Source organism: Microcaecilia unicolor, chromosome 5 (assembly GCF_901765095.1).
Source record: "Microcaecilia unicolor chromosome 5, aMicUni1.1, whole genome shotgun sequence".
Taxonomy (NCBI): domain Eukaryota; kingdom Metazoa; phylum Chordata; class Amphibia; order Gymnophiona; family Siphonopidae; genus Microcaecilia; species Microcaecilia unicolor.
The window spans coordinates 312,960,285-313,104,463 of record NC_044035.1 but is presented as its reverse complement, the minus strand read 5'-3'; the positions used below and the strand labels follow the sequence as shown (position 1 = coordinate 313,104,463).

The 144,179-nt window shown below is 43.9% G+C and overlaps 1 protein-coding gene across 1 annotated transcript; it reads right to left on the bottom strand.

Annotated features, from left to right (window-relative positions):
* Positions 1 to 30,631: 30,631 nt before the first annotated feature.
* SHCBP1 (SHC binding and spindle associated 1) lies at positions 30,632 to 90,412 on the bottom strand. The gene is given in 21 exon segments (XM_030204391.1): positions 30,632 to 32,492; positions 32,495 to 32,664; positions 32,666 to 32,726; positions 33,176 to 33,192; positions 33,289 to 33,307; positions 33,462 to 33,493; positions 34,576 to 34,671; positions 35,165 to 35,250; positions 36,228 to 36,305; positions 36,307 to 36,356; positions 38,278 to 38,325; positions 38,328 to 38,371; positions 38,373 to 38,406; positions 53,749 to 53,869; positions 60,655 to 60,832; positions 61,372 to 61,605; positions 72,017 to 72,109; positions 74,198 to 74,406; positions 76,663 to 76,778; positions 83,860 to 84,033; positions 89,998 to 90,412. Coding segments are annotated over 21 exon segments (2,214 nt in total). The 5' UTR covers positions 90,281 to 90,412; the 3' UTR covers positions 30,632 to 32,421.
* Positions 90,413 to 144,179: the final 53,767 nt, after the last annotated feature.

The window sequence follows — 144,179 nt, the reverse complement described above, 5'->3', positions numbered from 1 at the left end:
GGTTGACCGACAGGTGGCAGAGGGTGGTGGTAAATGGAATCTGCTCGGAGGAAAGAAAGGTGAGCAGTGGAGTTCCTCAGGGGTCCTATTCTGTTTAATATATTTGTGGGAGTTATTGCTGAAGGGTTGGAAGGAAAGGTGTGCCTTTTTGTGGATGACACGAAAATAGCCAATAGAGTACATACCCTGGAGGGAGTAGAAACAATGAGAAGGGATCTCCGAACCTTAGAAGAATGGTCGAGGGACTGGCAGTTAAGATTTAATTCTGTAATACACAAAGCACTCCACTATTGAGTCTAAATTTCCTGGACACCTTTATTAATATCCATTCACTGATTTCTCAAACAAAGATTGTTATCTATAAATTGGCTAAGATTGTTATCTATAGTTAAAATTTAATGCTAAGAAGTGTAGTGATGCACTTGGGGTGCAGAAACCCAAAAGAGAGATACCAAATAGGAGGGGAGAGATTAGTAAGCTCGACTCGGGATAGAGACCTTGGGGTGTTGATGTCTGAGGATCTAAAGATGAAGAAACAATGCAACAAGGCGACGGCCATGGCTAGAAGGATGCTAAGCTGCATAGAAAGGGGCATAACCAACAGAAGAAAGGAGGTGCTGATGCCGCTCTACAAGTAGTTGGTGAGGCCCTACTTGGAGTATTATGTTTAGTTTTGGAGGCCATATCTTGCTAAAGATGTAAAAAGACTGGAAGCAGTGCAAAGAAAAGCTACAAAAATGATATGGAATTTGCGTTGCAAACCGTAAGAGGAGAGACTTGCTGACCTGAACATGTATACCTTAGAGGAAAGGAGAAACAGGGGTGACATGATACAGACGTTCAAATATTTGAAAGGTATTAATCCGCAAATGAATCTTTTTCGGAGATGGGAAGGCGGTAAAACTAGAGGATATGAATTGAGGTTGAAGGGGGGCAGACTCAGGACTAATGTCAGGAAGAATTTTTTCATGGCGAGGGTGGTGGATATGTGGAATGCCCTCCCGCGGGAGGTGGTGGAGATGAAAAAGGTAATGGAATTCAAACATGCGTGGGATAGACACAAAGGAATCCTGTTTAGAAGGAATGGTTCCGTGGAATCTTAGCAGAGATTGGGTGGTGACGCCAGTAATTGGGAAACAAAATGGGAGCTAGGCAGACTTCTACGGTCTATGCCCTGATTGTGACTGAATAGATAAGGATGGGCTGGAGTGTAAATTTTAAGGGGCTTCAACGTTAGCTCAGAACTTAGTACAGTGCTGGGCAGACTTCTATGGTCTGTACCTTGAGAAAGGCAAGGACAAATCAAACTCGGGTATACATGCCATGTAAATGTGTTTATGTTGTTGGACAGACTGGATGGACTGTACAGGTCTTTATCTGCCATCATTTACTATGTTACCATGTAACATTTCCCTCAGTGGTGCGCCTCCTAGAATAAGCCACAATAGGACATTCTGAAAAGCATTCATTACTGATAGGATTTCCCAATGTTTGTAAATTAGTGCAACAATGTTGGAGGCAAAAGTCATAAATGGCAATACAGTACCAAAATTAATTTATCATCTTGAGGTTTGGTACCGTACTGTACAGAGCAACAAATCTTGTTGAGCAAATTTATCTCTCAAATAAGCTTTTCTTAAAACTGAATTGGGATAACCCTTCTCTAAAAATCACTGGAACAATATATAGGCCTGATATTCAAATTCACTCATAGTTGAATATATTTGTCAGACTCTCAAAACCTGGCTAATTGGTAGACTTGATCTCAATTTATATGGATGGAAACTCTGGAAGTGTATGTAATAGGGTGTTTCTGGCCATGCCCTTCTGGTACAGAGTAGTTTGAACAGTTAAGCCAAAATGATACAGACAAACATAAAGAAAGATCAACTGTGTTCTACTAAACAACATAGCAATATTGGAGACAGGGGTTTATAATATTCAACCAGATCAAAAATAGCTGTAGTTGGTCCTCACTACTTTCTCAAAGAAAAAATACATCATCCAAAAAACTTCTCCATATCTAGATGTTTTTAAACCAATGGGAATTATAGCAATGAGCTTCGTCAAATTCTGCCACATACAATGTGGCTACCAAAGGAGCCAACCATGCTCCCATTGCTACTCCCTGTATTTGATCAAATTAGTCACTCTGGAAATGAAAAGAATTCTGAAGACTAAAGAAGCTAATTCCATCAAAAACGCTATGGAGATCCTCTGAGGTGGGTCACAATTTTTGAGCGCAGACTATCACCTGCAACTCCTTGCTTTGAAGTATTTGGATATAAGACGAGATCACTTCTGAGGAGACAAAAATAGAATTAGCTGTTAACTGCACATTTTGGATTTCTCTCAAAAGATGAGTGGTATTCTGAACAATGAAGATGACTGTTTAGCCAATGGTTTCAGAAAATGATCAATAAACTTATGTAATGGTTCCAATACTGAACTCTGAAATGATACAATAGATCAACCTGGTGGCTGATGAAGGCTTTTATGAATCTTGAAGTTATCAATAGAAATCAAACAAAATAAAACATGGAAAAGAAAATAAGATGATACCTTTTTTATTGGACATAACTTAATACATTTCTTGATTAGCTTTCAAAGGTCGCCCTTCTTCTTCAGGGCGACCTTCGAAAGCTAATCAAGAAATGTTTTGAAAATACGGGTTTCCCCGCCCCTGGATCAGGATGTTTTGCAAGGACGTCCAAATCAAAACTTGGACATCCCTTTCGAAAATGCCCCTTGTACCTGATCTAAATGATCGCCATTTTGAATAATTTGGTATGAGTGTGATGGTTTGTCAGGTAGAGTTGTGTGGGTATAGGATAATACTGATTCTACTTTAAGTGAATATGTTACATTGTGAAATGATTTATGTCTTTTGTTCAAGAGGACTATACCCTGAAGCAGCAGCCCTTGGTGAAACATGGCTAATGTTGGTTGCTGGTCCCTTTACTAAGATAGGTACAACTATTTAGGAAGTCTCACAAAGTTTCTAATATAAACTAAAAATTATAGACCAGTGGCAATGTTGGTGAGCCATAGGGCAAATAATCCTATGTGAAAAGAGTCACCATTGAGATCTTTAAAAATGTTTCTTTCAGATTTTTGCTAGAAGTCCTTTCCCAAATAGAGCGTAAGATATATTTTAAGGTCTTTGGGGTTAGAACTAGCAGTCCCTCATGAATTCAAAATAGTGGCATGCCAAAAAATGCCAATTTGATATAAGGTATATTTCTTAGGAAATGAATCTATATATTCCATCTATACATTCACAGTCCTACTTTCTCAGAATCTCTGTTCTCCTATGACAAAGGCTTTCCTAGAAGGTAGGCTCTGTGGCTCCTAGGATGTACCAGTTGTACCTGAAATCCAGGGCTTTGTTCTTCTGCAGTGCAGGGCAGTCTCTTCTCTTTGGCATACCAGATGGGAACACTCTCTTCCCTTCATTCTGGTACAGAGTCTGGTTGGCACTGGTTGACAGACTGGATGAACCAATTAGGGTGTAAATTCCTTTTCTACAAAGGTTTCTATGGAAAATCTATTTCAATAGGAAATCTTACTGGCAAAGCAAGGAAACCACGAAGGTTACATGAGCATTTCAAGCAGAATTTTCTTTTTCTGAATGGAAAGATCTCCTAAGGAAAGGAGCTGTCCTCTCACTGAAGAAATGCTTCAACTTCACTAATCTGCACTCCTAGAGCTTATCCTCACTTCAGCCACTAGTAAATTAATTCATACTATTTTCAAGAAAAGTGTATAGTACTGTATATTGAATCTGGCAGGATGCAGGATTTGAGGCAGCATGGATTTTTGCAGAAAGAGAATGTGTGAGACAAATCTAAATGATGTCAAGCTCCATCCCTGGCCACCTTCAAATCCGGGCTAAAGGCCTACCTGTTTGATGCTGCTTTCAATTCCTAACCTGTCACCTGCTCGTAACCTTTATCTTGTCTTCCTCTCTTCAATAGTCCCTTTTCCCTATGTGTCTTATCTGTCTGTCCTTTCCTTATCCCTTATTTGTCCTGTCTGTCTGTCTGTCCTGATTTAGATTGTAAGCTCTTTTGAGCAGGGACTGTCTTTTCTTCATGTTCAGTTGTGAAGCGCTGTGTACGACTGGTAGTGCTATAGAAATGATTTGTAGTAGTAGTTATTTGATAAGAAGACCAGAGAATTAGATTGGCAATGCATGCTGAATGTGGTATACTTGGATTTCAGTAAAATGTCAGATATTGTCCCACATAGGAGACTTACAAATGAACTGAGCAGCCTAGGGGTAGATCCCAAGAGTGTAGACTGATTAAAAACTAGTTGAATCATAAATACCAGAGGGTGGTAAATAGAATTCATTCGGAAGAAAAAGGGGTGATTATTGAAGTGCTTAAAGGATCATTCCTGAGGCCAATTTTATTGATTGTCTTTGTGATCAATGTAATTCAAGATTTAGAAGAAAAGTTTGTCTTTTTGTACATAATACTGAGATCTACAAAAGAATAGACAACTCCAAGAGCAAACAAAATGACTTTTGAACTAAGCTTTAGGAAGTGGGCAAGTGTGTATCAATAAAGATTCAAAGCAAAAAGAAATGTGTGAAGTAGGGGCACTTCTCACCCATCCCCAATCCATCCCCCAGCTCTCCAAAGACTCTTTCCTTTGCTGGGTCCCACCTCTCTGATGCAACTTCCTATGGGTAGGACCCAGCAAAGGATAGGCCCCGCCAGGGGCGTAGCCAGATGCCCAATTTTGGGTGGGCCTGGGCCCAAGATGGGTGGGCAGAAGAACTCCACCTTGTCCCACAAATGATTTGGTCTTGCCCTCTCTCGCCTGCATGCCATATGGTCTCTCAAACATCCCCCCTCCCTGTATACCTTTTAAATAGAAGATTTTCACTTTCAGCAAGCAGCAACTAATACACACTGCTTATGTTGGCCCCACAGCCTTCCCTCTGATACAACTTCCTGTTTCCGCATAGGCAGTATGTAACAGTCGCTGCTCACTGCAGGCAAAGATCTGCTATTTACAACGTATGCAGGAGGAACAGTTGTTGGGAGTTTTTGGCTGATGGGGTGTGGGGATCTCTGCCAGCCACATCATAGGTGTGCTGCTACTGGGTGGGCCTGAGCCCAAAGTGGGTGGGTCTGGGCCCACCCAGGCCCACCCTTGGCTACGCCACTGGGCCCCACAAGTTAGAGAGGAGCAGCTTTCAGCATTCTCTGCCACGGCCTTTGGAGGACCCGCAGATGGGTGAGAGGTGCCAGACCTGAGTGTGGGGGAAGGGGAGGGAAGGAGAAGAAGCAGAGAGAGAAAGAGAGAGAGAGAACCTGAAGGAAAGAGGGAGAGGGGAGAGAGAAACACCTTGGAGGGAAGAGGAAGAAGCAGAGGAGAGAGAGAGAGAGATACCCTGGGATCCTGTGGGTATGGCGTAGAGAGAAATACACCCGCCAAGGAAGGAAAGAGGGAGACACACACACACACAACCTGGACCAAGAAGAGAGAGGGATGGCAGGCAGGAGAGAGACACACACACTTATCCTGTTCTAGGAAGGGAGTGAAAGATACATCCTGGGCCAAGGAAGGAGGGGAGACAGAGAGAGAGAAACCCTGGACCAAGGAAGGAAGGAGGGGAGAGAGAGAGAGAGAGACCCCCCTGGATCAAGGAGAAAGAGAGAAAGAAGAAATACTGGACCATAGAGGGGCAGGTCAGGGCTGGGGGTTGCAAGAGGAAGGGAAGAGAGAGAGAGAGAAGAAAATGTGGACACGGGAAGGGAGAGAGAGACAGAGAAGAGAAGTGGGACATGAAGGGAGCATAGTCACAAGGGGTGTTGATGAATTCAAGGGGAGGGACAGAGACATAGAGGGGGATGCTGTAAAGAGTAATATAGGAGCTTAGAACAGATAGTGAACATGAGGGGAGGATAGGGACAGGAACACAGAGGGTAGACACTGGTCAGGATGGATAGGAATATAGAGGACAGATGGATAATGGATATAGAGAGAGAAGAAATGTCAAAAGGAGAGGAGACCACAGAAAATGTTAAGAAAAAATATAGAAAAGCAGAAGACACTGAGACCAAACCAATGCTCAGACAACAAAGGTAGAAACATTTTTGTTTGTTTGTTTCTGAATTTATTAACTGTATGTAATATGTCAGCTTTGGGAAATTGTATTTCACCTTCTAGTACTACGATAGGCTTGCTTTTTGCAAGGTTTGTTTACTGGAGCTGTGAAAGTGTGTCTTCTCACTCTCCCCCCCCCCCCCCCCCCCCCCCCACTCCCCACCACCATGGGATAGATTTAATTTATTTAACAATTTTTATACTGCACAATCCAAAATTTATCAGTGATTTACAAAATATACATGCATAAAATCAAAATACATTGCTTCACACCAACTTAACATTACTGAGCTAACCAAAATAATATAACAAAAAACAATCAACATAAAATCCTTTTAAAAATCACTCAATCTGATCTCTTCTACCATCTCAAATCAGATTATCTTCAGCTCCATACACTTGTATAAAAAAGTAGGTCTTCAATTCTCTTTTGAACTGTTTGAGCTCTTGTATTTTCTAAGTCTCAATGGAAAGCTGCTCCACCAAGTAGGACCTGCTATATAAACAAAATAGCTGCTCTGTATTTGATCTTACAACTCAAAATGAGGGTATATCTAAATACAATTGTGTGCAGATCTCAGAGTTCTGGAAGGCTGATACACATATAATTTTGCTGCTAATATTTCTGAAACTTTACCAGTTAAGACCTTAAAAACCAAGGGCAAGATTTTAAATTTAATACTGTACTCAATAGGTAACCAATGTAAAGATTTCAAAACTGGTGAAATATGCTCATATCTTTTCACACCTACCAAAATTCTAGCTACAGTATTTTGTGCTACCTGTAATGCCTGTAGTTGAGATCTAGAAATGGCAAGTAACAAACTATTACAATAGTCAAAATACTGTATTCTAAAACTTTGTACTACTGTTCCGAAGTTTTGAGTTAGTAATTTTTTTAATGTTTAATTAGACGCAATTTGAAAAACACATCCTTCACAATCTTTTGTGTATGCATTTTTATGCTTAGACTGAAATCTACTATCACACCTAAATCTCTCAGATTATCATTGTGAAGAAACAGTGGGGCTCTTTTACTAAGGCACGCCCAAAAGTGGCCTGTACTGGTGGCATGTTTTGGACGCACGTTGGTCCATTTCCTGAGTGCGCCTGGAAAAAGGGGGATTTTTTTAATGTGCTGGAAAATGGACATGCAGAAAAATGAAAACCAGTGCGTGTCCATTTTCAGCCTGAAACCTTAACACCACCCACTGACTTAGTGACAAGGTCTCATGCACTAACCGGGCGGTAAGTGTGCAGCACGCACCAACTGCTGATTACCCCTGGGTAAGGGCCCTGTGGTAAAAAATAGAAAATCTTTTCTACTGCGTGTTTTGGGTGCACGCCAAAAATGGAATGACCGCCTGGCCACACGGTAGTCGGGTGGTAGTGCCAATTTGATGCACATTGGAAGCACATAGGCATCTTTGTGCCTTTGTAAAAGGGCCCCAGTGTGTTTTAAGCCTGTAAAACTCCCTAAAATAATTCTTAAGCATATTTCTCTAGTTTGGCCAGCAAGTGGTGCATGTTATGTTTTAAGCTGTTACAAAAGAACTGACCTTTCTTTCTTTAGTTAACACAGATAAGGAAATGCCTGAGTGATGTAACCAGCTTTTTTCACGTGTTGTTGACTGGGCTCTGATTGACCTGGACTTTGAAATTACCCAGCAGTTGCTGGCTGTTGCTTTGGTTTCAGCCGGGGAGAAGAGAGAGAGAGAGAGCTATTTACTGAAGCCCTGTAAAAAAAACAGTTATATTTGATAACTGGTGAACAGCTATATGTCCTGATCTCCCCAGGTACATTTTAGGAAGTAAACAAATGTTTAGTTAGTGTTATAACTGATCCATATTTCAGTTACCTATTAGTGTTTGCTGATTACACTTTATTCTGCTCAATATGTTTAAGAGAACAAACATAATTGTTTGTTCGCCCTGCTTGTCTGGAGTGATAAAGAATCCTGGTGGTTTGTTTGTTGGATCTGTGAGTGCATTCTGGGAACTGTGGGACCATTGGGAGTGTGGCTCCAGTAACCTAGAAGTCACTGGGGATAATTTGAGAGTGAGAGACCCAGTCGGTGGGAGAAGAGTGCTAGTGTAGAGCACAAGCGGCAGGTGCAGGCGGACCTGAGCTGTGCTGGGGATAGACCGTCTAAGTGGCTGCAGGGTAATCCCAGGCATGTGGCTAGGTGTTTTGTGACAATCATTGATAGGTATTTCTTCTTCTTCAAATTGAAACATAGTAACATAGTAGATGACGGCAGAAAAAGACCTGCACGGTCCATCCAGTCTGCCCAACAAGATAAACTCATATGTGCTACTTTTTGTGTATACCTTACCTTGATTTGTACCTGTCCTTTTCAGGGCACAGACCGTATAAGTCTGCCCAGCACTATCCCCGCCTCCCATCCACCAGCCCCGCCTCCCACCACTGGTTCTGGCACAGACCGTATAAGTCTGCCCAGCACTATCCCTGCCTCCCAACCACCAGCCCCGCCTCCCACCATAGAAATATATGATGATAGCAATAGGATCTTTCTTTTGCTCACATTTAACTTTAAACAGTTTGCCTTCATCCAGCTAGCTACAACTGAAAGTATCATATTCAACCTATAAAAAATATTTTTAATTGAGTCATCAATAGGAAGATATTGAATATCATCAGCATAAAGCCTGAAATTCAGATTTAGACAATTCAATAATTGACATAATGACAGCAGAAATATATTAAATAGTACTGCAGACAAACTGGATCCTTGAGGTACTCCTGTATTTAACTCTTTCAACTCTGAAATTTCTTCCCCTAAAGCAACACAAAATTGTCTGTCCTCTAAAAAAGAGGCAAACCAACAAAGCACCTTACTGTCAATACCAATTGAACCTAGTCTATTAAGCAAAAACTTGTGATTGATCATATTAAAGGCAGCAGAAATGTCTAATGTTACAAGAAAAAAACATTTACCTTCATTAAATCCGATTCTAATCAAATCAAATAATGACAACAGCACAGTTTCTGTATCATGATTGAAGCGAAAACCAAATTGGTTAACATCCAGAATATTATTTGTCTCTAAGAAACCTGAGAGTACACAATTTTCTCCACTATCTTAGCTACAAAAAAAGCAGTGAAGAGACTGGTCTAAAATTATTCACCGAGTCTTTACTCCCCTTTTTATCTTTCAGCATTGGTCTAACTATTGCTTTCTTCAAGTCCTTAGGGATACAACCCAAATCAAAACATCTATTCAATTAGTGCCCCTTCAATCCTAGCTATGCCATTGGCGTGGAGTCATCTGTTTGTGGTACTGAATGGAGGGTGAGATTCTGAGTGCCATAATCAGGAGTGGGACCTCAGGATGGTCACGTCTGAAGATCTCAAGGTGATGAAATGATCTGAAAAAATGCTGGGGTGCAAGGAGAAAGGCATAACCAGCAGATGGAAATAATAATGTCTCTATTTAGTTCACTGGTGAGAGTTCACCTGGAATATTGTGTCGATTCAGAAGGCCAAACCTCCAGATTGATATGGACAAAGTAGTGGATTTCGTTGCCAGAGAATGTGGTAAAGGCGGTTAGCTTAGCGCAGTTTTAAAAAAAGGTTTGGACGGCTTCCTAAAGAAAAAGTCCATAGGCCACTATTAAATGGACTTGAGGAAAATCCACTATTTCTGGGATAAGCAGTACAGAATGTTTTGTACTTTTTTGGGATCTTGCCAGGTATCTGTAACACAGTAACATAGTAGATGACGACAGAGAAAGACCTGTACGGTCCATCCAGTCTGCCCAAGATAAACTCATATGTGCTACTTTATGTGTATACCTGACCTTGATTTGTATCTGCCATTTTCAGGGCACAGACCGTAGAAGTCTGCCCAGCACTAGCCCCGCCTCCCAACCACTAGCCCCGCCTCCCACCACCGGCGCTGCCACCCAATCTCCGCTAAGCTTCTGAGGATCAATTCCCTCTGAACAGGATTCCTTTATGTTTATCCCATGCATTTTTGAATTCCGTTACCGTTTTCATCTCCACCACCTCCCGCGGGAGGGCATTCTAAGTATCCACCACTCTCTCCATGAAAAAATACTTCCTGACATTTTTCTTGTTTGCCCTCCTTCAATCTCATTTCATGTCCTCTAGTTCTACCGCCTTCCCATCTCTGGAAAAGGTTCATTTGCGGATTAATACCTTTCAAATATTTGAACGTCTTTATCATATCACCCCAGTTTCTCCTTTCCTCCAGGGTATACATGTTCAGGTCAGCAAGTCTCTCCTCATACGTCTTGTAATGCAAATCCCATACCATTTTTGAAGCTTTTCTTTGCACCGCTTCAATTTTTTTTACATCCTTAGCAAGATACAGCCTCCAAAACTGAACACAATACTCCAGGTGGGGCCTCACCAATGACTTATACAGGGGCATCAACATCTCCTTTCTTCTGCTGGTCACACCTCTCTCTATACAGCCTAGCAACCTTCTGGCTATGGCCACCGCCTTGTCACACTGTTTCGTCGCCTTCAGATCCTCCGATATTATTACCCCAAGATCCCTCTCCCCATCTGTACATATCAGACTCTCACCGCCTAACACATATGTCTCCCGTGGATTTCTACTACCTAAATGCATCACTTTGCATTTCTTTGCATTGAATTTTAATTGCCAAACCTTAGACCATTCTTCTAGTTTCTTCAGATCCTTTTTCATGTTTTCCATTCCCTCCGGGGTGTCCACTCTGTTACAAATCTTGGTATCATCCTCAAAAAGGCAAACTTTACCTTCTAACCCTTCGGCAATGTCACTCACAAATATATTGAACAAAATCGGCCCCAGCACCGATCTCTGAGGCACTCCACTACTCACCTTTCCCTCATCCGAGCGAATTTCATTAACCACCACGCTCTGGCGTCTGTCCGTCAACCAGTTCCTAATCCAGTTCACCACGTCGGGTCCTATCTTCAGCCTGTCAAGTTTATTCAAGAGCTTCCTGTGGGGAACCATGTCAAAAGCTTTGCTGAAATCTAAGTAGATTACATCTATAGCACAGCCATGATTCAATTCTCCAGTCACCCAGTCAAAGAATTCAATGAGATTCGTTTGGCACGATTTACCTTTGGTAAGACCGTGTTGTCTCGGATCTTGCAACTTATTGGCTTCTAGGAAATTTGTGACCTGGATTGGCCACTGTTGGAAACAGGATGCTGGGCTTGATGGACCTTTGATCTTTCCCAGTATGGCAATACTTATGTACTTAGGTGCTCCAAAAGTAAAGCTACTAAAATAATGCACCAAAAGTCCTAAGAGATGAGGACCTAAATATTACACTCTTGATTAAAGAATTAACAAGGGAATATGATAGTCACATTCTAATACTATAAAGGGATCAATAAAGAAGAAGCACATTTTTTTCAGAGCAAAGAATAATGTAGAACAACAGGTCACAGTGTGCCTCAGGAACATCAGGAAATATTCTGGATAGAGAGGGTGATGGATGTACAGAATGGCCTCCCTTAGATATTTGTAGAGACAGGAACAGTGATAAAATTTACGAGTCTGGAATAAACACAGAGGATTCCTGCTGGTGAGGATGAAAGGAGGAATCTAAAAATTCACCATGGTTTGTGGTAGTGTACCAGAGATGGACCTTGGGCTGACTGGATGAACCATCTTATTCTGTTTCTATGATTACAAAGTGTTCCGAGGGGTGTGTTTAAATCAGGGGACGTAAACACATAGATCTGATTTCCAATGTGAATGCACATTTTAAACTCTAATCAAATACTCACAGATAAAGCAGATGCAAATATACCAAAGCTTATAGGAAATTCTCAAACATAATTACAAAGTACGTACTTTGCCATAGTCTGAGCTATTCAAAACTGTCCTCATATAATGGTTCAGAGAAGACATTCAGGTTGATATTCAAGGTGATTTAACTGGCCAGAAACAGCATCTGGCTGGTTTAATCACCTGTTTGGGGTTAACCCCTAACTTTCAGCAGCACTTAACCAGTTAGTGCTGCTGAAAATAAATGGTTAGTGCCGAACTGAAAAACCAGCAATTTGGGGGGCATTTCAGGGGTAGGGTCGGCACATGACCAGTTAAGTGCCGATATTCAACACGTAATCGACCAAAGTAACTGCATAAATAGAACTGCATAAAACTCGGTCTTATCTTTATGTGGTGCCCCACAGTTGGTTAAGTGCTGAACCCTGCATTTAACCGGCTGTGTGTTAGCCAGCTCCACAAACCCAGAAATGATCTGGCATTGAATTTCCATGCTTAACACCAACAGCAGTCAGTAAACAGCAGATCACCGCTGGCTGAATATTGGGCTCAGTATTACTCCATCCAGTCTAATTAAGGGCAATTCTATGACTACACATGTGTAGCTACATGTGCCATATGTGCAAGATAATTGGCACATATCTTATATGCACTACACAGTATCCTATAAAATAGTGCATAAGTGCATTAACACTTTGTGCAAGGGGGCATGCACATGGATGATGCATGGGATGGACATAGGTTGTTTCTCACATGCACGCATAAGTGCAAGGGGACATGCACATGGGTGACACATGGGAGGGACATGGATGTGTCTCTCACATGAATGCATAAGTGCAATGATGCATGCACATGGGTGATGCATGGGAGGTACATGGGTGTGTCTCATATTCACACATGCAAGGAGGCATACACATGGGTGAAACATGGGAGGGACAAAGGGTGTGTCTCTCACATGCACGTGTAAGTGCAAGGCAGTATACACATGGGCAACATGGGTGTGTCTCTCACACGCACGCATATACAGAATTGCACTTAGTCAAAGTCACTTACACCTGCTATTGACCTGGCATGAATGCGCCTAATATTATACGCACATCTTTGAGCTTAAGCCAGTATTCTGTAACAGCATCTCTGCGCACAGATGCCACTATAGAAGCAGTGCTCGTCAATCTCCATTGCAGTGCCTAACACATGGCACCCAGTTATAGAATTGCCCACATTCCAGACGATATTTAGCGCTATTTAACTGGCCAGAAATGGCTTATGGATGATTAAATAGCCAGCTGAGCACTAATATTCAGCGCAAGATAGTCAGTTATCTCTGCTGAATATTACTACTTTGCACATAGCTGCTAACCAGCCATATCATGCAATATAATCAGTTAGCTGCAGATATTCAGTGCATCGCTGGCTAAGTTTGGTGGCCAAATCAGGTCACCCAAATGGCAGGCCCATCTTTGGCTGCTATAAACATAACAAGCCAGCGCTGAATATTGTTTAAACCAGTCATAAAGAAACGGATGTTCAATGCCAGTCACCAGAAACAGACCAGTATTGAATATCTATGCTGAGCGTCAATTGCGGGCTTTAACCAACCTGCCTCTCACAGGCTGAATATTGGCCAGATTGTGTTTTCCTTGCGTGTTATCCATGATCTTCTTTTATGCTCTGCATGAGTTGCTGCTAAGTCTTAGCTATTGCTCAACATTGATACTTAGAAGATAGACTTAAGATCTTTGTTAGCCAAGTTCCCTAGGGAGCCACAGTTTGTGGCCTACAACAGAGGATTGCAGTGGCTTGGCACAATTGGGAGGTGAATTATAAATAAGGGAATGATATATAAATAGGGGAAACTCCCCTCACCCCCCCCCCCCACCCCCATCTCCACTCCAGACAGCAATAACTGAAGGCTCATGGCACCTTAGCCCTATAAAAACTGATTCTGATGGAGCTGAGCTGGGCACAGGGCCATTGGGAGGGGGTAGGGGAGGCAAGATTCCCTGGGCCTGGCCTCCAAGGAGCGAGCGATAAAAGAGACTGCTGTGCCAGACACAGGTCCTTCTTCCTGCCGCGTCCCACCTATGAAGAAACAGGAAGTTACTTCACAGGAGGTGGGAGATGTGGCAGGAAGAAGGACCTTTAGGTGGCAGAGCACTCTCTCTCTCTCTTATTCGCTGCTGTGGGAAGGGGGTGGCGAGGAAAGCAGTGGCAGCAGTGTGGGGGCAGTGGTGGTGGTGGGTAGTGATGGCAGCAGGACCTTGAAGATTGTTTGCCCTGGACCCAGCTTTGTCTTTTGGCAGCCCTGGCTGGGCATGAAGCAGAAAGTGACTCTTGAATGAAATAAAAAGAACCAATTTACAACTATGTTTTTTTTTACAAATGGGAAATTCTTCCGCTTTGCTTCTAGGTGGCAGACTACAAGCTTTCTTTCACAGGGCTGAAGGGTGGCTTATTTATAGTTTTCACCTTGGTTACTTGGCATGGAAGGCACTCTAGCAGTTATATGCTGCTGAATGTTCTGGCTCCACACTGCAGCTTATCCTGTTTTCATCTGTTCAAGACTTTTATAAGCTGCTTAATTCTGTATTTGAAATTCAACTCCAAAATCAAAATTAGATTTTCTATTAACTACTAAAAACAAGAGACCAGTGGGTATTGAAAGAGATGAATCTTGCCTATCACAGTGGGAAAATGATGAGCAATGGACTTGGCTGAATACATGATTAGTGGATGGCAATAAATAAAGTCTGTGCACGACAGTTTGGATTTCTGCACTGGCTTGCATACATGCAACAAACTCTACTGTCATCAGCTTGCCATTTTTCCCCCCAAAGGGACTTCATCAAAATTAAAATCAGATTTCACAGCTCTACTGGGAAGCAAGCTATATTAAAATAGAAGCCAAAAAAAGATATTTCAAAGATCTGTTCAATACGCATACTTTACTTTGAAATGGTGCATGCAAAAGGCTGATTTGAAATGTTAGTGATAGGTAATGTCCTCTAGTAATAGTGGAGTGGAGGAGTGACCGAGTGGTTAGAGCACCAGTCTTGCAATCCAGAGGTAGCGGGATCAAATCCCTCTGCTGTTCCTTGTGATCTTGGGCAAGTCACTTAACCCTCCATTGCCTTAGGTACAAACTTAGATTGTGAGCCCTCCTGGGACAGAGAAATATCCAGTGTACCTGAATGTAACTCACCTTGAGCTACTACTGAAAAAGGTGTGAGCAAAATCTAAATAAATAAATATTACTAGTAATGAAGAAATGTAGTACATGTTGATATTTAAACAGAAGACCCCAGCAAACGTGTACAAAATTTTCCAATAATTGTTGTACAAAGAAACAGCAGTTGGTACCGAATTTGCACAGTGTATTATGCAGTGTGAAACTAACATTTCTTACAGGCACGTAAACTGAGTTCCATTAAATAGCACAATCAACACCATTGTGTCTACTAATACCTCCCCCATCCCCATTTGTCTCATTTTTCTGCCTTCTACCCTGCTCTGTAACCACAGACTGAGCACTTATTATTATTTTTATTATTAATTTAGATTTTTCTCACACCTTTTTCAGTAGTAACTCAAGGTGAGTCACATTCAGGTGCATTGGATATTTTTCTGTCCCAGGAGGGCTCACAATCTAATTTTGTATCTGAGGCAATGGAGGGTTAAGTGACTTGCCCAAGATCACAAGGAGCAGCAGTGGGATTTGAACCGGCCACCTCTGGATTGCAAGACTGGTGCTGTTCTGTGACTGCACCCGTGCTGGAAGGGGTGTGGGATGTGACCGGGTAAAACAACCTATGAGTCAAAGGAGAATTAGAGGGAGAAGAAAATGAAGCATGTTTTGCCTAATTCTCTATAAGCTGTTTAATTCATCTAAAGATAATTGCATTTGACAGTAGTGCACAGACATTTAGCATTCTATGCAGGTTAGTGCAGAGCTGTTTGGTTGAAGGTGAACAGCTGGCCCAAACTGAACAAACTAGAATTTGATATGTTTCTCAGTTTTTTGACATATGTGCAGAAGGAGACATGTTAGGTCCTTATCTATTGTCATATACTATGATCATAACCGGTTAGCACACTGGTGTCTAAAATTAGAACAAATTATAAAAGCCCAATTACAGACAGCAGCATTATTGGGTACCTCATACAATAATAGGTGCTATCTTCATGATTCCCAAGCCCTTGGGTAGAGCTTGAATCATGATGAAGTGAATCAGTCAATATTGACTGTAAATTGTGGATATTAATAATAAAAATAATAGAGTCCTATGAACTCAAAACAATTTGGTTGAAGACTAAAAGTATGAATTATAAGAGTTATTCCTTGTGCCTCCATCTCTCGCTTTCCAGCCACCAAGTAATCTGTAAGAGCCAAACTTTAAAAAAAAAAAAAAACTCGTAAAAGAATAAAATGGAAAAAATACCTGCAGGATACCACACAGCAAGCTGTACAAGCACATACTACAGGACCCTATAATTTCCCACATGGGAAAGATGGTGGTGGGTGTGGGCTTAAAAAAGAAAAGAAAGAAATAGAAAAAAATGTACAAAATGTCTTTACACACACCTAGCCACTACCTCAGGCTCCTATGAAAGCTTCAGTACTTTTCAGGGGTCCTTTTACTAAGCCGTGGTAAAAAGTGGTCTGCGGTAGTGTGGGCATGTGTTTTTGGCGCCATTTGCACCAACTGAGTGCAAATATACATGTCTACATTAGGCACATATCCCTGTTATTCTATAACAATGCACGTTAATTTTAGGAACACTCCGTTCCGCCTATGACCCTTCCATTTCTGCGTCCCCTTTTTCAAATCACGCATAAAGGGGATCTTTTACAAAGACACATTAGCATTTTTAGTGCATGCTAAATGCTAGAGACACCCATATATTCCTATGGGTGTCTCTAGCATTTAGCGCATCCTTATTTTTAGTCAGTGCTAAAAACGCTGGAGCTCCTTTGTAAAAGGCCCCTAAAATTAGGTGTGGATCCAGCACTTAAATTTATGCACATAAAGTTCAATTAAATTTAATTAATTGAGTGGAGGAGTAGCCTAGTGGTTAGTGCAGCAGACTTTGATCCCGGGGAACTGGGCAGGGCCGCCGAGAGACTGAGCCGGGCCCAGGGCAAGACCACCCCCGGAGCCCCAGCCGCCCCCCCCAATCGCTACTACTGTCGCCTCCCTCTCCTGCTCCCAGGCTGCCGGCGCCGCAGTCCCCAGTTTCCACCTGCCTACCCTCAGCTCCGTTGACAGCTCCCATCTGTCTGCTACCGGGTCCCCTGCATTTTAAAAAAAAAACTCTAAATCGGCAGCGCAGCGCCTCACCTCTGTGTGAAAGCGGCAGATCGCCTCTCCTTGGGCTTTCCTTCACTGTGCTCCACCCTCACAGAAATAGGAAGTTACATCAAATGAGGGCGGGGCACAGTGAGGGAAGGCCCAAGGTGATCAGCCACTTTCACACAGACGCGAGGCACTACGCTGCCAATTAGAGATTTTTTTTTAAATGCAGGGGGCCTGATGGCAGACAGAAGGGGGCTGTCGACGGAGCTAAGGGTAAGCAGGTGGAGACTGGGGCCTGTGGTGCTGGCTTACTGGGAGCAGAAGAAGGAGAGAGACCCCGGCGCCGGGCCCCCCTTGGAGGCCTGAGCCCAGTGAATTTTGTCCCCCCTGCCCCCCCCCTCTTGGCGGCCCTGGAACTAGGTTCGATTCCTACTGCAGCTCCTTGGGACTCTGGGCAAGTCACTTAACCCTCCATTGCCCCAGGTACAAATAAATACCTGTATATACTATGTAAACCGCTTTGAATGTAGTTGCAAAAAAACCCACAGAAAGGTGGTATATCAAGTGGTTCTTAAAAAGCCAAATATCAGTGCTAATTAGCTTGGCATTTAATTAAATTGTGCACTCAAAGTGGGCACGAGTCCAAATTTGTGCTCATAATTTTTTGGCGACTTATAGAATCAGGAGGTAACTGAATAATGCCGACTTAGGGGTCCTTTTAAAACAGCGGGCTAGCGTTTTTAGTGCTACAGGCGCCCATAGAAATATATGGGCATCTCTAATGTTAAGTGCCTGCTTATTTTAGCGCATGCTAAAAACGCTAGTGCGCCTTCGTAAAAGGACCCCTTAATGCGGGAACTCTTGGTGCCTCCTAAATAGGGGATAATTGCTCCTACAGTAATTTCATTCAGTGGCCACACGCTAATGATAACATTAGTGCACAGCCAGAAAAGATATAAAATTGAAAAAGGCTACATTTACAGCTGCACTAGAAATGGGCTTACTGCTCTGGAAAGTCCCACATTAGGACACGCTAAATCCATTTACTAGTGCAGCTTAGTAAAAAGACCTCTAAATTTGTTGCAACCTAGGCCTCTTAATGTGCTTCCTTGTGTATAATTCCCCTTTATATTTTTTGTTGTAAAAAATCCCTGCTAAATATAACCAATTTTATGGGCAATATATCAAAGATGAACTATTAGCAGTGGCGTAGGAAGGGTGGGGAGGTGGGGCGGTCCGCTCCGGGTGCACGCTGCTGGAGGGTGCAGAGAGCAGCCATGTGCCAGTCGGCTCCCGGAACAGTAACAGAGGGAGCAGGGGGCCAGTGGAGCCGACAGGCGCGTGGCTGCTCTCTGCACCCTCCAGCAGCCAAGAATGCATCTGGGGGGGGGGGGGTTGATGCACCGGGGAGGGGGGTGTCATTGCGCCGGGGGAGGCTTGATGCGCCAGGGAGGGGGGTGTCGTACTGCACCCTGGGGGGACGGACGCTATTGCACCCGGGGCGGGGTGCGCAGCGGCGATCCGCCCCAGGTGGCAGCCAACCTAGGATCGCCACTGACTATTAGTACTCAATGAAGGTTACACTACACCATCTGCTTGACCACAGCTCTTTAAGAAACCTGTAACCAGAGAGGTGATTTGAACCCACCTGCTAGAAAGAAGGATTACACAATTTTAAAAGGGGGTTTTATATCTTACTCTATAAATTATTTCCTTGTTATATTGCAAAGTTTAATGTTCGACCTATCCCCAATATAAAATTTCAGGGCTGATTCTGATACATGTAAGCTATTCCATATAGAAAGGCTCCATGTACTAGGAGAAGATTAACCATTCAAGACTAATGACCATTTAGAATCTTTCCATCGTGTAAGTCCCTTCATGCCTGTAAATATATTACCAAGTAAAACATGTAATTTGGGACCTTGTAATATTTACAAAGTTATATGTGAAATATTTAAGTCACAAAAAGTTTTCTAAAGAAGAAAAGAAATCGTCAGCTGGCAGGAATCTCATCTAGTAGAAGATATCTTTCCTAATACAATGCAGCATGCTGCTACTGGCAAGCCTGAAGTTGTCATAAAAAAAAAGTTAATTATCACTTTTAGACAAGATACAGAAGAGTGCATACTATTTAATTTCACATAATAGGGACAGGGGTCTTATTTGCCCTGTTAGCTTTGCAAAAGGGGAAAAAAAGGAGCGAGAATACGTGTAGCTGCTGCAGACCCTCAGCAAGAGAGCCAGGAGGCAGCCCAGAATATCTGGCAGCAGCTTCTGAGGATCCGATGGGATCTCCAGGATTACATGGCAGCCTTGTCAAGCACACTGCCGACACAGCAAGCACCTGAGCCTTGACCTGCAATCAGTGAGGCCACCAGTCCTGCACCAACACCCTCCACACCAGCTGCAAGTACCACCATTGGCCACATAGCCCAGCCAAGCTTCGCTGCACCTGCTTCAGGGGCAAGCTGCAACCACCTTCAAAACATCCAAGGATGGGAACCACATCACCTCAAAGCCAGTTAGACAACTGGAGAGGCCAGGTCCCTCAGGGCCAGTACACGTGTTCCCTTGCTGGATACTGGGCCCAACAGCAGATCAATTGACATGCAGCCAATCAGGTGGCCTGATTTTTAGGGTGCAGCAGAGACACCAGGATGGAGTGATTATAGTGGGAGCTCAACAGGTGAGGACTCTGACACGCTTTCCTGCGCCTGCTTGGGACAATCGCCAGCAGCTCGGGGATGAAGTGAGAGAGGTGGGTCCCAGAGAGGACAGGGGATGGGGAGAGGAAAGTAAGGCTGTAAGTCATCTAATGGCCACGATGTGGTGGTTTGTTGGGGAGGGGTTGAGGGTGGTGGTGGTGGATGATGTTAGAGGTATGCCCAGAAAAAAGGATTGTAAACTTACCTTTACTGAAAATTTGTCTGAATTGAGTCTTTGTCTGGGGTGGTCTCCTCTGGTCAGCTCTGTGTGCAGGGAGGAAGGGACAGCTTCTCATCCTCTGGGTCTGGCAGCTGCTGCTGTAGTTGCTGTCTCTCCTCTGGCAGGGCCTTTCTTCTTCAGAAAACTATTTTGTGCAGCATGCAGCAGGCCATGAATATTTTGGCCACCTTTTCAGGTTGGAGAGGAGCTCCCCTCGGAAACAGTCCAGACATTAGAATCTATTCTAGAGCTGACAAAAGGTGCATATTCTGTGATGGTGTGGGTGCTCTTATGCCTCTTGTTGTACTCCTCCTCCACCTCATTTTGGGACTATAGGAGTTATGAGCCAGGTTCACTGGGGGTAGTCTCTGTCACCTGTGAGGGAAGCAGAATCACAGACATGGGTGTGTATTGGCTAGTACGGTGACCTTGTGGAGGTGGGGTAATAGTTGGGGGTTATGGGGGCATCTAGATAAGGGAATGTGTTGAAGGATAGCAGGGTAAAGGGGTTATACTTACCTAGCAGCCAGCCACCGGTGATCTCCCCTCAGTCAAACCTGTGGTAGATTCCTGAGTGCTAAAGGATGTAGACATCTTGAGTGGAGCTTGGGTAGCGGGCACACACATCCACAATCTCCCCCTGAGCATCAGACACAACCTGCATGTTCATTGAGTGAAATGATTTTCTATTTCTATAGATCTTTTCTTTGCCGGGGGGGGGGGGGTGCGGGGGGAGTCCTGGGTGCTATATATGTGGTCAAATGACACCTATGACTGAGGGAAAGCAGTCTATGGCATAGAAGTGAGCCATGTTGTTCAGAAGTCTCTGGGTGGTAGTAGAGAAGGTAATATAGTCAGAGGTGTGGGTGAAGAAGGCTTTGAGGAACTGGGCAAGACAGTTGGGAGATGGTGGGCTGGGCAAGGTCTGTATTGACTGCTAGCACTGACTGGAAGGTGCCAGTGGCCAGAAGGGCAACAGAGGCAGTGACCTTCAGGTGGACTAGCACAGGATTATTCCTGTGTGTCCTGGGGCTGGAGGAGAGGTTGTAGCTGAATCACAGAGGTGCTGTATGGCAGCCCTGTCAAAGCGGAACCTAGTCAGGCATGGTCAGTGAGGTCCAGGGAGCGGGGCCTGAAGAACTCTGTGATAGGGATATCTCCTCCAGGGGCCTCCAATCCAACGCTCATCCACCTCCAACAAGGTGTGAGCCACCAAAGCATTCAGCGCATCCATGATCGGCATGCAGGTGTCCCACCAACACAGGTGCAACCCACTGACCCCAGAAACACCACTGTGAACACATCCACCTACTGCACCTCGTGAGACATACAGCAGTAGCCCCTACACAGTTGTGAGAGACACACCAGCTGCCCAAAACACTCTCTCCCATCACCACCAAACAATACACACACAGCTAAAGCACTAAGCACACCTCTCTCTCAACACCAACAGTCCCCACACATGCAGCAGCAGCAGCACAAAGCACAGTGGACAAATAGAGGAACAATCCTATAGAATAAAACTCACCCTCAACGTTCTGAGGACACTGACGTCAGTGTCACTTCCTGCGGGCACTTCCTTCGGGTTCGTGGTGGTGAATCCACCGAAATCACTGTGTCTGGGCCCCGCCCTCCGCGTCAAACATGATGATGTCGATGGCGGAGCAATGGCGTCAAAGATCAGGGTGGAGCAATGGCGTCAGTGGATGAAGGTGGCGTGCGTTGACGAGGTGCAGAGCAATGGCGGTGAGTGACTTCACACGCTGAAGGGGTGGGGGGGTTCGGCAGGAAAAACCTTGCTAGCGCCCGTTTCATTTGCTCCAGAAACGGCATGTTTTACTAGTGATAGATAAAACACAAGCAGGTAGGGATGTGGAATGGGGGGTGTGGGGGTTTGGATGAGGGAAGAGGGTGAGCTACCGAAGAAAGGATGGGTGTGGCTGGGGGGATAGCAGGTGTGAGGAAGGACTTGAGGAGGCAAGTCAGGAACTGTAAAGGTCAAAAAGTTCAGACTGGGGCAAACAGACAATTTTGTTTGATTATATGCTATCAGTGAAAAAAAATATTATCTTCCTGTAATGCCATTTCGGACATTTTTCTGCTTCAAAAATTAGTCCCAAAAGTTGTATAGAAGTAGGATCAACACATTTCACGGTCCAACACATGTATAGTCGCATGAACCTGCTGTTAATTAGAAATCTCTGTGAAGACTAGCACACTTTCTGATAATCTATTGAGGATCAGGGTATGTGCAACCAGAAAACTGCTGACAGTGATGTCAGCTTCTGGATTTATGGTTGTGCTGATGGCACAAATTCACAATATATGATCAATGCTGCTGTGATGAAGTAAATTATTGGTTCAAGAAGAATGCTTTTTTAACTACAGTACTTCATTAACATTTATGAAAAGTGTCTAGATTTAGGCCTTTTTTTTTCCACAAAAGTCTCTAAAGATAACAAGGGCAAAGGCCAGAATATGAATTGTAGTTTAACAGCATTTGCATCTTATCACTATTATATGCATACAGTATTTCATTTTTTTTACAGTACTATCTGGGCAAAATGTGTTTTTTCAAATGCAGGGATAATTTCAGAGCAGCTTCTGCATAAGGATAGCTGTTCCAGGGCATCTCCTCCAAACTACTACTACTAACTACTATTTAGCATTTCTATAGCGCTACAAGGCATACGCAGCGCTGCACAAACATAGAAGAAAGACAGTCCCTGCTCAAAGAGCTTACAATCTAATAGACAAAAAATAAATAAAGTAAGCAAATCAAATCAATTAATGTGACGGGAAGGAAGAGAGGAGGGTAGGTGGAGGCGAGTGGTTACGAGTCAAAAGCAATGTTAAAGAGGTGGGCTTTCAGTCTAGATTTAAGGTGGCCAAGGATGGGGCAAGACGTAGGGGCTCAGGAAGTTATTCCAGGCGTAGGGTGCAGCGGACAGAAGGCGCGAAGTCTGGAGTTGGCAGTAGTGGAGAAGGGAACAGATAAGAAGGATTTATCCATGGAGCGGAGTGCACGGGAAGGGGTGTAGGCCTGGAACAGAACAAAAAAAAAGTGTCTAGGGGGCTGCAGTTGGATTCTAAACCCTGAACAGATTCTGTAGCACCCAACTGCCCAAACTGACTGTCGCGCCGGGTGTCCTGCTCAAGGCAGTAGTGTGACGTGAATGTGTGGACTGAAGACCACATTGCAGCCTTGCAAATCTCTTCTATGGAGGCTGACTTTAAGTGAGCCACCGACGCAGCCATGGCTTCTGACATTATGAGATATGACATGGCCCTCCAGAGTCAGTTCAGCTTGGGTATAAGCAAAGGAAATGTAATCTGCTAGCCAACTGGAGACTGGGTTTTTCCGATGAGACTTCCCTCCTGTTGGGAACAAAAGAACAAACAACTGGGCGGTCTGAAGGGCTTTGTCCGCTACATGTAAAAGGCGAACGCTCTCTTACAGTCCAGATGTGCAAGCTGCTTTCAGCAGGACGGGCATGAGAACGGGAAAAAATGTTGGAAAGACAATTGACTGGTTTAGATGGAACTCAGACACACAACTCTCATTCAAGCAAGGCATGAGCCACCAAAGCATTCAAAGCATCCATGATTGGTGGCAGGTGATTTTCCCATGACTAGTCTAATTTGTAAATGTACACATCTACTGGTGTTCATTATGGATGGCAGATAGGAGGGAGAGATAGTTCCTGAGGTTCTAGAGGCCCATTTTCAAAGTTACCGATCTGGTTAGCAGTACCCTGCTATCCACATAAGTAGCACCGAGTGAGATCATCCACAAATTTTAGAAGTAGTGTGGGGTATGGCACCACTCACTGCAGTCTGCCTCATTTTTAGTGCAATTTGTTTTGTCTGTCTGTTTTTACATTGGGGCAGTGGCATAGCCAGGAATTTTTTTTGTTAACATGGGGTGCGTCTCCTGTTAACCCCCCCCCCCCCCCCCCCCCCCACCCCAGTACTTTAAGATCATCTCTGCTACAGTTTTTGCCTGGGTTGTGGCAGGGGCACTCATAGGCAGCCTGCACCAGGACTTCCTCTCTGAACTATTCCGCCCCATTCTGATGCAACTTCTTGGTTTCTGAAGGGAAAGGACAGTTCAGAGAGGAAGTCCTAGTGTAGGCCGCAAGCAGCATACAAGTGCCACTGCCTGAGCAAAGACTACAGCAGAGATGATTTTAAGGTGGGGGGGGGGGGGGGCGGGGGACTGGGTCTGACAAGGGGTGTGTACTCAACACATGCACCTTTTATAGATACACCACTGCATTGGGGGCAATATTTATGCTGCTATTTGCATGTGTTTTACATGTCCATGTCCACTACACTACCTTTGAAGTGTTTTCATGGCAGTTGAACATCTTTTGGTTGGAGGGGCCAAACAAACCCATCTCTGAACCCACTGCTAAGCTCTCTTATTACTAAGGCTGTTGAGGACCAAACATCAGTGGGGGCCACAGACCGTGGTCCACCCCATTCAATTGCCTATGTGTGCTTTAACATTGATTTTCCTGAGTTAATATTTCATCCTGCACTGGAGAGTAATATTGGTGTGAGAAAATCAAGCATAAAATGCTACAGTAAGTGGTAGCACGGTTTTACTGCACTAGCCCCCAGTCAGAGTTTTCAGGCAAGTATTGATAAGAGACCTTCTAACAAACAAATTAAACGTAAAGTGAATCACCTGTTTGAAGGTGTAACAAACAGAGTGAGCTGGTCCATACAGTGTGACAATAGCTTCTGCAAATCTAAATAGCTCCTTCCATGAGACTCCTTAGGACATTGTTTCTTCAATGCAAGGCCAGCGAGTCAATGGTGGCTCTCATGGACCTCTTGGCGACCTACGCAATCTTTCTAAATTTCTCTCTTGCCACTTTTCCTCTTCACCTCCCGCAGACCAGCATCACTCATTTTGGCCCTCCCTCCCTGAATCCAACATTTGCCCACCCATGGTCTTAAAAACTTGATCCTCTTTCCAGCAGTGATTCAGCCAGGCACTTCTCCGGCCAGCCCCAGAACCCTCCCCCTCTGCATTACCTCCATGCAGCAACAGGAGGCCCATGGGGTTGGTCAAAAAGAGCACTGTGTACATATACATATGGCTATGATTTCTTAACATATGATGTACATCATTAAGGACAGACCTTTAAATGCCAGTTGTGTATGCTATTGCTAGTCTCAAATTGGTTGCATGTTTTAGACATATCCATCTACTTGCGCCCATGGTATAATTGAATGCAATTGTTTGCAAAAGGGGAGGAGGGTGGGAAGATGGTGGGATGTATCTTCTATTTTGCTTTATAATGACAGTACAGAAGATTGTTGCTGAATAAATATATATATACACACCCTAGAAGAAAGATATAGACATTTAAATATTTGAAAACAGATCTTTTCCAGAGATGGGCAGCAGTAGAACTGGAGGACATGAACTGAAGTTGCGTGGGAGGGGGAGGATACTCGACTTAGGAGAAATATCAGGAAGCATTTTTTAATGTTACAGGACATAGATGATTGAAATGATCTCCCAGGGGCCATGGTGGAGACAAAAAAAAAAACAGAATTCAAATATGCAAAGTATAAACACAAAGGACCCCTTTATGGAAAGGCAATGGAATTAAAAAAAAAAAAATTAGCAGTGCTTAGGTGGCAACTCCAGGGAAGTAAGACCAGTGTCAGGCAGATTTCTACAGTCTGTGACCCAAAAATGGCTATCACATAACAGAATCAAGAATGTAAATTTATAACACAATCAAAGAATATGCTATGTTGGGCAGACTAAATGAACTATGCAGGTCCTTATCTGCTATCATCTACTATGTAACAGGAAGTATATTTTATTTTTCCATATTATTTAGCTAACTCCGCATGAACTATTATTTATCTCTTTAAAATATTAATTTGCTCCAATCATTTGCTCAATGAATTTCATATAGCAACCACCCTCTACAAAGGATTGCTTCACTAATGTTTCCCAGTTAAGGCGCCCACCTAAAGGGTAAAGGTAAAGAATCATGGATTTGACATAAATACATAAGTATTGCCATACTGGGACAGACCAAAAAGTCCATCAAGCCCAGCATCCTGTTTCCAACAGTGGCCAATCCAGGTCACAAATACCTGGCAAGATCCCAAAAAATGTACAAAACATTTTATACTGCTTATCCCAGAAATAGTGGATTTTCCCCAAGTCCATTTAATAATGGTCTATGGACTTTTCCTTTAGGAAGCTGTCCAAACCTTTTTTAAACTCTGTTAAGCTAACCGCCTTTACCACATTCTCTAGCAACGAATTCTAGCCTCTTGGTTCCTTCAGGAGCGTTATAGGTCTGCCTTTCTGCTAAGCTTCTGTCTTTAAAAGTTATGTAGATAATCCCAGAAACTGGTGGTAGGCTGAGGAACACAGAATCCCCCACCAGACCGCACTCTCAGAAGAGAAACTCGTCGAGGACCTCTTACAGTAACTGCCACCTAATCGCCTCTCTTGAGATAATATTCACTTAGCTCCAGCTATTCCGGGGAGGGAGAAAGCGATATCAGGCCCATTCGTCCCCGATTCTGACTGCAAGAAATTTGCCTCTTTCCGATCTCACTGATTAACAAATTTACATATATTATATGCAGGTACTTTCTAGCCTATAAAAAACAACCAATCCCCCCCACCACCACCACCACCACTACCACTTAGGCCACCAGATCTAACAAGCTTTCTGAAGAATATTCAAATCAATTGCAGGATTAAGGCTAGTACCAACAGTTAAATATACTGCAGGAAAGCAGAAACCAGATATTCTAAGGAGTTTCTTTTACTTTCCCTCAATAGGAAACAACTTAGTACATTCTAGGGCAGCGATGGCGAACCTATGGCACGCAGAGCCCTCTCCTTTGGCACGCGCGCCGTCGGTCCGCTCCACCCACTCTCCCTCCCTCCGAGTACCAGGCCGCCCTCCTTCCCTCCCTCCCAGCACCAGCGCTCGCCCTCCTCCTCCGAAATTGAAAAAGCGTCGGCAGCTGCAGTGAAACGCGACATGGTCTTCGCTCAGCACGCCTTTGCTTTGCTTCTCTCAAGCTCTAGTCCCGCCCATGAGGGACAGAAGCGAAGCAAAGGCACGCCGAGCGAAGACCATGCCGCATTTCGCTGCAGCTGCCGACGCCTTTTCAATTTCGGAGGAAGAGGGCGAGCGCTGGTACTGGGAGGTGTTGGGAGGGAGGGCAGAGCGCTGTGCTGGGAGGGAGGGCGGGCTGATGCTTCGTTGGTTTGGAAGAAGGAGGGAAGCAGGCCTGGTGCTGGGTGCTACGAGGGAGGGAGGCAGGCCTGGTGCTGGTGCTGGATGGGAGGGATGCCTGGTGCTGGGTGGGTGGGAGGGAGACAGGCCTGGAGCTAGGTGCTACTGGGTGGGAGGGAGGCCTGCCTGGTGCTGGGAGGGAGGGCGGGCAGGCAGGGGGGAGAGGATGGTGGCTGGACATGGATTGAGGGCAAGAAATGAAGAAGAATGGATGAAAGTAAAGAAAGAAATGGGAAAGGAAGCCCTGGAAACAGAGTTAAGAGAGCAGCAGAATCAGAGACAAAAAGGTAGAAAAAATCATTTTATTTTCATTTTAGGTTTGGAATATGTCCAATTTGAGAATTTACAGCTGCTGTCTTATTTTGCCTGGGGATACTGTAGCTGTAACAGCTTACAGAAAATGATTTATAATGGAACGAAAATCATGTTATTTTTTTCCTCCTATACTAGTATAATATTTTCAATGATGTCTGTTTATATGCGCCATGGCTGGTGTAAGGGGTGTGGCTATCATAGGGGTGGAGTCATGTGGTGACTCCGCCCATAATGAGTACCGGCACTTTGCAATAAATAATTAGATTTTGGGTTGCTGTTTGGGCACTCGGTCTCTGAAAGGTTTGCCATCACTGTTCTAGTGGCCTCACTTTCAAAACAGAAAAAAAATATAGAGTGCAACAAAAAGCAGCAGACTTTTTTTGCCAAAATGTACAAATCACAATTTATAAAACCCATCAGACAGTTTTCTATGCAGTTCATCCAAATCACACGGGGTCAGGTTGGGGGTGGGATTTGGGCATTCTCAAAACGTGGACATTTTTCGCCTGGGGCTAAAAGTTAGACGTTTTGGTCTAGACCTGTTTCATCATGACTCAGCAAAGTGGAAGGAACAACAATGTCCCATGAAAAGTCACAGGAACAGGAGAAGAGTGGAATAGAATCAGGCTCTTCAAAAAAAACAGACCAAAGATGTCCAACATATAAAATGTATTTATTGGATGACTCACACAGTACCATGTTGCACATTTGCTTGTCCATTTTAAACCCCCTTGTTGCCAAAGTTTTTTAACTGATTGTAGCCACCCCTTTTAACCTCATTTTAATATATTTCTTTTCTGATGTTTACATTTAGCATTATTTTTGTGATGTGTTTTAAACTGATTGTAGCCTTTTTATCATTGTATTTACATTTTTTTAATGTATACTGAATGTCTACTCAAGATGTTTGTGTGTCTCTTTATCTGATTTGTACAGACTCCTGAAGAAGGCAGTTTCAGTACCAAAACATGGTACAGTGTTGAGTCATCTTTAATAAATTTTATATATACGTTAGATGTCAGTGTCTGGGTTTTTTTTTTTTTTTTTTAAGAGTCTGATTCTGATTCTGTTCTCACTCTTCTCTTGTTACTCAATCATGACTAAGTCACAAAACAGTGTCCTAAATGACCACTGGTGGGATTAAGGCCCTCCCTTAGTCCTTCAGTGGTCAGTGACCCCCCCTTCCACCCCCAAAGATGTGGAACAGTACAAAACCAGCCTCTATGACAGCTTCAGATGTTACAGTCCTATTACAGAAGCAGCGGGTCCCTGGAGTAGGCTAGTGGGTCAATGCAGTGCACTAGAGAGAAGGGAAACCCTGGCCCATATCCCACTGTTACACTTGTAGTGGAAAGTGAGAGCCCTCCAAAACCCACTGTACCCCATGTAGGTGTCACCTGCAGACATAAGGGCTATTGGTAGTGGGGAACAGTAGGTTTGGTAGGCTCACCATATTAGGGGGGAATGGTGAGATGTGTGCCTGGGACCTTTTATGTGAATTTCACTGCAGTGACCCCTAGGGTGCTCCACTGCTCTTGCTGGGATGTCTTTGTGGCCAGTCTATTAAGAATACTGGTCCCCCATATATCCAAATGGCTTGTTCTTATGTTTCTCTTGGACTTTTTTTTTTTTTTTTTTAATGGTCCAAAAAGGTAGACACACTGAGCACAAAAAACATCAACTGGCCATTTCTGAAACAAAATTGGACACTTTCCTGTTTGAAAATGGCCATGTTCGCTACTGAATTTGACGTTTTCTGCAAAAAAAAAAAATCCAAAATCAGATTTAGATGTCATATTGAAAATGCCCCTCCTAATCTACTTAGATTAGAAATGGATGACATCTAACAAGATTAGAGAGAAGCATAATTTCCTCCCTCAGGACTTGCAGTTAAAAAAAAAAAAAACCACAACACATCAAAGCAAATGGCAAACCTCTCACCGATCAAACTGACAATCTCTTAGGCTAGGAATTAGAGAATGGCACAGGGCCAAAATTTGTCCCCGTCCCATCTCCGTGGGTTCTGTCTCCGTTCTCATCTGCAAAAGCCTCAAACACTTATAATTTTATATCTAAATCTTTTTATTAATTATTAAAAGGAGTATTTGTGTGCAACTGTGTTGTATAAATTACAAATAGAAAATAATGACTAGCAGCTATAATAACCCTCCCACCACCATTACCCTCTACCCTTCAATAGCTGATTTCTACCATCTAATCACACTATTAAATTGTCCAGAGGTACAAATATAAAACCGTTCTGTATGCCCTAGAGAGGAAAAATATGCCCTAAGAAGCACTGTTATGATTTTAAATCTGTGAATGAATAAGAAGTCATCAACAAGCTCAGCTCTCCTGTCTTCCACAGTCCCCTCCTGCAACAGAAGCTGTCCTTCTTAGAAGATGTGCTGGTTAACAGGATGTACAGGATCCCCCGTGCACATTTTTGCTTGTTTTTCCAAAAATAAAAATACTGTCATCTGCAAACAAACAAACAAACAACAGTCCGTTCATTAACAGGCTTCAAAGTAGAAAGTGACACGGGGACAAAGTTTGTTCCCGTCCTCACAGGCTCTGTCTCCATCCCCGCTCCCACGGGATCTGTCCCATCCCCAGTTACTGCGGTCCCCGTCCCTGTGTCATTCTCTACTGGAATATCACTACTGCAAATATTTTCAGTGCTACCCACTGTGCCTTGTCTTACATAACTTCATGATGCCTTCAGTTATCCTAGCCCATAATCTACTGCACCAAATTCTCTGATAGTTTTAGTTTAATGGGATCAGTAGTATAGAGAGAGAATAAAGAATTCAACATAGCAAGCCAAAATTAATATAGAGAAGCAGATTCCACAAAGATTTCTCAGCAAAATATTTAATTGTTCAAGACACAATAGTCTGGGCAGATTTATGGTTTAAGACAAGACAAACTTCTGTATATTTGTTGACTAGGGAAAATCCAAAGCTCTATATTTATGAATGAAGCCATTGCAATAGATTGGGAGTTTGTGTGTCATTCAAGTCTCATTCAACAATCATGGAAATTAAATATTAACTTACAGCATCTTAAGCAAACATGCAAAAAGGTGGGTGAGGCACACTGGTGGTTGCAGTACTTCTCCACAATTCTACTGACGATGCAATTGTTATTAAGAAAATCTAATGCAGAAAGCAACAAAAATGATCATAAAATCCCTTTTTATTTAATGTGAACTAATTGCAGAAAATACAGGTAACATCTCATTGAGGAACTTTTAATGTAAATTATCAGATTTACTTCTGTGTGTTTAAAGAGTGAAATACCAATAGCATAGTGATTCCAGTGATCTATTCAACTGCTTTACACTTTCCAAAATTAAGTTTGGTAGGATGACATTATACAAAAAGCTGTGTTTATACAGGTTTCTTCACCTATTTCACCAGTCAGCTAACGTTTCTGTGTCATTTGTGCTAATTCTTGCCCCTACACTTCAGCGAAAAAGTCGGACATGCAAGTCTTCAAGGGTATGAAAATGATAAAAAGAATAGTCAGAAAAATAAAATTATTCTCCATTTGCATCTGGTGCCAAAATGATGAGAATAGTTAAAAATAAGCCAACGCTGATTAACCACTAGCTTTATTTTCACTATTCACCCAAGTTCTCTCTTGCTCAACATTGTTCCCAAATGAGCTTAACAAAGGGGGGGGGGGGGGGGGGGGGGGTATAGTTACCAGTGGTTACTGATTTTACTTGAGCCTCAAAGTGCATTTTCATCACTTTTCAGTAACTTCGGAATGGTTGTTAAGTTCTAAATAGTAAAAATTACCTTTTGTGCTAGTTCAATAGGTATTTCTGCTTCAATGCACTTTACCAAGATGGCCAGCGTTAATTAGTTAACTGACCTACTTGCAGGTATATGGTGCCATGTACATTTAAAATTAGTTACATATTTATGCTCAAATAAAATAGTTTCCAGTTAGAATTTATTACTGAAAAACAAACAGCTTGTAACATCTTTGATCCTTTCCAGCTGAAGAGCAGGGGTGGAAAAAAGTGAACTTTCAAACAGTTGCTAGATCGTAAGAGAAAAGCTGCACAGCAAACTATTACATATTGATTGAGTTAAAAAACACACTGTACACATCACTTTGAGCAATATGACCAGCACCATTGCACAACAGCTGACTAAAGGCAACTCCTACACCCTGGCTTCTAAAATCGTTACTTACCACTTAGACTTGTGGAAATAGAACTAACCTAATAGTTAGCTAGTTGTAAACATTGTACTTGTCAGACTAGTTTAACCAGCCTGTACAATTCAGATCTTCTTAACTCAAGGAAAGGTGCTAAAGAGGGAAGCTCCTACTGTGTAGTTTGTGGCCTACTTAACAAGCTTAAGCATGAATATCAAACAGAAAGCCCAGCATAGAGTCAAGTGGGCAACACAAGATGTAGAAAACTAAATCTGGAAGAAAGGTTTCAGTCAGGTTTTGAATCTTCCTCTCACTTTTTTGTTTATTGATGGCAGTAGAAGCTTAACGTATGCAATATATGCCGCAGAGAGTGATCAATCAAGAAGTTAATCGAGCTTCAGCAACAAATTCCCAAGACGAAGAGGAATGACCGCCATTCTATCAAGAAAGCAGCAATGTTTCAGAACAAGATGTCAAAAACGTATGCTATAGTTTGGTGAAGAATTCTGAGACTCAGAAGAGAAATGTGCCGAAGCTTCCTTTTCCATTGCGTTTGAACTGATTCCCCGCTAGGGAGACAAACATTCTTGAGACATTAAGTCATCATCTGCCTCTGTGATTCCCATATCACTCAGCCTTTTCTTGTGTATCTGGCTTTTCCTTTTCAAAGTAGCAACGAGTTCACTGGCAATAGCACTGTTGCCTTCTACTTGTTCAGAGACTTCATTCCTTTCATCTGTGGCACCCTCCACAGCACCCGGCTTCCTGCTCATTGTGTATTTCAGCCTCTGTAGAATCTGGCACAGGATTACTGGTGCCTACATCCCATCAGACCTTCCTCCTGTGGAAGAAGACAGGTTATGGTTTTTATGCAAAATCACTTGAATCCTGGAGCAGCCATATTAGAAGGGAAGATGAAGTATCTATTTACAAGAACCATTATATCAAGAATGAATAAGCAATACTAGAAGCAATGCTTTCTCTTTTTCAGCGTGCGCACTGAGGGACAAAATTTCCTTCTTGAGCTGTTTCTATCCAAGCACTAACCATACCCGATGACATGGGCACTATTATTCATTTCCATTCTCCTGTATTCCGGTTTCATAGCTTCCAATTCTATTCTGTTTATTGCCATCTCATATCTTCATTATTCTGTAGCTTCTCATCTTTCAGTGTTCACATAACCACCCAACTCCTTTTCCTTCATACTTTCATTCTGCCTCCACATCATTTGTAATCCCTCCTTTCCATCCGCCATATTTGTCACGTGCTTCATCAATTCCTCTATTCTCTTCCCCCCTATGCACTGTCTTTCCTTTTCATCCTACCCCTCTTTCAAAAGCCCCTGATCACAGCCTCTCCTGTCCACAGCATTTGCACCCCCCCCCCCCCCCCACATCTCTACCACCCTTTGGTCCTTCCCTAGCATTTATCTCCACGCATTATTAACCCAATTCATCTGCTTTTCTCAGCTAAACTGAGCAAAAGGAGCACATTCTACCACTGACTGTTCTGCTCTATCTGTGCCTCATTATGACAGGTTGAACACTCACCAGACATCATTTCCTGCCTACTAATGTATGCACTGTGGGCCACCCTGTCCCCCAAATGGCCGTTTCTTCATTCTATACAGAACTTAGATTGTGAGCCCACTAAGGACAGAGAAAGTACCTGCATATAATATTTGTAAACCACTTTGAATGTAGCACAGAAATTTCATGACCTCTTTCCCAGATAGCTTGTGTATACTACTTGTTGATACCACTCACTACAGCTCTATAGTGCATATATCAGAGCAAACCTAACACGCACCAGCTTGAAGAGCACAGAACTGGTAAAAAATGGATGCACACACACATATGCATATGTGGTTAGATACAGTAATATTCTACATACATTACAAAAAACATACTGTATTTTTTCGGACTATAAGAACGCAACTTTTTCCCCCCCAAATTTGGGAGGAAAATGGGGGGTGCGTCTTATAGTCCGAAGGTAGAGATTTGGCTGGCTGGCCGCCCTCTGAGTTCAGAATCGCCGTCAGGGTTACCTTCCTCCCCCCGTCCCTTGTCACCACTTCTCCCCTTACGCGATCTTCCCTGGTGGTCTAGTGACGTCGGGCAGGAAAGAGCCCCCTCTTTCCTGCCCAGCGCGCTTGCTCTCCATCCTCCTGTATGCAGCCTGACGGTCTCGGCGAGATTCAAAATGGCCGCCGAGACTTCAATTCTCGGCGGCCATTTTGAATCTCGCCGAGACCGTCAGGCAGCAATGCATACAGGAGGATGGAGAGCAGCGCGCTGGGCAGGAAAGAGGGGCTCTTTCCTGCCCCGACTTCACTAGACCACCAGGGAAGATCGAGTAAGGGGAGAGGTGGTGACAGGGCCGGGGGGGGGGGGGGGGGGTGGGGGGGAAAGAGGAGGTACCCTGACGGCGATCCCGAACTTGGAGGGAGGGATTCGACAAGACGCACTGAAGCATCTAGGTTTTAGAGGAGGGAAAAGGAAAAAAAAAAATTTTTTTTTTCCTATGTCCCTCCTCTAAAAACCTGGTGCGTCTTATAGTCCGAAAAATACGGTACCAATTTTGGACTTTAGTTTGACTTTATCAATCACCAGACCATCCTACCTTCAATATCGCAGTGGCATTCCTTTTCACAGAGATCACCACAGCTTAACCAAGACAACAGCATAGCCTTCATTGTTATGGATGACATTATTCTCCATAGTGATTTTAGGGATGTCATAAACTGCATCAATGAATCCTAAAATGTATTAAAAACATTAAAAAAAAAATTTAAAAGAAACACAAAACAACAAAATTATTGCCATCTCCTATTGGAAAAGACTTGGGGCTTTGCTTCAAGAAGAAAATTACAAGTGGGATATTGAAGGCGCACTGAGGAAGAGTGCGATAATTTCTCAAATATTTTTGTAATAAAATAGTACATAAGCACCGCCATACTGGGAAAAGACCAAGGGTCCATCCAACCCAGCATCCTGTCTCCGACAGCGGCCAATCCAGCTCTCAAGACCACAGCAACCCCCCCCCCCCCCCCCCCAAAAAAAAAAAAAAAAAAATAATAATGTTCCAATGGCCTTTTCCCCAGGAATCTGTCCAAAACCCCCTTTAAATTCTGTAAGGCCAGCTGCTGTCACTACATTCTCCGGCAACGAGTTCAAGAGTCTAAGATATGATCAACTACCAAAGACTTATTTTATCTGGAGATTGTTTACAGCAGAAGATGAGCTCTCACCTATGATTAGAATGGCCCTCCTTGCAGTGGTGTATGCCATTGCCAATCAAATCGCATGTGCTACCTGGTAGAATTTCCACTCCAGCACCCTGCCTACAGCAACAAGACATAGCCTGTAAACAGATACAAACTGGGACATGGGTACATTTCTGTACCAGAAAGAATAAAACAAAAAAAAACAAAAAAGAGAGGGGTCCATATGGAATTACTCGTGAAGAGACAAAAAAAAAAAGTAGGGGAGGACCAATCCAGGGGACAAAACAATTATTTATTGGTCAGACTCGATGCAGATCTGCATTTCAGTGCATGTATTTGAAATTCACTGACTTTTGTCACCTTGTTGTGTTACTACTCTGGTTTACTTGCTATGCAGTTTATATATATATATATATATCATTGATATTTACATTACCACCAAAAGTTTGTTGTACGTGCATTTTGCAGTGTGTAAGAGATGTTGCATTTAGATATCCAGATTGCTCCAAATAGATCTACTAGACTCCTGAGGCAGGCATCTACTTGCCAAACACTGATCTGTGTAGTTCTGACCAATAAAATAATTATTTAATGTCCAAGTTGGAATTAGATTTGTCCTCCCCTACATTTTTTCCTCTTTACATTTCTGTACCTGGTAACATATCTTGCCTTCATGATGGCACACTAGGTATGGCCTTGTTTCAACTCCCAGTTCAGCTTTCCAGCTGACCCACTCTGTGTAGTGTGCAGTGCTGTATACTTTATTTTATTGAAAAATGTATCACTCCCACAATCTACTCTCTCAGCAGGGAACTTTACATACATAATAATCTGATGTATGTTATGCCTGTAAAAGCACTTCAACATCCCCAACTTTTAAGTCAGCTAGGCAGAGATGCAATTATAAATACTTCAACGTTTTATCATTACAAAGGGGATCTTACCAACATAACACAACAAAAAGTACAAGGTTAAAATAGAAGGCTATACACCTCAAAAGTTAAAATAACTCACTTCAAAGGGTAAAGTAAAAAGAAATCATATATTTCTTAGCAAAAATAACTTAATAAAGCAATAGGAAAGCCTTTACTGTCAGACCCTTAGCACCATATAGATCACAATACTTCATTGACAGTACTGCTGATGTTCGAACTGTGACCCCCGTTGTCCTCACACTGTAAAACACAGTTGTCCAGTGTTGTTGTCCCCTGGTAGATGCCTAAAAAAAAAAAAAAAAAAAAAAAAAGCATGCCAAACTGGGTTACGTTGAAGCAGATATTTTCCGATGATGCCAACACACGAGGAGGGTAATTTTACAAAGGGTCTCTCTAGATGGTAAGAAGGGTCCTATTTTACCCTATTTATGAAGGCACATCGGTGCTTGTATGCCTTTAAAATATTAGGCCACAATAATCACCATATATAACCTTTATTAACATACTCTTCAATAATATATTATACAGTAAAACTCACATCCATTCTTCACTCATCCTTATCTATATAAAATTATTTCACCTCATTTCCCATTTTTCCACAGTGGAACATCACACATAAGTGATGTTACATCAGCATAGCTCATAATAATGGGACAGACATATGTACAATATAATTTTTAACAGTTCTTCCAAATTAATTATTCTGATTTTAATCCTAAAAACCTTCTAAATGGCTTATCTCATCCTAATACCTACTCTTTAATATCTTTTTAAAATAATTTCCCAAGGTACAGATGGAATACCACGCAATATCCTCTTCCACTGGTGCAAAGTATATGTATTATACCGCACTAATAATGTGTGTTCACTGTAGTCCTCTCTCTTACATGCATTGCAATGGAAGAAATTAAATGTAATTAAAATGTAGCAAGATGGTCCAATCTATGCTCCAGGGAGCACAAAGCTACCTCACATTCTTCACTAGAATTTCTTCAGCAGGGATCGTGTACTTGAAGTAGTGGTAACACTATGCTAACTATAGAACTCCGTGCCGAGGCCCCAAAAGATCAAAAAGCACAAATGTGCCTTTCACTGTCAAATTTTATATAAAATACAATTCCTATATAGCTGGAATTGCCATATTTACGTGCACAGATCAACAAAAAACTAGAAAAAAAGAACAGACATCCTGTGAATGTAATTTCCTGAACAATCGGTGGCACTCTGCCTTAACATATGCAGAGGTGTTGGGAGCTGCTAATATTCCAGCCAGTTTGTGATGTAATATTAATTAACACACTCAGCCAAGATACTGCCTCAGCTGAAAAAAAAAAATATATAGCTAGACAAGCAGCAGCAAACATTACTAGGAAATGAAAGAAATGGAAAAAAAAATCAGAGCAAGTCACAATGTATGCCTGAACACAGCAAGAGCGAAACCTAGCTCCCATGCCCGGTAACAATGGGAATTTAAAGAGCTGGGATGCCACTTGCAGTAAAATCCAATAAGGAACCCCCCCCCCCCCCCCCAAAAAAAAAAAAAGGCTGTACCTTAGGTCTCCATAAAAACTCAAGTCCTCCTTTGTATAATTAAAGGCGCACGACTGCTACTTTTAGGCACACTTTGCCAAAAAGACAGATACCATCGGGGAGGCGCCATTCGTACACAGTGAACAACACATAAGCATGCACTTATACAGCCCTTCACCTTAACGAGCCACACTTTACCATGTCGTTTTATATCCTGTCCACAGACATGTATGAGTTTTCAAAACTGTGCCATTTTGTCACACTGTATCGTGCGCTTTTCAACTTGTTTTTGTTGATTTTGAAATTACTGTAAAGGGAATTTAAATATTTGGCACCTGGCAATTTGATATTTGACTTACAGGAGAGTTTTGGGTTTGTTTAATTCATGCCTGCAGTTCAAAAGGTACAGGGTCTAGCATGGAAGGATACTCAGTTCAGCTCTGTGACTGGGTACTTCTATGTATAAAGATGTACAGACCTCCGAGTTCTGCAAACAAGAGGCCTACATTTTTAAGCTTGCTAGCAATACCCCTAGAGGAAATTGATCAAAAATAAAAGAGGTGATACTGGAAAGCATGCACGGTCTACCAAAATGAACTGCTCATTTATGAAATATTCTGAGAGTAGGATGCAAAGCATGACAGTATACAGAGGGTGGGGGGTTTCAATACCTACTGATAATGCCCTCCACAGCGTCATGCTGCACAAATTTCATGTTGGATATTTGACATTGGCACCTGCGCAGTCCACAAAATTGTCTCCTTTCCCTCTTTTCTATTACAATGTCATCAGGAAGGCCGTATCCTTGGGAAAAAGAAATAAATGGAGAAGGATGTTTTCAGAGAGTTTAAAGATTTCTGCAATGTACACACTCAGAACTGGCCTTTTACCACACACTGAAATGTTTTACAAAACTATACAAATGCTGGGGGTGGGGCACTGGATTAAGAGAAACAGGATGAGTCTGAATCCTTACAGTTGGATTTTATTATTGAACTCCCAGAATAACAGGGAGTTATGCTCAAGTCTGGATTCTCCACTTTACTGTCACAAGACTACAGCATTAAGAGAGAGCCTCTAGAAGGCACAGAAGGGCCTAGTTCACTCAGTCTTCATTTAAAAAGAAAAAACCAGTTTCCATAGTGTACAAATCTTTTTCCCATACTTTTAAAATGAAACTTTCTGCCAAAAGTAGAAACTTAACAGCCTAAAGCATTAAAAAGTACAGTAGCAGAGCAGGGCTCAAACTTTGTCTTAAAAGAAAGTTATTTTCTGTTTTTTGACTAGGAGAGAGAGCAGTGTTACTGACCTGAATTAAGTGATGAGGTACTGTGAGGAACATTATATAGTCGCAAAGATCACCAGGGCAATCTGATTACCATGTTAACTTTCAAAAGGGTCTGTTTGAAGCAGACCTTAGAATCTAAACTATATAGAGAGGAAAGGTCCCGGGTAACCTTCTTTCTGAGAAATTCTGAGAGAAGAGGACAGTGGAAGAGTGGCCTAGTGGTTAGGGTGGTGGACTCTGGTCCTGGGGAACTGAGTTCGATTCCCACTTCAGGCACAGGCAGCTCCTTGGACATCTGGCCAAGTCACTTAACCCTCCATTGCCTCATGTACAAATAAGTACCTGTATATGTAAGCTGCATTGAGCCTGCCATGAGTGGGAAAGCGCGGGGTTATAAAATCTAACGAAAAATAAAAAATTTCTCTGGTAAGTGAACATATTTTGCTCTGTGAATTGGTGATTTAAAGATTGGGGATGCAAGAGGAATTGTAGGTTTATTGCTAAATACAGTTTGGAATTTTAAAACACAAAAACTTTATTGGCTAGTTCCCATACTGTAAAACCCTTTTCCCCATAGTTTTATACTTAAAACTTTCTGCCATGCCCTACAGCATTAAAAGACAGTCTCTGGAAGGCACAGCAGGGGCTAGTTTTGCCTTCATTCCCTCTCACCCACTCTCCCCAGCTCCCACCCACCCCTAGCACATCTCTTCATTTAAACTCATAATTTATAGTCAATTATTGTTAATTAGGATAACACGAGAGTTTTCATTACAAAGTTTTAATTATATTTCATTACTTTCTGAGAAACACTAAATAAATTATACAATATACCATATAATCAGTAAAAGCTCTAAATATAATCTTGAAGACTCTTTATATTAGTCTAATATCTCTAGTACCTTAACAAGTTTTAAACAACTTAATACTATGATGCAGATAGCAATCTAGCAGCGAGAGAGATGATAGCCAGTCTTTTGCACTGAGTGTCCCATGTACGACTGTCACCCAGTTGGTGAGGGGTTATATACGTGTGCTTGATTCAAAGAGCACCTGGCTCTCAGGAAATCAGTCCGTACTCTCAAGTCTACAGTAGCAGACTTGGAAGAGCTGAAAGAGACAGAGAAGTACACAGAGGAGACCTACAAGGACCTTCAGAGAGAAGTCTCACCGACAGTTCCACCTCTGCTGCCTTGGAGGAGGGAGGTCTCCTAAAAGGAGAGCATCACCCTGGTAAAGTACATAAGTTCATAAATGTTGCCATACTGGGATAGATCGAAGGTCCATCAAGCCCATCATCCTGTTTCCAACAGTGGCCAATCCAGATTACAAGTACCTGGCATGATCAGTACAATACATTTTATGCTGCTTATCCTAGAAATAATACAAAAATCAAACGAAAAATGGCTCAGCTTTGTCTGTATACATTTGTAAAAATACACAACTCGGACCAGACAAAACAAATTTGTTGACTAATGAAGGTGTCTCATATCGTCACAAAAGCCTGTTTATGCCAACTTACTTTTCGGCTCACAAGCATGTGAAAGTTTGTAATCATAGACCACCTCCAGCCAACCAGTAGTGCCCTATGTCCATCTTCTATAAAGGCCTAAGTGTCAAAGTGTCTATCTATTTATTCATTAAAACATTGATGCTCAGGCACAAAAATCAATAAGTGCCACTACTGTTCAAAAATTAAACACTATTGCAATAAATTGACAAATAATGCAAAAAAATCAACTTAGCTTGATAGCTCTAAACACTGTAAGCCGTCTTCTTGGGCTGGAGCTTATCATATTTCAAGGGTTCAATACATCAACGTTCTGACAACTCCGGTATCGCTGTAAGCCCGACAGGACCCTGTTTCGCGGTCAACTGCTTTTTCAAGGGCATAAACTTCTGTAACACGGAGAATAAGCGGTATTATCAACGACCTCAAGATTTTAGCTTACCTTATGCACAAAAGCGACAACTGGACTCACTTCAACAGCCTACTGATGCGGTAAACGACCAGTCAAAATGGCGTTAGCGTTTTTGTTATAAAGACTTTAAGCCCCACCCCTTAAAGCAATACGTCATAATCAGCTGTTTCATTAAAAGAAACAGTTCCATTGGAGATGTGCGTTCAATCCATGGGGCTCTACTGTATTCAAACGGTAGATCCACTGAGTCTCTTTTTGCAACAGCAATCTATTGATGTTACCACCTCGGGCATTGGGAATAATGCAATCAATCACCATGCATCTTAGTGACTCGCTGGAATGTTGTTTACTGATGCAATGTTGTACAAGTGGAGCTCCAACATTATTGGCAGCTATTCTCGATCTATGCTCAACCATTCTAGCATTTAATGACCTGTTGGATTTGCCAATATATACCTTGCCACATGGACATTTGATGTAATAAATAATGTGTGTTGTGCGGCAGGTAGTTTGATATCTGAGCTGAAAAGTCTGGCCATTATGGCAAAAATTAGATGTTTCTAAAGATAAAGGACATGTTTTACACCCACTTTTGTTGCATTTTTTGTGACTGCCATGAATGGTAACCTCAGTTGCTGTAGTAGCAGAAAAATCAGCTGGACTTAAGATTTCACTGAGATTGCGTGCACGGGAAAAAGCCATCCTTAAACGAAAGTTTTCAAAAATGGGATGAGCTCGCATAATGTCCCAATGCTGTTTGATAATGTATTAAGCTGCTTCCCCTCCTTGCACGTATCTCATGATGAAAGTCATGACCAGGTCCTCTTGTGGATCTGATGTAGTGCTTTGTAATAGCAAATCACGATTTAGATGTTTGGCTCTCGTGTAAGCTTTTTTCAAGACTGTTTTAGGGTAACTGCGGTGTAGTAATTTTGAGCCAAATGTACAAATCCGTTTGAAACGTAAAAATTGAGAAAAAGGCAAACTTTTCCGAAGAGTTTTCGGGTGACAACTACCATATTCCAAAATAGTGTTCCTGTCTGTGGATTTAGTATATACCTTAGTTTGAAAACTTTGTTCTCTTTGAGTAATTTCAACGTCCAGAAAATGAATCCTATTGTCTGAAAAGGAAACAGTGAACTGTATACGAGGATGACAACTATTTAACCATAGTTGGAAATCTTTTAATTCGCTTGCAGTACCTTTCCATAAAACGAAAATGTCGTCAATGTATCTGCGCCAAATCAATATGTTGTGATTAAAAGGGGAGTTAAGCAGCCATTTGTTTTCAAACGCTGCCATGTATAAATTGGCTAAGGTCGGGGCGAATGTGGCGCCCACGGCCACCCCAGAGGTCTGCAGATACAAGTTGTTGCCAAATTTGAAAAATTCTTGCATAATGCCAATTTCAACAGCGACATCAAAAATTTGGTCGGGACCTCATGAGGTCTCTGTCTACTCTCTAGCACCAGAAACACCACTTCAATTAGTTCTTCTTGTGGAATCATCGTGTATAAAGATTTGATGTCCAAAGTTGCCATTATACAATGAGAGTGCGGTAGACATACATCATTCAAAATCTGTAAAAAATGGTTGGTGTCTTTGATGTATGAGGGGCATTGTGGAACCACGTCCTTCAAAAATGAATCTAAATAAATGGAAAGAGGCTCCAAAAGCGACCCCTGGATGAAATGATTGGTCTGCCTGGTGGTTTGTGCGGATCTTTGTGAATTTTCGGTAATAAATACATAACCGGTATTACAGGAGTTTTATTATTCAAAAATTGAAACTCCTTGTTGGTCAGAAAGCCTGCTTCTAGGCAATCATGTTGTAATTCAACATAAGCCGTATGGTCCGAGAGTTGTAAAGCTGCTTCGGCTAGATATTGAGATTTATTCTGTATGACAACCGCTCCGCCTTTGTCAGCCTTCTTGATGATAATGGCAGAATTGTTCTTCAGTTCTTTAAGGGCTCTTCGGATCTACCGTTTGAATACAGTAGAGCCCCATGGATTGAACGCACATCTCCAATGGAACTGTTTCTTTTAATGAAACAGCTGATTATGACGTATTGCTTTAAGGGGTGGGGCTTAAAGTCTTTATAACAAAAACGCTAACGCCATTTTGACTGGTCGTTTACCAGCATCAGAGGCTGTTGAAGTGAATCCAGTTGTCGCTTTTGTGCATAAGGTAAGCTAAAATCTTGAGGTCGTTGATAATAACGCTTATTCTCCGTGTTACAGAAGTTTATGCCCTTGAAAAAGCAGTTGACCGCGAAACAGGGTCCTGTCGGGCTTACAGCGATACCGGAGTTGTCAGAACGTTGATATATTGAACCCTTGAAATATGATAAGCTCCAGCCCAAGAAGACGGCTTACAGTGTTTAGAGCTATCAAGCTAAGTTGATTTTTTGCATTATTTGTCAATTTATTGCAATAGTGTTTAATTTTTGAACAGTAGTGCACTTATTGATTTTTGTGCCTGAGCATCAATGTTTTAATGAATAAATAGATAGACACTTTGACACTTAGGCCTTTACAGAAGATGGACATAGGGCACTACTGGTTGGCTGGAGGTGGTCTATGATTACAAACTTTCACATGCTTGTGAGCCGAAAAGTAAGTTGGCATAAACAGGCTTTTGTGACGATATGAGACACCTTCATTAGTCAACATATCTTTGTTGCAGTAAATTTGTTTTGTCTGGTCCGAGTTGTGTATCCTAGAAATAAGCAGTGGATTTTCCCCAAGTCCATTTTAATAATGGCTTATGGACTCTTTTTAGGAAGCTATCCAAACCTTTTTTAAACCCCGCTAAGCTAACTGCTTTTACTACATTCTGGCAACAAATTCCAGAGTTATTTACACAATGAGTGAAGAAATATTTTCTCAGATTTGTTTTAAATTTACTGTTTAGTAGCCCCTAGGTCCTAGTATTTTTGGAAAGCGTAAACAAGCGATTCATGTCTACCCCCACTCCACTCATTTTACAGACCTCTATCATATCTCCCCTTAGCCATCGTTTCTCAGAGCTGAAGAGCCTTAGCTGCTTTAGCCTTTCCTCATAAGGAAATCTTACCAACCCCTTTATCATTTCAGTCACCCTTTTCGGTATCTTTTCTGAGATACGGTTACAAGAATTACACACAGTATTCGAGGTGCAGTTGCACCATGGAGTGATACAAAGACATTATAATGTTCTCATTTTTGTTTTCCATTCCTTTCCTAATAATACCTAACATTCTATTTGCTTTCTTAACCCATGCCACACACTGAACAAAGGATTTCAACGCAGCATCAATGATGACACCTAGATTCGTTTCCTGGTCGGTGACTCCTAATGTGGAACCTTGCATCACGTAGCTAAAGTTCAGGTTCCTCTTTCCCATATGCATCACTTTGCACTTGCTCACATTAAACGTCATCTGCTATTTGGATGCCAAGGGTCCCAGTCTCATAAGGAAGTAATCTTGTAGCCAGGACCTATTCACCGGGCAAAATTCTCTCTCACCGAGAATGTGTTTCCAGGAACTTCTGCCTAGGACAGAAGGGTTAGGACAGCTGTTTTAGTTGGTGATTAGATCATTAGGCATATAGATAGCTGGGTGGCTGGTGATGACTGCCTGGTCACTTGCCTGCTTTGTGGGAAGATGGCGGACCTCACACGTCACCTAGATAAGATTTTAGATAGTGCTGAGGAGCTACCTGTCTTGGTGCATGTGCTTTGGACACCCTCGCTCCATCCACCTCCCGTCCCACAAAGCGTACTAATCCCTTGCATCCGTTACCATCGCTCCTGCACCCGATCCGCTGAAAGCCTCTGGAGGAAATCTCGTACCCATTCAGACTTCCTTCACTACAAATTCATGCTAGTCTCCTTCCATTCCTCCCTATTCCTTGCAAAACAGGACTATTACACCCAATTGACCAATTCTCTCAGCTCCAACCCTCGTCGTCTCTTCACCACCCTTAACTCCCTCCTCAAAGTGCCCCCCGCTCCCACTCCCCCCCTTCACTCTCTCCTCAATCACTGGCTGACCACTTCCATGACAAGGTGCAAAAGATCAACCTTGAGTTCACTACCAAGCCACCACCTCCTCTTCAGCCTGTAGCCCCATCCAACAACCAACCAAGGCCTCTTTCTCCTCCTTTCCTGAGATCACCGAGGATGAAACCTCCCGCCTTCTTTCCTCCTCGAAATGCACCACCTGTTCCTCCGATCCCATCCCCACCAACCTACTTAACACCATCTCCCATACTGTCACCCCCTCCCATCTGTCGCATCCTTAACCTTTCTCTCTCCATTGCAACTGTCACTGACACCTTCAAGCACGCCGTAGTCACACCTCTCCTAAAAAAACCATCACTTGACCCTACCTGCCCCTCCAACTACTGCCCCATCTCTCTCCTACCCTTTCTCTCCAAAATACTTGACCGCGCCGTTCACAGTCGCTGCCTTGATTTTCTCTCCTCTCATGCCATCCTCGATCCACTTCAATCTGGTTTTCTCCCTCTTCACTCGACAGAAACAGCACTCTCTAAAGTCTGCAACGACCTGCTCCTCGCCAAATCCAGAGGCCACTATTCCATCCTCATCCTCCTCGATCTATCCGCTGCGTTTGACACTGTCAATCATGAGTTACTTCTTGCAACACTGTCCTCTTTTGGGTTCCAAGGCTCTGTCCTCTCCTGGTTCTCCTCTTATCTCTCCAACCGCACCTTCAGGGTACACTCTCATGGATCTTCCTCCACTCCCATCCCACTATCTGTTGGAGTTCCCCAGGGATCTGTCCTTGGACCCCTTCTCTTCTCAATCTACACCTCTTCCCTAGGCTCACTGATCTCATCTCATGGTTTTCAGTATCATCTTTATGCTGATGACACCCAGCTATATCTCTCCACACCAGTCATCACCGCGGAGACCCTGCTTATCCGACATTGCTGCCTGGATGTCCAACCGCCACCTGAAGCTGAACATGTCCAAAACCGAGCTCCTTGTCTTTCCACCTAAACTCACTTCTCCTTTTCCTCCATTCTCTATCTCAGTTGAGAACACCCTCATACTCCCCGTCCCATCTGCCCGCAACCTCGGAGTCATCTTCGACTCCTCCCTCTCCTTCTCTGCGCATATCCAACAGACTGCCAAGACCTGTCGCTTCTTCCTCTTCAACATCAGCAAAATTCGCCCCTTCCTCTCTGAGCACACCACATGAACTCTCATCCACGCTCTCATTACCTCTCGCCTTGACTACTGCAACTTACTCCTTACTCCTCACCGGCCTCCCACTTAGCCATCTATCCCCCCTTCAATCCATTCAGAACTCTGCTGCACGTCTTATATTCCGCCAGAACCGATATACTCATATCACCCCTCTCCTCAAGTCACTTCACTGGCTTCCGATCAGATACCGCATACAATTCAAGCTTCTCCTCCTTACCTACAAATGCATCCGGTCTGCGGCTCCTCACTACCCTCATCTCCCCCTATGTTCCCGCCCGTAACCTCCGCTCTCAGGACAAATCCCTCCTTTCAGTACCCTTCTCCACCACTGCCAACTCCAGCCTCCGCTCATTCTGCCTTGCCTCACCCTATGCCTGGAACAATCTTCCTCAACCCCTACGCCAAGCCCCCTCCCTACCCATCTTCAAATCTCTGCTTAAAACTCACCTCTTCAATGCTGCTTTCGGTACCTAACCTTTCGAGAAATATAGTATGCCCTATCAGATTGACTCTACACTTGTCTTTTAGATTGTACACTTGTCTTTAGGTTGTGCACCTGTCTTTTAGATTGTAAGCTCCTTGAGCAGGGACTGTCCTTCCATGTTGAATTATACAGCTCTGCGTAACCCTAGTAGCACTTTAGAAATGTTAAGTAGTAGTAGTGGTATCAATGACATAGGAAAATGTGGGAGGGAGGTTCTGGAAACCAAATTTAGGGAGAAAGCTGAAATCCAAAATTCTCCAGGGCAGCATTTTTGGAGATGCTCCCCGTTCCACACACAGGACCAAGAGGCAGGCAGAGCTCCGAAGTTTCAATGCATGGTTGAGACAATGGTGCAGGGATGAGGGATTTAGATTCGCTAGGAACTTGGCAACATTCTGGGAAAGGGGGGGGCACGTTTCAACACTTTAGAAATTAAAGATCTTTTGAGTAAGAGGGAAATGGGAATTAGGCTAGCATGAATAAGAAAAACAAAAACCAGCTAGAATATTTTAGCAGAGTACATGGTACTGTTACATTGATTTCAGTTAAGAAACACAGCCTGGGGGGGGCATAGTGGTTAGAATAATGGGCCAAGACTGAGAGGATGCCAGGATTTAATTCTAAGAAATCTAGACTGCACCAACTTGACATTTTGTCCTTTAGATTGTAAGCTCCTTTGAGCAGGGACCGTCCTTCTTTGTTGATTTGTACAGCGCTGCGTAACCCTAGTAGCGCTCTAGAAATGTTAAGTAGTAGTAGTACTTTTGTCACGGACACTCTTTGTGATCTTAGTGAAAGGGATGGGATTTGATATACCACCTTTCTGAGGTTATAATCAAAGTGGTTTATCTATTATAAGTTTATCAATTTGATATATCGCCTCTTTCGAAGCACGAATCGAGACTTGCCCAGGGTCACACGGAGCTGCAGAGGGAATTGAACCTAGTTCCCCAGATCCGCAACCCGTTGCACTAACCATTAGGCCACTCCTCCACTTAATTTGTACTCGGGGCAATGGAGGGTTAAGTGACTTGTCTAGAGTCACAAAGAGCTGCAGTGAGAATCGAACCCAGTTCCCCTGGTTCTCAGGTGACTACACAAACTAATAGGTTAATCCTCCACTCCATTTATTAAGTCAATTCAATTATCTCCCATTGCCTCAAGTATCCACTTACATTGTAAGCTCTTTTCGGAAGAGTTAAATTGAACTTGAATAGTTACTACTCTAGATCGCTCAGAATACAGCAGCCAGACTAATATTTGGCAAATCGACAGTGCCAAGCCCCTCCGTGAAAAACTGCATTGGCTGCCAATCAAAGACTGTAGTACTTTCAAAATCTGCACCCTGGCCCACAAAATTATCTATGGCCAAGTCCCAGGATATATGACAGAACCTATAGACCTACCACTCAGAAACATAACCAGATCATCTCGAACATACCTAAACCTCCACTATCAAAACTGCAAAAAAATTAAATACAAAACAACCTATGCGTCCAGCTTCTCCTACACAAGCACACAATTATGGAACACAGTGCCAAAAGTTGTGAAGACAACCTACGACCACCTAAACTTCAGGAAATCATTAAAGACCTACCTGTTCAAAAAGGCATACCCCGCCGACCCAACATAAATGCCTGCATTCTGCAACACAACATAACCAAAGCTTGTACTGGACACTAAATAATCTTTCCTCTCCTTGATTCCCATTGTAACTGAAACATATGTTCCTTACTCAACCATAATACCACCTGTATTTGTTTCTTTACCGGACTGGCGAATGCCTCTACGGTACTATGTAAGCGACATTGAGTCTGCAAATAGGTGGGAAAATGTGAGAGACAAATATAACAAATAAATAAATTCATATTTAATAGCGCTAGACACATGATTAGCATTATAATAAGGAGGCAGCAAAATACAAGTTAGTCTCTTCCTAACAGTGACTGCTACCCCCTCCCTGCAATAGAATGTCACAGCTTATTTACACAGACAGAAAAAGCCACAGCTCTGCAGTAACTTAAGTATGTCTTTGATCAGCAGCTGGAGACAGCTATTCTATCTAAAAGCCTTCTCTTACAGCTCTTTTCTGAATAAAATAAGGCACTACCTTAGAGATGTTTCCCTTCAACATGTGTTGAATACATATGCATTTAGAAACTCATAAAAAATATATAGGAGAGAAAACAAAATTACACACAAAACAAAATTAGGGAGAAATATGGCACTGAACAGCAGGAAATTCAACTGACAGTCTTATTTTCATCAAGAGACTTTGCCATGTCTTGTCAAAATGCAGCTTAAGCACTTTGAGAACAGCTGTGGGAGCCCCAAAATGAAATCCAGTCTATTACATTAATCATGTCCGTCTTTATTGCCAGCTTCAATTTGTTTGGGAAACAGTTAACAGGTGTCTGTAAGCAAGATGAGACAAAGGCTGGGAATGTATTACTCCAATACTTTAGCCATAAAATAGTACAGTCCAGTACAAATTATTACTGTAGTGAAAGTAACATAGTAAGTGATGGCAGATAAAGACCTGTATAGTCCATCCAGTCTGCCCAACAGTCACATTCATTCTCAATTCTAGATTAAATCAGTAATGAACATGATATTATATACTTGATCATGATCTTTCTTTGTTTCTGGGACACAGACCCGTAGAAGTCCGCCTGGCTGTGTCCTTGTGTTCCAACTACTGGAGCTGCCGTCAAACCCTATTCGAATCCATTTTGTCATTTGCGGGACATAGACCATAAAAAGTCTGCCCAGTACTGTCCTTATGTTACAAATTACTGGAGTTTCTGTCGAAGCTCTCTCCAGCCCATCCTAAACCAGATTGCTATTTGTGGCACTCAGACCATACAAGCCAACTCATCACCAGCCTTTGTTGAAACATCCAGAGTTGTCATCTAAGCACTACTTGATATGCAAACACATATGCAACCCTTTAAGTTTTATTTTTATTTATATCATTCATTTTCTAATTAGAGATCTGCTGTGTTCACCCCCACGCCATTTTGAATTGCGCCACAGTCTTTCTTCAGTACCTCTCTAAGGAGGGCATTCCAGGCATCAACCACCCTTCTCCATAAAAAATAATTTTCTGACATTACTTCTAAGTCTACAACCCCGCAACATCAATTCATGTCAGGCGCAAATAATGACAAATAACCTAAGCACTCAGTTTTAGAGATCCGGGATACAGTGAAGAGATGCATTGATTGTGTGGCTCTAGGAGGCGTGGACAATGCCCATGTTCCCCTCATGGCGTTTACTGGCTTTCGTTCCCCTCTTCCGGCATGGCGCCTGTTTTCAAAAAAGGAAACGCGCTTTTTCAGGGCCTCACCTCCGAAGCGCTGATGCGCCCAGCCCATCCCAACGAGATCATGCGATTTAAAAAAAAAAAAAAAAATATATATATATATCCCCCCCCCCCCCCCCCCCCCCCGCATCCACTTCGCTGGGGGAACACAGAACGAGCGCTGTGTTAATATAATGGTATCCCCTCCCCGGCCTCAGTAGGAGAGCCGCTTAAATGAATGGGCATTTCCCTCAGCAGCCTTATGGGGTGGATAAAAAGGATAGCGGCCATCTTGGTCAGTCAAGATATGGCATGTGTGGAAGCCATATTGGTAGGATAGAAATAGCGGCCATCTTGGTCAGTCAAGATATGGCATGTGTGGAAGCCATATTGGTAGGATAGAAATAGCGGCCATCTTGGTCAGTCAAGAAGGGGCATGTTAGGTGGCCATCTTGGTTGGGTATACATGGCAGCCATTTTGGTCTGCCAAAAAACAGGGGAAGTTACCAGGAAGTCGGGGACAGGAACGGGGACTTTATTATGGGTCTGGCACAACGTAGCCACGGTTCAGAGAGTAAACATATAGCTACCATCCAGTTGGTCAAGGGGTAAATAAAAAAAAATAAAAAAAAAGTGAACGTTCATATGCTGTAGTGGTATTAACTTAAGGATATTAAAAAAAAAATTGAAATGTTATGTCGCTGATATAGTACTAATGTATTATCTTTTATGTTATCTAGATCTTCCTGTCTCTCGACTCTATTATATCCCACTCACCCGTGCAGAATGGAAGCGGCAACGAGCACTGATATCGATGGAGCGTGCCACTTACCCGAACGCACAATGGAGGAAGGACACGGCGTACCCCACATAATGTTGGACATAGCTGTGACAAACGCTGAAGACATGGTAAAACAATGTGACAAGGCAGTAGCTAAAGCCAGGATGTTACACTGCACATCAAAGGGTTTAACGAGCAAAAAGGGAAGTTATAATTCCCCTATACAGGGAACTATTGAGGCCTCACTTTGGAGTACTGTGTTCAGTTTTGGAGGCTGTTTTTCACTAAGGACAGAGATCCAAAATGGTAGAGAGGTCTCCTCCGAAGACATGAGAATAAACTGGGGGTGTTAAATAGGTATACCCTATAGGAGAGGAGCAACAGAGGGAATATGAGACAGACCTTTAAATACTTGACAGGAAATTCTGAAAAAATAAGCCTTTTCCAAATGACGTTCTAGAACTATTTATTTATTAGGATTTATTTATAACTAGAGAACATGATACGAAACTACAGAGTGGTAGAGTCAAAAAGCATCAGTAAATGTTTTTCCCCCCCACAGAAAGTGTAGTGGATGCCTGGAATGCCCTCCCCAAAGGGGTGGTGGAAGCAAAAACAGTGCAGGAATTCAAAAGGAGTGGGTTATACACAGTGGATCCCTAAAAGGCAAGATAATGTAAACCAAGAACCGAGGTCCTTCAACTATAAAAGGACTTTTGGACTATTTTCATGGGGAAAGTAACTTGTGCTGCATGGCAGATACAACCCTACAATCTTCCAGGACAGACCTCATAGGCCATGCTGGTCTCTCTACACCATTTACTATATTACTAGATACATTTGCTTCATTACTTTAATGCTCTTCTTAGCCCTCATAATCTGTCTCCATGGCACCAGCCCTTCAAAACTCCTGACATTCTAATCCTTGTTTGTAGTTAACAAGTACTCCCCCCCCCCCCCCCCCAAGAATATGGCTTTTTCCAAGGAATTTACAATTGAAGATAGAACATAAGAGTTGCTATACTGGGTCAGACCAATGGTCCATCTAGTCCAGCATCCTGTTTCCATCAGTGGCCAAGACAAGTCACAAGTACCTGGCAGAAACCCAAATAGTAGCAACATTCCATGCTACCAATCCCAGGCAAACAGTGGCTTCCTCCATGTCCATCTCAATAGCAAACTATAGACTTCTCCAAACCTTTTTTTATACCCAGATACGCTAACCGCTGTTACCATATCCTCCAGCAACGAGTTTCAGAGCTCAACTATTCACTGAGTAAAAAATATTTCCTCCTATTTATTTTAAAAGTATTTCCATGTAACTTCATAAGTGTCCCCTAGTCTTTCTACTTTTTGAAAGCGTAAAAACTGGATTCACTTCTACTCATTCTATACCACTCAGTATTTTGTAGACCTCGGCTGTCTCTTTGCCAAGGAAAAGCCCTAACCTCTTCAGCCTTTCCTCATATGAGAGGAGTTTCATCCCCTTTTATCATTTTGTTTGCTCTTCTTTGAATCTTTTCTAATTGGCAGTCAGAACTGAATGCAATACTCAAGCTGAGCTCACACCATGGAGCGATACAGAGGCATTATAGTATTCTTTTGGTCTTATTTACCATCCCTTTCCTAATAATTCCTAGCATGCCGCTTGCTTTTTTGGCCACCACCACACACTAGGCAGAAGATTTCAGCATAATGTCTACAATGACACCTAGATCTTTTTCTCAAGTGCTGACCCCCCCAAGGTGGACCCTAGCATCGAGTAACTATGATTTGGATTATTCTTCCCGATGTGCATCACTTTACATTTGTCTAAATTTCATCTAGCCCAGGGGTTCACAACCTTTTTTTCAGTTGGGACACACCTGACAGATGATGCTCACACATGTGACACTGCATACATGGCCCTCACGGATCTTTAGTCCAATACAGTTTCTTACAAAATATAACCTGCAGCCACTAAAACCCTACCTCACCCCCAACATAGATGCAGATCAGAACTGGCACATTTTCTCCATGGAAGTTACCATACTATAACCTGCTTAGTTGCAGGTAATATAAAAATGTGGAAAATAAATAAACTTGGAAATACAAAAAAAAAAAAAAAAAATCTCATGTCATTTGAGTAATAGCCACTATTTAACATGGTTGAGTACAGTTTATATAGAGAGAAAATGTTTATCATTCAATCACAGTTATGCACAATTATAGAATTTTATAGACTGTTAAAAAGGGACCAACGAAGATTTTTGGTGTTGGTACAGGAAAATATTATTCCAAGTTGCCTACCTTCTACTTGTCAACAAAAATAAGTTTAGTAGTTGAGAGAATTGAATGATTTCAGTAATACCAACAAATCTATCCACTATCAGGAACATTGTGAAATACAAAACCTGAAAAAAAATCCTAACTCAAAAATACATGTAGCAAACCTACCATACAACAGTAGTACTAATCCCTACAATTCAAACAACATAAACCCTACCTAAGAAAAGGCCGCACTACAAATATTACACAGGGTCCTAGAACACTAATACACTTAATACTGGTAAAACAGAACAAGTGAGACTGCTACAGAGGTCAACATAGAACGTACATGCAAACCCTCATCAAATACAGAACAAGGGATCAGAAATTAGAAATAGAAATGTAGACAAAAATTGCACTAGGAACCCAAAGACGTTATACTAGGTATGTACCACAACAAAGGAGAAATAAAAACAGAAATGCACTTCCTCTTATATTGAAGAGAATACAAAGACATCTGTGATACAAAGCTAACATATTCCAACTAATAAATTAAAAGTTTAAATCACTTTTTCTACCTTTATTGTCCGGGCATTTTTATTTTTCCAAGAACGCTGGTACCAATTTTTTCTGTTTTGAGTTAAGGAGGGCTCTGCTCTCTTCAAATACATATATCAACACTACTTACAGAGAAATTAAAAATGTGCAGAAAATAAAGTTTTAAAAGGGGGGACATGTAGGAGGAAATCTAGTATGTAAAGCACTGGTAAAGGTCCAGTGATCCAATACCTACAATCCAGCCTCCACTCTGGCATTCCCAGCTCCCTCACCAATAGGAATCATTAGGGTACAAAAAGGAAACTTCTAAGAGCCTTTTTTGCAGTTTCTCTCAATCTCTTACCTTCCAGCTCTATGGAGTCAGTAATGCTGAAGTAGCCTGCTACAGAATAGTGACCAGGGCAAACAATGACAATATCACCTTCAAAGCAAGAATTCACAGCTGTGAGCGCATCATTGTGGAACTGAAGAAGAAAAAAAAAAAAAACACATATAATCCCCAATTGCTCCTGCTTTCTCTATCATGTCATTTTTTGGTTAATTATTCTCAAAGTCAGTCGGCACTGTTGGGTCAAGCGAGCAGGTTAGAAAAATTCTGTTCTCTTAAGGTACAAAAATAACTGTATAGGTTTTCTTTCTTGGTTGCTAGTGAATAGAGTCTGCACAAACACAAAGAATTACAAAGCAGCGTTTGTAAAAATGGCTTCCAACTTAGTTCAATGTTGCTGTGACCTCTCTTTCTATAAATGGAGGTGACAGGTTTTATTGGCATCTGCAAATTTCAGCAGTAGCCATTAGACTGATGAAGCCCACCCTAATGACCCATCAGCGGGGCTTTAGATCTCACACAATCATCTGTTTTATGAAATGCAGTGCTCCAGGCAGCATTCAATCATCTCCAAGTTCTCAGCCATGACCCAGACCATCAATAAACAGTGTTCTATACCACCATTAGAAAGCAATACAGGGTCAATTCTGAAATAAACATGAAACCAGACTCTGGCAAATTGGTTGAAATATATCTGTCTTCTATAAAAAGGTGAAATTTCCGTCACCTCTGCTTTCATGAAGCAAGAAACTCTACCTTACTTTGTTACCTGTAGTCTAAACCAGCTAATACCTCAGATCAGAGCTTCTCACTCAAGGCAATGATGAACAAAAAACCCTAACCATGTCCAGATCTGATATGGACCTGGAGGAAAATAAGCTAATTTGTGCTATTAAGTTGAGAATCAGACAGGTATATTGTGATTATACATTCATTCATTCTATATATTTTTTTTTTTTAAAAGTCTGAAATATTTTAAAGTTTAGCTTACCCTCTAAAAAGCCTAGACTGAATCCAGTTTACAAGATATGTAATACTAGTTTCTCTCTTAAATAGCAATTCTTCCAAGACAAAACTTTCTTCTTTAAAACTATTTTTAACAAGCAACAACATCAAAGTTGTTGTTGTTGTTTTTTTTTTTTTTAATTTCGATTATTAGAAAAAGTAACAAAGAAGTACAATTATTTCATGTATAAGTGTGAAAATTCAAATAAAAACAAAAACAGATCAAATAATGGCTGTGGCCCATCTCCACTCCTGGTACCAATTCCACTGTCACCAGGTTGATCAATCTACAGAGGGCGGTCTTGACCGTGACACTCGAGAGGGGATATGAATGGGGACTCTATAAAGATATCTGAAACTGGCTCTGCAAACTCAAGGGCGAAAATAAGCTGTCATCTCCAACACACACATGGTAAAACAAGCTGAGCCTGTAACCCACCCTTAGCTCCAAGGGGCACCGGGGTTGGAGAAGGACGTCTCTCTCGTTCTGCTTGCTCTATGAAACTAGAGGTGCACCCACTGTCAATCTTTTAAAAGGCGGAAGCGGTCCCAAGCCCTCAAGCAGAGGATCGAGGAAGGGCTCTTTATCAATTCTCTAGTAACCATTGCAGCTTCATCTGGCCCAAAGCCTTCCTTTGAGGATTCAATTGAAATCAATTCTTGTATACCATTAATATCCCCTTTCCAGGGTTCAGTTAGGTATACAATCTAGGTCAGACAAAAGCAGACAGTGTTAACGTGAGATATGAGAAAATTAGATATCATTGATGTAATGTATGAGATCAAAAATATTATGACAGGACAGTGGGTGGTACAAGGAGATAGAAATCATATTCATTATGAAGCAGGGGTTTTTTGGAAGAGAAAGGTTTTTAGCCTCTGCCTTAAGCTAAGGTAGCTATTTTCTGTTCTGATTGCAATAAGTAAGAATGTTCCATATTTTAACTCCAAGTATGGGGAACAGAGAGCTGTGAATCTTCGATATCGAGATGTCTTTTGAAACGGTGACGCTAGCATCAGTTGTTCTTTCAGTATGTTAGACTGGACCAGACATAGCGAAGCAGTCTTAGCAGTTCAGAGGTGAAACCCTGTAGCATTTGAAAAACTAAACAAGCAGCTTTGAACCTGAGTCTTTCTGCTATGGGAAGGTAGTGCAGTTTGTTGAGATGAGTTGAAACACTGGTATATCTATTTAATCTGTATATTAGTCTAGCATCTGTATTCTGTATGATTTGCAGTTTTTTCTGATATTGACACAATGCCAAGAAATAGGCCGTACAGTAATCCAAGTGAAGATGCATACACTTCCCAGCAACTCAGCCGCAACCATATTTCAGCAACCACTACAGAAGCCCACTGTCCACAAGCAGATGCAGACCAGATAAGAAATGATATGTCAGGAAGGCCGCACAAGACTCCAAACGCTCCACCTCCTCAGATTCCAGCGGCTGCTGAATCTACAAGAGCAGGGAGGTTGAATAACCAATACAAACATAGGCCTGAGCCCTCAATGCCACTGAAATGGTCTGCTTAAGCAGCTGCTCCACCTTCCTATCATTGGCATCCTTAAGCACAGCACAACCTTCTTCAGGGATGGTTGTCTCTTGGTTAGCAGTCACCATGGCATCTTCATCTGGTAAACTGAATAACTTCTCCAGTTCCTCCTTAGGTAAGGGCAGAGCCTTCCCAGGAGCCTTGTGCCCTTCAGAATGCCCTCTAGGGCTTCCCTCTGATAAGACTGTCTGGGAGAGGGCTCTATGAAGGAAGGCGGCCTTTGGGGGCTTTTGCAAATCCACCAGAATAAGATTGCCATCTGACGTGTCCTGCTGGACAGCAGCTGAAATTTACAAGAATGAGGCCACCGAGTCAACAAAATCACTCCGTTCTTCTTTCTTGAAGAGACTAACCACCAGTATCAGTGCCTCTTGGGCAGATTCCTCAAGGGAGGGACCTCCCTGCATTTTTGCCTTCTGGGCAAATTTGGGCTGTCCCGGGCTGTGATACCTTTGTTTTTCTTTGAAAAAGAAAAAAAATACTTTATTCCCCTGGTCAAAGGCAAAGGGAAAAAGTGAATCATAAGGAGCCCACCCACCTCCCTTTTTCTTCTTTTAAACTCTGCCTAAGGAACCAGGGGTGGGGTGGGGTGGGGTGGGATCAGAGGGCGAGGAAAATCAGCAGCTTGCAAATTCCAAATCTTTCCCACTAGTAGTGGTGCACAGGGCCTACAACCAGCTAGGCTACCTGAGCCAAAGTCTACAGACTAAGAGAGAACACAAGGATCCAGAACCCCTGGCTTAACTGGGGTAATGTCTGTGGACCGAACCTCAAGAGCTAAAACCCTTCAGACCTAACCACAAGGAATGCAGGTCATGGACTGTGCCCAAGGATTTCGGCCTGTCTCCTGAGTCTTATTACACCAGCCCACTCACCATCTGCTACAAGTAGACAGATGCTACAAGTAGACAGATACTAAGAATTCCAACCTACACCAGCCCTTACACCGGAAATGTCACTGAATAGATCAGTTTCTCTAACTCCATCTACTGGTCAGGAAGGGACACAACCCATTCATGTGGACTGGTCTAGAACAGGTGTTCTCACTCCAATCCTCAGGACACACCTAGCAAGTCAGGTTTTCAGGATACCCACAATGAACATGCATGAGATAGATCTGCATACAATAGAGACAGTGCATGCAAATTTATCTCATGCATATTCATTACGGATATCTCAAAAACCAGACTGGTTTGAGAACCCCTGGTCTAGAAGGATGAAAAGGAAGTGTATATGCACACACATTCTTTTTCTCCTAACAGGAATTCTGAAAGAATTCATTTTCTGTAATTTCTTTTTTTCACAGGTCTCTGCATTCAGAGGACTATAATTACTCCTGAGGTAAGTCTAAACTGAATGTTAGGTTTCCTTTGTTATGAATTCTTCCTCTTACTTGCATGTGGTACATTCTTCTGTCTTCCTGGCAAGTTGAAATTCTGAACACAACCTACTAACCTTACTTCATCAAAATAAATTGGAAAGGAAAAGCTTCTTTCGCTAAAAGCTGGTTCCCTCTTCCACAAGATAGTTAGCCAGAATTTTTTCTCTAAAAGATGTGTGTCCCAACGTTCAACAGTTTTTTTTTTATTCATTCATTTGAGTCAGGTTCTAATTCTCCATTAAATTAAACGTGATGTCTTGATAAACTCTTGTATCAGTAGTAAATGCTGTTGTTATGATTTACTGACCAAAACGTACATCCATTTCAAAGATATAGATATATATTTACTAAAGCAGTCAAAGTACCGCTGGTAGAACTGTACTTCCTCCTTGTATATAATACTTTGGCTAAAATTCCACAAAATTTGGTTCTTAGTACGGGGGAGAAATTGAATTTTGAGAAATCGTTTAGAGTGTTGGAATTCATCTTGGATGCACAGTTAATATTAAAAAAAAAAACAACAAGTAATTTAAGTAAAAGAATATTTTTTTAAACTAGAGCAATACGCTTTTTATTCCCAACTCAATATAGAATGTTGGTACAGACAGTGATTCTGCCACAGTTGGCTTATTATAACTCCCTGTATGCAGGGATGAATCAGATCTATGTGAAGAGACTCCCAATGTTGCAGATCTGTGCAGCACGATTAATCTTTAGTTAAAAAAAAAAAAAAAAAAGAGGAACGATCATGTGACACCATTACTAGGCAGTTGCATTGTTTGCCGGTAACTAACTGCCAGAATATATTTTAAGTTGATTTGCTTGGGTTTTTCTTTTAAACAGATGTCCATTAGATCATATTTCTTTGATTTCTTATCCAAAATTTATCACGATCTAAACGTGGAGTGGAGGAGTAGCCTAGTGGTTAGTGCAGCGGACTCTGAACCTGGGGAACTGGGTTCAATTCCCACTGCAGCTCCTTGTGACTCTGGGCAAGTCATTTAACCCTCCATTGTCCCAGGTACAAATAAGTACCTGTATATAATATGTAAACCGCTTTGAATGTAGTTGGAAAAAACCACAGAAAGGCGGTATATAAGTCCTATTCCCTTTCCCTAAATATTACACATTAGATTTCACGTTCCTAGCAGTAAATAGGATTCAATTTAAATGTTATTTTGATTCTACATTTGGCTATTTATCAACTAAATTGTAGAATTCACTTTCTTTACACCATCGTGCAATAATGGATTACACACTATTTAGGAAAGCTTTAAAAACAGACCTATTTCAGCAGTCATTTAATGTCTGAATCTGAATTTTATATAAGAAAATTCTGTAACCCACTTAGAATACTAAAGGATATTAGCGGGCTATAAATGAAGGGAATAGAATATGTAAATTAGCTCAGCATTTCCTAGGCCCTTTCTGTTTGGGGCTCAGTCAAGGGCTGCAATACATGGTATAAGGAGCCATGAGAAAAAAAATGTTTCTGATTCGATTATGTGACCCCAGTATTACAAACTTGAACATTGGTTTCCAATGGAATACCGAATTATCTATAATATTTTGATATTGATTTATAAGATCCTTCATTCAGTTTCTCCTTTATTTGTCTTGTCTTTCAGCCTTATAATCCAGCAAGAGCCCTGCACTCAAAGTACAAGTCCAAAATGCAACAAAAGCACCAAAATGAATATACCAGTATAGACCCTATACTGGTACATTGATTTTGACTAATAAAGGAACTTGTCCCGTTTTTGAAGGCTCCTGGTGCTTTTGTTGCATTTTAGTGTAGTTGGTCCAACATTGTGGAATGTGCTCCCTGTCACTACAGTACAGAGGGCACTTTTTCTAAGTTTAAAGTAAAGGTGAAGACACTTATCTCGCTTGGCTTTTCATATATGAATTGGGCCTTTACATGGTGCAGACTGCTTGGACATCGAGGTCTACTGGAACATAAACACATGGCAATGTATGGGTGCTCTGTTTCCTTTTCTCTGTATAATGTAATTTCTTTTAGATATATTTTATTGTATGTAATCCTAAACATTGAAGTTTTAAGTGCTTTCCTGTGACCTCATTGTCTGCTGACATACAGCTCTACGCTTTGCAGTAGATTAGCATATGTTATCTGTAGAGGGGCCCAAAGGAATTAAATGAGTCCTGTAGCAGATAATATGAGCTAATCTTAAGTAAAAGACCTCCTTAATTTGCCATGCCTTTTCACTAGTAGTTCCAAGGCAAGTCACAATACCCAAATATAGCAATTTTCTTATCCCCAGAGGGCTTATAATTTAAGGGCCAGATAGATTTGCTGGGGCACATTAAAGGGATTTAATGCACATTATTTAATCCAGGCTTTATTATTGTCAATGAGGTCTATTTACTAAGAAACTATTAGACTCACATTAAGGATCTAATTTACAGATGTGCATTAACTTAAACCCCAAGCAATGAAAGGTGACTTGCCCAAGGTCACAAAGAGCACCCGTAGAATATGAACTGACGCTTCCCTGATTCTCAGTCTGCTACTCTAAACACATCAGATTACATAGAAAATAAAAGACCAGACTATTATCCCTGCCTCTCTTTTGAGATCCTCTGTGCTTGTACCATACTGCTTTCTTGAATTCAGGCACAGTCTTCGTCTCCACAAACTCCACTGGGAAGGCAGTTACATGCATCCATCACCTTTTCATAAAGAATATTTTCTTAGATTACGCCTGAGTCTATCCCTTACCTTCATCCTATTCCCTTTTATTCCAGAACCACTGGAAGCTCCAATAAGATTGAAAGTAGTCAAGATAGATCAGTCATGACCCTTCCCCAACTCCAGAGGAAAAAAAAATCTAATTACTCACCAGGGCCAAGTTAAATTTAACTAATAAGAAATACAATTCAAAAAGTTAAGAGAATATTCTGGGTACACAGAACCAGTCCAGCAGCAGGCAAGACAAAGCCCTCTTTCCTCACCATACCTGTATTTCCAGTTCTTGGTTACAGGACTCTGGGTACAGCCTGTCCCTCGTTAAGGACTGCAGCAGGCTCACAGTCATAGACGTAGACACCACATGAATAACTTTTCCACCCTTTGGACGAAGTCCTTTAGCTCTGGTAGGCTGCAAGCCAGCATGCTTCTGGTAGCCAAATACATACCTTTAAAGAAAAAAATGTTATATGTAGAGTGCTAGGCTAGACGGTATATTTGGTTAGTATTTCATAATTACTTTAATTCAATAAAATACACTTTACTAGGTCATACTTAAGAGTTTCAGCTATGTTTGACAGCCCAGAAAATCTAATTATATATTTAAACAAATATTTTCACTGGCCTCAAGATGTTTAAGGGTAATCTCATAGTTCGGGTACACAGAAAAATATTGTAAAGCACTGAACTGGTTCAACTGTATTCCTTGCAGATTGAACTCTCTTTTATTAGATCGGTATGTCTAACATGGTGGGCAGGTTAAAAAAAAACAAACAAAAAAAAAAAAACTCACATTAGTCCAATAGATGGTCCTACCACCAGCAAAGGATCTAGTTTTTGGTACTACAATTGGGTGAACTGTGACTTGGTTAACTGACTCTCAGTTCACATCTGAGCAGGGATGAAAATGTGCAAGTTCCAAGACTTCTTGTAAACCTGGGTTTTGGCAGCTTAAATAGCCCCACTTCTTAGTACATGACTGCAGTACCTGAGCAAAGGATTCTCAATGAGCGTCAGTTTCCGCTTCAGCTTTTCCATCTGTTCGTACATCTTCATCACCTCCGCCATAGAGACATTATCAGACTCGGACTCCGAGTCGCTGACGGTGATGCTGTTCCGCAGGTCTGTAAACCTCTTGTAGACTTCTTCACACTGGGAGAGCAGGCTTCGATATTCAGAAACCATTCCAGATGGGACACGACCTTCCAGAATGTCATAATGACTGCAAGCAAAACAAGATGCAGCGTAACTGGCTACCCTTCGGGCTGAGCAAACTGTCTGCCGTTCCCATGCGCTAAATTCATCTCTCTAATTGTGATTAGCTGCAGAGAAACATTACTTCCAAAATTATTTCCTGTTCAATGTGCAAAAAACTTTCACCGGACCATGGGAAAACACCTCTTGTGGCAGCCAGGTCCTCAAATTCCATGCATCCCAATCCAGGAATATTCATATGCACATAGTTAATTTCAGCAGAACTTGATGAACCTTCTAAACTATTCCCTAATTCTGTTCCAAAGAGTTAACCTATTCCTCCACCCATTCTCGACTTGCAGAATAGATAAGTTAATGCAGCTGCCACGTTGGGATGAAAATGTGTAAGTTTCAGGGCAGACAACAGTTACGTTATAGATAATAATCCATTTCTAACTAATCTGAACGTTCTCCTCCCTTCAGTATGCGAGTGCAGGAAGAGATGAAGATGATGTCAGGATATATATGTAAACTGCATTATTGAAAGTATGGTGTGAGAGTGAAACAAGTCTGCTTTTTCCTGTGTCAAGTGGGGCTCCTGAGGAAGGAAAACGAAACAAGGCTTTGTAGAGCACAGCTATAACAGTGACATATGGATCACATAAGTGTGCTTATTTACTGCATTCTTAAAGTTTATAGTACTTTCAGACTTGCGTCTATTTTTGAGCGATTCTCTTTGAATGCTGACGAGCTTTAATGTGTGTATGTGTGTTCTTTCACGTTATTTATTTTGGTACATTTGCATGGGGAGTACCTTTGATGGTGTGAGCTTTAATTTGTATGGGGGGAGGGGGAGTCACCTGCCTTTATTAAGGTTGCATTGTTTCCCATTATTGACAGGTTAAACCTATATAATGTATAATCTTCCCTGAAATTCCTTCTTTAAAATAAGGGAGGTGAAAGGGTTTCTGAGGACTTGCATCACTAAATTTAAATGTAATCAATATAATTTTAGTTGTAGTATTGGTATTCATACATTGGAGTTCATCACCATTTTTAGGGTTACCTTTTTGCTTTGGTGTGCTTTCTGTACTGTACAAAGAGGGCAGTGGGGTGAGGGTAACATGTTTGCTGTGAAATGAAAGAGACCAATAGTATTTCCACCGTCCATTTATTAAGCCACTCTTGCATTTGTTTCAAAAGTAATCATTTTTATTTCAAATGTCATATGTTCTTGTGTAGTAAATGAAAATAAAAGCAATAAAAGAAAAAATGCACTTAATTTATCATGAGAGGGTTGACACAAACCTTTGATGGGGCCACACAGCAGACATATAAATTACATATTGAGTTTTCCTATTCTAGCATTGCTCCTGAATTAAATCCTAATGTATATCCTTATATCTAACACAACAAAGGGGGAAACTGATACTGATATGGCTAAATTTATATTTGCGTAATTATAAAAATAGATAAAAAATATTACAGGGCAAGTCTCGACAAATCCCAGGCACCACCTCACCATGGCACCTAGAATTTGTGCCCTGATGCCCAGGATTTCTTGCCCCCGAATTTTCTTTTTTTCTGTGCTGTCACTGAAAATATGCTCCTTCCTTCGCAGCTGTGATTCAATTCATTAAAGCTTGAGCCGTGCAGTGCAGGAAGTTCACGCAGTTGTCCAGGACTTGAAACCGAGAGACCACGTCACGCACAGTGCAGCTCAAGCTTCAGTGTGCCGAACCACCCATCAGGAAAGTTGGAAACATGCCTTCCTTCTGCATCTAGCATTAGGTGGTAGGTTTGGGGAGAAAATATGAGATACAGACTGGGCAGGTCCTATATATGAGAGACAGAGAAAGAACAAACTCGGTGAAGGCTGGGGGATATCTATCTATATATGAATGACAGACAAACTGTAGACAGGGTGAAGGTCGAGACCCATGCCATGGTGATAAGTGAAGCAAAGAAGTAATTGCCTCTTTATTTAACCTATCAAGTGGGTGATGCAGATCTGCAGTGGTACCTTAAGGGACAAGTGTACTAAACTTTCAGACAGGGAAATGGTAAAATAGACTTAGTAAATCATTTTCTAAAGGAGCAACTGCAATTTGGGTGGAATTGCCCCCTCCCCCATTCAAACTTCACTACGGACAATATTGGGTGTGGGGAAGAGGAAAAATGAAAGAGGTTTCTGTCATTGGCTCTTAGTTCAGTGAAAATTTGTCAAGGTCATTCTAGGGCCAAGGTAATAAAAAGAAACTAAAGGGTCCTTTTACAAAGGCGTGCTGAAAAATGGCTTGCGGTAGTGTAGGTGCAGGTTTTGGGTGCGCGCCCATCCATTTTTTAGCGCACCTGTAAAAAAGGCCTTTTTTAAAATTTTTTGACTAAAATGGATGCGAGGCAAAATGAAAATTGCCGCATGTCCATTTTGGGTCTGAGTCCTTACCATCAGCCATTGATCTAGACTCATGCGGTAACCAGGCGGTAATGACCTACGCGCGCCAAATGCCACTTGGCGCGCGTGTCCGTTACGTGCACTCAAAAATAAAAAACAATTTCGGACGTGCACCAAAAAAATGAAATTACCGCAAGAGCCACGTGATAGTTGGCCGGTAACTCCATTTTGGCACACACACTTACGCAGCTTAGTAAAAGGGCCCCTAAGAGGGTCTTTCACAAAGACACGGTAGTGTTTCTAGCACGCACTAATAATTAGCATGTGCTAAACACTAGAGATTCCCATAGGAATATATGGGAATCTCTAGCATTTAGTGCATGCTTATTTTTAGCGCACCCATTAAAAAGCCCATTAAATAATAAGTTCCTGTGCCTGGACAAAAAATAGTACAAACCCTAAAAACAGTTCACTGCAGCTATGCACAGGAAACTTTCCTACAGATCACAAAAGATGGTGTTTAAAGGAACAGAGCAGAAATAACTACAGCTGATATACCAGGCGAGTCAGATCAGCTTCTGATCTCTAAAATATTTTTCTTTTTCTGTGTCTTATTCTTTCCTCCTTGTTCCTTTCTGCTTCCCTGGCCAACCCAAGCAGTGGAAGAGCTGAGTCAGGAATTGAACTGAATCCAGATCTTTTGCATGGCAGCTAACAGCAATACTAGTGATCCAATAGGCTAAACCTCTCAATTATGTTTTATGTCTTATTCGTGTTCCACAGGCTTCCCTTTAATCATCTCTGCAGAGCATGGGGGCAGGATGCAGCCAAGGGCACATCACATCGTGTGGACTAGCTTTTCAAAAAGCATGTGTAGTGCTAGGCATGGTATTGTTTCTACAAAATTATCGGTGCCATGCAGTAGGCCCTTCGAAAGAATAGACTACATGGGTTTTTCCTTGCACTGAATTTTGGAACCACATGCGTGTGTCAGGCATTTTAAAAAAATCTACAGGGGGGGAAAAAAACCCTGCATGTCTGCTTTACCTTGAGGCTTTCATCTACTGCAATTTCTGACAGGGGAAGATAAATTTGATGGGGAAACGTAGCATAAGAATTTTCCACCAAAAGCACCAGGAACTTTGCCCAGTTCTTATATTTAGATTGGAGGGACAGGCCAACTCTTTACACGTTTCTCCTTCCATAAGTTACAGGAAAATACATCCTTGAACAAAGGATGTCCAGCATCAAAAAATTGTGCAAACTGTCTTGTGAGCTTTTGTGCCCGGCTCATGCATGAAATGCAAATCTGGCCCTTTGTATTAAAATAGCAGAGAATGCTGTAAAACTCTGCATGTGTGTGGCGTGCACGCAAAATATTTAGCACTTAAAACATTTTCAAGACGTTTCTGAGCAGACCCTGATATATCTATTCTCCCTAAAACCTGCACAGCAAAATGCTCACATTCTCCATGGTTTCCCAGGTTTGGCAACTTGATGAAATTACTTGGCGGCTACTGTATCCCTTTGACATTCATGTACACCTCATTTCCTGACACAAATCAGGTTTTGATAGAAAGTACTGCTTACATATTTATTCTATTCTCTTTTTTTTTTTTTTTTATTTGTGATGTTAATGTGTTCTCTCTTAATGCATACACTGTTAATTTTTTTTTTCAGTTCAAAAACCTACACAGTAGTCTACTGTTTGCCCTTGGCAATATTCAGCTTCATTGGTGATGGAGTTTATCACCACAATTGCGAAACCCTCTTGCCACCTTCAGCTGCACTGTTGACTGGTGCTGGTGGTGTAGAGGGTAGAGAATAGAGACATATATGCACACAAACAGGACAAATACCTTGTATCACTCACACACAGAAAGATTTCAGGATGAAAAAAAAAAAACTGCAAAATAGGTTGGCAAAGAGCCCATAGAACCAATGTGCTTCAAAATACCACGACAAAGATTCAGGAATATCTGAGATGCAAGAGAACCGTCCACTTGGGCACTGCAGTCCTGAATATTTCAGGATTAAAAAAAAAAAACCAGGAACAAGGACCTGTCAGGGTGTCACACAGCACTGATGCGTCACCTGTCAAAAATGTGACATGGCTCCAGTGTAAAACCATTTTTAAAATATCTTAGCAAGTGAAGCTTCTTACATTAATATAGTTTTCCATCCTTGCGATTCATAGGATAAAAAGGTGGTAATATTTAAAACAGAAACATTTGCTTTAACTTGTCCAGGAGTGCTATGCACTTAAAATGAACAGCATGTGTCTTTTTGAAACTCCTTTATCCAGGTTTATACCTTAACAGCAACAGCATTTTAAAGCCTGGGATCTGTAACTGGCTTTAGAGTGCCATCTAGTGACATTCTAAGGTGAAAACAGTAAAAGAAGCAGAATACAGAACTAAGGGGCCCTTTTACTAAGGCACGTAAGCGCCTACACAAGCCCAACACGCACCAAAATGGAGTTACCGCACAACTAACATGTCCTTTGTGGTAATTTCATTTTTGGTGCGTGTCCACTACGCACTAAAAATATTATTTTCTGGCGCACGTAGGTCATTACCGCATTAGTCTTTACCGCTAGGTCAATGGCCAGCAGTAAGTTCTCAGACCCAAAATGGACGCACGGCAATTTTGATTTTGCCACATGTCCATTTTCGGCAAAAATAAGAAAAAGGGCTTTTTTTTTTACAGGCGCGCTGAAAAATGGATTGGTGCACGCCCAAAACCCACAAGCCATTTTTCAGCACACCCCTAGCAGATTAACAAATTATTTGGATTTAGCTCACACATTTTTGTTGGCAACTCAAGGAAAGCTACAGTCCAGTACCATAGATATTTCCCCGTCACCACAAGCCCTATAAAAGTTTACACACAATATGGATGGAGGGTGAAGTGACTTGCACAAGATCAAAAGAAGTGGCTTCCCTAGTTCTCAGTGCTCTAACTACTGGGCTACTCCATTCCTTATTGCCCACTGGCCTACCACTGCCTTCTTTCCAGCTCCCTTCATCCTTGTTTGCTGGAGGGACTTGCTTTCAATCACTGGCACTTTATGGAGTACAAACAGCTAAGTGACACCAGCAACAAGACAGAAGCAACAGCAGTAGCAATTAATCGAGCAGCAATGGAGGCGGGAAGGATGAAAGAGAAAATACTGAAAATGAAAGAGTGGGGAGAAAGAAAGCAAACTCTATGGCTACTGTAACTGCGGGCAAGTAATGTTAGGCGTGTTAATACCATGTTTTGCACCTATCTCAGTTGATAACACCCTCATCCTCCCCGTCTCATCTGCCCGCAACCTCGGAGTCATCTTTGACTCCTCTCTCTCCTTCTCTGCGCATATCCAGCAGATAGCCAAGACCTGTCGCTTCTTCCTCTTTAACATCAGCAAAATTCGCCCTTTCCTGTCTGAACACACCACCCGAACTCTCGTCCACGCTCTCATTACCTCTCGCCTGGACTACTACAACTTACTCCTCACCGGCCTCCCACTTAGCCATCTATCCCCCCTTCAGTCTGTTCAGAACTCTGCTGCACGTCTCAAATTCCGCCAGAACCGATATACTCATATCACCCCTCTCCTCAGGTCACTTCACTGGCTTCCGATCAGATACCGCATTCAATTCAAGCTTCTCCTTCTTACCTACAAATGCACTCAGTCTGCTGCCCCTCACTATCTTTCTACCCTCATCTCCCCTTACGTTCCCGCCCGTAACCTCCGTTCACAGGATAAATCCCTCCTCTCAGTACCCTTCTCCATCACCGCCAACTCCAGGCTCCGCTCATTCTGCCTCGCCTCACCCTATGCTTGGAACAACCTTTCTGAGCCCTTACGCCAAGCCCCCTCCCTGCCCGTCTTCAAGTCTTTGCTTAAAGCCCACCTCTTCAATGCTGGGTTCGGCACCTAACCCTTACCGTTCAGTGAATCCAGACTGCCCCAATTTGACTGCCCCTATCGGACCGACCGTTCACTTGTCTATTAGATTGTAAGCTCTTTGAGCAGGGACTGTCTCTCTTTGTTAAATTGTACAGCGCTGCGTAACCCTAGTAGCGCTCTAGAAATGTTAAGTAGTAGTAGTATGTATCTATCTTATATACAGAATGCTAGCCACAAATTGATATCATTGAGGGGTCCTTTTATAAAGCCGCAGTAAAAAGTGGCCTGCGGTAATGTGGGCTCGTCTTTTGGGCATGCGCTGGGCCACTTTTTACCACAGCTAGGGAAAAAAGCCATTAAAAAAAAAATGGTCCAGGAAATGGGTGTGTGCAAGAATTAAAACTAGTACATGTCTATTTACAGCTTGAGGACTTAGCGGTAAAGGCTCATGTGCTACCTGCGCGCTGTCATGCTACCGATTTCCACCGGGAACGCCCCCTGTGGAAGAAAATAGAAAACTATTTTCTACCGTGAGATTCGGCGCACGCCAAATTTGGAATTACCGTTGGGTGCACGCACTATCCCAGCAGTAGTGCTGATTTGACGCGCGTTTGCCCTCCCGTGGCTTTGTAAAAGGGCCCCTTAGCGTCCCTGCCAGAAAATGTATATAGGACGATTTCCCTATGAGGACAGGATAAAAAGGTTAGGGATCTTCAGCTTGGAGAAGAGACGGCTGAGGGAAGATATGAGAGCAATCTATAAAGGGGAAGGGACGACTTCCCTATGAGGAAAGGCTAAAGCAGCTAGGGCTCTTCAGCTTGGAGAAAAGGCGGCTGAGGGGTGATATGATAGAGATCTATAAAATAATGAGTTGAGTTGAACGGGTAGATGTGAAGCGTCTGTTCACGCTTTCCATAAATACTAGGCCTAGGGGGCATGCGATGAAGCTACAATATAGTAAATTTAAAATGAATCTGAGAAACTTTTTCTTCACTCAACGTGTAATTAAACTCTGGAATTCATTGCCAGAGAATGTGGTAAAGGCGGTTAGCTTAGCTGAGGTTAAAAAAAAGGTTTGTGCGGCTTCCTAAAGGAAAAGTCCATAGACCGTTATTAAATGGACTTGGGGAAAAATCCACTATTTCTGGGATAAGCAGTATAAAATGTTTTGTACATTTTGGGGATCTTGCCAGGTATTTGTGACCTGGATTGGCCACTGTTGGAAACAGGATGCTGGGCTCGATGGACCTTTGGTCTTTCCCAGTATGGCAATACTTAAGTACTTATGTAAAATACTGAGTGGAGTGGAATGGGTAGATATGAATTGCTTCTTTACTTTTTCCAAAAATACTAGGACTAGGGGGCACACAATGAAGCTACAAAGTAGTACATTTAAAATAGGAGAAAATATTTTTCCACTCAATGTGTAATTGAACTCTGGAATTTGTTGCCAAAGAATGTGGTAAAAGCAGTTAGTAGGGTTTAAAAAAGGTTTTGATAATTTCCTAAACAAAAAGTCCATAAGCTATTATTAAGATGGACTTGGGAAAATCCACTGCTTATTTGTAGGATAATCAGCACAAAATCAGTATTACTCTTTTGGGATCTTGCTAGGTACTTGAATCTGGATTGGTCACTGTTGAAACAGGATACTAGGTTTGATGGACCTCTGGTCTGTCCCAATATGGCAATGCTTATGTTATTTATACCCCACATTTTCCCACCTTTTTGCAGGCTCAATGTGGCTTACAGAGTATAGATATGATAACGTCGTTACATGATTTAAAAAACAGTCGATCATAAGCGGAGGTGGGAGGGTTTAGATGGAGAGGTGTTAGGTGAGGCCGTGTGAGAGGTGTTTTTTGGTGTACTTGGGTGGTTTAAGGAATGTTTTGTTTCATTGAGGGTGACTTTTGTAGGCTTTGTTGAAGAGATGTTTCTTCAAAGCTTTGCGAAAGCTGGTTAGATTGGTCATGGCTTTCAGGGCCATGGGCAGTGCGTTCCAAGACTGTGTGCTTTTGTACGCAAAGGTATTAGCATAAGCCTGTTTGTACTTCATTCCTTTGCAGCTGGGGAAGTTCAGATTGAGGAATTTGCGGGCCGATCTTTTGGCATTTCTGGGTGGTAAGTCCACTAGGTTTAACATATAGAGTGGGGCATCTGCGTGAATGATTTTGTGTACAGTTGTGCAGATCTTGAACTCAATTCGTTCCTTGAGCGGGAGCCAGTGCAGTTTCTCTCTTAGGGGTTTTGCACTTTCGTATTTAGGTGTTCCAAAAATGAGTCTGGCTGCGGTGTTCTGGGCTGTTTGGAGTTTTTTGATGGTCTGTTCTTTACAGCCTGCGTACAGAGCGTTGCAGTAATCCAAGTGGCTTATTACTAATGACTGTACTAGGGTGCAGAAGATGTTTCTTGGGAAGAAAGGTTTTATTCTTTTGAGTTTCCACATCGATTGGAACATTTTTTTCGTTGTATTCTTCACGTGGGTGTCGAGAGTGAGGTTTCGATCAATGGTGACTCCAAGAATTTTCAGATTTTCTGAGATAGAAGTGTGCAGTAGGGTGTAGTTATTGTAGGGTAGTTGTTTGTGTTGTATGGGGAGGTGAGAACTAGGCGTTGAGTTTTAATTTGAATGAGTCCGCCCAGGAGTGCATGATCTGGAAGCTCTGGTGGATCTTGTTGGTTATTTCGTTTAAGTCACTTTTGAACGGGATATGGATCGTAACGTCATCGGCATATATGTAGGGGTTAAGGTTTTGATTGGCTAGGAGTTTGGCTAATGGTATCATCATTAGGTTGAAGATCGTTGGTGAGAGGGGGGATCCTTGAGGAACTCCGCATTCCGGTATCCAATGTTATCTTCTAAGATTTAGTTGATACATGAAATGTTACAGCTCCCCCCCTCCCCTTTAGTGGCTCACGACATACAATTTGCTCATACATTTCAAGATCTGTGTTGGCTTGTGACTAAACAAATTTTGCCATCCCTGAGGGTGGTGGTGGGGGAACCATTTAACTCACAAACCAATACTGGATCTTTGAGGTGCAAACTATGACGCCCCAGGGATTGAATGGAATAGTATTTTCTTAATACATGCTTTGTTCATATTGAGAGTATTCTGGCGTTTTCTGCAGAAGCATGAATCCCTGAGACATTCCACTGTTTTCACTTGAAGTATAAGTAATTTTCTCAAGGAACTTGCAGCTTGTTTTCAGTTCTTTTTCTGTTTTGGCATTAACAGTGATTTTGAATAATTTTCATTTAGATTTCTGTTTTAAGTATATGCAAAGCTAGGAGAGAAGATGATCACTTTGTAAGTCAGGTATCGAGCTCTAGTGTGTGTGTTTTCCATTCTTAATTTTTTCTTCCTAATGTGCCTGTGTACTAACAGATAAACTGCTGCATTTTAATTACCCAGCAAATTATAATTTTAAACTAAAGCTGCTGGAATGGCTAGCCCTTTGTTAAATTGAATGCCTCAACATAAAATACGAAGAGAATATTGTGGCTGGGAGAAATAGTCTGTACATTAGGACCCTGAAAAGACATTCTTCCTCCCACTCACTTCAAGGCTTGAGAGAAATTCTTCCTCCCCTCCCCCCCCCCCATCTGTAGTCACCCACAAAATGATCCACTTTGTAAAGAGTGTGTGTGTGTGGGGGGGGGGGGGGGGGCAATACAAATAAATCAGGAGTCACATTAAATGCAGCAGTAATGCCAAATAAGCAGACAAGGTGCTGAAGTATCTAGCTAGTATCCCTACCATATTTTCCACATTCTTTACCGTACCTTTTAAGGTGCTCTAGTGCCTAATGGTTAGAGTAGTGAGGTGAAAGCCAAGGAAGCCAGGGTTCAAATCTCACTGATGCTCTTTGTGATCTTGGGCAAGTCATTTAACCCTTTATTGACTCAGGTACATAACAGACTGCAAGCTCTCTGGGGACAGAAAAATACCTACAGTACCTGAATGTAACTCACCTTGAACTACTGAAAAATGTATGAGCTAATATACAGATAAATAGACACACACACACAGAACACCTATGAGTAAAATTAACCGTGGAGGCTTATAAGTGCAGCTCAACCTTATCTCAACTGGTTCCTATCTTGCCAATTGTTTTTACATTTATAGCGAAAGTTCCACTCACAGTCTTAATCGAGGTTCAACACATCTGACAAAATAATCAAACTCGTCATCATCCTCTTCATCCCAGTTCCTCCAGATGTGCTGGTAGAAAAATCTTTGAAACAAAATAATGAAAATTGTTAAGACATGCTAGGAGGAAAAGCTCAAAGCAGAAACCTCCCAAATTATATAGTAACATAGCAAATAACAGAAAAACAATCGCAACTGAACAGATTGGATGGGGCAGCTTGGATATTCCACTCAGGTTACATGGGATACATCCCCCATTCTCAGTCTGGTCTTATTCAAGAAAAAAATAGCCAGGTTCTATTCACATCAGTGTCCAACAGCCCCTAATACTGTGCTACAGTTCAAGGAGACCCTTCCAGATCTCAGACACCAAAAGAGGTGTCACAGCAAGCAAAGCCTCCAAAATCTTCTCAATTAATCTATCCCATTAAACAAGGTCCAACAGGAAATCATTTCCCTGCTAAATACATTTGAAAATAAGTCAGTTTTCAAATAGACGGTACACATGTTCATCCTGTCTGAATACTGAGCTGCAATGTGCCTAAACAAGTGTCAACCCCTACAGTTTTAAATGATGATGTTAAGTTTGACATGTGCAAACTTTAAAGACTAACAATTAAATGTACATGGATAAATGCCTCTTTTCCGTATGGGCAGAAGTTGTGCATGCTGCAAAAGTACACACACTTTCAGACAGCTAAAACTCCACTTACCTTAGACTGGCTGAGTTATGCAGGTAAGCACCTTCACATGGGTAAAAAAAAACCAGGTTAACATCTGAAAATTAACTCACTCTGGGGCAATTTTATAAAATGACACCTATGTCAAACTGTGCCCTTTTTAAGTTTGTTTGTTTTTTAAAATAAATGTAACACAGGAGTCTATATGCCTTTATAATACAGACTCACACAAATGCCGACACACATATTTACACCTGTTCCAAATTTGCGTGCATACTCATGTATTTAAAGATACAAAGGTTTATAAGGTAAAGGTAAAGGGTCATGAATTTGATATACCACCTTTCTGTGGCTACAATCAAAGCAGTTAACCCATATTACATGCAGGTACTTTCTCTGTCCCTAGAGGGCTCCCAATATAAGGCCTCGGTTTTCTAAGGTGTGCCAGTGTTTTTAGCGCACTCTAAAAACGCTAATGTGTCTCTAGCGCAGCTTAGTAAACAGGGCCCTAAGTTTTGTACCTTGGGCAACAGAGAGTTAAGTGACTTGCCCAGGGTCACAAGGAGCTGCAGTGAGAACTGATCCCAGTTTCCCCAGGTTCTCAGCCCACTATACTATTAGGCTACTCCTCCACTCTGCCCAGCTCTGCACAAGCTGTGCCATCTGGAATGCTTAGGTGCTGCCTGCATAAACGTAGATACCATCTTTTGGTGAACCTAGAATATTCATGTACATATTCCTACGCAGTTCTGAAAGTTTTTTCCCCCATGTTTAAGGCATGTTTTACACCAGGGGTTCTCAACCCACTCCTCACGGCATGTTTTACACCAGGGGTTCTCAACCCACTCCTCAAGGTGCACCCAACCAGTCAGGTTTTCAGACTATCCCACAATAAATATGCGTAAGTTTGCATGCACTACCTCCATTGTATGCAAATCTCTCATGCATATTCATTGTGGGTATCCTGAAAACCTGACTGGCTGGATGTGACCTGAGGACCAGTTTTGAGAACCCCTGCTTTACATGCTTCATAAAGTTACCTCTTCTTGTGTACAGGCTGAGCACAGCCGACTGGTGCATTCTGAAAGGCAGTTTATTTAGTGAACTTTACTATTCATCAATTAGATGTTACTGTTGTCTTTGTCTCACTAGACACCCAAATCTACTAACCTTAGGGCTGTGAAACTCAATTGCTTTGTGGATAAGCTCTGCAGTCACAGAGTCTGTAGTTAATATTTTTCTAATTCAACAATAGGTCAATTTGAGCAGTTTATATCACCTCTGATTATTTTGGAAATGGTTAGCTTTCAAATCATAAGATGATAAAGTATGGAAGAGCCTCCTCTGGTTTTAAGGAGAAAAAAAACACACAACTTTAACCAGAAGTTCCTGCGAGTTTGTGGGCAACTGGAGCAAAGTAGGTTTCCAGTTCCCCACAATGGACTCTGCTCCAGCTGCAAAACCCACGGTTTCAGTTAAACCCTCTCTTGTACCTGATGTGCTCTATAGCCAGCACTGTCTGATCAAACTCTCCCGATTCATCAAAAACCACACTCAGCTCCTGCAGTGGCACCCGCTGCTCCTTAGCCTTCAGTAACTCTCTCAGGCACTCCTCTGTGAAGGCTTGAGTGTGAGACTCGCACAGGAAGGGCTCACTCAGCTTCACCACAGCCTTCAGTGTGCTGTACTCCACATCCACCACCTGGAAGTCAGAGCAGGAATCTGTATGAACCATAAAATATTAGGTCTGGAGAGGACCTCAGGAAGACCATCTGGTCCAATCCCCTGCACCTCCACCACACCTGTATGATACCAGGTGACTCAGCCCTCAATGATGATTTCCATTATTGCTGGCTTTTCAGTAAGTTGGTAGCTGAGCACTGGAACATTAGTTAGAAACTATTTTAAATATCTAGTCTAGGCCTTCCATGCTGCTATTTGCGTTCAGCAATTTTTCTCCTGTCTTCAATGACATATTTAAACCATGTGCGTCAGTAGTGTACACACCCAGTCAGACCCGGCCCCACCCCTACCTTGAAATCCTCTTGGCTTAGTCTTCACCCGGACAGCAGCACTCATAGGCTGCCTGTGGCCTGCTCTAGGCTTCCTCTCTACACCATCCCACCCCTTCTGATGCAGCTTCCTGTTTTGTGAAGGGATGGGACAGTTCAGAGAGGACATCCTTGATCAGGCCGCAGACAGCCTGAGTGCCACTGCCGAAGTGAAGACTAAAGCTGGGAGGATTTAAAGGGGGGGTGGAACAGAGGGGCAAGGGGGAGATGCACCCCCTGTAAAACGTTCCTGGCCACACTACTGGAATACACAATCACAGAAGAGAGGGTAAAAACAGCATACAAGCATAAACAAAAAAAAATGCAACACTGGGCCTTCAGGATAGAGATAAAGGTCGTCCTTTAATCTGGGTCATTTTTAGATTAAAGGGTGACCGTTATCTCTATCCTGAAGGCCCAGTGTTGCTTTTCTTCTGTTTACACTACTGGAATAACCATCTTTATGATATCTGAAAACTATCAAAACCACCCTCATCCTCCCTTCCCAGCTAAATACAGGGAACTCACACTCTTATGTAGCAGTGGTTTTCAGCTCAGTCCTCAAAATACACCCTGTCAGTTGAGTTGAAGATATTCACTGTGGATACGTGCAAGATTCAGCAGACAGTGCAAATTTCTCTCATGCATATTCATTGTGGATATCCTGAATAACAGCTCACAGCATATTCTTCCAACAGCCTTTCTGACAAAGGAGATGTAAGAATATTCTCATGGAAAGTACATGTGTTATTTTTTTTTGTTATTTTTGTTACATTTGTACCCTGCGCTTTCCCACTCATGGCAGGCTCAATGCGGCTTACATAGGGCAATGGAGGGTTAAGTGACTTGCCCAGAGTCACAAGGAGCTGCCTGTGCCTGAAGTGGGAATCAAACTCAGTTCCTCAGTTCCCCAGGACCAAAGTCCACCACCCTAAACACTAGGCCACTCCTCATGGGTTTAGGAACTTGGTATGAGGCTGTGTCGCTGACATCGAGGCTCATTTCCCTCTCATTGCAGAGTGCAAGTACACATAAAACACATTCTACTTACCAGGGTGTAGTACTTCACAGGCAGGGTTATGAAAGCACGGCAAACTTTTTTTTTTTTTTTTTAAATAAACATGGCCCTCTTAGCTAATCGGGCATAAGAAATTTATTTTAGTCAATTAAGAATAAGAATCGCTTGCACACTCAGATTTGTTAAAGGATATGGGGTCATTTGCTTCTCTCTCTCTCTTTTATATATTACATACATATATATATATACATACACATACATACATAGACACTAACATATAAGCATATATACAAAGAAAGAGAGAACGCTCACTCACAGCTGCCTCCTGCATCTTTGGGCTTCCAGTTTAACTGAAACCAGGGCTGGGGTGTGAGTGAGAGATTTTCTGCTACTTTTCTCTCTATTCCACTACTCCACACCCTGTCCCTCTCTCCACATACCTAGCTTAGTTATTGCAGTGATGGCCCTTGGATGGGAGCCATGCATTAAGGATTCCTTCGGAGACCAGAAAATCCTAGACCCTAAATTCAGCCACTACAAAACAAGTTATACGAAGGCTATGACTTCCCATTTCCCCTGAGGCACTGAAATGCTGCATTCACAACTTACTGAGTTGAACCTGGGTCCAAAGACCTTCTGGGTAAACCACAATGGCCAACTCTATATTTCCTGCACACCAATCCTGATGATCCCATAAGATCAGTCCAGTGCTTCTTTTTAAAGCAGAATGGTCTTGGCCAATATTACACTACAAATGACTTTGTTTCCTTGTCATATAGCAGCTCAAAAGTAGAAAACTGTTACTGAGAGACCACCCACAAACTTCTCTTTGATTTTCTAGGACCAACAGCTAAAATACCCTTACATTTTCAACACCACTTTCACTTACATCAACCAGCACATCAAAGACACTTGTCCGCCAGATCGATTGCCAGCCAGATGGCTCAAGGAACTTCTCCAGATACTCCACAGTGAACTGCCGCACCTCTGAGGGCTTACAGTCAGCTGCAAGGGAAAAAAAGTAACCAAACCTCCATCAATTTAAAGAGAAGTCAAAACAATACAATGTAGATTCTAGGTATCATCTTCATCTTGTGTTACTTTAGACCCCTATTTACTAAACTGTGCTAAAGTTTCAAGGTTACTGTGCTAAAACTGCAAAAGCTCTCCATTAACTTTTGGAGATGTTCCCGGCATTTCTGTAGGACAGCGGTGCTGAAATCTGCTACTATGCATTAACTGTAAAGCAGATAACACACAATGCAGTTAGCCAATTCTCAAGTGCAGTCAACATAACTCTCCACCTCAAGATGGCATGATTAATTCAATGATTAGAGTGCTTTATGTGGCATGGCATTACACTGTTAGCACACAGTATTTCCCATGTTAACTATTAAACAGTTGGCTCTCTGAGACCAGCCACTGACCCCCAAGTTCAACTGAGCCCCGAAACTTGGAACAGGAGTCAAGGCCACAACCATGGAGAAGTCATCAGACACATCTACCACCTGCTGGAGGATAGAGATATACTGGGAGAGGACACTGAGCAACAGGGCTTAAGGCATAGTGTAGCTCTATGTCCTCTATCTCCAGCTGCTGGTAGATAGGCATAACCCACTTGTCCTGGATTGATCTGCTGTCATGCTAAGGAAGGGAAAATTAGGTTCTTACCTTGGTAATTTTCTTTCCTTTAGTCATAGCAGATGAAGCCATTACGTATGGGTTATGTCCATCAACCAGCAGGGGACATAGAGAGCACTCAAACTTTCACAGTGCCCTCTTGGCCAGCTAGCTCCACTGCCTCTTCAGTATTTGAAGCTTCCAAAGTAGTATGGCAAACCGCAATGGGAATCACAAGAGCTTTCCTCACAGCGAACGATGGCCCATCACAAGGGCATGAACTCATAAAGGAGGGAATGCACATCCTCCTGGAGGGAATAAACTCATCCTCCTTATTGTATAAGTGGAGGGGAACACCCGCGCCTCCTGGAGGGAATCACACATCCTCCCAACACACTGGAGGGAATGAACTCATCCTCCTATTTATAGAACTGGAGGGGAACACACGCGCCTCCTGGAGAGAATCAACACATCCTCCAAAAAAAACATGCTGGAGGGAATGAACACATCCTCCTAAATTTAAACTGAACATGAATCCTGAAGATTGTTTTCCAACTTTCTCCCAAGGAAGGAACTTCAGGAAATTAGAACAGAACCTGAAAAACAGATTCACAGCATACAGACAATCATACAGGGAGGGCTCATGGCTTCATCTGCTATGACTAAAGGAAAGAAAATTACCAAGGTAAGAACCTAATTTTCCCTTCCTTGTCATCAAGCAGATGAAGCCATTACGTATGGGATGTAACAAAGCAATCACTAGATAGGATGGGAACAAGCCACACCACGCGCTAGCACTTGTGCACCAAAACGCGCATCCCTCCTGGCAGCCACATCCAGCCTGTAATGTCGGGCAAAGGAGAGCTTAGAAGCCCATGTTGCTGCACTGCATATCTCTTGAAGAGAGAGTGCTCCAGTTTCAGCCCAAGAGGAAGAAATCGCTCTAGTAGAATGTGCCTTAAAGGCTACAGGCGGAACCCTGCCGGCCAGCAGATAAGCTGAAAAGATAGTTTCTTTGAGCCAGCGGGCAATAGTGGCTTTAGACGCTGGAGACCCTCTGCGAGAACCGGATAGCAAAACAAACAGATGATCAGAAGTCCTGAAAGAGTTAGTAACTCGCAGATACTGCAGCAGAGTCCTGCGCACATCCAAAAGGTGCAGCTGCCCAAAAGATTCTGGAAACTCTTCCTCTGAAAAAGAGGGCAAGAAAATAGGCTGGTTTAGGTGAAAGGCTGACACCACCTTAGGCATAAAGGAAGGCACGGTCCGAACCGTGACTCCGGACTCTGAAAATTGCAGAAATGGGTCTCTACAGGACAGCGCCTGGAGCTCTGACACCCGTCTCGCCGAGGTAATGGCCACCAGAAAAACGGCCTTCAGTGTCAAATCTTTCTCCGATGCTCGCAGAAGCGGCTCAAAAGGAGATGCCTGCAGGGCTTTCAAAACTAGCCCCAGGTTCCAAGCTGGACAGGGTGCTCGCACTGGAGGTCGGAGCCGAAGCACCCCTCTAAGAAACCGTGCCACATCTGGGTGAGCAGCCAAAGACACGCCTTCCACCTTACCACGAAGGGAGGCCAACGCTGCCACCTGCACCCGCAAGGAATTATAGGCCAAGCCTTTTTGTACACCTTCCTGCAAAAAGTCCAGAATCGGCGAGACAGGAGCCCGCATTGGAGCAATGGCTCTGGAAGCACACCAAGACTCAAACAGGCACCAAATCCTGGCATAAGCCACGGAAGTGGACCGCTTGCGGGCTTGCAGGAGAGTGGAAATAACTTTATTGGAATAACCTTTATCCCTCAATTGCGCCCTCTCAATAGCCATGCCGTAAGACCAAAGCGGCCGGCGTCCTCCATGGCTACCGGTCCCTGAGTCAACAGGTTCGGTACCAGAGGTAACGGCAGAGGAGCCTCCAGGAGCATCTGTCGGAGGTCTGCATACCAAGGTCTCCTTGGCCAATCCGGGGCGATGAGGACCACTTCTCCTGGGTGCAGCCGAATCCGCAAGAGCAGGCGCCCTATCAAGGGCCATGGGGGAAACACAAAGTAGACCCAGAGGCCAGGGTTGAGCCAAGGCATCCAACCCCGCCGAGCGAGGATCTCTCCGTCTGCTGAAGAAGCACGGGACTTTGGTATTGGCACTTGTCGCCATTAGATCCATCACGGGCTTGCCCCATTTGGCACAGATCTGCAGGAAAACTTTGTCTGCCAGATTCCATTCTGCTGGATCGATCTGATGCCTGCTCAGATAATCGGCCTGCACATTGCTCTGACCTGCAATATGAGCTGCTGACAGACACTGAAGATGCAGCTCGGCCCAGTGGCAAATCAGTTCGGCCTGCGCGGCTAGTGCTCTGCACCTTGTTCCGCCTTGTCGATTTATATAGGCCACCGTTGTCGTGTTGTCCGACATCACTCTGACAGCCAATCCTTCCAGGGTCACTTGAAAGGCCAGAAGCGCTTGAAACACCGCTTTCAACTCTAGGCGGTTGATGGACCACTCCGACTCCTCGGGTGTCCATAGACCCTTGGCATGCTTCCCCTTGCAGTGTGCGCCCCAGCCCTTCAGGCTGGCATCTGTTACCTCCAGGCACCAAACGGGGAGCGTCAGCGGCATTCCTCGCCGCAGCATGCTGTCCGAGAGCCACCACTCCATGCTGAGTCGGGCCGCAGGGAGGCAAGTAAGTCTGCATTGGTAATCCTGAGAAAAAGGAGACCATCTCCGGAGTAGGGAATACTGTAGAGGTCTCAGGTGCGCTCTCGCCCAGGGTACCACTTCCATCGTGGCTGTCATCGATCCCAGCTGCTGGACAATGTCCCAAGCTCGCGGGCGGGGCATCCTCAGGAGCAGACGGACCTGATTCTGAAGCTTGCACCGCCTTAGCTCGGGTAGAAACACATAGCCCGAGACTGTGTCGAACCTGGCCCCCAAAAACTCTAGAGATTGTGAAGGGGACAGGTGACTTTTGGCCATATTGACGACCCAGCCTAGAGATTGCAGTACTGAGACCACTCTGGCTGTAGCTTGTAAGCTCTCTGTTGCAGAGTCTGCTCTGATGAGCCAGTCGTCTAGGTACGGGTGAACCCTGATACCTTCTCGCCTGAGAAAAGCAGCTACTACCAACATTACCTTCGAAAAGGTTCGGGGAGCTGTGGCGAGGCCAAAAGGCAAGGCCCTGAACTGGAAATGTTTTCCCAACACCGCAAACCTCAGAAACTTCTGGTGCGGGGGCCAAATCGGTATGTGCAAGTAAGCTTCTTTCAGGTCTAGAGACGTAAGAAACTCTCCTGGCTGTACCGCCGCAATGACGGAGCGCAGGGATTCCATGTGGAAATGCCGCACTCTCAGGGACTTGTTCACTTCTTTTAAGTCCAGAATAGGGCGAAAGGATCCACCTTTTCGCGGCACCACAAAGTAGATGGAGCATCGGCCGCAGCCTTGCTCGGCGGGAGGCACCGGGGTCACTGCCCCTAACTGAATCAGACCTTGTAAAGTCTCCTCCACCGCCGCCCGTTTGACGGCAGAACCACATCGGGACTCCACAAACACGTCTCTTACTGGGGCGTTGAATTCTATTCTGTACCCATCTCTGATCAGGTCCAGAACCCACTGATCTGAGGAAATCTTGGCCCACTCCTCGACAAAGAGGGAAAGCCGTCCTCCGATGACAGGCATCGAGGAGAGGGCCGGCGCACCATCATTGAGAGGGTCGCCCCTGAACTCCTGGTCTTGAGCCACCGGCTGCGGAACGCTTGTCCGAGCGAAAGGAGTTCCTCTGCTGACCACGGGCACGTGAAGTGAACCCAGCAGAACGCCCCGGGCGGTACCTTCTAGCTTCACGGAAGCGAGGTCTGTAAGAGGAGTGGACCGCCTGGCCCTTAGAGGAAGGCCTCTGCCTATCTTCGGGCAAGCGCTGGGGTTTTGGATCACCCAGGCCTTTCACAATTTTCTCCAACTCCTCACCAAATAGGAGAAGTCCTTGAAAAGGCAACTTCACCAACCTTTGCTTAGAGGCCATGTCCGCTGCCCAGTGTCGTAGCCACAGTCGACGGCGAGCCGCCACTGCTACTGCCATTTGTTTAGCCGAAGCTCTGACAAGGTCATAAAGGGCATCAGCCAGAAAGGACAAGGCCACCTCCATCCGCGGAGCCACATCCAAGAAGGGCTCCGCTCCATCTCCGGGCTGAGCCACTGCCTGTTGCAGCCAAACTAGGCAGGCTCTAACAGCATAACAGCTGCATGCAGACGCCCGAACAGTGAGACCTGCAATTTCAAAGGACCGTTTCAATGCTGTTTCCAGCCTACAGTCTTGAGCATCCTTCAGGGCAACACCTCCTTCAACAAGGAGGGTAGTTCTCTTTGTCACCGCAGTGACTAGGGCATCCACTGTAGGCATTTGAAAACGAGCCATATGTCCCTCACGCAGAGGGTATAACTGCCCCATAGCCCTGGAAACTCTCAAAGGTCCCTCGGGGACAGCCCACTGAGCCAAAACAAGCTCTAGGATGGAGTCATGCAAAGGGAAGGCCCGAGCAGCTTTCTTGGTACTAGCCATCCTGGGATTACCCGAGGAGGCCATGCCACTGTCAGGATCTTCAATCGAGAGGGCCTGCAGGGTATCTGAAATAAGCGCTGACAGCTCATCACGGTGGAAAATCCTCACAGCGGAGAGATCATCCAGATCCTGTGGTAAATCCTCACCTGACTCTGGTTCCTCAGACCAAGAACGTCTGTCAGAGTTCTCCGAATCCTCACACCCCGACCACGGGGGGGAAAAAGGTGCACCACAATCTGAAGGAGAATTAACCCTTCTGCGCTTATCTTTAGGCCAAGCATCCGGGAAAAAAGCCTCACTGGGCAGTCCCAGGCCAGAATCCATCGGGGGGGGGGGGGGGGGGCAATCAGAGGAGCCTCAGGCGACCCTTGAGGAAGGGCTCTTTTCATCATGTATGCTTTATGCAGCAAAAGCACAAAATCCGGGGAGAAAATCTCACCCTGGGCACCCAAATCCTGTCCGGTGCTAGCCACTCCTGAAATAACCTCATCTCGAGGTGCCCCACCCGGCTCAGGTCTCTCTGTGTCCACGGAGGCCGCGCCATGTGGTGTAAGCAAAATGGCGCCCGCTGCCAGCTCAGAGCGGGAAGAAACATCGCTCGCCATGCTCGGGCCGGCTCCTACGCCAATACAGCACGATTTACAGAGCCCTGCTGCTGATTTGCGCTTGCCACAAGTGGACCAGCGCTTTACATTATCCGCAGCCATCGCCGAAAAACGGTGGTAAAATCCAAGATGGCGGTTTCGCGCCAAAATCGCCCCGATCGCGGGCCCACCCCGGAGGAGTTGGAAAACACTCTTACCTCAAAGGATCTAGTGTACAACTACGATCCTGCTGAAAATCAGGTCAAAAACCTCTGTTCCAGCGTCTCTGCGTTTAAAAACGCGACGCGACTTTTTTTTTTTTTTAAGCTGTGAGGAAAGCAGAGGTATTGAAGACTCCGGAGGCTCAGATGAGTGGGAAAGGCAGGGAAAGGGCGAACCTATATGCCTGCATCCACTGTTGGTGGGTAAGGACAGGGAAAGCAAGGCAATATGTCCACATCCACGGAGGTATGGGTAAGGCAGGGAAAGGGCTAACCTATGTGCCTTTAAAGTGAGGCTGCTATAGCCTCCAACACCCCGGTTAACAACTGGCAAGCCAGGAACCACCTCCCGGCAGATATTTCTGGAGCTCGAACAAGCTGCAGCCACCCTGCTAGGGGAGATAGAGAATACTGAAGAGGCAGTGGAGCTAGCTGGCCAAGAGGGCACTGTGAAAGTCTGAGTGCTCTCTATCTCCCCTGCTGGTTGATGGACATAACCCATATGTAATGGCTTCATCTGCTTGATGACAAGGAAACTGAAGTTTATCAGTAAGGCTGACTGGCTAAACAGAAGAGTAACTGGGTGTGAAGGGCGACCCAGCAAACGGGGAAGTTGTGGTGTGATGGTTGATAGCCTGTTGGGGTGGCTGAAAGGTAGCTGACTAAATGGGAGAGACTGCAAGGGGTGTTGGAGGATGTGAGAAAGAGAGACACTAAGGACAGGGTAGGCAGAGTGAAAGAAAATCTAGGGAGGTCTGCTGGCTGTGTGCTTCTGCCAGTGGCATACTAAATCCCAATTACATTTTCTTTAGACAAGTTAATCAGGTTCTGAAAAGAGTTGCAGCTGAGACCTCACCAAGATCTGCTGCGCCTTACCTCAAAGCTCTTCAACTTCAGTGATTATGTGTCAAGGCCTGCTCTAACCTTGCATAAAACTGATCCCATAATCCAAACAGCAACTAGCAATGTTCTAACGAGGGCTACCAGTGTCGCAGGGCATTAAGCACAGAACAGCAAAGCTCAGAGATGCCTCTCTTCTACTTGCAAATCTTTAGGATCTACTCAGAAAAAAAGGACAACAGCACAGAGTGTAAAAAGGCCCTCACCTAGAATGTAATCCTGATAGGCCTTGAAGCGCTCATAGAAGAGAAGATGATTTGTCTGGAAGACTTCTGGGAAAAGCATATTTCCATTTGGCATAAGGCTGGGTAAAGCGGTTCCAAGTTTATCATGACTGCCATAATCACTGCTACTGTCATCATCTTCATCTTGGAACAGCTCTGAAAAACATCAAGCACTTCATTAATCCCTCAGAACCTATCTCCACTCTAGCATCCAAGCCCAGAGCTTATTGCTGTTGTATTCTGTACACTATAATTCAGATTTCATACAAATGTTGAAACCGTCATCCAGAATTCAGATTAGATAGTATATGACTTCATACCAAGTTCTGCAGTGAGCTTAATCAGACCTACCTGCTTTACTCTTTATCAAATGTGCATAGTAGGGCTAGCTTAGCGGAGTTTAAAAAAGGTTTGGACAGCTTCCTAAAGGAAAAGTCCATAGACCATTATTAAATGGACTTGGGGAAAATCCACAATTTCTGGGATAAGCAGTATAAAATGTTTTGTACTTTTTTGGGATCTTGCCAGGTATTTGTGACCTGGATTGGCCACTGTTGGAAACTGGAATCTGGGCTTGATGGACCTTTGGTCTTTCCCAGTATGGCAATACATATGTACTTATGTGAAGTGGAAGCGCAGTGGTCCAAGCTGAAAGCTGCTATAAATATGGCAACTGATCTTTACACAAGGAATGTAAATAAAACCAAGAGAATCAGGAAGCCTATATGTTCTCCAAACAAGTGGCTGAAAAAATAAGGGCAAAAGAGGCTTTGTTCAAGACATAAAGAAGAATGCAACAAGAGGATCACGGAAAAGACTACCAGATTAAACTCAAAGAAGTGAAGAGGGAAAACGAAAGCACAGGCAGAAGAAAAAATGGCTAAAGATGTAAAGAGAGGTGACAAGACCTTTTTCAGATATATTGGGGAAAGGAGAAGAGGAATGGAATTGTAAAGGATGCTGAGAATAGCTATGTGGAGAATGATAAGGATAAAGCAAACGTGCTAAACAAATACTTCTCTTCAGTATTCACAGAAGAAAATCCTGGAAAAGGACCGCAGGTGGCTGCCGACAGAATATCTGGGAATGGAGTGGATACTGCGCCGTTCACAGAAAGCATTTATAAACAGCTTGATAATATGAAAGTGGACAAAGCTATGGAGCCGGATGGGATATATCCCAGGATACTAAGAGAACTCAGAAGTCCTAGTGGGCCCTCTTAAGGATTTATTTAATAGATCTTTAGAGACGGAGAGGTTCTGCAGGATTGGAGATGAGATAATGTGGTCCGTCCTCACAAAAGCGGAGACAGGGAAGAAGTGGGGAAACTACAGGCCAGTAAGCCTCACGCCGGTGGCAGGAAAAATAATGGACTCGCTGCTGAAGGAAAGGATAGTTAACTTTCTAGAAGCCAACAGGTTACAGGATCCAAGGCAACATGGCTTTACCAAAGGAAAATCCTACCAAAGAATCTGATTGACTTCTTTGACTAGGTGACCAAAGAACTGGATGAAGCACATGCGCTAGATGTAATCTACTTGGATTTCAGCAAAGCCTTTGATACAGTCCTTCACAGAAAACTCATGAATAAGCTGAGGGGGCTGAACTTAGGTGAACTGGATTGGAAACTGGTTGACCAACAGGTCACAGAGGGTGGTAGTAAATGGAAAATGAGTAGCGGAGTGCCTCAGAGGTGAGTGCTGGGGCCGATTCTGTTTAATATATTTGTGAGAGACCTTGCTGAAGGATTAGAAGTTTGCCTTTTTGCGGATGACACAAAGATAGTCAATAAAGTGGATATCCTGGCGGGAGTAGAAACCATGAGAAGGAATCGCCAAACATTGGAAGAACAGACAAGGGTCTGGCAGTTAAAATGTAATCCACCTAATAACAATGTAACTTGATGTGTAGAACATCGGATATTAGGGTGAGATTATATTTAATGTTACAGATGACGAGTGGTTCCTCCTGAAGAAGACTATCGAAATGCGGTCCAGCATTGGGGAACCGTTTGAAGCAGGAGTTGCATTTTTACTCTGATGGTGTTTTGCTACCGATTCACCTATTGCTTCCGCTGATGTCAATAATTACAGCGGTTCACGCCCTAAAAAAGTGGCAGAGGATATCGCTACAAGTATTTATCAAGAAAAACACTTTATGACTATTACGTGGTGACTTTACTGGAATCTGGTTTTTGTATACCAGCAGTGATATGACTATCATGGACTAACAATGCTGTAATATATACAGCTTTATACCAGTGTATTTGGGCATTTTTTTTTAATCACGCCATGATACAAAAGATGATGTGCTTTTGTCCATGTTAAGTTGCAGCACAAAATGTTTGAATTATATAGGTCATTCATGTTAAAATTGATTGTAACAGCAAAGTGTTAGCATTAGTAGGTGAATGTGATATGAATGAGGTTAGGTGATGATTTTATAATACATGAAAAGACTTTTTGCCACAGCGTGAAGTCACTCTGAGCAATAAAAGAAATAGTTCAATATATTATAGCAGTCTGGAGTTTTTTTGTAATTAGTTAAAATTTAATGTCAAAAAGAGCAGTGTAATGCACTTGGGATGCAGAAACCCAAAAGAGATGTACCAGATAGGAGGGGAGAGATTGGTAAGTTCGGCTCAGGAGAGGGACCTTGGGGTGATAGTGTCTAAGGATCTCAAGGTGACAAAACAATGCGACGAGGAGGTGGCCACAGCCAGAAGGATGCTAGTCTGCATAGAGAGGAGTATAACCAGCAGAAGGAGGTGTTGCCACCCTTGTACAAGTCATTGGTGAGGCCCCAGTTTGTGTTCAGTTTTGGAGGTCATATCTTGCTAAGGATATAAAAAGCTATAAAAAGACAAAGTGGTTCAAAGAAAAGCAATGAAAATGGTATGGGGTTTGAATAGCAATATGTATGAAGGGAGACTTGCTGACCTGAACACGTATACCCTGGAGGAAAGGAGAAATGGGGTGATCTGATACAGACATTCAAATATTTAAAAGGTATTACATAGTAACATAGTAGGTGATGGCAGAAAAAGACCTGTATGGTGCATCCAGTCTGCCCAACAAGATAAACTCATATGTGCTACTTTATATGTATGCCTGGCCTTGATTTGTATCTGCCATTTTCAAGGCACAGACCGTAGAGGTCTGCCCAGCACTAACCCCGCCTCCTAACCACCGGTGCTACCACCTAATCTCTGCTAAGCTTCTGAGGATCCATTTCTTCTGAACAGGAGCTGCCAAGTTACCCATTCCAGGAGGGAGACTGTTTGGCCGGTTATGGATTTCTGCCAACCTCATCCTGGTGCATTATGGGACCTGCAGAACTGATTTCAATGAATAGAATCACGAACTACAAATACTACACTGCTTTGGGATGTAAGTTTAAAACCAGGACCGGCCAAAAAGTCTCCCTCTTGACATGGGTAATTTGGCAGCTCTGAAAATATGCCTCATCATATCAGTGATGTGAAGGAGTCCTCCCCTTCTGTTTTCCTGTATGTCATCATACTGAATGGTTTCTGACCTTTAGACAAAGGGAACTTGAGTAAACACAACACAGTTTTTAAATTTCATTTATAGAACAAAAGAGCCCTTTAATTAAAGGTGTTAATCCTTAACAGACACTTAGCTGGTGAAAAACGGTATACTGTGAAATGTGTTAAATCATTTTCTGTTATTTTACCTGTCAGAGCGCTCTGACCTATGCATTAGCCAATAAAAAATATTTTATGGAGGGGGTGCATCATGGGCAGAGAACGGGTGTGGAAGCTAATGCTAAGTTAATGTGGGAGCCCTATTTAGGAGGTGCTAAGTAACCCCATGTTAACTTTTTACAGGTAAATACACAACCTGAAAAAAATTATTCAAAAATGCCTTAAATTTTGCCACATTGAATCTGGGCTTAGCACTCAGGTAAGTCCCACATTAAGACACACTAAGCCCTGATTCTAATGCCCTGTAGTAAAAGGGCCTCAAAGTTATGACACCCATATCATCCATGTGAAAAAATGACTGCCTTCTTAGTTACTCAACCAATTGATCAAATTTAATTGATAATTTAATTCAACTGATTGAACACAGCAGGCTTGATTGAAACTAGCCCTGATAAATCTAAATCTCTCTGTATATCATATTATACCACGACCGTGAAATAGTCACAAGTTTCTACAAAAATGTTATGCCATGATCGAAGGAAAATTCAGAAGAGACAAGAAAAAACAAATGTTGAAATATAGAAATGGCTTTGTAACCCTTTCCAGTCCAATATAACTCTGGGATTTTGCTGAACCACAATCACAGCCATTATCGCCAAACGGAGAAGACTTGGAACAGTATCTTCCCAAGAGTGGCTGGCCTTCCAAAATTACTCCACGTGCACAGCAACATCTCATCCTTTTTTCAATCTTAGGTGTATGATTTGTAACGTAAACCACATTGAATGGAATTTCCATAAATGAGGTATAAAACTCAAGGATGATGATAATGATCCAGGAAGTTACAAAACATCCCACCAGAACATCCAAAGAACTGCAGGCCTCTCTAGTCTCAGCCAAGGTCAGAGTTCACAACTCCACAATAAGAAAAACAGCATAAATTGGATTCATGGAAGAGTATCAAAGCAGAAATAACTGCTATTCAAGAGTAACATCAATGCTTGTCTCCCTGGATGATCCTCAAGCCCTTTTAGATAATATACTGTTGACAGACGAAACCATTATGATGTAGAGAAAAAGCAGTATTCCACAGTAAGATCATCATATCAACAGTCTGACATGGTGGTGGTAATGTGGGGACGCTTTGCTTCCTAAAAACCTGAAAACCTTGTCATTATTGAAGGAATCATGAATTCTGCACTGTATCAGAAAATTCTTAAGAACATCCAGTCATGTGTCTGTCAGCTGAAGTGTATGAGTTATGCAGCAAGACAATTATCCAAAACACAAAAGTCTACATCTAAATGGATGTGGAGAAACAAGTTTTTGATTGGCCTATTCAAAGTCCTGACTTGAACCCAATAGAGATAATATGGCAGGACCTGAAACCAGTAATTCATGTACAAAAATCTATGAATGTGTCTGGATTAAAGCAGTTCTGCAAAGAAGATTGGGCTAAGATTAATTACCAGCACTGTGAAAGACTGATATCAAATTATAGGAAGCATTTGGTTGCAATTATTGCTGCTAAAGGTGATACAGCCAGTTATTAAAGATAGGGGGCAGTAGCTTTTTCATATGGGTGATATGGGTGTAGAATAACTTTATTTCTTAAGTAAATGATGTGTTGGAGGCATAGCCAGACCTCACTGGGGTGGGAGCTGAGCACAAAGAGTGTGTGTGTGTGTGTGTGTGTGTGTGTGTGGGGGGGGGGGGGGGGGGGGGGGTACATTTTGGCCTGCCCACCAAAGCGGCATGGTACCTTAGCTAGCAGGGGTCCCCAACCCCCACCAGCCAAACCAGGGGTCCCAGACAATTTTTTTTTTTTTTTGGGGGGGGGGGGGGCTCAGGCCCCCAGTAGCTTCCCCACTGATGTGGATGTAATGTATAAACTGTGCTACGTGTTACCCAGGTTCTCTTTGTCTATGGTGCCCGCTCTAGTGGGAAAATGTGGGGTATAAATGTACCACAAATAAATAATATTTTGTTTAAAGATCAAAAATCAGTGTGAGATGTATGCAATACTCGGGGATATCACCTGGGGGAGACAAACTATTTCACATCATTGTATACATACATACATCCCTATTTAATGATGAAAAATGCCTTTAAGTTAATCAGGCGTGGGAAACGTTTCTGCTCCAATTATCAGCAAACAGCTGGCCAATAAAACTGGTGTTTAAGTGTAAAGATCAGTTAACTTTAGAACAACAAAAGTGGAAACAAATCTTCCTCCCTAACCTAAGCCATTTTAGTTTTAGGACAAAATGTTTCCAACAACAGACAATCTTTCCATTGCGCCACAATAAAATAAGGGCGTCACTTCAACATAATGTATTGCTGTAGCCGTTTGGAAGTTCTGGAACCCAGTCTATTCGGCGGCTCTGGCCGAGTTTTTGCTCTCCATTCACTCGGATTTTTGTCCCCAGGAACACTAAAGTGTGCTCAGCTACCTTTTTTGAGAATCTGTACGTCTGCGGGAGACCCATCGCCCCCAGCCGAGCTCCCTCTTTTAGGGCTTCCAATGTCCCCGGCCGAGCTCTCTCTTTTGGGGCTCCCAACGCCCCCGGCCGAGCTCTCTCTTTTAGGGTTTCCAACGTCCCCGGCCGGGCTGTCACTTTGGGGGTTCTCATCAACCGCGGCCAAGCTCCCGCTTTTGGGGCTCTCTGCGTTTCGTTCCTCCGGAGAACCGGAAATCAGAACCTCCGACTCGGCGCAAAGCGTTTCGGTCGCCATGGCGGCATCCACGGGGCACCAAGCTGCCCCTCCCTCCTCCTCCAGCGCTAGTGTCCCCCGTGTCGCCACTGGCCTCCTACTCTTCTTGGTCTAGCAAAAGAATAATTTTTCAAATTTTCCCGGGCGTCGCTTTTTTTTCCTCGCCGTGACGTCTAAGATCAAAGGGTTGTGATTGGCTGGTGTTAAAAACAACGAAGAACAGGCCCTCTCGAGCAGGAAAGCAGAGCCGGAGCTGTCGCGCGCTTAAAGCCGCCATCTACAGGCCGGAGGTGGAAAACGCAGCTCCTTTTGGGAACCGGTGGGGCTGGGGAGGCATGCGCTCCTCAATTTGCCGCTGCTGCTAATTGTTAGTAATATCACAAGGTAAGCAGCCTCGCTGAGTGTTAAGATAAGACATTTTGCTACTTATTATATGGTTGCCACCAGGGGCAGTGAAGCACTTTTTCGCCCAGTTACTGATACCGCTGGTGCAGAAATTTGGGCTGTTTTGGGCCGTTGCTCTGCTAGACCACCCGTAACATAGTAAATGACGGCAGATAAAGACCTGTACGATCCGTACAGTCAGCCCAACAAGGTAAACCCATTTTACATGCTGCATTTGCTTAACACAATGGGGCTGATGCAAAAAGCCATGCATAAAATCGTCCAAGTACCTGAAGATTGGAGGGTGGCCAATGTGACGCCGATTTTTTTAAAAAAAGTACATAAGTATTGCCATACTGGGAAAGACCAAAGGTCCATCAAGCCCAGCATCCTGTTTCCAACAATGGCCAATCGAGGTCACAAATACCTGGCAAGATCCCCCCCAAAAAGTACAAAACATTTTATACTGCTTATCCCAGAAATAGTGGGTTTTCCCCAAGTCCATTTAATAATGGTCTGTGGACTTTTCCTTTAGGAAGCCCTCCAAACCTTTTTAAAACTCCGCTAAGCTAACTGCCTTTACCACATTCTCTGGCAAGGTTCTAGGGGTGATCTGGGAAATTATAGACCGGTAAGCCTGATGTGGGTGCCGGGCAAAATAGTGGAAACTATTAAAAAGAATAAAATTATAGAGCATGTAGACAAACTTTAATGGGACAGAGTCATCATGGGTTCAGCCGAGGTATGGCTTGCCTCACCAATTTGCTTCATTTAAGGTGTGAATAATCATGTGCATAAAGGTGAGATTTTCAGAAAGCTTTTGATAAAGTTCCTCATGAGAGACTCCAGAGAAAATTAAAGAGTCAGGGGATAGGAGGCAAGGTTCTGGTGTGGATTAGGAATTGGTTATTGGACAGAAAACAGAGGGTAGGGTTAAATGGTCATTTCTGTCAATGGAGGAGAGTGAACAGTGGAGTGCTGCAGGGATCTGTACTGGGACTGGTACTATTTAGCATATTTATAAATGATATGGAAATCGGAAGGATGAGTGAGGTGATCAAATTTGCAGATGATACAAAACTATTCAAGGTTGTTAAAACACGTGCAGACTGTGAAATATTGCAGGAAAACCTTAGGAAATTGGAAGACTGGGTGTCCAAATGGCAGCTGACATTTATTGTGAACAAATGCAAAGTGATCACATTAGAAAGAATAATCCGAATCACAGTTACCTGACGCTAGGGTCCACCTTGGGGGTCAGCGCTCAAGAAAAAGATCTGGGTGTCGTTGTAGACACTAAGATGAAATCTTCTCAGTGTGCGGCGGACAAATTCCTGGAGGAAAAGTCCATATTCTGCTATTGAGACAGACATGGGAAGCAACTGCTTGCCCTGGGATGTATGGAGTGTTGCCACAACTTGGGTTTCTGCCAGGTATTTGTGGCCTGGCTTGACCACTGTTTGGAAAACAGGATACTGGGCTAGATGGACCATTGATCTGACCCAGTATGGCTACTCTTATATGGCTGAGTACATATCTTCTATTGCAAACTTACTTCCACATCATGCAGAAAGCAAATTATATTCATATTTTAGGCATGTAGAATGTGCATGCTCCACAGCTCTTCATTGCAAGCCATGTGTACCCACATTCATGGCTACAGCTTCGACACTAGGCCCATGCGAATTGCAGGGATGCTAAGGGTGGCGCATCCCAAAGCTGAAGATGTACCACTGCAATGCTGGAGGCCAATGAGTGAGGTTTTTTTTTTCTTGGGCCCCAGCCCTGTCTAAGACTAGTTCAGACAAATGCACATTCCAAAAACTAACATATTCCAATCAATAAGTAAAAAATAAAATTTGTTCTTCTACCTTTGTTGTCTGGTCATTTTATTTTTCTTATTGTTTTGGTCCCAGTTTATGGTTTCTGCTTTCCTCATAAGTACATAAGTACTTCTGTGTCCCTCTACCCCCCCCCCCCCCCCCATGTGCCATCATATCTCTCCCTCTTCCTTACCCCTTGTCTACCCCCACCCCCAGGCCATGATCTCTCCCTATCTCTTCTCTTCCTCTGCCCTCTCCCCCAGCAATGCAGCAAGTGTTCTCTCTTCCCTCACCCCTGTTATGTATTCCGTGTGCAGGTCCAGCACCTCCCTTATTTTCCCACAGGAACTGGCATCTCTTCCTCTCCCCTCCCCATCCTGGAAGCTCTTTCTTCTTCCCCTCCCCCTCCCATTTTGGCAGCTGTTCTACCTCCTCCCCCCATCACCATCCATCACCATCTTGACTTCTCTTTCTGGCAGTTGTTCTGACTTCTCTTCCACCCCCAATCCACCTTGGCGGCATCCTTCTCATACCTACCATCATCCCAGCATCCTTTCCTGTCTCCTTCCCCATGTGCAGCATTTGCCCCTTCCCTTTCCATCCATGTGCAGCATTTTCCTCCTTGCTCTTCTTTTCCATCCACTTGCGTTCCCCCCCCCCCCCCCCATTCCTCCCCTTCCATCCATTGTACAGCATTTCCCTCCTTTCACTTCTCTTCCATCCACATTCATTTCCCCCTCTCCCTTCCTTTCCATCTAAGTACAGCATTTCCTTACTCTCCCATTCCTTCCATTCATGTGCAGTTTCTTCCACCCCCCCCCCCCCCCCCCCCATCCCCTTCCCTTCCCTCCTGCATGTTTGCAGCTCTTCTTATCTCTCTCTATTCCCCTTTCCCTCTTGCAGGCCTGCTGTGGTTGCCTTCCTATCTCCTTCTGTCCCCCTCCCCAGGCCCTACAAACCTGTGGTGTTCACCAGCACTGCAAGCAGTGATTACAACAGGCTCCCTTCAGCGTCCCCAATTTGACGGACAAACTTCCTGCCGTAGCTGCAGAGATTGGAAAGTTTGTCCGACACACTGTCAATATTGGTTGCAACAGCGTTTTATTGATTGTGATAACATCGGTTTTAATTGACATCTTATACTTGGTGTCAGAAAGTTGGTGATTCAATTTTAGGAGGTTTTTTCCTAGAACCTATATTCTTTCTGTGGAAAAGCAGACTCCTGACATAGGCCCTATCGCCAAAACACGGCCATGTCGAGTCATATTGAAGAATTGTCCTAAATAATCTCCAACCACTTTTTTGTCTAGCACCTATATTCTTTCTGTGGGAAAGCAGACTCCTGACACAGGCCCTATCTCCAAAATACAGTCATGTTGAGTTATATTGAAGAATTGACACTAAAGATCTCCAGTCATTTTTGTTGCCTCCGCTGCTGTTTTTGTTTGTTGTTTTTTGTGCGGAGTGTGAACTCTTGTTGTGCTTGTCCATTAGCAATAATATTCACCAGCTACCTGGATAAAAATTTATTGGAGCAATTGTATAAACCAGCACCTAGAGGTACGTGCCAGTTATGCGTATTAAAAGCACCATAACAGTTATGTGCCCAACAGGCTCATTTTCGAAAGAGATGGACGTCCAAAAAGTGACATAAATCAGCATTTGGACATCCATCTCACAGAAATGTCCAAATCAGTATAATCGAAACCGCATTTTGGACGTCTTTCTCAGAAGTCCGTCAGAAGGACGTCCAAATCTCAAGGGGACGTATTGGGGGCATTCCTAAGACTTGGATGTTCACTACCAAGGCACCTCTTCCTCTTCACCCTTCAACCCTCTCCCTCAACCAACCAACCTAGGCCTCTTTCTCCTCCTTTCCTGATATCACCGAGGAGAAAACCGCCCGCCTTCTTTCCTCCTCGAAATGCACCACTTGTTCCTCTGATCCCATCCCCACCAACTTACTTAACACCATCTCTCATACTGTCACCCCCTCCATCTGTCATATCCGCAACCTCTCTCTCTCCACTACAACTGTCCCTGACACCTTCAAGCACGCCGTAGTCACACCTCTCCTCAAAAAAACATCACTTGACCCTACCAGTCCCTCCAACTACCGCCCCATCTCCCTCCTACCCTTCCTCTCCAAAATACTTGAGCGTGCTGTTCACAGCCGCTGCCTTGATTTTCTCTCCTCTCATGCCATCCTCGATCCGCTTCAATCCGGTTTTCGCCCTCTACACTCGACAGAAATGGCACTCTCTAAAGTCTGTAATGACCTGTTCCTTGCCAAATCCAGCGCCACTACTCCATCCTCATCCTCCTTGATCTATCCGCTGCTTTTGATACTGTCAATCATGATTTACTTCTTGCCACACTGTCCTCATTTGGGTTCCAGGGTTCTGTCCTCTCCTGGTTCTCCTCCTATCTCTCCCACCGCACCTTCAGAGTACACTCTCATTGATCTTCCTCCACCCCCATCCCGCTCTCTGTTGGAGTTCCCCAGGGATCTGTCCTTGGACCTCTTCTTTTTTCAATCTACACCTCTTCCCTGGGCTCACTGATCTCATCTCATGGTTTCCAGTATCATCTTTATGCTGATGACACCCAGCTATATCTCTCTACACCAGACATCACCGCGGAGACCCAGGCCAAGGTATCGGCCTGCTTATCCGACATTGCTGCATGGATGTCCAACCGCCACCTGAAACTGAACATGTCCAAGACCGAGCTTATCGTCTTTCCACCAAAACCCACTTCTCCTCTTCCTCCACTCTATCTCAGTTGATGGCACCCTCATCCTCCCCGTTTCATCTGCCCGCAACCTCGAAGTCATCTTCGACTCCTCCCTCTCCTTCTCTGCGCATATCCAGCAGATAACCAAGTCCTGTCGCTTCTTTCTTTTTAACATCAGCAAAATTCGCCCTTTCCTCTCTGAGCACACCACCCGTACTCTCGTCCACGCTCTCATTACCTCTCGCCTTGACTACTGCAACCTACTCCTTACTGGCCTCACACTTAGCCATCTATCCCCCCTTCAATCTGTTCAGAACTCTGCTGCATGTCTTATATTCCGCCTGAACTGATATACTCATATCACTCCTCTTCTCAGGTCACTTCACGGGCTTCCAATCAGGTACCGCATACAGTTCAAGCTTCTCCTTCTTACCTACAAATGCACTCAATCTGCAGCCCCTCATTACCTCTCTACCCTCATTTCCCCTTACGTTCCCACCCGTAACCTCCGCTCACAGGACAAATCCCTCCTCTCAGTACCCTTCTCCACCACCGCCAACTCCAGGCTCCGCTCATTCTGCCTCGCCTCACCCTATGCTTGGAATCAACTTCCTGAGCCCTTACGCCAAGCCCCCTCCCTACCCATCTTCAAATCCTTGCTGAAAGCCCACCTCTTCAATGTTGCTTTCGGCACCTAACCTTTATACCTTTCAGGAAATCTAGACTGCCCTTATTTGACTGACTGTACATTTGTCCTTTAGATTGTAAGCTCCTTTGAGCAGGGACTGTCCTTCTATGTTAAATTGTACAGCGCTGCGTAACCCTAGTAGCGCTTTAGAAATGTCAAGTAGTAGTAGTTGGACGTCTTTGAGCCATAATGGAACACAGCAAAAACGTCCAGCACTAAAACTGAGCTAGACCTGTTTTTCTTATGAATAAGGCACAAAAAGGTGCCCCAAATGACCAGATAACCAATGGAGGGAATCAGAGATGATCTTCCCTTACTCCCCCAGTGGTCACTAACCCCTTCCCACCCCCCAAAAAAAAATTGTGTTGAAGAACATTACCTGCCAGCCTCTATGCCAGCCTCAGATGTCATACTCGGGTCCATGACAGCAGCATGCAGGTCCCTGGAGTAGTTTAGTTCATTTCAGACAGGTGGACCCAGGCCCATCCTCCCACTACCTGTTACACTTGTACAGGAAACTGTGAGCCCTCCAAAACCACCAGAAACCCACTGTACCCACATATAGGTGCCCCCTTCACCCGTAAGGGCTATAGTAGTGGTGTACAGTTGGGGTTAGTGGGTTTTGGGGGGCTCTGCACACAAGGTAAGGGAGCTGTGTACCTGGGAGCATTTTATTAAGTCCACTGCAGTGCCCCCCCTAGGGTGCCCGATTGCTGTCCTGGCATGTCAGGGGGACCAGTCTACTAAAAATGCTGGCTCCTCCCACGTCCCAATGGCTTGACTTTGGACGTTTTAGACTTGAACGTCTTTTTTTTTTTTTTTTTTTTAATGGCCAAAAATCAACAACGTCCACATCGCAAAATATCCAAATCACGGGACGTCCATGGTATTTTCGAACACAAAAGATGGGCGCCCATCTTTTTCGAAAATGACCTCCCCGCTTCAGAATTTGGACGTCTTTGTAAAACATCCAACTTTTGACTTAGATGTTTCTTTTGAAAATGCCCCTGTATGTGCACTAGGTGTTATTCTATAAGGTAACACCCAAGTGCCATTGTGCCTAACTTCAAGAGGGTGGAGCATGGACAGGCCATGGCCATGTCTCCCAGTTACACTTGTAATTTATAGTATTCTATAAACTATACAAGTCACTTGGGTCCCTGTTTACTAAGCCACGTTATAGGCACGTTAGCATCTTTAACGTGCGTTAACCATGTATGCACCTACAGTATCCCTATAGGATCCTACACAGCGTGCACGCGCTAATTGTAGGTGCGTTAACAATTCTAATGCACCTTAGTAAACAGGGCCCTTGGTGCGCTTAGGCACACCGACTTTCTATAACGGAATCTTGGCACCAGGATGCCATTATAGAATTTGCATTATATGCACAACATTGGGCACTTAAACTGAGCTGCTAGTTTATAGAATTACCCTGTTTTTGTGTAGATGAACTACACAAATTGGACACCTAACTTTCTGAATGGGTAATTTATTTACCTAAACGGATAAAGCTGCTTAAAGATAAACAGATACAGCTTTATTCTGCAGCCATATCTTTAACTACCAATCGTGGTATTTCTTGTATTATATTTTGTGTTCATGCCCCCGAATTCTATAAAGGTTGTTAACATTTGGGCACAGATCTCAGATCGGCACCCAAAATAATTAGTTAATGGGCTCCAGTAATTTAATTATTGGAGCTAGCAAGCACTTAGTTGGCTCTAATTATGATTTGGGTGCCAATCTTGCTACGCGTTATTCTGTAACACTGAGTGCCTAAATTGGATCGTACGCAACTCAAAAGGGGGTGTGAACATGGGGGGGGGGGCACAGGCAGGTCAGGGTCACAAAAGATGCATGCAGTGTTACAGGATAACACAATCTGCTTCCAATTTCTGCGGCAGGATTTACACCAGGTTTCAGCTGTCAAAGGTCCTTGAGCCCAAAGTTAAGCGCTGAATTTTCTACGTCATTTATATAGAATCTGGCCCATTGTGTGTCTATCTCGCATCATTTTTATGTAATCCACTTTGTGGAATATGAAATAAACAGGACCATACCGAGCTATAGCTGTGCCCTTTGTAACTCACTCACTGCCCCCCCCCCCCCCCCGCCTCACCCTGCTCGTTTTGCCACCACCAATGAGCAGTTTTTCATCTCTCCATATTTGTGCCCTGTGCAGCTGCCCTCCTCACACAGCCCTTGGTTCAGCGCCGACTATGAATAAATAAAAAAAATAATATAAATCCACAGAGGTATTCCAGTGGAATTGTTGATGTAAACTGGTGTTGGCACAACTGTATCCATGTGCACCACCTTCAGAATCTTAATAGCAGTAAAATGCTGAGTATTTTGATTTCTTAATTGAAAACCACTGCAAGGTAAACCCATTCTTGTCCAGTTGTATTAAAAGTGGTCCTGCATCATCTGATATATTTTTTTTTTGCCACAAGGGGACCCTCTAACACTTCTCATTGCTTATAGACTGCAAAGATGAAATATCTTATGATGCTAAACTATTGGAAAGAAGACCATTTTGGAAATTCAGACCATGTATTTGTGCATGGATGGACCAGTATATAAAGAGACTTATATAAGTTTAGTAACACTGCTAAACAAGTAAGTCCTCTGGCTATGAATTTTCAGAGCATTATATGGATGGTTCTCTAACTGAGCAACTTAATTTACAGGGATGCCAAGGGTGAACTATACGAAAGAATGAGATTTACCATGCTAAGGAATGAGATTGAAGGCCAAAGAGTGAGATTTTTCAGAGGGTATAAGTCTAGAATGATTTAAGTGTATTGCTTTGCAGATGAATGAAGGCAGCATGAAATGATACTGGCTTTCATTTGGAAACTCTGAAAGAATACAAAGTGTGGAGCAGTTTGCGTAAAACGTTTTTGAGCTGAAAATTGTCTTCCACCCAGTATGCACATTGGTTTCAGAGCACATGTACTTGAAGTAAAGGGACAGGGCAGGGGGAAGCAGTAGGCAGGAAGTTGGGTTCAGATATCTTTCTACTGGTTGTACTACTTGGTTTACTTCTCTAAGGCTTCTCTTTCATGAAAGCAATGATCAAGATCAGTGCACTGGCACTGAAGCTCTGATGAGTGATAAATAGGGCTCAAAGAGTGTGAGAGCATGGGAGCCAAATTGGGGATGCTAAGCCAAGTAGAAATCACCCCTCTCTACACATATACAAGGATTTTTCTCAATATTGGGGGTGCTCAAGCACCCACAGAGCTGGCTCCTATGAGAGTAAGAAATCTTTCAAATAAGTGTGACACACACTCCTAATGAGTGATACTCGGCATATCTGCATTTAGGTGCCCCGGTGCCATGTGGTGAGAATCTATTCTATAACAGCATCTGAGCAACCAGATTCCATTCTAGAACACTAGAGTAACCTGGCATTGGTGTGCCTTACACTTGCACACCTGAAGTTACACTAGCCATAGGCCTGATATAACTGTGGGCACCTAAATGTGACAAGATCATGAGTAACTTACAGTATTCTGTAAGTTGTGCATGTAAGCGCAGCACCGCTCATGCATCCCCCATGCTGTACCCATGTGAACACCCCTTGCATTTTACACGCTATCCCCCTTCTTGTGTATATGGCACTCAAAATTGCGTTGCAGTTTAATTGAGTAACGATTTAATTAGCACTGATAATTGGGTGCTAACAATTAGCACTAATTGTCATTAATTTATTGAATTTGCACATGCATCTTTGTAGTCGGTATTCTTCAAAGATGTGCATGTAGTTTTACTTGCGGATCTGAAAAGAGGGTGTGGCCATGGGAGGGGCAGGTCAGGGGTGTTCCTAGAATTTGCGCATAGTGTTATAGAATATGTCGGTTCCGCACCTAATTTAGGCGCAAGGATTTGCATCAAAATGGGTGTGGATCCCGACGCTAAATGCTATTCTATAAACAGTGCCCGATTCGGAGCACCCTATATAGAATCATGCTTAGCGCTCATTTTTCCCCCCATTTACAGATCTTAGCCCTATGCTACTTACCCACAAAAGTGACAGTATTTTGTTCATTTATGCACATAAGTGGCACAAAAATGTGCTCAGTTACAGAATTGCCCTTTACATGGATAATGCCATTGAAAATTACCTCCTAAGTGGAGGAGTAGCCTAGTGGTTAGTGCAGCAGCCTGGTGAATTGTGTTCAGTTCCCACTGCAGCTCCTTGTGACTCTGGGCAAGTCAGTTAACCCTCCATTGCCCCAGGTACAAAATAAGTACCTGTATATAATATGCCAACCACTTTGATTGTAAGCACAGAAAGGCAGTATATCAAGTCCATCCCCTTTCCTTCCTCAGTCTCTATCAGGATAGTACTGTAGTGGAGTGAAGACGTTTTGCCTAGCTATATGCTCTAATGCATGTTTATTAGGTGTATCATTAGTATTATGCTAACATTGTATTATATCTCTGGTATTTGAATTCCAGTGCTGTTAAATGTGTGCATTTTTGATACTGTTTCACAGTAGCTCTATTATTAGGTTTCAATTTACGGTTTTCAAGTTTACCTCATTTATTGTATTTATCTTTATTCTTGGTTATATTACTATTGTTATGCTGTTAACAAAATTTAAGTTTTATGTTAAACTGTACCTGCTGTACATCGCCTTGGGTGAATCTCTTCAAAAAGGTGGTTAATAAATCTCAATAAATAAATAAATATATGGATAGTGGCAATATTGGTGCTAATCACAAAGCCAATATTCAGACCGTGGCAGGTAGCCGGGCTGCCTCCCATAGTTAGCGCTGAGCCTAGATATTCAATGCCTGGCTGTTTCCAGTTTATCTTTGGCCGGTTTAAACATAACTGGCCAAACCAATATTCAGCGCTGACCGGTTATGTTTAAACCAGCCAAAGATATTCGAGGTATTCATGTGGCCAAATATGGCCGACAAACTCATACTGAGAATCGGCAGAGGGGAGATATGATAGAGGTCTGAGTGGAGTGGAATGGGTAGAGGTGAATCACTTGTTTACTGTTTCCAAAAATACTAGGACTAGGGGGTACACAATGAAACTAGTAAGTGGAGGAGTAGCCTAATGGTTAGTGCAGCAGCCCCAGAACCTCCCAGTTTTATGGGAGGTGGGCCCAAATTACTTCAGACCAGTGGGTTCTAGAGGTTATTCGCGATGGGGTTTGCCTTAGAGTTTGCTCGCCCTTTGTCAGACACTTTCGTGGAGTCTCCCTGCCATTCTCTGCTCAAAACCAGGGCTGTCAGGGACACTATACGCAGACTTCTCTACCTTCAGGCTGTTTGTCCAGTTCCTTTGGCAGAGCAGCGTCTAGGACGTTACTCCATATACTTTCTGGTTCCCAAGCAAGAGGGTTCCTTCAGGCCAATGTTAGATCTCCAGGTGGTCAATCGAGCCCTCAGGGTGCCCTCGTTTTGTATGGAGACTTTACGGTCGGTCATTGTGGCGGTGCAGACTGGGGAGTTTCTGATGTTGCTCGACCTCACAGAAACCAACTTGCATATCCCTATTCGACTGCTGCACCAACGTTTCCTTCAGTTTGCGGTGCTCGGCCACCATTTTCATTTTCAGGCTCTTCCCTTCTGGCTTGCGACTGCTTCTCAGATGTTTCCCAAAATCATGGTCGTAGTAGCCGCAGCACTCACAATGGAAGGCATTCTAGTCCATCCTTATTTAGACGATTGTTGATCAGAGCAAAGTCTTGCCAGGAGAGCGTTCAGGTGACAGCTCGAGTAGTAGACTTCTTGAAGTCCCTAGGTTGGGTAGTCAGTGAACAAAAGACCCATCTGCAGCCATCTCAGTTGTTGGAGTACCTGGAAGTCTGTTTCAACACCTTGCAGGGCCGTGTTTTTCTTCCGCAGGCTCATGTCCTCAAACTGCAGTCTCAGATTCGTCTCTGACTGCAGTCACCAAGGCCAGCGGCCAAGGATTATCTTCAGGTCCTGGGTTCCATGGTAGCGGCGATCAAGGCAGTGCCCTGGGCCAAGGCTCACATGAGGCCGCTTCAGAGGTCGCTTCTTTCTCGGTGGTCGTCACAGAAGGACTCTCTACATCAGAAATTGTCACTTCCAGCTCAGGTGAAAAGCAGCCTAAGTTGGTGGCTACGAGATGCCAGTATGACCAAGAGAATGCCTCTGGATCAGCCCAACTGGAGGGTGGTTACAACAGATGCCAGTCTCCAGGGATGGGGAGCTCACTGTCAGGGACAGTGTGCTCAAGGCCTGTGGTCTTCTCAGGAGAGATCTTGCTGAATAAATCTTTTAGAGACCAGGGCAGTTAGACTAGCAATCCAGACCTTTGTCTATCTGTTGAGGGGCGAGGCAGTCCGCATGATGTCCGAAAATGCCACTGTGGTGGCTTACATCAATCGGCAAGGAGGAACGAGGAGCTGGCAGTTGGAGCAAGAAGTGTCACAGCTGTTACAGTGGTCGAAGGTGCATCTAGTGATGCTGTCAGCGGCTCATGTGACAGAAGTTCAAGATATTCAGGCAGACTTTCTCAGTTGAAATATGCTAGATCCTGGGGAGTGGGCTCTAATTGATGTGGTGTATCAGGTGGTGGATGGACCTGTTTGTTCCCTGGCCAACCGGTCTTCTTTATGCCTTTCCTCCTTGGCCATTGATATGGCATAGATCTCAGAGAGTCGAGATGCACAGGGGCCGTCTGATCATGGTGGCGCCGGATTGGCCTCACAAACCGTGGTACGCCGATCTTCAGCAGCTTCTAGTACAGGATCCGTTCAAGCTCCCGGTGAGGCAGGATCTTTTGGCTCAGGGCCCGGTTTTTCATCCGGATCTGGGTCAATTCTGTCTTACAGCCTGGCTCTTGAGCGGGCGAGACTGACATAGAAAGGATACTCCACTAACGTAATTGCTACTATGCTTCGCTCTCGTCGACATTCTACCTCTTTGAATTATGTTCGGACCTGGAGGATTTTTGAGGCCTGGTGTGAGGAACTCAGGATAGCTCCCTTTCGCGCGTCCGCTTTGCAAATTTTGGATTTTCTGTGACATGATTTCGACAAAGGCCTTGTTTTGGCTTCTCTTAAAGTGCAAATTGCAGCTCTTTCGTGTTCAAGGAAGATCGCTGGCTAGCCACCTGGATGTGTTCCGTTTTTTAAGAGGGGTTAACCTCCTGCGTCCTCCGTCTTGCTGTTCTTTTCCCCTCTGGGATCTTAATTTGGTACTCTCAGTTCTTACCAAGCCTCCTTTTGAGCCTTTATCTTCTTGTATTTTGAAGGACTTAACCCTGAAGGCATTGTTTTTAGTGGCTATTGCCTCAGGAGAGTTTTGGAGTTGCAGGCTCTTTCGTGTAGGTCTCCATTTTTGGAATTCAGCTCGAATCGAGTGGTTTTAGGACCAGTTCCTTCTTTTCTGCCCAAGGTATTTGTTTTCATTCATCTCAACCGGTGGTGTTGCCTATTCTAGGTTCTTTCTCCGGGTCAGAGGAGCAGCGTCTCTTGAAGCGTTTGGATGTCAAAAGAATTCTGAAGCATTATGTCAAGTCTATAGAGGAGATTTGTCGGTCTGATCGTTTGTTTATTCTCATCGGAGTTTCACGCAAAGGGCTTATGGCTTCTAAGCCCACTGTTTCTCGTTGGCTTAAGGAAATTATTGCATCAGCTTACCTTCTTTCTGGGAAAGCTGTTCCGGAAGGAGTTAAGGCTCACTCTACCAGAGGTCAGGCTACTTCTTGGGCAGAGCGTTTTCTGGTGCCTCTGGAGGACATTTGTATGGCGGCAACTTGGTCTTCTTTGCATTCCTTTTCTAAGCACTATCAATTGGACCCCCTGAGTCATCAGCAAGTTGTTTTCGGGGTACACATTTTGACGGTGGGGCTGTTAGGGTCCCTCCCATAATCTTACTCCTTTGTTACTTCCCATCAGTCACATTCTGGGCTGGTCCGGAGAGATGCTAAGGAAGGAGAAATTAGACCTTACCTGCCAATTTGCTTTCCTTTAGTCCCTCCGGACTGGCCCAGATCCCTCCCTTTAGGTATTCTGTATCTTCAAGAGTTAAGTGATATTGTTTTCTTGGGAGCTGTGTTGCTGGTTTCTGGTTTCATTGTTAAAAAAAAAAAAGAAAAGAAAAAGAAAACACAAATTCTATAGTTCAGTATGTAAACTTTTGTACATGATATGCAGAGCCATGTCATTGGTCACATTATTGTTGGTGGCACACACCCTGTGTTGGCAATGTGCCGGTGACTGCTCAGGCTTTCGTATGCACAGACCATTTACTTATTGTTTTACTTCCTTCTGCTTTGGTACTTTGTTACTGGATCTTTCTCTTGTTGCCAAGGGCTCTTATTGGCTCTCTCTAGAGTCACAGTTTTTCGTACGCCTTGTAGCGCTATAGAAATGCTAAATAGTAGTAGTAGTAGTTTTCTCAGTCTCCACCTGCTGGAAGGCATGCACAACCCATCAGTCACATTCTGGGCCGGTCCGGAAGGACTAAAGGAAAGCAAATTAGCAGGTAAGGTCTCATTTCTCCATGGATAATTTCCTAAAATACAAGTCCATCAGCCATTACTAAGATGGATTTTGGAAAATCCACTGCTTCTTCCCAGGATAAGCAGCATAAAATCTGTTTTACTGTTCTGGGATCTTGCCAGGTACTTGTAGCCTGGATTGGCCACTGTTGGAAACAGGATACTGGGCTTAATGGACCTTCGGTCTATCCCAGTATGGCACCACTTATGTTGTTATGTAATAGGACAAAACCAAATGTGAATCTTCTGGTTGATCCTGGTGAGGTGGCAACCCCTACTTGTGCCCCTGTATGCCTTGCAGATCACCATCCATGGATTGCTCGCCCACTACAGTGTTCTCTTTGCCTGGTTCTTTCTCATGCCATACTTGAGTCTGTAAAAAAGGAACCTGCAGCACAATTGGCAAAACTCTCAAAAGACTTGAACATCTCCAGAAGCCTCAGAGAAGATAATTGTGCACTGTGAACCTCATAAAGGGCAGTTCTATAACTGGACACTTGCATATATGCAGCCCTTGTGTACATAAATTTACAGAATATTATAAATGCAAAGGGGTGTACACAAGGGCAGAGCATAGGCAGCCCTCCCACCTACTTGCATAACTTACAGAATACTACGGGGCCGATATTCAGACCACAGGAGTTAGCCGGGCTGCCTCCAGTGGTCGGCAGCAAACCCAGAAATTGAATGCCAGGCCTTAACCGGTGACCAGCATTGAATTTCGGGGGGGGGGGGGGGGGGGGGGGGGGTTGGCTGCTATGCACATAGCCAGTTCACCAGCTAAGTTATAGTAAGCAAAAGTAGACCTGCTATTCATGTGACTATATGTGGCCACTAAACTTACTTGGTGCTAACTAGCTATGTGGAGCCATTCCTGGCCGGTTAGATAGCACTGAATATATGTTTCCTGCCGCTTGGATGCAAGCCTCAGGCAGCACTCTTGTGAGGCAGCATCGACCCCCCCCCCCCCCTTCCATCCCTAACCCCCTTCCCCGAAATTACCTTTTTTCTTTTCTTGTTTTTCAAAAGAATGCAGTGGCAACAGCAGCTCCTATAGGCTGCCAGTCCAGGCCCCGTCCCCTTCTCTCTACTACAGGCAGCCCACCTCTGAGGAAACAGGAAATTACATCAGAGAAGCGGGCCGCCCGCAGTAGAGAGAAGGAGCCGGACTGGCAGCAGGGCAGCCTATGGGAGTTGCTGATGCCACCTTCTTTTGAAAAACAAGAAAAGAATTAAAAAGGTGATTTCAGGGAAGGGGGTTGGGGAGGGGAGGGCTGATTTTCTGCCTCAGGTGGCAGATTGTCTTGGGCCACCCCTGGGTGTAAATGTAATGTGCACCAATTCCAGGTTATACTAACATTGTATAGAACAGTGTAAAAAATGAGCACAAAACACAGCCTTTACTAGTGCTGTTTCTACCAGCTGCAATAATTTTTGAAGCTGTTTTAGTGATATTCAGTTTTTATTTCATGATATTCATATGTACATATGGGAACCTTTCAAATAAATAAAAGCTGTCAAAAAATAAGGTTTTTTAAAAATCTTTTGTGCTCCACCTTTTCATGCACTGCCCAGGAGCGTAGCCACGGGTGGGCCCAGGCCCACCCAGTTTTGGTTCAGGCCCACCCAGCAGTGAAGGCAGCGGAGCAGAGGGAGCAGGCTGAGCTCCGATCCCGCATCTGCCTCCCCAGCCCGCCACTGCCCCGCCGCCCGCCGTACCTTTAAATATTATAGTTTTGCTGGAGTCGCGGGCAGCCTGCATTGAAGACATCGGCAGGCTTACGCCGGTTCCAGCAGCCTTCCCTTCCCTCATTGCAAGTCGGATGATGGCTCCGCCCTCGTAGAAACAGGAAATACGTCAGAAGAGGACGGAGCCATCATCCGACTTGCAACGAGGGAAGGGAAGGCTGCTGGAACCGGCGTAAGCCTGCCGATGTCTTCAATGCAGGCTGCCCGCGACTCCAGCAAAACTATAATATTTAAAGGTACGGCGGGGGGGGGGGAAGGAAACAGGGCAGACGGGAGAGGAGGGTTGCTGCACATGGTGGAAGAAGGGTAGAGGAGAGGGCAGGGGAGAGGAAGGTTGCTGGATGGAGGGAAGGGGAGAGGAGGGTTGCTGGACATGGTGGAAGAAGGGGAGAGGAGGGTTGCTGCATGGAGGGAAGAGGAGGGTTGCTGGACATGGTGGAAGAAGGGGAGAGGGCAGGGGAGAGGAGGGTTGCTGGATGGAGGGAAGGGGAGAGGAGGGTTGCTGGACATGGTGGAAGAAGGGGAGAGGAGGGTTGCTGGACATGGTGGAAGAAGGGGAGAGGAGGGTTGCTGGATGGAGGGAAGGGGAGAGGAGGGTTGCTGGACATGGTGGAAGAAGGGGAGAGGAGGGTTGCTGCACATGGTGGAAGAAGGGGAGAGGAGGGTTGCTGGATGGAGGGAAGGGGAGAGGAGGGTTGCTGGACATGGTGGAAGAAGGGGAGAGGAGGGTTGCTGGATGGAGGGAAGAGGAGGGTTGCTGGACATGGTGGAAGAAGGGGAGAGGGCAGGGGAGAGGAGGGTTGCTGGATGGAGGGAAGGGGAGAGGAGGGTTGCTGGACATGGTGGAAGAAGGGGAGAGGAGGGTTGCTGGATGGAGGGAAGGGGAGAGGAGGGTTGCTGGACATGGTGGAAGAAGGGGAGAGGAGGGTTGCTGGACATGGTGGAAGAAGGGGATAGGAGAGGGCAGGGGAGAGGAGGGTTGCTGGATGGAGGGAAGGGGAGAGGAGGGTTGCTGGACATGGTGGAAGAAGGGGAGAGGAGGGTTGCTGGATGGAGGGAAGAGGAGGGTTGCTGGACATGGTGGAAGAAGGGGAGAGGGCAGGGGAGAGGAGGGTTGCTGGATGGAGGGAAGGGGAGAGGAGGGTTGCTGGACATGGTGGAAGAAGGGGAGAGGAGGGTTGCTGGATGGAGGGCAGGGGAGAGGAGGGTTGCTGGATGGAGGGAAGGGGAGAGGAGGGTTGCTGGACATGGTGGAAGAAGGGGAGAGGAGGGTTGCTGGATGGAGGGAAGGGGAGAGGAGGGTTGCTGGACATGGTGGAAGAAGGGGAGAGGAGGGTTGCTGGACATGGTGGAAGAAGGGGATAGGAGAGGGCAGGGGAGAGGAGGGTTGCTGGATGGAGGGAAGGGGAGAGGAGGGTTGCTGGACATGGTGGAAGAAGAGGAGAGGGCAGGGGAGAGGAGGGTTGCTGGATGGAGGGAAGGGGAGAGGAGAGTTGCTGGACATGGTGGAAGAAGGGGAGAGGAGGGTTGCTGGATGGAGGGAAGGGGAGAGGAGGGTTGCTGGACATGGATGGAAGAGAGGGAAGGGAGAGAGAAGAAATGCTGGACATGAATGGAGGGGATGGAAGAATGAGGAAGGAGATGAGATGAGGGAAAAGGAAGAGAGGAGAAAAATTGCACATGGATGAAGAAAATAGGCAGAAGCTGGATCCACTAGACAGTCAAGTCTGCAGAGGACCCAGCTTTTACTTATGGATATAGAGCAAGAAATGAAGAAGAAAGGAGGAAAGTAAAGAAATAAATGGAAAGGAAGCCCTGGAAACGGAGTTAAGAAGACAGATAGCAGCAGAATTGGATACTTGGCCAGCATGATCAGAAAAACAGTCACCAGACAACAAAGGTAGAAAAAAATCATTTTATTTTCATTATGGTGTTTGGAATATGTCCACTTTGAGAATCAGGTGCTCAACATTAAAAGTTTATATTTATTTACTTATTTATGGCATTTTATCCCACATTAAACATGAATTAAATTGGAACCTGGGATCATTTAATTTTTTTTTTCCTGGAGACAGTAATGCATTGCCCCCCCCCCCCCCCCCCCCAGGCTCTCTCCCCGGCTATAGCCAGCTCTGCAATTTTGAGGGGAGGTGCACAGGTGGACGGGGGGGGGGGGGGGGGGCGCAGAGGTGGACCGGGGAGAGAGCCTGTTGTTAAACATTTACCAGCACACCACTGTCTAGTGCCCACCCATCCAACCTGTTGGCCCACCCAAAAATTGACTTCTGGCTACGCCACTGGCACTGCCTATCCAACTGGAACAGGTTTTGACTTTTTCACAGATGGACCACGCACAGGCAGTCCCTTATTTCTAATAATCATTTGCTATTGTTTTCAATAGCATTTGGTATTGTTTTGGGTGAATCAATGTGGCAATCTCAACCTACTGACTTCAACCCATATAATGGGCTAGATAGCCTTGTACCATCTCCTGTTCTCAATCTAACTTCCTTGCCCCTTACCAATCTTTTTTTCCCTTCTCCCTGCACCCACACTCCCACCCTTTTTACAGCCCCCTCTCTCCCACCCACAAACACATGAACAACTGCATCCACCTCCCCTTCAGCCCTGGATGCCCTCCCTGCACAAATCTCAAGGCACCCTGATGGTTAAGAGTCTTCTTCTTCGGGGCAGAAAAGATCCCCACTCTTTCCTGCCCACTGCCGCTGATCCTCTCACTGCCGCTGCTTGTTTAAAATGGCTGCCGAGACTTCAATCAGCGACCTCCTGAGACTTCTACAAAAACTTCATGCATGATTACTTACCTGTTAAATCCTCATGGTTTTTTGAGTTTAAAGACGGAATATTTTTGCTGATTATATTACTAAAGACAGCCATTAACTGATACAGTATCTGATGCTGTCACTTAAGTATGAGACTTTTTTCTCTCCATCTATTTTTTGTCATTGTTTGGGTTTCTAGTGTGGCGTTATCTGCAAGGTATGTTTGCAAATTTTCTTCATAGCTTTTCTTTTTATTGTATTGCCAACTGGTTATAATGTGTGTGATGTCTAATATTGGGCACCATTTACTAAATCTGGCCTATAATTCCCCAGCATGAATTCAATGCGCATATTATCTACTTTATCAGAAGTACCTGGGGGAGGGGGATGCAGCTGGTGCAGCTGCACCAGAGCTACACAGTGAAAGATTCTTCCCTGCTGTGTTCAAAAGACCCTTTACTGTCCCTTTACTTCTGACATAGGTGTTCCCCCCCCCCCCCCCCCCCCCCCATCCCATGGATTTTAACTTGCCTCAATACACCCCATCCCACTTCACCTTTGCCCTGCCCCATCCCAGTTTAGCCTCCCAAAATAGCTGAGTTACCAATCAATTTTGAAGAGGAGTAAAAACTGTGCTCGATTTTTGGCATAATGTTTTAAATTAGGAGCAATTTTTTATTTCAGCATTTGCATATGTTTTGCTTGCCATCTGGTTTTACACTGATTTTCCTGCACTTAGTAAACTGCTGTGCTACAGGGTAATACAGCTCCCCCCCCCCCCCCCCCCAATCTGCCCCTTTTCCTTATCCAGTTGTTTTCTTGGCTTTACATTTCCTTCCTTGCTGGTGTCTACTAATCATTGCCTGTACATGTCACAGTCTCTCTTACATTCTGTGGTGATTTCTGTCCTACTGGAAACCCTTTCGCCTCCTTCCTTCCTTCCTCCCCACACGTCACCCCACTCCAACCAGCACCAACATCTCCACTGAGAGGCTGTTCTTCATCCTTTTTTCATGAAGCAGTGCAGCCGAATATATGGTCATATGTAGCCAGCATTTGTGCCCTTACATTGTAGTCTGCTATTGAGATAGACAGGGGGAAGCCACTGCTTGCCCTGGGATTGGTAGCATGGAATGTTGCTATTATTTGGATTTCTGCCAGGTACTTGTGACTTGTATTGGCCACTATTAGAAACAGGATACTGGGATAGATGGACCATTGGTCTGACCTAGTATGGTTATTCTTATGTTCCTATGTTAAAAAAAAATAACATTTAGACCAGCTTCCACAATGTTTTGATTTATTATAGAGAGATATACTCCCATAAAGAATTTTTGATTTCATATTTCCAGATTTCTCAAGGTGGAAATACTAAGGATTTACTTATTTTTATTCTTAGGTTATCGTTTTTTAATTCCATTTTATATTTTAACTAAGTGGGTAAGATCTTGTAGTCCTTATTGCAAGATTGGTCTTGTGGCAACAGGAGATAATGTTTGATTAAGTGCTGCTCCTGCTGCCAGGTAAGGGGACGTAAGGAGGAGGACAGGATGAAACAAACATGCGTGCCATGACTGGGCAGGAGTTTGGGTTTCTCTGAGTCTGATTCAATGTCTAAAACTGGGCACCCTGTTATGCAGGGCCTAAGGCAGCTGCCCCATTTGCCTGTAAGTAAAATCAACTCACAAAATCAAAGTAGTAAGCTTTCCAGAGCAGTTCACAATACTGCCCATCCAGGATTTAAAAATTTATCAGACTATAATATTTTTAGCACGGTTTGATTGATGCTTCTGTTCTGTCTGCTAAAATTCTTTACAGTAAGTGGTCCTTAGAGCTAGGAAATATCTGTATTAGGTAGAGCTGTCAGTGCATCTGTGTCACGGACTCCTAAACCCAGCAATTTCATACAGTTATTTTATATCATTTTAAGTTAAAACTAAAAATGAAGAACTTGTTGAGTTGTTCATTTATTTATTTAATAATATTTATATGCCACCCACTAGTACAAGTCCTGGGAGGTGAACCCAAAGCATAAGAAATAATATCATATAACATACAAGATAAACAAAACATGGAATCAGTCATAAATGTATAAGACTGACAAGCAGTTAAGAGGGAATTCATCAAGGTACAGTAAAAGATAACCTTTTACCGTACCTTTGATGTGCCATGGGATTCGGCAACCTACAGGATCTCAGTACCACAGGTTGCTGAATCACATGGTAACAGTAATGCAGCTTGCAAGCAGTGTTATTCTATGTGCCCACGAACATTGGGCTGCAAAGCCGCAGCCCGATGCTCGTGGGCTGACAGAACAGGGCCCCCTTCCCAGCTGAAGCCCCCCCAGATCAAGCACCGTCCACCCCCACCTCCCTACAAACTCCAAGCTTCTTACTTCTCCCACCCCCACCCCTATCCTTCTAAGGTAGCCCTCACCCCCTCAAAGTGCTACCTTTCAGAACATGGTGGTCCGGGGAGGCAGAAACTATGCCCAGTCATTCCTACCCAGTCCGGCACTAGGCACAAAATGGTGCCCATAATGTTAGTCTCATTTTGCATCTCATTACTAAAAGCATCAACTAACATATTGTTGTGGTAATTATAGTCGGGCAGTGTTAGTGTCATTTAAGTGATGTCAAGGGGCAAATAACGTGACTTAAAGCCTAAATCACTTGATGTATTTTCCCCTAAACCACTAAAAGCCTGAGGAACACAAGAATGATTTCACATGTTTCCTAAAATCCATCCAATTAAGTTGTTATTTATTTATTTATTTACTTAAAATTGTTTTCCTGCCTTTAACAAGGCGGGTTACAGATACACATACATAATCAATATGCACAGTCAATAACAAACTCAATACAATTACATCTCAGTAATTCCATCTGTCCTGAGAGACCTATGCCAAACAGTAAGCAATTCAAATTATCAGAACTACCACCCCACCATGAAAATGCACAAAATCAAACTAGCTGCATAGTCACCCTCCTCATAAAAAGAACTCAATTTACTTTAAAAAAAAAAAAAAAAAAAAACTTGCACAAAGCGAAGAGTCTTCAATAATTTGGTAAACTGTTGTATACTTGTACAACATTTTAAATAACCAGGAAGCCTGTTCCATAATACAGGTGCAGCTAACGAAAAATCACAGTTCTGAGTCTAAGCATAATGACATGCTGAAGCAGTGGACCACACAATTGTTTAGCAAACTTAGGCCTTCTTTTACAAAGCCACGCTAGCGATTCCCACATGGCAAATGAGAGGAAGCCCATGGGAATTGAATGGGCTTCCTCTCATTTGCCACACCGAGAATTGGCATTGCGGCTTTGTAAAAGAAGCCCTTAGTACGCAGCTCCCATCTTGGCAAATACATTTTCAACCTGTTAACGAAGTACCTAGGTAGCTCAGCATTTATACGTTTAAAAACCAACAGGAGGATTTTAAAGTTTACCCTTTGTGCAATGGACAGCCAAAGATGGTAAGGTGTTCCAAATATTTGGGCCTTCTGTATCTACTGTTCAAACTTGGAACTTAACACTCCTACCAGTTGTAGTGTCCTTGAAACTGTGATCTCAACAAATTCCCAGGAAGATACCAAATTAGGGGGTCTTTTTACTAAGGCATGCTAATCAAAAGCTCAGACTTTTTAACATTTACCATAAGTCAATTAGAGTTCAGCTAGTTGGAAATGGAAGAAATAGTACTTTCCATCTACTGAAGTGATCCAGATCTATCTTTATCAATATCATAAAACTGTGCATTTTTTCTAGCATAAAAGGTTCCAGTACTCAAATGCTAGGCTGCCCTTCAGGGGTGGGGTGATCACTGAGGGACCCACCCCACCATAGCCAGTCCCCCGGTAACCAGTCACAGAATCTATGACCAGGCAGAATTGGTGTGTAGAACCTGAGCTCTTTCATTAAAACTTGGGGTCCATGGGTCAATTTTAGCAGACAATGGAAAGGTGCCGGTACTCAGTACCCCCAAATACCTCCTCAAACAAAAGCCCTGTCATCTACATAACAATGGTAGTCCAAATGCAGAAATTTCAAAGCATCAGACAGCTAATGGATATAAAATCATAGTACTGAAACAGTGCTAATTACTCTCTTAAATAAGTTTAAACAAGCAATTGCTACTGGGAACAACATACTCCTCCTGCAATTTGATATGTCTAGTGCATTTGACATGGTAAGTTATAAAATTTTACTATATATACTAGAATACTTTGGAATTGGAGGTAACGTTCTAAACTGGTTCAAAGGCTTCTTAACTACAAGAACTTACCAAGTGATATCCAAGTTGAGCATGTCAGCTTCATGGACACCTGAATGCGGTGTTCCCCAAGGATCCCCACTCTCGCCAACCCTCTTCAACCTAATGATGACACCACTGAGCAAGTCGTTGGCTAATCAAGGCCTAAACCCATACATATATGCAGATGATGTCACAATTTTTATCCCGTTTAAACGTGATTTAAAAAAAATCACCAACAACATTAATCATAGCTTCCAAATTATGCACTCTTGGGCGGATGCATTTCAATTGAAACTAAATGCAGAGAAAACTCAATGTCTAGTACTTACATCACAATACAATACAAACAACTTTACCAATATATCCACACCAAACTTCACCCTTCCCATTTCAGATACCCTGAAAATTCTCGGAGTCACCATTGATCGGAATCTTACATTGAATAGCCATGTGAAAAACACAACAAGGAAGATGTTTCACTCAATGTGGAAACTTAAATGAATTAAACCTTTCTTCCCTAGGGGAATCTTTCGAAACCTAGTACAATCAATGGTACTGAGTCATTTAGACTACTGTAATGGGCTTCTTGCTGGCTGTAAAGAACAAAGCATCAGGAAACTTCAAACTGCCCAGAACACTGCAGCCAGACTTATATTTGGAAGAACAAAATACGAAAGTGCCAGGCCCCTAAGAGAAAACTTACACTGGCTTCCTCTTAAAGAACGTATAACTTTCAAAATATGCACTCTGGTGCATAAAATAATTCACGGTGATGCTCCAACCTACATGTTAGACCTTATTGACCTACCATCCAGTAATGCTAATAGATCGGCACACACATTCCTAAATCTTCACTTCCCCAGTTGTAAAGGTCTAAAATATAAATTAACACATGCATCTAGCTTTTCATACTTGAGTTCACAAATGTGGAATGCTCTACCATTGGACCTGAAAATAATCCACAATCTAATTAATTTCCGTAAGGCACAAAGACACATCTCTTTAACATGGTATACCATAATAACTTATAATTGGAACTGTATTTCTCCATCATTTACTTAACAATAGGTTTACTCTCTTCCTACACTGTATTGTTTAATTTTAATATACAATCCATGTTCAATATGTGTTACCATTTGTATATTTTTCCTTTTTATTCGACTGTTATTTAACACTCATGTTCTATATATATTACCAATTGAGTAAGTCATGACGGAAAAACTGTGAGCCACATTGAGCCTGCAAATAGGTGGGAAAATGTGGGATACAAATGTAACAAATAAATAAACATACGGAACAGCTGATTAAGCCAACCCTTGTGTTACCCCATAAGAAAGTTCAAACCAACTCAAAGACATTTCACAAACAGACACCTGCCATTTCCTACCACGCAGATAAGAATAAAACATTCAATTATTGATGGACCTTTGTCCAACTCACATAATCAGCTGATCAAATTCAAATGAATAATAAAATCAAACATAGCAGAAATAACAAGAAAAGCCACAATGATCATTTTTTTTATTCTGCAGTGTAGAAAGCCAGGAATCAATTGCTGATGTCAATAACAAAAGTCAAATTGCCACTCATTCAATATCTGAAACTCATCTAGGAATTGCTGCAATTGTGCTACCATTGCCTCCTCTAGAACCCTTGTACAAAAAGGGACATGGAGAAATCAGCCTAAAATTACTTAGGGCCTTTTACTAAACCAGCTAGTGATTCCTGCATGGCAAATGTGATAGATTCACTAGTGTAGTTTAGTAAAAGAAGCCCTTAAAATGGATGGATCAACAGTCATTTTTAAAAAAATATCAGATGGATAACTGCCTTTTTAATTTGGGGGAGGCATGGTCTTTTGAGTTTAAGAACTATTTATCAAATTGGTCAAAATGAGGGTCATAACTGCCTTGCTACTATTCATCACCTTAGTAAGAACAGGATCTGACTTTGAAGAACAGTTAGATATATGTGACACAGGGGCGTAGCCACGGGTGGGCCTGGACGGGCCCAGGCCCACCCATCCAAATCCTTCATCGCTGTCGCTGCCTTTTCTCCCGCGGCTTCCGGGAGGCAGCGATCAGCGTTACCTGTAGTGCCTGCCCTGAAATTATGCTTCTCTTCTCCCCAGGCTTCACCCCGCTCGTTTCTTCGCTCGTCTGCAGCGCTACGCTGCGCTGCTATTCAAACAGGCAGCTCCGCTCCTCTCTGCCGCGTCCATCCGGCCCTACTAAACAGGAAGTGCATCAGAGGGCCAGATGGACACGGCAGAGAGGAGCGGAGCTGCCTGCTTGAATAGCAGCGCAGCGTAGCGCTGCCGACGAGCGAAGAAACGAGCGGGGCGAAGCCTGGGGAGAAAAGAAGCATAATTTCAGGGCAGGCACTACAGGTAACGCTGATCGCTGCCTCCCGGAAGCCGCGGGAGAAAAGGCAGCGACAGCGATGAAGGATTTGGATGGGTGGGCCTGGAGGGCAAGTGCTGGATTTGTGGTTTGTTGGTTGGGGGGGGAAGGGATACTTTTGCCAAAGACAGTCAGACTTGTAGGAGGAAGGGGATTAGAGGGAACTGGGAAGGAAGAGAGCTGCTGGAGGTGGGAGGAAGGGGCTGGAGAGCTTCTGGAAGAGGGAGGGAAGGGAGAGAGCTGCTAGACATGGGAGGGAGAGGAGGAAGGGGTTGGAGAGCTGCTGGACAAGGGAGGAAGAGGAGGAAGAGACTGGAGGGAAGGGAGAGAGCTGCTGGACATGGGAGGAAGAGAAGGAGGGGACGATGGAAGGGAGAGAGCTGCTGAAGGAAGGGGAGGAGGGGACTGAATGGAAGGGAGAGAGCTGCTGGACATGGGAGGGAGAGGAGGAAGGGGCTGGAGAGCTGCTGGACAAGCTAGGAAGAGGAAGAAGGGACTGGTGGAAAGGGGGAGAGCTCCTGGACATGGGAGGAAGAGGAGGAGGGGACAATGGAAGGGAGAGAGCTGCTGAAGGAAGGGGAGGAGGGGACTGAATGGAAGGGAGAGAGCTGCTGGACATGGGAGGGAGAGGAGGAAGGGGTTGGAGAGCTGCTGGACAAGGGAGGAAGAGGAGGAAGGGACTGGAGGGAAGGGAAAGAGCTGCTGGATATGGGAGGAAGAGAAGGAGGGGACAATGGAAGGGAGAGAGCTGCTGAAGGAAGAGGAGGAGGGGATCTGGGTGGAAGGGAGAGAGCTGTTAGATGTGGGAGGAAGAGGAGGAGGGGATCTGGATGGAAGGGAGAGAGCTGCTGGACATGGAAGGAGAACTGGAGGGAAGGGAGAGAACTGCTGGTACAGCACAAGGAGGGAGGGAAGGGAAACAGAGATACCAGACCAAGGAGATGAAGGAAAAGGGAATATTAAACCTACAGCTTGAGGGAGGGAGGCAGGAAATCAAGCAACCAAACCAGATGCTGGAAAGAGGAGGGAGTGAGAAGGAGAGAAGCTGGATGGGGTAGGGTCAGAGAGGGTAGAAATATATTGGCACTGGGGACAAAGAGAGGGGAGAAGATGGACAGAGTAATATAGGGACACAGAGAAAAGGAGATACTAAACATGGAGGAAGATAGAGGTACAGAGATGGAAGAAGATGGAAGGATGGCAGAGAAAGAGGGAAAACAGATGGAAGGATGGCAGAGAAACAGGGAAAACGGATGGGTGGGGAGAGAGACACTGGATGGAAGGATGCAGAGAGAAAGGGGAGAGACTGGAAGGATGTGGAGAGAGAAGGGACACTGAACAGAAAAGGGTAGAGAGATAGACACTGGTTAGAAGGAGGGAGAGAGACATTAGATGGAAGGATCAGGAGAGAGGGTAGATGGGTAGAAGGATGGGGAGAGAAAGAGGGAAGACGCTGGATGGAAGGGTAGGGAGAAAGAGGTGACACTGGATGGAAGGATGCAGAAAGAAAGAGGGGAGACTATTGGAGGATGGGGAGAGAGAGGGGAGACACTGGAAGGATGGGGAGAGAAAGAGGAGAGCTGCTGCATGGAAAGGGGGAGTAGTGAAAGATTGGAGAATAAGAGGAAGGGGCATGGGGAGAACAAGGGTGAGAAAAAGATGAAAAGCCATAAGTAGATGAAGGAAATTAAAGAATGGATAGTAAGAATGAATTAAATCTGGACACAGAGAGAGGCAGAAAAATATTGAAGAAAGCAAAGAAAAAGGAGAGAAAAATGACAAATGGCCAGGAAACCCTGGCAGAAGAGTTAAACGAAAGAAAGCAGAATCTAGAGACACAATGAGACAAAGTAAATGGCCATACAACAAAGGTAAAGAAAATAATTTTATTTTTAATTTAGGATAAAGTAATATGGTGTTAATAAAGTTTCAGAGACCAATACTTCCTTCCTTAGGTCAGGAGAGGATACCGTAACAGCATTATACTGACCTGAGGCAGGAGGTTTTGGCCTCTGAAAGCTCACTGAAAAGGATTAGTAAATTGTCTGAAATCTGATGCACTGAAAAGCAGCACTTTACCCTGTGTGACAAATGCATCTGAGTGTGACTAAATTTTGCTGGGGGGGGGGGGGGGTACAGAGAAAATTTTGTGCCCACCCACTTTGGGTTCAGGCCCACCCAAAATTGGCAGTCTGGCTACGCCACTGATGTGACCATCACTTGAAAAAGGCAACTAGTCTCCAGAAACAAAAAAATGAGGTTTTAATGAATTCTGTTAGAGCAAGCAATTTGTAATATAACAGTTCAAACCCCATCTTTTTAAACAAATAAAAAGGTTACAGCAATTCAAACATGTAACTTTTTAAGACTGCTTATGGACCCATGACATGAAAAATCGGCCATTCTCAGCATTTTGGATCCCCTACTTTAGTTACCTTTTCCCAGAGATGGTCACATATGTCTCTTCAGCTTAGCAGCAAACTCCTCCAGTAACAGGGAGAACTCATTCCACTTGTAAATAGCATCATCAATCACAGCTGTATTCATAACGAGTTTTGTTTATACTAACTGAGTTTAAATTCAATAATCCGCTTTGAAAAAATTGAGCCAGTTCCTCACAGTCGAGGTCCACTGTAGCAGCCTTACTTACAGATTATATTAAACTTTGAGCAGTAGAAAATAACTCTCAAGAACAATTCCAATTAGTAAGTGATGTAAACCTTCCTAACTCATCCGTAATTTGATGATAATCAGTGCAGCACTGACTCAAAACTTAATCTAGTGTCAGCTGTTTTATATCTATGCCAATAGCACTCAGCTCAGCGGAATGTTTTTTAGCTTCCTTCACCTCCAAGAAAACCAATTCTATAAAGGTTAGCTAGCATTAAACAAACCTTTATAGAATAGTGCTTAGCGCTGATTCCCACACCCAACTTGGGTATGACGACTTAAGCCTGCTGAAACCTGGTGTAAATGTTGACATGCAACCAATGGCAGTTGGGCGTGTAAATGACCCTATTCTATAGCACTGTGCCTACGTTTTAGGAATGCCCATGATCTGCCCATGCCACACCCCCTTTTGAGTTGCGCATGAGACAATGTAGGTGCGCAGTGTTATAAAATAGCTCATAAGTCCTAAATAGTGCCAGTTAAACCTCAATAATTGATTGCTAACAGCTCATTAACTAAGTAGTTTTTGCACGGATCTGGGATCCGTGTCTAAATTTGGGTGACCTTTATAGAATCCAGGGGATTCTTTTTAAATGGTGAAACCTGATCAAGGTTCTGTATCAAGGCTTGATTAAATTCATCAACATTTTTAACTAAGATCAGAACATTTAATAAAATATTAGAAAACATGTTTTCATCGACCATCCCACGAGCCATCCTAATAAAGGAAGCAACTGAAATCCAATGGGGACACCCAAGAAAATGATAACATGAAACAATCAGACTATAGAACCTCACAGTCAGTCAGCACATTAAAATCTACAAAAATTAACATTTTAGAAAAATCCTCATGATGGGAATAATTCTGTAAGAAGCCACCTGGTTTTAGGTTTCAGGAAGGCACATAAATGGCAATATTCTAGTTATTTATACACATAAGTGTCCACATTGTTAGAGAACATCATCTAGTGGAAAGGTTTGTGCCATGATTTGATGGTGTGCACTTTGATGGTGGGAGTGCACATAGGCAGAATGTGGACAGAGCACACTTGCATAAATTATAGAATTCTATCATTTCTCCAAAGACAAGCAGGCCTTCTTATTCTCACATCTGGGTGATGTCATCCAATGGATTCCAGTGCGGAAGATGACTGATGAGTGAAGTAGAAGGTTCTAGCAGCATCCCACCATGCAAGTGCTGGTGCCTTCCCTCCAGTCTTAGTTTTTTCAAGGAGCTGAGAGGACGCGTTCTCGTGTTCTCTCATTCACTCTGCATTTAAGACTTGTCTTGTGTCTTCCCGTGCAGGTTTTTTGCTTTATTTTTCAGTATTTTTTCTTCTGTTTACCTTTTTCTTCAATCTTTCGTATTTTATTTGAGTTTTATGCTTTTTCAAGTTTTCTTTGTTTTTCGGGTGTGACTGCACAGTTAGGCTGCTGCCCGGCCTTGTCAGTTCAAGATTGAGGAGTTTAATTTAGCTGCAATTCTTTTTTTTTTTTTTTTTGATGTTTCGGAAGATCCCCAGTGGCTTGAAAAGGTGCGCCAAATGTAGTCGTGTGATTTCTGCCATAGACCTGCACAATTGGTACATCGGGTGCCTTGGGCCAGATCATGTCCCCTCTGATTGATCTCTGCTTAAAAATGCAGGTGAGAACTCAATGAGAGCAACTGGCTCAAAGAGAGCAACTTTTTGGCTCGTCACAGGCTGAACTTTGTCAATGGCATCATTGACCTCCATTGCTGTTCAGACTTTGTCATCCACTGGGAGTGCACCGGCATCGAGTGGATCTCCACCTGTCTCGACACTGAGTGCTGATAGCAGGACCCAGGATCAGTCAGCATGCTCTGAGAGGACCTGTTGCAGTTACTGCAGGGGCCTCCTACTCAGGCATTGAGGGTGCTTGGACAAACAGCAGAACAGCCCCAGGCCCTCTCTGAGGCTCCATTGGTGCCGGTGCCCAAATCTTCAATGCTGACACCTCACAGGGTGTTGACGTCAATGTCTGGGCATGCAGTACATCTCTCAACATCGGGAGAGAAAGCTTCCCCAGAGTCTAAGAGAATAGGGCTGTACCTCGGGGCTCTTCGAGGCGTGGTCCTCGTTCCACCAGGCCAAGGTTGGTGCAGAACCATTCAGCTGCCTCTGAGTATGTGGAAGAGTCTGATTGTGACCACTCTTGGGAGTCAGATGAGGATCCACATTACTTCTTGGAGGAGGAGTCATATGGTATGCAATCTGATCTTTCTTCTCAAAAGAGAAGAAAATCTCCACTAGAGGCGCTTTCTTTCTCTTGTTTTGTGAAGGAGATGGCTGTGGCTGTCCCTTTTAAGTTGGAGACAGAGGAGGAGCCTAGGGAGGAAATATTGTCTGTCCTGGGCTATAAGTCTCCTTCTAAGGAAGGGATCACTGTGCCATTGCACACTATCCTTAAGGACGCACTATTGAAGAACTGGGAGCCTTCCCTCACAGTGCAAGTCGAAGAAAGTGGATAAGCAGTATCATATCGAAAAGGCTCCCGGATTCAAGAGAGCACAGCTACCTCACCACTCCATGGTGGCCGAATCCGCTGTCATGTAGGCCAACAGTTCTCGATCTCATGCCTCGGCACCCCCAGGGTGAGAGACCGGAACCTTGGACTCATTTGGGAGAAATACTTTTCAGGCCTCGTTGCTTGTTGCCTGCATCCAGTTGTACCAGCTCTACACAAGCCTTTACTTGGAGTCTTTAGTAAACAGTACACTGAGTCTGGTGGACGCTGACCCTTTAAAGCAGACCACAGGTTTCACTAGCTAGCCAACAAACAGATGGAGTGCAGGCATTATGTGGCTAGAGGCACCTATGATACCTTTGATGTTGTGTCCAGACTCTCTGGCATGGGTGTGGAGACGTGCAGACTCTCATGGCTGTGTGTCTCTGACCTCGAACCAGCAGTTCAAGAGAGATCAACAGATGTGCCATTGTGAGGGGACAATTTGGACAGAAAGTGGAAGAGGTTGTTGACCTCATTAAGAAACATATGAACACCATCCACACTCTATCTCGGCATCCTCCATCTGCATCTTCTTCAACAAGAAGATTTTCTAGCGGACTCAGGCACTGACCCTGTTACTCTCAAAGGTGTAGGTTCCCACTTCCCACTCACTGTGCTCAGGCAACTCAGGACCTTCATCCCAGGCCTCACCAACCCCTTCCTCAGAAGTCCAAGCTGGCTCCCCAGTTAAAGCAGGGCATGAGCTTTTGACTGGCTCCAGCGGAGCATAGCTGCTCGAAGAGTATCCATCCCAGACAGCTTACCGGTCAGAGGGAGGCTCACGTTTTACCAACACAGATGACCCCTTGTAACCTCTGACTGGTGGGTTCTTCAAATAGTCCATCTCGGTTACACACTGAATTGGCATCAGAGACCTTCAAATTGTTCACTGAAAGTGTCTTTCATCAGATCTCAGTACAAGCAGGTACTTGTAGAGGAAATCTCTGCCCTTGTACATGCCCGAGTAGTGAAACCTATGCCACCAGGGGAAGAAGGGAAGGGATTCTATTCCTAGTACTTCCATTGTGGTAAAAAAAAACAATGGGGGGATTCCGGCCCATCCTAGACCTAAGGGCCCTGAACAAATTTCTGGTCAAGGAAAAGTTCAGGTTGATTTCCCTGGGCACCCTTTCTGTAATTCAGGAAAATGATTGGCTGTGCTCTCTAGTCTTAAAGGATCCCTACACTCACATTTTCAGACTTCCAGTTCATAAGAAGTATCTCAGATTTCATGTGGGGAAATGCCACTTCCAGTATCACATTCTGCCATTTGGTCTGGCATCTGCCCCCATAGTTTTCACCAAATGTCTGGCAGTAGTCGCAGCATATGTACGAAGATTGGCGGTGTATGTGTTTCCCTACCTAGATGATTGGCTGGTCAAAAGCATATCACAGGAAAGAGCCATGTTGCTGTTTGTTCCTGTGATTAGTCTGCGGAGGACTGGGTCTTCTGTTTTTGCCTTGTCCTCCCTTGAGGAATGAAGTTCAATCAAAGCCATTATATTAAGAGATAAGGGGAAGGGGGGAAGATACAGTGTACTCCGTTTAAGTGCAAGGGCTCCAGACCGGACTTTTACTTGCACTTATCTGGAGCATGCACATAACTGAAGTTACCATTTCAAATCATTATTTAAGAAATCACACAGAATTAGTGTAGCTTAACTTATTTATTACTGCTATTGGACAGTAAACAAATTTTATAAGGCATTGCTCATTTTCTGAAAAAGATCAATAAACATAAATAAAGTTTTTGCATCATAAAACTAGTTAAGGGTTAAAAATATCTGTAGTTGTTTTTTGTACAGTGTTTTGTCTATTTGTGTTGTACACAAGGTCCAGCAGGTCATAATGTGCATTACTCTGGCACCCATTACCCTCTAGATGAGCTCTCACAATGTCCAAGCTTTGTAAGGCAACAGCAAATGTCACAGTGGGTCTTGCTTCACACTCACTGCCAACTTCCACCCCTCCCACCCCACCCCATTGGCTCATCATCTGTGTCTCCAGCATCCTCAGCCACAGACTGCAACTCTGAGCAAATATCGACAGCTATCTACAGGTCATCATCAACTGCCATGTAGTGCTCAAACTCCTCAGCAGTCACTCCAGCTGGCAGATCAAGTGGAAGCAAGATTTTCATCATCAAATCATTCTTTTATAAAGCTAGCCCGACTGTAGCAGTTGGCAATTGTACTTTGGGTAACACAACGCCAAGCCTCCTTCTACATGTTTATGAGCATGTTTCAACTTCAGGTGCACGGTTCAACTCCTCCGCCACTACAACCGCTGGACACAAGGGTGTGAATGAGCACAGTTCAACTCTGCCACTACAACCGCTGGAAGAAAATAGCAAGCACCCTCCTCCTTTACTCAGGGGGTCTTTTACAAAGATGAGCTAGCATTGTTAGTGCATGCTAAATGCTAGAGACACCATAGGCATATATGGGCATCTCTAACATTTAGCACATACTAATTTTTAGCGTGCACTAAAGACGCTAGCACATCTTTGTAAAAGGGGTCCTCATTGAAGGGGCAAGAAATAAAATGGGGGTCACAAGCCCTCTTCACTCTGAGCCGCACAACTATGCTGCTGCACATCACAAGCTGCTAGCCAATAAAAGAGAGACAGCAGCGAGGCAGGTCCGTCCATTCCAATGTCATTGGCTCCCAGCCTTATGATGCACAACTGCTTTGCCACACAGCAATTGGGCATCATGAATCCAGGAGCCAATGAGGTTGGAGGGGGACTGTAAGGTTACGTTGCAGATAAGCGGAGTGTGCACTTATCCAATGTACACTTAAGTGATATGCACTGTATATCAAATCCCCATCAATTTAAATGCTATCAGTAATACTGGAATTTTGGCAATTGAAAGCCTAGAAGAAGCCAATTTCCTATGTATTAGTATCAGTACTGCCCCTTTCTCCTACAGCCATTCTGCCTTGCACATAATTCATATTCATAACCAGCTGGACACAGGAAATTTAAGACAATCTTATCTCAATCTGAAACCCATAATTCGGTAATGCAGAAATATGTGTTATGTTATGTTATTAGAGATTTGTATCCTGCCATATCCCCACAAAAAAAGGCTCAGAGCAGGTCACAATACAGTACAATAAATACATCCTTCTAAATAAATTAGCAACAAAAAAGAAAATCATACAAACTTATTAAAAAGATAGATTTTCAGTTTTTTATGAAAGGCCATATAAGAAGGAGTCAAACAAACTTCTAAAGGTAACAAATTCCAAACCTTAACTGTTCAGTAGCAAATAATTTTTTCATATACAGATTTAAGTTTAATTCCTTGCATTGATGGAAAAGGTAGTAATAAACGGTCCTGATTACGACTCATGGTGAAACCACCCAACAACTGAAATAAAAAGGAGAAACCTGGCACCTGCTCATGCAGACTTTTAAAAACCAAACAGCATAAATTATGAATTTTCTTCATAAGTTTCATTTAAATTCCAGAAAAAAGGGAATTACAGTAATCTACTTGGGACAGCACCCTAGTTTGCACAAGCACTTTAAAATGTTGCTGAAGAAAATATGAACAAATCAGTTGCAACTACCTGAATTTATAAAACAACTTTTTTTTTTAGTTCACAGGTTTTATAAGTGAAAAGGTTTCATAAAATATATGAACACTGACCTTTGAACTAACATATTAACCTGATTCTCAAAGCTTAACGAGGAGTCCAGTAAGACCCCGCAATACTGTAGACACTCTTATCAGTTTTAAAAGATGTTCCATCAGATATCTGTTATAAATCTGGGATAGATTCAGCATGCTGCCCAAACCATAATATCTGTGTTAGCTAGAGCTTTCAGTGCTAATAGAGTCTCTTTGTCATGGACTCCCAAACCAAGCAATTTTATGCTGTTTTTTTTTTTTTAATGTTCAAGTGTTAGCTTGAAAATAGACATGAAGAAAGATAAATGTGATCGTACTGTGTTGTCCATATTATATTACACAAGTGGGTTGGAAAAATACTGGTGCATCGTGACATCCTTCTAGCTATTTTATCTGTGGTGTGACGTGTCTCTTTCATCTCCGGTTGTTCTCTTAATCTAATGTGCTCTTCTTCCCTTCCATTCACTTGTAACTGCAGTGGTGCCCACTCTTAGTACAAAGATTGCAACAGCAGGTGGCTATTTGCCTGCCTGGGATTACTAGCAGAATAAAGACCACTTCATTTGAGTTGCATCTCTTTCATTTAGGAAGATAGAGGGGGGGAGGCTAAATTGTAGACCTGTTTGATAGGATTTCTAATGCAGTGGTGGAAGGCATTGTTTTCAAATGCATAAGAGGGCATATCTCTAAGATTTTATTAGCGTGACTGTAGACAGTGCTATAGTACAATGCATGAATGTATAGCACAACTGAGAAACAGTCTGAGTAAAATCTTGTAGGCTATTGCCATACCCTATCCACAAACTTGGGGCCTTGTGCTGTTTGGAAATGGCCTCTTTTTTTTTTTTTTTTTTTTTTTTTTAATTATTTATCAGCTTTTATTTTAAACAAACTCTTAAGAGTCACAGACATACAAGCAATTTCAAAAATCCTTCAACAGAAAATTTAAATAGAAATTATTTTCCTAATGCCCATACAAGAAACGGGAGAGGAGGGGGTTGTTTCTAAATGGAATGGGGAATTGGGAACGCAGTATACCCAGCCTCATTTTAACACATTATTTGTGACACTAGCTGAAATGGTGAAGTCTGCAGATTGGCAGGAAACCCAATTTAAACTGCTACATAGGGCATATATCACTAGAGAGAGGGGGATAAAAATGAAACTGTGGGATTCCGATAAGTGCTCTAAATGTCAGGTAGGAGTGGGTATTTTTATTCACACATTTCTAGAATGCCCTAAACTGACCCTGTGGAATGAGATTTTTCGGATACACATTAAGGTGCTTCAGACAAAGGTAGAATGGTCTTACCAGGCTTTGTTGTTGGGGGACCAGGCAGAACTTATTGAACAAGGATTCTCCCAACCACAACGGAGATTTTTGTATATGACAACGTTAGCAGCAAAAAAGGTTATTTTGCAATTTTGGACAAGTGCGGAACCGGTGCCATATAATTCCTGGCTGAATAAAGTCACAGAATTGGCTAGGTATGAGAACTCCTTTTACAAGCAGTCCCCAAATGCAGAATATAGACAATATGCACAGTTGTGGCAGAAGCTTGAAGAAGTAGTTCAGTAACTCTCACCATTAAAAGCTACTGTTCACATGAAGAGGGGTTGGGGGAGGGGAGGCAGGGTGGGAGGATACTGGGGAGGGTGGGATTAGGGAGGGCAGGTGTATAAGTTTTCCTTTGTATCCCTCTTGACTGAACTAGGACATGGAGGAATTTGAGAGAGGGATGTAGGGTATGTAGGGGGGGAGGTATAAAGGGAAAATGTCAATGTGGTCATGTATGACAGAAGACGTGTATATCGTATATCATAGCGCAGAGTGAATTTGTTACCAACAGTATTTGTTACCAACAGTACTGAAGTTTTATATGTTAGAGCATAGAATGTACACATGTACTGCATTGATGCCAATAAAGATAATTAAAAAAAAAAGAAATTATTTTCCTTTAACTATCGACCATAAAATTAAGGCAATAATCCAAGATTTTAAAGAAAATACAAAAAGATAAAGTAATAGTTGCTGCTACCAAGAAGCATCTCTCCCTTTAGCCTATCTAGCAGTGTCGTCTGGTGACCCAGCTGTTACATTAACATCCTCTTTAGAGATCAAAAAATCTATCAATTGTTTTGGGTCAAAAAACTGAAACATTTTTGTTTGATACACAATTCTACATATACAAGGAAATTTTAAGATAAAGTTAGCTCCTATGGCGAGAGTTCTCAGGCGTAGTAGTGCTAAGAAAGCACTTCGCCGTTTCTGAGTTTCTCTCGCCAAATCTGGATTTAACCTTACTTTGGAGCCAAAAAAAAGTTGATTGTAAGTGCCTAAAGGAAAGCCTCAAAACAGCGTCCAGGTCCATTTCTAAAGCAAAAACAACTAGTAATGTTAGTCTTTGAGTTACAACCTCCAATGAGGATTCTTAGAAAGATGTCAAGTTCATCTCGTTCCCTCTATTGGATTGAGAGGTAATATTCGCCACACTAGTTCTAATAGGCAAATATTGTGCTCGCACAATAGGGGGTAACATAGTAGGTGACGGCAGAAAAAGACCTGCACGGTCCATCCAGTCTGCCCAACAAGACAACTCATGTGTGCTACGTTTTGTGTATACCCTACTTTGATTTGTACCTATGCTCTTCAGGGCACAGACCGTATAAGTCTGCCCAGCACTATCCCCGCCTCCCAACCACCGGCTCTGGCACAGACCGTATAAGTCTGCCCAGCCATATCCCTGCCTCCCAACCTCCAGTCCTGCCTCCCACCACTGGCTCTGGCACAGACCGTATAAGTCTGCCCTGCACTATCCCCGACTCCCAACCTCCAGCCCCGCCTCCCACTACCGGCTCTGCTATCCAATCTCGGTTAAGCTCCTGAGGATCCATTCCTTCTGAACAGGATTCCTTTATGTTTATCCCACACATGTTTGAATTCCGTTACCGTTTTCATCTCCACCACTCGACATGCCCAAAGTCTCCATCAAATATTTTTTTACCATATCTATGGAGGAAATCAGAGGAGACTTAGGAAAATTCATAAATCTCAAATTTAATCTTCTAGATTTATTTTCCAGGTATTCCAAACATCTTGCCATATAGTCTCTGTCCTTAATCATTCCCTGGTTAAGGGCTTCCATTGTTTGCACTTTTCCTCCAATTTTCTCCAAGTTGGAAACTTTATTTATAATTGTTTGTGCTTGCTGGAGGGACACACTGGATAATGTCTTTATATCTGATGAATTTCTCAAAGTCTGTTGTTGTAAAGAGGCATGCATGGTTGCAGTTAGGTCCTAGAGTACTTCTAAAGTTACCACGGGAGGTTTTTGAATTACTCCCGCTTCTAAAACCAAAAGGGGGGCGTTAACAATTTTTCTCAGGTTACTCACGGTCTCTTCTTCCACCGTGGCTGTTCCTGAGCCTTCCAACGGGGAAAACGGGTTTCCTCGCTGTGTTGGTCCCACGCTTTCTGGAGAGAGCAACGCAGACCTCGTTTCTCCTTCCAATCCTCTTGGTTGCGGGGGCCCTGTGCGTTCAACGGGGCTGAACGACACCCCCTCATCACTGCTGGCAGGCCCATTCAAGCCGGTCCCGACAGCAGGGGATGAAGTGCTACTCGGCCCCAGAAGCACCCCGTATCGCTCCAGCGTCGGCTGATTCTGAAGGTGGATTCCACTCGGTGTAGAGAGAGGCATTCGAGTTTTCCCCCTCCGCTTCCCCATAACTGGGAAATCAGTTCCTTCCGAACTGCTGTGCTGCGCTCAATCAAGCGCGTCTGGTGCAGCAAGTGATCAAGTGGCCATCTTGGATCTCCCTGGAAATGGCCTCTTAATTAATTCCTGAAGTTTATACACCAAATTATATTCATCTATGCATTTATTTTGCCTCCTTGGAAGTATATATGAATGAGATCAGAATGAAATTATATTTTGGATGATCCTAAGAGGTCAAGAAATCAAATCTCTCACAATAGCATCTGATCTGAATGCAGATCAGATTAAGGGGGTTTATTTATTAAAGTGTAAAAGTCAGGCTTTTACTGCACCTTAATTTACCATGGAAGTGACTAACCTGCAGTAAGTCAGTATTGCAGGTAAGTCACTTGCGGTATATTTGTGAACCTGCTTGTGATCAACCAGTTATTTTACTGCCCTAGGAGTATGGGGCCACTAAACTATATCCCAATGCTCCTGAGCCCTTAAAGGGGCCAGCCAAAGTGATAGCTTCCTCCCCCCCCCCCCCCCCCGATTCCCTCCAATCAAACCCCCCCTCCCAAAGACCCTTTAACATGTTTTGCGGTAAGCCTTTTTTCCTACTTTAATACAATTTATAAGCTTTCCAGGGACAGGAAAGTTACCTAAGGGCCCTTTTGCAAAACGGCAGTAAGCCCAATGCGGGCTTAGCGCATGCTAATCTGGAGGTACCAGTGGCCCAACGCGGGCGCCAGTGGTAGTTCCAGGCCCGGCGAATGCCATTTCCCACGCTAGAGAAAATCGGACCATATTTTTTAGCATTGCACTAAACCAGCAGTAATCGGGCAGCACCACGTGCTACCCAGTTATCGCCGGGTTAGCGTGGGAGCCCTTACTGCTACCTCAATGGGTGGTGGTAAATGCTCTTCCCGCATGGCCACACGGTAAGTGCAATCTTACTGTATGGCCATGTCTTTTTGTTTTTACGGGAGATTTGGACTCTCTTTGTTGTTGTTCATGTCTTTTTGTTTTCAGCCTTATTACCCACTGCAGTAAAAAGGGCCTCAGCGTGCAGCAAAAACAGCCGCTAGCACAGGGTCCTTTTTACCACAGTTTGGTAAAAGGATGCCCTACTGCACCTGAATATAACTCACCTTGAACTGCTACTAAAAAAATGTGTGAGCTCAATCCAAAAATAAGATAAATCCCACCTTACTTAAGAGTACAAATCTGAGCACTGAAAAAGTGCTTCCTAGGGGGAGGCCTAAGTCTAACGCTGCTATAAGATGTTTCCTTTGCTCTCTACGTCCTGAGGAGGTGTATATGTGACACTTTTTGCATAAAAATTGTTATAAAAATAGATAGGGAGGTGGTTGGTTGAGGACCAGTGATCGAAGTACGGTGACTGTGCATATGGGATATATATGCATGAGCAATTCCATTAATTTGGTTAAATGTCACCAGTCTGAGGTCCTTCTTCCCCCCTTCCGCTATTTTTCCTCACCAGCATGCAATTTGCTTGATCTAACCCGCTATTTTGTTGCGGTGTTTTTCCCATTTCCTTTGTTACTTTAACATAATGTACCCAATTCTTTCATGTTTCTCCAGTGTCACGGTGATGCCATTGATGTTATGTGTATAGCTTCACTTCAGAATGCTGGTTACAGAATAATGAAAAAATAATGTGTTATAAAGTACAACTAAGTTTTTTCTTAAACATGATAGTGATATTATGGAAATAAATATTAAGATGAAAATATTAAAGGAGAAAAAAGAGGATCCTCATGGAGTAATCCATATGGCAATGCAGTGAGGATAATCTGATTACCCTCACTGGATCGCATATAGAAAGAAATATTGCAATTTCTTTGAAGTAATAAACATTTCGGTTCTACTATTGCACATGGATGCAGTTAAAATCATCACTAATAGATGGTATAAAATTGCAATTAAAAGCAGATCATTTGAAAATTAAAATTAAAATCCACAGCTGTGTTGTTAAAAAAAAAAACACAATTTGCATAAATTCAGAAATGAATATTAAATGCAATGTCTCAGATACAACTCTTATTTATTTATTTATTTATTTATTTATTAGGATTTATTTACCTCCTTTTTGAAGGAATTCACTCAAGGCGGTGTACAGTAAGAATAGATCAAACATGAGCAATAGGCAATTACAGCAGTAAAAATATTCAAATAACAATACACAGTATGGCGTGGTATACTACTAACGATGTCAACACAATTCGTAATAGAACATTTTAATTGATAGTGAAGGTTAACTCTTATTTTTCTCTTTGTATCATAAGAACTGAATCTTCAATTGCAGTGTGAGAATTCTACTACAGCATCCTTCAACTAATATCATATAGCAACAAGAACATTAATACATTTTTATTATTAATTACATTTGTATCCCGCGCTTTCCCACTCAAAGCAGGTTCAATGCGGCGTACACAGTAACATAGTAGATGACGGCAGAAAAAGACCTGCACAGTCCATCCAGTCTGCCCAAGACAAACTCATATGTGTATACCTTACCTTGAATTTGTACCTGTCCTTTTCAGGGCACAGACCATATAAGTCTGCCCAGCAGTATTTCCCGCCTCCCATCACCGGCTCTGGTACAGACCGTATAAGTCTGCCCTCCCCTATCCTAGCCTCCCAACCACCAACCCTCTTCCCCCCACCTGCTAACAGAATATTGTTACAGAGGGTAAAAGTTAAGTATACCAGAAAAATAGATGAGGTGAGTAGGTAGAAATAGGCAATAGAAAGGGGAGTAAGGTGGGAGATGTGGTCTGGGTCAATGTCGTTATCATGGGGGTATGCGTTAGGTAGATGGTTCATAAGATTAATCTGGATTGTTTGGATAGGCTTGCTTGAATAAATGGGTTTTCAGTGCTTTCCAGAAGGGTAGGTAGTTGCAGATTGATCGGATAGATCTGGGGAGAGCATTCCAGAGTTGGCTGCCCAGGAAGGAGAAGTTAGATCCATAGTAGGTCTTGAACTTGATTCCTTTGCAGTTGGGGTAATGCAGGTTGAGGTAGTTTCGTGAAGATTCAGACATGTTTCTGGTAGGGAGGTCAATCAGATTGAACATATAGTCTGGAGATTCACCGTGGATAATCTTGTGGATTAATGTGTGGCCCTTGAAGTTGATTCATTCTTTGACAGGGAGCCAGTGAAGTTTTGCACGAAGAGGTGTTATGCACTCAAAACATGATTTGCCAAAAATGAGTCTCGCTGCCATATTCTGGGCAGTCTGAAGTTTTTTCAGGTTATGGGCCCTGCAGCCAAGGAAAATACTATTACAGGAGTCGACATGGGTAAATACCGTGGATTGTACTAAATTCTGGAAAGTTTTCAGGGGAAGATAGGGTTTTACGCGTTTCAATATCCACATCATATTGAACATTTTCTTTATAGTGGATATAGCGTGATTGTCAAGTGAAAGGTGGTTGTCTAGAATCACTCCAAGGATCTTCAGATTGTCAGAAATGGGGATTATGATGTCTGAGGTTTTAAGAATAGATGGGAGAAGCGCAGAGTGTTGAGATGAGAGGATTAGGCTTTGTGTTTTTTCTTTGTTCAATTTCATCCTAAAGGCGTTGGCCCAAGAGGTCATTTTAAAAGTCACTTTTAAAATGTATTAACATGCTTGTTGCTGAATTGATGATTCAGTTCTTATGATACTAAGAGAAAAATGAGAGTTGTATCTGAGACATTGCATTTAATATTCATTCCTGCACTTTATGCAAATTATGTTTTTTAACAACACAGCTGTGGATTTTCATTTGAATTTTCTAATGATCTGCTTTTAATTGCAATTTTATACCATCTATTAGCTCTGAATTTTACTTCAAAGACATTGTAATATTTCTTTCTATATGCGATCCAGTGAGGATAATCAGATTATACTGTGCTGCCATATAGATTACTCCGTGAGGATCCTCCTTTTCTTCTCCCTTATTTCGCCTTAATATTTCTTTCCATGGCATAGTAAAAAGGCACCTAAGGAAGGAATACAAGGGTCCTTTTACTAAGGCGTGCTGAAAAATGGCTTGCGGTAGCGTAGGCATGGGTTTTGGGTGCGCGTCGATCCATTTTTTAGCGCTTCTGTAAAAAAGTCCTTTTTTGCCGAAAATGGACGTGTGGCAAAATCAAAATTGCCGCGTGTCCATTTTGGGCTGAGACCTTACCGCTAGCCATTGACCTAGCGGTAAAGACTGACGTGGTAACTGGGCGGTAATGATGTAAACGTGCCAAATGCCACTTGGCACGCAACCGTTCCACGCGCCCAAAAATAAAAAATATTTTTCAGATACTCGTATCGGACGCGCAACAAAAATGAAATTACTGCAAGAGCCACGCAGTATTCGGGCGGGAACGCCATTTTGGCGCACATTGGGCGCGTGTAGACGCTTATTTGGCTTAGTAAAAGGGCCCCACAATTTTTAAGTGCCTGTTAAAAATTGTATTCTTTCCTTAGGGGCCCTTTTACTATGCCATGCTCCAAAGTGTCTGGCACTTTTTGTTGCATGTGGGTTTCCCCCACACTGTGTCCCAATTAGGGCGTGGCCATTACTGCAGGACTTACCGCCACCTATTTACTAAGTTGTAAGAGCTGCTGTGCTAATCAGGCAGTATGTTACAATGCACCCATGCTACCCGATTAACGCAGGGCACGCCTACTCTTTGCCCATAGACACGCCTCCTGCGCCAAAAAAAATACTTTTTAGAGTGTGATTAGCGCGTGCTGATCCACAGCCTACAATGCAACAAAAAGCACTGCCTCTCCTGCCTTCTTAAATCGCTTCCTGCCACCTAAGTGGGGATATTCTGCAGCCATTTTAGAGAGGCACCACAAGGGGCAGGAGCGAGAGGGCTGTGTTCCTGCCCCCAATGACCCCGCTGGACCACCAGGGATACAAGTAGGCCCGGAGGGAGGGCCTACCTGCACAGCTGGGAGGTGGGTGTCTTCCGGGGGGGGGGGGGGTTGATATAGGCTGGGAGGAGGGGGAGGGAAAGAGGGGACATTGTTGGGGGGAACATTGTCAGGGGGGCTTGGGGGCTCTTTTTGTTGTTGTTGTTGTTGTTGTTTATACCAAAAACAAAGTTATGCAGGCCTGACCTGATATTCAGCCACCAAAAATCATTCCCCGATATTCAGTGCTTTTACCTGGACATGACCCGGCACTGAATATCAGGGATAATTTAGCCAGCGATGATCAGTATTTTAAAAAACGCTAACACCGGAGGCTGAATATCGGGAGGATTGTCTTCGCCTTCCATGTAGGTGCTATTGCTGCTGGCTTTGCACTAATATTTTTCAGAGACCCGTTGACTAAAGGTTGTTAATCCCTTAGCATGTGGTTAGCATGTGGTAACAGGCTTCCACACAAATGTATTAAAGTGTTTCGCGGTATTTTCCCTGTCTATATTAAATGGTGCGCTATAGATTTTTAAATCATTTCTTATTCTGTTGGCATGGCACAGGTGGAGAAAGGTGGAAGAGTTAGTCGGGTAGCACGTTATAATTAGTGTATGCAAACAACCAGGGGCGTAGCCAGACCTTGGCAGTAGGGGGTCCAGAGCCCGAGGTGGGGGGGCACATTTTAGCCCACCTCCCCCAGCCGCCGACCCTCCCCCGCCATTTTCGACCCTCCTGTCATCACCACCACCAGGTACCTTTGCTGGCGGGGGTCCCCAACCCCTGCCAGCCGAAGTCTTCAGCGCCGGTCTCCAGCGCGTTCGCTGATCTGTTTCTCTGAGTCCAGACTCCTGACGTCCTGCACGCACGTCATGCACGTTACGTGAACGCAGGACATCAGGAGTCAGGACTCACAAAAACAGATCAGTGAACGCGCCGGAGACCGGCACTGAAGAAGACTTCGGCTGGCAGTGGTTGGGAACCCCCACCAGCAAAGTACCTGGTGGCGACGGTGGGAGAAGGGGTTGAAAGTGGTGGGGGAGGGTCAGCGGCGGGGGGGGGGTCGAAAGTAGAGGGGGCCAGGGCTAAATCTGTGGGGGCCCATGGGCCCACCTAGCTACACCCCTGCAACTAACTAATGCAGGATTAACATGGGAGTACTTACTGCCTGATAAATAGGAGGTGCTAAGTGCTCCTGCATTAATATTCAGCAGGTAACACACAATATTGGGAACATTAGCGCATGACCCGCAAATAAAAAGCTGAGAAAGCCCTAAAAAAGTGCTGTGTAAAATTTAGGAACCCTTTTACAACGGTAAGGCCACCGCAGGCTTACCACGCGGCAATTTGGAAATACTGCTGGTCCAACCGGACGCTGGCGGTATTTCCACTCCCAGCATGTAGCATTTCCGGCGCTAGCGGAAATATTTGAAAAATATTTCCACGGGGGGGGGGGGGGGGTTACCCGGTGGTAATCAGGCAGTACCGCATGCTGGCCAGTTACCGCTTGGTTACCAAGGGAGCTCTTACACCACCTCTATGGGTGGCGGTAATTGCTCCCCCTCCCCACCTCCCCACATGGCCACGCAGTAAGTGCAATCTTACCGCATGGTCATTTCTTTTTTTTGGCCTTATTACCCATTGTGGTAAAAAGGGCCTCAGCGCGCGGCAAAATTGGCCGTCACCACTAGCACAAGGCCTTTGTACTGCAGCTTAGTAAAAGGCCTCCTTAATTATCGCATGGTAAAATCCCACATCAAAACATGTTAAATACAAATCGTCACACAGTTTGGTAAAAAGGGCCCCATGTGCTAAATGGAAAGAGATAAAATAGGGAAAATCCCAAGTGCCTGCTAATATATTTATTTATTTAACATTTCTTCATGCTTCGCAGAAGCAAATGAAAGCTTGATACAATTCAGTGGGAGGCCCAAAGGAATAGATGGAAACTGCTAGAGCCAAAAGAAAATGAAAAATAAGTCCCTCCGTGGTTCATAGGACTGAAATATCTAACTCTATCCATCTCAGTACCATTGTGTTTAGTAAGTTAATATTCACCCATGAATATCCATAAAGCACATTAATTAAGCAAAGGAAGTTTGCGTACATTGTAAAGGTCAGAAGGGATTCTGAATGCGCATGCTGGCAACATTAATCTTTCTGACCTCCATGCTCCACAGGAACACTACATTAAATGGATAATATTAAGGGATTACATTATTCTGATCTCTCAGAGTCCCTACAGTGAAAACTCCAAGTGGGAAGAAAGATTTGAGAGGGTGGGGGTTGGGTCCTGGTGAATATATAGTTTTTCCAATAGTTCAGAGTAAAGCCATCTATACTAAGAGACCCTTTTACTAAAGTGTAATAACTGTTTGCATTTACTGCCCCTTAACAGCACAAATTAATGCACAGTTACTGTTGGGGACTACTGTACAGAAAAGGTTTTTACTGTGCATTAACATTATCTGTAATTAGCACAGCATGAATGCAGGGTCGGCCTTACCAATTGTGGGATCCTGTGCAGACCAGTTTGGAGGAGGCCCTCCCCAGCGGTCTGGTATATCCAGTGGCATAGGAAGGGGGGGGGCGGTGGGGCGGTCCGCCCCGGGTGCACGCCGCTGGGGGGGTGTCGCTGGTTCCCTGCTCCCTCTGCCCTGGAACAGGTTACTTTCTGTTCCGGGGCAGAGAGAGCAGGGAACCAGCTCCCAGCGACGTGCACTCAGGGGCGGATCAGCCCGCCCCTCGCTTCCTAATTCAAGTAACAATGCGCTCCAGGGGGGAGGGTGCATGCCGAAGGGGGGGCGCTGTGCTACACCTGGGGGGGGGGGTCCGCAGCGGCGACCCGCCCCGGGTGTCAGCCGCCCTCGCTACAGCACTGTGAATATCCCCCTGTCTCCAAACCCCCTACCCCACACACCCTACCTTAAAACAGCAAGAGGACTCGGGGCAGCTGCAGTGATTCGCATAGGCTGTCTGCCACCAACCCCAGAGCCTGCTCTCTGTTTTGTCCTGCTGTTGCGGAAGCAGATAGTTATGTCAGAAGAGGGCGATTTTTCTCCAGGGCTGTGACAATAGTACCAGATTGCTGAGAGAATGGCAGCACTTAACGCCACCTCTCATAGCCGCCGAGAAGGGGGGGCAGGGGGGACAAAATTCCCCGGGCCCGGGCCTCCAAAGGGGGCCTGGCACCGCAGTCCCACCCGCCCTCTGTCGTCGACCGTCTGCGCCCTCCCTTCGACCCTCCTTCCCTCCCTGTGTCCCGCCCTCGTCTGACCTAACTTCCGCGAGGGCGGGACACAGGGAGGGAAGGAGGGTCGAAGGGAGGCATTTTGCTGCCTGCAGCACTGCTTTCACAGAGGTGAGACTGCAATTTCAATGCATGGGGCCTGGCCCGGTGGCGGACGGAGGGGGGAGCGGTGGTGGCAACCTCGGGGGGGTGGAGGGGGAAGTGGCGGCGGCAACAACCTCGGGGGTGGAGGGGGGAGCAGTGGCTACGGCGATCTCAGGGGGGAGTGGTGGCGACCTTGGGGGGGGGTGCAGGGGGGAGCAGCTGCGGCGACCTCGAGGGGAGGGCGACAAGGGTGGCAGGGCCCGGGTGCGGCCTTGCCCCGGGGCCCGGCCCAGTCTCTCAGCAGCCCTGCCACCTTTTGAGATGATGTTAAGAGCCTCACTATCAGCAGTCATGTCAACTAGTGTGCAGTAACATACCAGATGCACAAGCTGTCAGTGTTGGCCATTCCACATCTCTGATAATGACCCACCCTGATCCTGCCCCTACCCATGCTTGAGTGCCAGGACTTACATCAGGTTTCAGTGGTGAGAGTGTAGCTACGTGGGGCCACGGGGGCCAACCCTCCCCCGCCGCTGAGAGGTGCCCACCTCTACCACCGGCTGCCTTTCAGGTGCTGTGGAGGACTTGCAGCTCATCTGCATATCCTTACAGCCTTCTCCGGGGTGACACCCAGGTCCACCCCGATCCACTCAGAGCCTCCGCATTTTTCTCTTTGTATCTAATCTTTTTCCAGTTGCTAAAGTACCTTAATCGTTTATGGCCCCTATTCACATTCTCTTCCTAGCTCTGTCCCTTCCTAATCTTTTCCCTCACCCCCTACCTCTCTCCGCTACGGGAACTCACTTCCCATCCATTGACTTCATCACCTCACCTTCTCTCCTACCCTCTTCCTCCCTCTTGGCTTTTAATCTCCGTCTCTTTCTTCCCTCCATTTTGCCTTCCCCATTCCACCTAAATACCTCTCGCCTTCGACGCCTTCGTGGCCACACCTCTCCTACTCTCCTCCGCTCTCTTTTACTCCTTCTCTTACTCTCAGCTGGTGACATCAATCCCAATCCTGGCCCTCCTCACCAACTATTATCCAAACTCTACAGATCTCACCGTGACCTCTCTAACCTCATCTCTATTCCTCTACTCCCCTCCTCTTCTCTGCCCTTCTCTTGCGCCCTATGGAATGCCCGCTCTATCTGTAACAAACTCCCCTATATCCAGGACCTCTTTACCTCGCGTCACCTCCATCTGCTCGCCATAACAGAAACCTGGCTCTGCCCTGATGACTCTGCTTCAGTCGCAGCCCTGTGCCATGGCGGTTATCTATTTTTACATACTCCTCGCCCTGCTTGCCGTGGGGGCGGTGTTGGACTACTTCTCTCTCCCTCCTCCAGATTTCAACCCCTTCTTCCACCTCAATCTCACTGTTTTTCCTCCTTTGAAGTCCACTCTATCCGCCTTTTCTCTCCTCTGCCTCTTCGAATAGCGGTCATTTATCGTCCCCCTGATAAGTCCCTTTCATCCTTTCTCAGTGACTTTGATGCCTGGCTTGCCTTCTTCCATGATCCTTCCTCCCCCTCTCTCATCCTTGGTGACTTTAATATTCCTGCTAATGATCCTTCCAACTCTTATATTTCCAAGTTACTCGCTTTAACGTCGTCCTTTAATCTCCAACTATGCTCCACCTCCCCAACTCATCAAAATGGTCACTGTCTTGATCTCATCTTCTCCTCCAACTGTTCACCTTCTAGTTTCCTTGCCTCTGATCATCCCTCCTCTGATCACCATCTTATAACTTTCACACTTAAATCTCCTCCCTCCCAGTCCCGTCCTATCCTATCTAATTTATCTAGGAATCTTCACGATATTGACCCTTCATCTCTATCCTCCCATGTTTCAAACCTCCTCTCTACTGTGGCACCATCCACGTCTGTCAACGAGGCTGTTTCTTCTTACAACAATACTCTATCCTCTGTCTTAGATACTCTTGCACCTTTGATGACCCGCCCTGTAAGGCGTACAAAACCCCAACCTTGACTGACTTCTAATATCCGCTACCTACGTTCCTGTACCCGCTCCGCCGAACGCCTCTGGCGGAAATCTCGGGCCCTTGCTGATTTCTTACACTTTAAGTTCATGCTGACCTCCTTCCAATCTGCTCTTTTACGTGCCAAACAGGATTATTATATCCAACTGACCAACTCTCTTGGCTCTAATCCTCGACTTCTCTTCACCACATTGAACTCTCTCCTCAAGGTGCCCCCTCCCCCAACTCCCCCTTCATTATCTCCTCAGACCCTTGCTGAATTCTTTCACAACAAGGTTCAAAAGATAAACCTTGCTTTCTCTACCTCACCAGCTCTCCCTCCACTAGTCCGTTCCCCTCTCTCTCCTTCCCCTCATTCCCTTTCCTCCTTTCCTGAAGTTACTGTTGAGGAAACTACACTTCTCCTTTCTTCCTCAAAATGTACCACCTGTTCCTCTGATCCCATTCCCACCCACCTTCTTAATGCCATCTCTCCTACTCTTATTCCTTTTATCTGTCACATTCTCAACCTCTCACTTTCCACTGCGACTGTCCCTGCTGCCTTTAAACATGCTGTGGTCACACCTCTCCTTAAGAAGCCTTCACTTGACCCTACTTGTCCCTCTAATTACCGACCCATTTCCCTCCTTCCTTTTCTCTCCAAATTACTTGAGCGTGCTGTTCACCGCCGCTGCCTTGATTTTCTCTCCTCACATGCTATTCTTGACCCATTACAATCTGGTTTTCGCCCTCTCCACTCAACCGAAACTGCGCTTACTAAGGTCTCCAATGACCTATTACTGGCTAAATCCAGAGGTCAATATTCCATCCTCATTCTTCTTGATCTTTCCGCTGCTTTTGACACTGTCGATCACAGCATACTTCTCGATATCCTGTCTTCACTTGGATTCCAGGGCTCTGTCCTTTCCTGGTTCTCTTCCTACCTCTCCCTCCGCACCTTTAGTGTTCACTCTGGTGGATCCTCTTCTACTTCTATCCCTCTGCCTGTCGGCGTACCTCAGGGTTCTGTTTCTTGGTCCCCTCCTCTTTCTATCTACACTTCTTCCCTTGGTTCATTAATCTCATCCCATGGCTTTTCCTACCATCTCTATGCTGATGACTCCCAAATCTACCTTTCTACCCCTGATATCTCACCTTGCATCCAAACCAAAGTTTCAGCGTGCTTGTCTGACATTGCTGCCTGGATGTCTCAACGCCACCTGAAATTAAATATGACCAAAACTGAGCTTCTCATTTTCCCCCCCAAACCCACCTCCCCGCTCCCCCCGTTTTCTATTTCTGTTGATGGCTCTCTCATTCTCCCTGTCTCCTCAGCTTGAAACCTTGGGGTCATCTTTGACTCTTCTCTCTCCTTCTCTGCTCATATCCAGCAGACCGCCAAGGCCTGTCGTTTCTTTCTTTACAACATCCGTAAAATCTGCCCCTTTCTTTCCGAGCACTCTACCAAAACCCTCATCCACACCCTTGTCACCTCTCGTTTAGACTACTGCAATCTGCTTCTTGCTGGCCTCCCACGTAGTCACCTCTCCCCTCTCCAGTCGGTTCAAAACTCTGCTGCCCCTCTCATCTTCCGCTAGGGTCGCTTTACTCATACTACCCCTCTCCTCAAGACCCTCACTGGCTCCCTATCCGTTTTCGCATCCTGTTCAAACTTCTTCTACTAACCTATAAATGTATTCACTCTGCTGCTCCCCAGTATCTCTCCACACTCGTCCTTCCCTACACCCCTTCCCTTGCACTCCGCTCCATGGATAAATCCTTCTTATCTGTTCCCTTCTCCACTACTGCCAACTCCAGACTTCGCGCCTTCTGTCTCGCTGCACCCTACGCCTGGAATAAACTTCCTGAGCCCCTACGTCTTGCCCCATCCTTGGCCACCTTTAAATCTAGACTGAAAGCCCACCTCTAACATTGCTTTTGACTCGTAACCACTTGTAACCACTCGCCTCCACCCTCCTCTCTTCCTTCCCGTTCACATTAATTGATTTGATTTGCTTACTTTATTTATTTTTTGTCTATTAGATTGTAAGCTCTTTGAGCAGGGACTGTCTTTCTTCTATGTTTGTGCAGCGCTGCGTATGCCTTGTAGCGCTATAGAAATGCTAAATAGTAGTAGTAGTAGTAGTAGTAGTAGTAGACCTCTGAGGCAGGCAGGTCTCCCCGCCAAAAATTAGCCAGTGTCTGGTCATTTTACTGGTATGGCCTCAGGAGTCTTTCATGAGGTACTTTGTCAAATGCCTTTTGAAAATCCAGATAAACAATATCAACTGTCTCACCTTTATCCACATGTTTAGTCACCCCTTCAAAGAATGGAAAAAGGATCCAAATGAAGAAAATAAGAAGCAACATAAGCACTAACAAGTCAGATGCAAAGCATTAATAAAGAAGGCTAAAAGAGAATATGAAGAGAAACCTGCCGCAGAGGTTAAAATTCACAGTAACAACTTTTTCAGGTACATCAGAAGCAAAAAGCCAGCAAAGGAATCCATAGGACCGTTAGATCACAAAGGAGCAAAGGGGGCACTCAGGGAGGACAAGGCCATAGCAGAGAAATGATAAAGGGGGTGGAACTCCTCTCATTTGAGGAAAGGCTAAAGAGCTTAGGGCTCTTCAGCTTGGAAAAGAGACGGATGAGGGGAGATACGATTGGGGTCTACAAAATCCTGAGTGGTGTAGAACAAGTAACATATAGTAACATGGTAAATGACGGCAGATAAAGACCTGCCCAACAAGATAAACTCATTTTATATGGTATGTGATACTTTATATGTATACCCGAGTTTGATTTGTCCTTTTCCTTTCTCAGGGCACAGACCGTAGAGGTCTGCCCAGTACTGTTCTTGTACTAAGTTCTGAAGCTAACATCGAAGCCCCTTAAAATTTACACTCCAGCCCATCCCTATCTGTTCAGTCACGATCAGGGCGTAGACTGTAGAAGCAGCTCCCATTTTGTTTCCAGTTACCGGCGTCGCCACCCAATCTCCTTCCAAAAGTACAAAGACTAGGGGACACTCAAGGAGGTTACATGGAAATACTTTTAAAGCAAATAGGAGGAAATATTTTTTCACTCAACGAATAGTTAAGCTCTGGAACTCTTTGCCGGAGGATGTAGTAACAGCGGTTAGCGTATCTGGGTTTTAAAAAGGTTTAGACAAATTCCTGGAGGAAAAGTCCATAGTCTCCTATTGAGACCGACATGGGGGAAACAACTGCTTGCCCCAGGATTGGTAGCATGGAATGTTGCTGATAATTGGGTTTCTGCCAGGTACTTGTGACCTGGCTTGGCCACAGTTTGGAAAACAAGGTACGTCCTTCTCACAGGGTCGCACAAATCGGCATAATGGAAAGCCGATTTTGGGCGTCCCCAACTGCTTTCCGTCTCGAAGATGACCAAAGTTCACGGGGGCATGGAAGTGTAGCAAAGGCGGGACTTGGGCATGCCTAATACAAGGGCGTCCTTGACCCATAATGGAAAAAAAAGGGCATCCCTGATGAGAACTTGCACGACTTTACCTGGTCCTGTTTTTCTTACGACCAAGCCTCAAAAAGGTGCCCGAACTGACCAGATTACCACCGGAGGGAATCGGGGATGGCCTCCCCTTACTCCCCCAGTAGTCACTAACCCCTTCCCACCCTCAAAAAAATCTTTAAAAATATTTTGTGCCAGCCTCAAATGTCATACTCGGGTCAATCACAGCAGTATGCAGGTCCCTGGAGCAGTTTTAGTGGGTGCAGTGCACTTCAGGCAAGCAGACCCAGGCCCATCCCCCCCTACCTGTTACACTTGTGGTGGTAAATGTGAGCCCTCCAAAACCCACCAGAAACCCACTGTACCCACATCTAGGTGCCCCGCTTCACCCGTAAGAACTATGGTAGTGGTGTACAGTTGTGGGGAGTGGGATTTGGGGGGCTCAGCATGCAAGGTAAGGGAGCTATGTACCTGGGAGCTTTTTCTGAAGTCCACTGCAGTGCCCCCTAGGGTGCCCAGTTGGTGTCCTGGCATGTCAGGGGGTCCAGTGCACTATGAATGCTGGCTCCTCTCACGACCAAAGGGCTTGCATTTGGTCTTTTCTGATATGGGCGTCCTTGGTTTCCATTATCACCGAAAATCAGAAATAACCAAGTCTAGGGACAACCATCTCTAAGGATGACCTAAATGTCAAGATTTGGGCGTCCCCGACCGTATTATCGAAACGAAAGATGGACATCCATCTTGTTTCGATAATATGGATTTCCCGCCCCTCCACTGGGACGTTTTTCGAGGACGCCCTCAGCAAAACTTGGGCATCCCTTTCAGTTATGCCCCTCTTTGTCTCATTAGTCCATGCTTATGTATGTGCTCTGTAATTTTGTTCTTTATAATAGTCTTTATTCTTTTGCCTGGCACCGTCATCAGGCTTACCAGTCTATAATTTACTGGATCACCTCTGGAACCCTTTTTAAAAATTGGTGTTGGATTGGCCACTCTCTAATCTTCCATGATCATGCTGGATTTTAAAGATAAATTACACATTACAAGCAATAGCTCTGCAAGTTAATTTTTCAATTCTGTCAGTACTCTAGGATGTATACAGTTCGGTCCAGATGCTTTACTACTCTTCATTTTGTCAAATTTCTCCATTACACCTTCCAAGTTTACAGAGATTTGTTTTAGTTTCTCTGACTCATCACCATTTCTGGCACTGGTATCTCTCCCACATCTTCCTTGGTGAAGACCAAAGCAAAGAATTCATTTAATCTCTCTACTATGGTATTGTCTTCCCTCAGTGCCCCTTTTACCCCTCGGTCATCTAGCAGTCCAACTGATTCTTTTAGCAACTGCTTGCTTCTAATATACCTAAAAAAGTTTTTACTTTGGGGCTCATTTTTGAATGAGAAAACATCCATAAAGTGTCATAAAACAGCATTTGGACATTTTTCTTCTCAAAACATTCAAATCGGTATTTTCAAAACTTATTTTGCAGTCATTTATCTATGGATTTCATCTGCAGTGCATCCAAATCATAAGGGGGCATGTCGGGGGCGTTTTAGTTCTGGCTTAGGCCCCCAACTAAAACATCCAAAGCTAAAACTTCAACGTTTTGATCTAGACCTGTTTTTAGAACGAATAAGGCACTAAAAGGTGCCCTAAACGACTACTGGAAGGCATCAGGAATGACCCCTTACTACTACCCAAAGGTGTGAATAAAAATAGTACTTACCATCCTCTATGACAGCTGCAGCTGTTATATAGCAAGCAGGTCCCTGGAGTAGTGTAGTGGTCAATGCAGTGGACTGTACAGAAGGGGACCCAGGCCCATATCTTAATCTTTGGAGGGCTCAAGACAAGATAAAGGGGTGACGTGAGATGTGTTACCTGGAATCATTTATATGAAGTCCACAGCAGTGCCTACTAGGATACACCGTTGCTCTCCTGGGATGTCTGTGTGGCCAATCTGCTAAGAATGCTGGCTCCTCCTACATCCCAATGGCTTGATTTTGTGCGTTTTTCTCTTAGATGTTTTTTTTTCTCGAAAATGGACCAAAAAGATAAAGGCACAGAGCACAAAAACATCTAGCATGTGGGCATTTTTGGGAAAAAAAAAAAAAAAAAGAGGAGTTGCAGTTTCAAAAATTGCTATATTTGCTATTGAGATTCTGGATGTTTTGAGCAAAATGTCCAAAATAGGATGTAGACGTCTTATCTAAAATGTCCCTCCACGTGTTTTTGCCTCCATCGCATTCTTCTTTTCAAAGTGTCTCTTTGCCTATCTTATCAACACTTGATGCATTTGATTTGCCATTT